The following is a 144,179-nucleotide window of genomic DNA, read 5'->3' as shown; positions in this document are numbered from 1 at the left end:
CAAAGGAACCAATATCTGGGGGTTGTATCTGCTTTATCTGTCTCTCTGACTCTGCTCAGTTGTGCATGAGGGCAAACCTTCTGCCAGCCTCCAGACTCTTTTTTAGAAACTCGTAGCCATATAAACTCATTTCTCCTTTCCATTTCCCCCTTACTTTAGGTCAAACAGCATTTTAAAGTCATGGTATTTTATGTAGACATGGATATTCTGCTGATCCGCATTGAACCTTCCGTATAAGGTCATTTTCCAGTTGCATCATCAGTTGGTAGTTGATAGTGGTCCCTCGTTGCCAGGGAGGCTCTGTGATGGTTTTCTTTTCTCTTGCTGCTTTTAGAATTTTTTCTTTGTCTTGAGCATTGGATAATTTGACAAGTATATGTCTTGGGGTGGGCCTGTTGGGGTTTATGACCAGTGGAGTGCGCTGTGCTTCTTGGATATGTACCTCTGTCTCTTTCAGTAGATTTGGGAAGTTTTCATTCATTATTTCCTGCAACACTCCTTCTGACCCCTTTCCCTTCTCTTCTCCTTCTGGAATGCCTATAATACGTATGTTTGAGCGTTTTGCATTATCATTCAGGTCCCTAAGTCCTATCTGGATTTTTTCTACCTTTTTATTGACCACTTCTACTATCTGTTTGATTTCCAATGCACTGTCTTCCACATCACTAATTCTCTGCTCTGCCTCTTCTAGTCTGCTGATATTTGCTGCAAGTGTATTTTTGATTTCTTGAATTGTGGTGTTCATTTCCATCATATCTGTTATTTTTTTGCACATGTCTGCAATTTCCCCTCCAAGTGTTGTCTTCACACTGTTAACCTCTTTCATTACTTCATCAAATTTGTCGGTGATAAATGTTGTGAGATCTTTCATTGCTTGTGCGAAGTCCTGCCCCCCTTCCTGATTTTCAGTTTGTTGATTGGATTCAGCCATGTTTTCCTGATTACTGGTTTGGTTTGTAGATTTTTGTTGCTGTCTTGTCAACATTTTTTCTTTGACGGGTTTAATCAGTTCCTTAGCTTCTTTGTCTAGTCTTGGAGATTAATTAGCTGTTGTTTTTGCGTGAGTGTTATATCTTCTCTTTGTCACTTTGTTCTTCTTATTCCAATCTCTTATTGCTAGTTAAGCTCACTTTAAAGGAAAGTATTAGTGCTGGGGAAAGTCAATTGTGTAAGGAAGGAGAAAGTGTGAAGTAGTATTGGTGATATATGTTTACAAAGCAACAATATGAGTTCTGGGAGGATGGAGGTTAGATCATGTAAATTGTGTAGAGTTATAGTAGTAGGAAAGTACCTATAATGAGGTAGACGACTGAATATGGGAGGAATGTGGTACGTACTAAGAGGCTATTGTTTTCGTGAGAGAGGGAAAGAGAAAAGAAAGGTAATAGTTTCAGGGACGAATACCAGATGGAAAACTAAACAAAAGTATTAGAAATTAAGAGTTAGACACTTTGTGGATCAAAGAAAGGGAGATGGAATATAGGAGAGATAGCAGATGGTGGAGGATATCAAGTTGTAGGGGAAAGGGGATAGTGTAGATAGGCTAAATCTATTCACAGAGAAATGAGGCAGTGGAGGGTGAGGAAACCCAGCAAATGTGAGGTATTTCCTGTAGGACCTTCCCACCAAATCGATGTCCAGACACTTCCTGCCCTGAAAAGATCCTGAAAAAGCCTGGTCCCGGAGAACCTCCAGCGGTGCCCAGCTGCCTCTTCCCAGGAGAGACGGCAAGGCAAGCTCACTCAGCCACCGTCTTGCCGGAAGCCTCTCATGGCTTTCTATGTAGTGAATCATGCCATCTGCAAATAGTGTAATTTTACCTCTTCCTTTCCAATTTGGATGCCTTTTATATCTGTTTCTTGCCTCATGCCCGACAAGGTTCTTCTAACACAATTTTAAATAGGAGGGGTGATAGTGGGTATTCTTGTCTTGTTCTCAATCTTAGAGGGAAAGATTTTACAATTTCAGCATGTATATGATGTTAGTTGTGTGTTTTTCATATATATCCTTTATCCTGTTCAGAATGTTTCCTTCTATTCTAGTCTTTTGCAGTATTTTTATTAGGAAAGGGTGGGTATTTTGTCAAATGCTTTTTCTACATCTATAGATATGATCATGTGATTTTTATTTGACCTGATTATATGGTGTATTACTCTGATTGATTTTCTTATGTTTAGATTTCCTTGCATACCAGGGATGAAACCCACGTGGTCATGGTTTATAATTCATTTGGTGTGTTGCTTAATATAATTAGCAAGTATTTTGTTCAGGATTTTAGTATTTAGGTTCATTTGAGAGTTTGGTCTGTTAATTTCCTTTCTTGTGGTGTCTTTGTTTGCCTTTGGTATTATGGTAATGTTGACATCCTAGAATGAGTTACACAATGTTTCTTTTATTTCAATATTTTGTAAGAGTTTAAGCAGAATTGGAGTTAGTTCCTTCCAGGTGTTTGGTGGATGTGACCTGTGAGGCTGTCTGACCCAGGGCTCTTCATAGTTGGGAGAATTTAATGACAGATTCTTTCTCTTTATTTGTGATTGATTTGTTGAGATCATCAATTTCTTCTTTTGTGAATGTCAACTGCTTATGTGTTCTTGTTGGTATATAGTTTTTCAAAATATCCTCATATGATTCTTTTTATTTCTGTGGCTTCAGTGGTGATAGCCCCTTTCTCATTTCTTATTTTGTCTATTCACATCTTTTCTCTTTTTTCTGTGTTAAAAAAACAGAGGAAAATCTAAGGGTTTGTCAATTTTATTGGTTTTCTCAAAGAACTAGCTCTTTGTTTTATTTTTTTCTAGTGCTTTCTTATTTTCTTTTTCATTTAGTTCTGCTCTCATCTTTGTTCTTTCTTTCTTCTTCCTTTGGGGTTATTTATTCTTTCAATAATTCCTCTAAATGTGCAGTTAATTATTTGATTTTAGCTATTTTTTCTCTTTTGTTATATGAATTTATGGCTATGAATTTCCCTCTCAGTACAACTTTTGCTGCATCCCATAAGTTTTAATATGTTGCGTTATCATTTTCACTTATTTCAAAGTAGTTGCTGATTTCTTTTGAGATTTCCTACTGGGCCCACTGTTTGCTTAAAGAGTGTGTTGCTTAACTTCCATATCCTTGTGCTTAATCTTGTTCTCGAGCCCTTGCAGACTTTCAGTTTCATCCCACTGTGGTCAGAGAAATTATTTTGTATGATTCCAATCTTTCTGAATTCATTGAGACTTTCTCTGTGGCCTAGCCTGTGGTCTATCTTGGAGAATGATCCATATGCACTTGAGAAGAATGCATTTATGCTTTATTTTGTTGTAGTGTTCTGCATATGACTATTAGGTTCAGATCCTCTAATATATTATTCAAATCTTTGTTTCTTTATTGATTCTCTGTCAAGATGTTCTGTCTAGTGATGATAATGATATATTAAAGTCCCCCACTGTAATTGTGGAGTCATCTATTCCTCCATTTAGTTTATCCAGTGTTTGCCTCATGTATTATGAGGCACTCTGATTAGGTGCATAAAAAGAACATAAAGATTGTTCTTTCTTGATAGATTACCACTTTTTCTAATAAGTAGTGCCTATTTTTGTCTCTCACAATAGTTTTGTTTTTAAAGTCTTTTTTTTCTGATATTAGTATAGCTACTTTTGCCTTTTTTGGTTATTGTTTGCTTGCAAAATTATTTTTTAGCTATTCACTTTCAACTTTCTTGAATCACTGGGTTTATGGTGAATTTCATATAGACAGCATATAGATGGGTCACATTTCCTTATCCATTCTGCTAATTTGTGTCTCTTGACAGGTGATTTTAATCCATTAACATTCAGTGTTATTACTCACAAGAAATTACTTACATTAGCCATATTTTCTTTGAATTTGTGTGTCATATGTTGTTTTTATTTTTTTTGTCTTTTTTGTTGGTCTTAAACTCTCTTCTTTCAACTCCGACCTCAGTTTTTTTTCTTTCAAGCTACAGAATTCCCCTTAGTATTTCTTGAAGAACACATTTATTATTGTCATACTCTGTTTGTTTCTGTTTATCTGTGAATATTTTGAGCTCTCCATCAATTTTGAATGCCAGTTCTACTCACTAGAGTATTCTTGGCTGGAAACTTTTTTCTTTTAGTATCTTGACTATGCCATACCACTGTCTTCTTGCCTCCATGTTTTCAGATGAGAAATCAGCACTTAATGTTATTGAGCGTTCCTTGTGTTCAATGGTTCTCTTTTCTTTTGCTGTTTTCAATATTTTCTCTTTGTCTTGAGCATCGGATAATTTCACAAGTATGTTTTGGAGTAGGTCTTTTGGGATTTATACTGTTTGGGTTGTGCTGTGATTCCTGGGCATTAACCATCCATCTCCCTCAGTAGGTTGGGAAGTTTTCAGCCATTATTTCCTCCAAAAAACCTTCTGTCCCCTTTCCCTTATCTTCTCCTTCTGAGATGTTTGTGCATTTTGTGTTGTTATTCAGATCCCTAAGTTTCTATTGGATTTCTTCTATATTTTTATCTAATAATTCTACTCTTTCTTTGATTTCAGATGTATTGTTTTCCACCTCAATAATTCTTTATCTATTCAATTCTGCTGTTATTTGCTTGGAGTGTTATTTTTTTTTTATTTCTTGGATTGTGCCATTCATTAACAACAAATCTGTTATCTTTTTCCATACGTTTACAATTTCTTCAGTATGCTCTGCAAGTGTTTTCTTAATATCTTTAATCTCTTCTTTCACTTCTTTATACTGAGCCATGATATTAGTTTGGACATCTTTGTTTAGTTGTTCAATGTTCTGCTTCTCTTCCTGGTTTTAAGTTTGTTCACTGGTGTGGGCCATGTCTTCCTGATTATTGGTATGTTTTGTAATTTTTTGCTGCTCTCTGCTCATCATTTTATCTTGATGGGTTTCTTCAGTTATTTATCTCCTCCATGTAGTCTCAGGTTTTATTTAGTTGCTGTTTTTGTGTGTGTATTAAGTTTTCTATTTTACACTTTGTTCTTATTCTATTTCCTTGTTGTTGTCTAAGTTCCCTTGAATGAAAATGATTACATCCAGGGGAAGCAAAAGAAGTGAAAAAAGAAAAGAAAAGATTTAATAGTAATATTGATAGTAAATGTTAGTAGAAGAATCATATAAGACCTAAGAGATTGACTATTAAACTCATGTAACTGTGTAGAAATACAGGAATAAAAAAGTGGTGCACCTACAAGGAAATGGGAAACTGAATATCAAAAAGAATATAGTGTGAATGAACAGGTCAGTGTGATGAAGAGAGAGGGAAAGAGAAAAGAAAGAATAAAAATAGAAAGTTAATAAAGGATAAAAACAGAACAGTTAGAAATAAAAAGTCAGAAAAATTGGGGAATAAACAAGGAAATTGGAATGTAAGAACAACAACAGAAGGGGGAAGTTAGAAAGATGCAGGAGGGAAAAGAGACAGCATTGATTGCCAAAATACGTACACACAGAAATGAGAGAATCAAGGAAGTGGAAACACAGCAATCAAGAAACAAGCTGGCAGCATTGAATTTTAAAAGGTGAGGGATAAAAAGGAAAGGTAAGAAAAATAAAAACCAGACAAACCCACAAGCAAACACGAAGAACAAACAGACTTCCCTCTTAAGCCTCTGTGGAGCTTGTCAGTCTACAGGTGTTTATCAATCAATTACTCTGCAGTTTTCTCACTGCAGATTTTGAAGTGAGTTTTAGTGAGTATACTAAATTAAATTATATAACAAAAGTACCTTTCTAGGAAATTAAGAGACCCAAGGGAAGCTAATACAAGGCTACTTTCCATGCTTTCCCTGTCCTAAAGTATCAGCTAGATGTTTCATATCCCGTTGAGTCGCTACTCTAAGAGGAGCCAGGAATTGAAATATAGATCTTTATATTCAAGACTGAAACTCCTACATTGAGGCAAACTTTTCTGCTGGGCTGATTAGCTTTTCAATATTGGGGAAGGATTGACTCTTTGGAATTGGATAAATTGCAAATTAGGAATCTGTCCTTGTCCACCTTTTTTTTCTAACTACTTTCTCTCCCAGAACAGCATTAAGCAAAAGCCTATGTGAGAGTTCCCTTCTGAAATTCAAATGGGACCCTGTTGACTTATCTCACCACAGGAAAAAAAAATGACTCTCAGTCTCTTTGAAAGAAAGCACCCACACCTTGCTGGGAACCCTAAATATGCTCTTGGAAGCTTATTAAGCACTTCCTACTGTCCCCCTCCCTTAGATGAGTTGCATAGGACTAGTTAATTGCCTGGCTCCACCTTCTCCCAGACCAATTTTCCCTATCCCAGGGAGGCTAGGTAAATCAGACTGCCTCAGCAGATTTACCTCTCCCTTCTTCCTGGTTTCTCCAGAGGCCAGCTGGTATGCTTCTCAAAGCTAAAAAAAGGGGGGTCCAGACCATAGAACCCACACTCAGGGGATCCCTCTCCACCTTTCACCAGAACCCTCCCACTCTCAGAATTTGTCTCTTCTAGCTGACTGACTGGCAAGGGTCAGGGAATGCTGTGGCTTCCTGCCCTGAGGGAGGGGCTCAGCTGTCCAATAGCTCCTGCCTGAAGCATCAGAAACTCATGGTTTGACCTTGCACAATCACGCTTTTTGTTATGCTCTCTGCAGATGGATGCCCTTAAGCCTCCTGCTTTTTGGGTTCCCAAAACAGCTCAATCAGGAAGGATTTTGCTGCACTCAGTTGTTTTATTTAGGAGAGATGATGTAGGTGCACTTAATCTGTCATCATCTTGCCCCTCTCCATTTTTTGTTTTCTTGATTGAATTCTTTATACAAAGGCTTTTTTAATTTCAGAAGAAAATAAGTTAATATAGGATGGAAGAGAAGGTGGGAAGAGTGGTGGTGAAGGAAGGGATGGGTCTGTGTGAAAGGACCTTTGTGCAGGAATGCCAGACCCAGCAGGTAGACAGTGTGAAGGATATGTCACTGCTATTTGATAGGATTTGTCACCTTGTTGGATGAATGAATTGCAATTGCTTACAGAATTTTATCATATCACAGTTTACATAATGATTTCAAGTACTTTTCACAAGATCAATTTTCTCAGTTTATTCAACTATTTTAAAAGCAGAAAGCTGGGAATGATATCTATCCTTTTCCCCCACATACCATCTAACTCTGTAGGGCACAGCTTTCTACTGGGATTCCCTCATTTTTGCCTGGAGCCAGAACCCTCAGCCCAGATGAGAAGTGGCTCTTCTCATTCAAGACCCCCAACACTTGCCCTCTAAATTTGAGTCATTTTCTGGTTGCATAGCAAAGAGGAAATCTGCTTCTCCTCCCTAGGGTCTGAGCAAGGCCACCAGACATTGAGCAGTGGGGCCAGGGCTGATGAGACCACAGTAAGCAGTAGCCATGTTTAAGGTTAAAGAACACATGTTGAGGTCTGGACCTCAGAAATTCAGAGTCACCCCATTCCTCTCTGCACCCCACCTTGGTCTGCAGGCAACATCTTCAGACTATCACACATAGCTTCAGAGAGAGGGAACACACCCCATTCCCTACAGACAAAGCACAAAAGGTCAGCCGGAGTAGGGGTCCTGAATGTGAAAGGGAGCACAGTGCTGTCCCTGGTTCTTCCTTGCCTCTTCAGGTTTATGGGACTTGTTCTGTCCCTTTCCTTCACATGGCTTCAGTGTCCCCATCCCTAAATGAGGGCCTAGTACACACATGTCAATTGTAGAATTGGAATAGAGCCTGAGGGAGTTTTGTTGATTCACTATCTTTTACATAATCTATCCTTGAATAAACCAGGGTATGCAAACAATGTCTAGAATTAAATTCATGATCATCTTTGGGAATCGTTATTAAGAAAAGGAAAATAGGAGACTTCCGGCAAGATGGTGGCTGAGTGAGCTTGCCTTGCCATCTCTCCTGGGAAGAGGCAGCTGGGCACCGCTGGAGGTTCTCCGGGACCAGGCTTTTTCAGGATTTTTTCAGGGCAGGAAGTGTCTGGACATCGATTTGGTGGGAAGGTAACGGAAAGGACTGGTCTATAAGATATAATTTGGGACTTTTCAGGAGGGGGAGGCAAGATGGCGGCTGAGTGAACTTCCCGGTTACTATCTCCTGGGGGGAATCGGCTGGGAGGCGTCGGAGACTCTTTGGGACCGGCTGTTTCGGGATTTTTCCTGGTCCGGAGGTGTCTGGACATCGATTTGGAGGGAAGGTAACAGAGAGGATCCATCTGTGAAATATACACGGAGATCCCAGCTACGTGTGGAGGATTCCCTCCTTGGGTAGGTGGAGCCGAGGCAGCTAGCACCACGCGGAGCACCAGCGGGCGGAGGCCAGGGTAGCCGAGTCCGGCTGAGCCCGGCTGAGCCGCGGCGGGCGGAGGGGAGGAGCCCAGGTGAACTCGGCCGAGCCCAGCCGCGCCACGCCGGGCGGCGAGCGGGAGAGTCGAGCCGCGCTGTGCCGCGCCGGGCGGCGGGTGGGAAAGCCGAGCCCGGCCGAGCCCAGCCGAGCCCAGCCGAGCCGCGGCGGGCGGCAGGCGGGGGACCGGAGCTCAGCTGAGCCCAGCCGAGCCTGGCGGCAGGGTTTCTGTTCTTTGGTTTTTTTTTTTTTTTTTTTTTTTTTTTTAATTTGTTGTTGTTGTTGTTGTTGTTGTTGTTCTTTTTTTTTTTCAACCCTCTCTTTCTTGTCCCCAATATTCTTCTTATACTATTTTACCTTAACAATACAATAGGTCCTACAGGAAATACCTCACATTTGCTGGGTTTCCTCACCCTCCACTGCCTCATTTCTCTGTGAATAGATTTAGCCTATCTACACTATCCCCTTTCCCCTACAACTTGATATCCTCCACCATCTGCTATCTCTCCTATATTCCATCTCCCTTTCTTTGATCCACAAAGTGTCTAACTCTTAATTTCTAATACCTTTGTTTAGTTTTCCATCTGGTATTCGTCCCTGAAACTATTACCTTTCTTTTCTCTTTCCCTCTCTCACGAAAACAATAGCCTCTTAGTACGTACCACATTCCTCCCATATTCAGTCGTCTACCTCATTATAGGTACTTTCCTACTACTATAACTCTACACAATTTACATGATCTAACCTCCATCCTCCCAGAACTCATATTGTTGCTTTGTAAACATATATCACCAATACTACTTCACACTTTCTCCTTCCTTACACAATTGACTTTCCCCAGCACTAATACTTTCCTTTAAAGTGAGCTTAACTAGCAATAAGAGATTGGAATAAGAAGAACAAAGTGACAAAGAGAAGATATAACACTCACGCAAAAACAACAGCTAATTAATCTCCAAGACTAGACAAAGAAGCTAAGGAACTGATTAAACCCGTCAAAGAAAAAATGTTGACAAGACAGCAACAAAAATCTACAAACCAAACCAGTAATCAGGAAAACATGGCTGAATCCAATCAACAAACTGAAAATCAGGAAGGGGGGCAGGACTTCGCACAAGCAATGAAAGATCTCACAACATTTATCACCGACAAATTTGATGAAGTAATGAAAGAGGTTAACAGTGTGAAGACAACACTTGGAGGGGAAATTGCAGACATGTGCAAAAAAATAACAGATATGATGGAAATGAACACCACAATTCAAGAAATCAAAAATACACTTGCAGCAAATATCAGCAGACTAGAAGAGGCAGAGCAGAGAATTAGTGATGTGGAAGACAGTGCATTGGAAATCAAACAGATAGTAGAAGTGGTCAATAAAAAGGTAGAAAAAATCCAGATAGGACTTAGGGACCTGAATGATAATGCAAAACGCTCAAACATACGTATTATAGGCATTCCAGAAGGAGAAGAGAAGGGAAAGGGGTCAGAAGGAGTGTTGCAGGAAATAATGAATGAAAACTTCCCAAATCTACTGAAAGAGACAGAGGTACATATCCAAGAAGCACAGCACACTCCACTGGTCATAAACCCCAACAGGCCCACCCCAAGACATATACTTGTCAAATTATCCAATGCTCAAGACAAAGAAAAAATTCTAAAAGCAGCAAGAGAAAAGAAAACCATCACAGAGCCTCCCTGGCAACGAGGGACCACTATCAACTACCAACTGATGATGCAACTGGAAAATGACCTTATACGGAAGGTTCAATGCGGATCAGCAGAATATCCATGTCTACATAAAATACCATGACTTTAAAATGCTGTTTGACCTAAAGTAAGGGGGAAATGGAAAGGAGAAATGAGTTTATATGGCTACGAGTTTCTAAAAAAGAGTCTGGAGGCTGGCAGAAGGTTTGCCCTCATGCACAACTGAGCAGAGTCAGAGAGACAGATAAAGCAGATACAACCCCCAGATATTGGTTCCTTTGAGGGCTAAAGAGACCCATGGGAGTTATGGTCATGGCCGATGGGGTTAACTACCAGGTCAGATGGCCCCTCTTTGGAAATGGTGTTTATGTGTGATGAATCTGGACTCAGATGGGATCTCCCTTCATAAGACTTTCATGCTAATGTGCTGGAGGTGCAGTTAATGTTGGGGTTTAAGATATATTTAGGGGATTTGAATCTCTGGACTGACAATGTGATAGCCAGATCCTGAGCCTCAACAGACTCCAGCACCTACAATCTGATTTATTGGACTTACCACACTCAGCTAAGATGGAGGTGAAGAAGGACAACCACCACACCATGGAGCCTAGAGTGATTACAACTGAAAATGGGAGGATTGCATCCAGCATCCAGGTGGAATCTGAGCCTCCTCTTGACATAAAGGTGCAATGGACACAACCAATCCAGTGTCCACATAGAAGAGGTGGCATTGGATTGGGAAAAGTGGACATAATGGACAAAGGGTATGGGGAAAGGCAGGAAGAGATGAGAGGTGGAGGCGTCTTCGGGACATGGAGCTGCCCTGGATGGTGCTTCAGAGGTAATCACCGGACATTGTAAATCCTCACAGGGCCTACATGATGGAATAGAGGAGAGTATGGGCCATGATGTGAACCAATGTATATGAGGTGCAGAGGTGCCCAAAGATGTACTTACCAAATCCAATGGATGTGTCATGATGATGGGAACGAGTGTTGTTGGGGGGGGGGGAGAGGGGGATGGGGGGTGGGGTTGAATGGGACCTCACATATATATTTTTAATGTAATATTATTACAAAGTCAATAAAAAATAAAAAAATTAAAAAAAAAAAAAAAAAAAAAGAAAACCATCACATACAAGGGAAACTCCATAAGATTAAGTGCTGATTTCTCATCTGAAACGATGGAGGCAAGAAGGCAGTGGTATGATATAGTCAAGGTACTAAAGGAAAAAAATCTCCAACCAAGAATACTCTATCCAGCTAAACTAGCATTCAAAAATGATGGAGAGTTCAAAATATTCACAGATAAACAGAAACTGAAAGAGTATATCAACAAGAAACCTCCCCTTCAAGAAATTCTTAAGGGAATTCTGCAGGAAGAAAGGAAAAAACAGGACAGTCAGAGATGGAGGAGAGTGTAAAAGCAACAAGAAAGGCAAAAATAGAAGGGGAAAATAAAATAATACAAACAAAATATAACAAACACAAATCCAACCAAAATATGGCTACCATAAATAACTCTCTAAACGTAATAACACTGAATGTCAACGGATTAAACTCACCTATCAAAAGATTCAGACTGGGACACTGGATAAGGAAATACGACCCATCTATATGCTGCCTACAAGAGACACATCTTAGACCCAGAGACTCATGGAGGTTGAAAGTGAAGGGCTGGAAAACAATCATACAAGCAAACAACAACCAAAAAAAGGCAGGAGTAGCTATATTAATATCAGACAAAATAGACTTTAAATGCGAAACAATTGTGAGAGACAAAGAAGGATACTATATTTTAGTGAAAGGGACAATTTGTCAAGAAGATCGAACAATCATAAATATTTATGCTCCTAACAAGGGCGCCTCTAAATATGTGAGGCAAACGCTGGAAAAACTAAGTGAAAGAATAGATGCATCTACAATTATAGTGGGGGAGTTTAATACACCACTATCAACTCTGGACAGAACATCTCAAAAGAGAATCACTAAAGAAACAAAACATTTGAACAGTATATTAGAAGAGCTGGATCTAATAGACATATATAGATCATTACACCCAAACACAGCAGGATATACATTTTTCTCAAGCGCACATGGAACATTCTCCAAGATTGACCATATGCTAGGCCACAAAGAAAGGCTTAATGAATTCAGAAAGATCGAAATCATACAAAACAATATCTCTGACCACAGTGGAGTCAAGCTGGAAATTTGCAAGGGACAGAGACCCAGACTTCACACGACAATTTGGAAATTAAACAGCACACTCTTAGAAAAACAGTGGGTCAAAGAGGAAATATCAAAAGAAATCAATGACTACCTTGAAACAAATGATAATGATAACACAACATACCAAAATTTATGGGATGCAGCAAAAGCAGTACTGAGAGGGAAATTTATAGCCATAAATTCATATATCAAAAAAGAAGAAAGAGCAGAAATTGAAGAATTAACTGCACATTTGAAGGAATTAGAAAAACAACAACAAAGTAACCCAACAGGAAGAAAAGGAAGGAAATAACAAAGATAAGAGCAGAACTAAATGAAATAGAAAATAAGAAAGCACTTGAAAAAATAAACAAGACCAAGAGCTGGTTTTTTGAGAAGATCAACAAAATTGACAAACCTTTAGCGAGACTAACAAAGAAAAAAAGAGAAAAGATGCAAATACACAAAATAAGAAATGAGAAAGGTGATATCACCACTGACCCCACAGAAATAAAGACTACCATAAGAGGATACTTTGAAAAACTATATTCCAACAAAAATGACAATTTAGAGGAAATGGACAAATTCCTAGAAATACATAAGCAGCCCATACTGACGAAAGAAGAAATTGATGATCTTAACAAACCAATCACAAGCAAAGAGATAGAATCAGTCATTAAAAATCTCCCAACTAATAAGAGCCCAGGGCCAGACGGCTTCACAGGGGAATTCTACAAAACATTCCGGAAAGAACTAACACCAATCCTGTTGAAACTATTCCAAAAAATCGAAACAGAAGGAACACTGCCTAATTCCTTCTATGATGCCAACATTACCCTAGTACCAAAGCCAAACAAAGACACCACAAGAAAGGAAAATTACAGACCAATTTCTCTAATGAACCTAGACGCAAAAATACTTAACAAAATACTTGCTAATCGTATTCAACAACACATTAAACGAATTATACACCATGACCAAGTGGGATTTCTCCCAGGTATGCAAGGATGGTTCAACATAAGAAAATCAATCAATGTAATACACCATATAAACAGATTGAGAGAAAAAAACCACATGATTATATCTATAGATGCAGAAAAGGCATTTGACAAAATACAGCACCCCTTCCTGATAAAAACACTCCAAAAGATCGGAATACAAGGAAACTTTTTGAACATGATAAAGAGTATATATGAAAAACCTAAAGCCAACATTGTTTACAATGGCGAAATCCTGAAATCCTTCCCTCTAAAATCAGGAACAAGACAAGGATGCCCATTGTCTCCGCTCCTATTTAACATTGTCTTGGAAGTACTGGCTCGAGCACTGAGACAAGAACCAGATATAAAAGGCATTCAAATTGGAAGGGAAGAAGTCAAAATTTCATTATTTGCAGATGACATGATCCTATATGTAGAAAACCCTGAGAGATCTACAACAAAGCTCCTAGAACTCATAAATGAGTTTAGCAAAGTCGCAGGTTACAAGATCAATGCGCAAAAATCAGTAGCATTTCTATACACCAATAATGAGCAAGATCAGGAGGAAATCAAGAAACAAATACCATTCACAATAGTAAATAAAAAAATCAAATACTTAGGAATAAATTTAACCAAAGAGGTAAAAAACTTATACATCGAGAACTATACAAGATTGTTCAAGGAAATCAAAGAAGACCTAAATAAATGGAAGAATATTCCCTGTTCATGGATAGGAAGACTGAATATTATTAAGATGTCTATCCTACCAAAACTGATCTACACATTCAATGCAATCCCAATAAAAATCAACACAGCCTTCTTTAAGGAACTAGAAAAACTAACTATGAAATTTATTTGGAATAAAAAGAGGCCCCGAATAGCCAAAGACATATTGAAAAAGAAAAACGAAATAGGAAGAATCACACTTCCTGACTTCAAAACATACTACAAAGCTACAGTAGTGAAAACAGCATGGTACTGGCATAAGGAGAGACACACAGACCAATGGAATCGAATTGAAAGTTCAGATATAGAACCTCATCTATATAGCCATATAATATTCGATAAAGCCACCAAACCCTCTCAACTGGGAGAGAATGGCCTATTCAACAAATGGTGCCTGGAGAACTGGATAGCCATATGTAGAAGAATGAAAGAGGATTACCATCTCACACCTTATACAAAGATCAACTCAAGATGGATCAAAGACCTAAATATAAGAGCCAAGACCATAAAGACCTTAGAAAGCAGTGTAGGGAAACATCTACAGGACCTTGTAATAGGAAATGGCTTCATGAATATCACACCAAAAGCACGAGCAGCAAAAGAACAAATAGATAAATAGGACTACCTCAAAATTAAAGCCCTCTGCACCTCAAAGGAGTTTGTCAAGAAAGTAAAAAGGGAACCCACACAATGGGAGAAAATATTTGGCAACCATATATCTGATAAGAGACTTATAACTTGCATATATAAAGAACTCATAGATCTCGAAAACAAAAAGATAAACAACCCATTTAAAAAATGGGACAAACATTTAAACAGACACTTCTCCAAAGAAGAAATACAAATGGCTAAAAAGCACATGAAAAAATGCTCCAAATCCCTAGCTATCAGGGAAATGCAAATCAAAACTACAATGAGATACCATCTTACTCCCATAAGATTGGCAGCCATGAAAAAAACAGTAGAATACAAATGCTGGAGAGGATGTGAAGAAAGGGGAACACTCATCCATTGCTGGTGGGAATGCAGAAGGATCCAACCATTCTGGAGGACAGTTTGGCAGTTTCTCAAAAAATTATCCATAGATTTGCCATATGACCCAGCAATACCACTGCTGGGTATATACCCATCAGATCTGAAAACAAGGACACAAACCGATATATGTACACCAATGTTCATAGCAGCATTGTTCACCATCGCCAAAAGTTGGAATCAATCCAAAAGTCCATCAACAGATGAGTGGATCAATAAAATGTGGTATATACACACAATGGAATACTACTCAGCTATAAGAACCAATACACTACAATCACACGTGATAACATGGATGAACCTTGAGAATCTTATGTTGAGTGAAGCAACCCAGGCATTGAAGGACAAATACTATATGACCTCAATGATATGAAATAAGTTAACTGCCTCAGAGAGCTAGAGTTTGGAAAAGTGGCTTACTGGAAATCGGGGGGTGGAGGAAGGCTGTGAGTTAATGTCTGTAGGGGTGGAATCTGTGATGAGCTGGGGGTAAGTATGAGCACAAAGAAGGGACAAAATGGGGGCAAGGGGTTACCTTCGGGTGGGGTTTTCTGGGTTTGAGGGGGGCTGGGGATGGGAAGAGGGGTAATATGCTCCAAGAAATAGGTGGGAGGGAGGGGCAACATACAACATGGGAGAGTGCCAGAAGTTCGTTGAGAACTAAATGTTGAGTAAAATGTATCAAAGTATAAGTAGGAGGGTCACCTGGTTAGGACGCTCAGGGGGTATGGTCTGATGCGGGACGGACTCCGGAGGGAATAGCTGAAGGCTCATTTTGCCAAGGTGGGTTCTACCATTGGGTGGGGTGGACCCATATCCTGGGGAAGACTAATGCCGTCGAATAGAGAGAACTGTATCTCTCGTGAGAAAGGACAGCTCCCAGGGCATTAGATTGGCAGGCGTTGTGGGCCCTAAGGGGAGGGGAAAATGGACGTGCAATGGATAGAACAAAGGTAAATAAGGGGGCAAAAGAGGAGTTATGTGAGAGTACACGAGGATGAATATAAAACAGCTAATATTACACCAAAAACATATAGGGGACGACAGACTAATAATGAAAACCATAAGACAAAACATAGGATAACTAAAAAATTTAGAAAACTGTACAACCTAAAGTATGGACCACATAGTAAGCACAAATGTTACCTTGTTTGAAAACTATAATTTCGGAATCTGTACATCAGTTTCAGGAAATATGATATGAATAAGTTAAAAGATTATTGCTGTGGAAGGGAAAAGGTTTTATGGTGGATCTGGGGAAATACTGTATATTGTATATATGAATTTTGGTGATCTAAGACTCTTCTGAAGCTGACATTATGTTGGGATTCACTTTACGGGAAGTTTTGGATCACAGAGTGGTTCAACAATGGCAGTGGAGGAATACTGATATGGGATGTTATTGACAGGATATATATGGTTGACAGGGAGTTATACAGGGCATATGCCCATGGTATATGGTAATGTCTATATATACTCATAGTGGAAACAATTAAAAACAACAGCTGGGGGGGTACTGGGCTCCTGGCCGGGGGTTCACTGTTGTGGGCCCTGGGAGAGCAGCGGCAATCCTCCAGGTGCAACGGCAAGAACCAGGAAGGAAGGAGGGCCCAACAGTGGGCTCTTGATACTAATGGCTACACTTTTGAGCCTATGCACCTGCAATAAGAACAAGGCCTAGAGTAGCATTGTGCCTGGGGGTTTCCTCCTGACAGCCTTCATGTTACTCAAATGTGGCCACTCTCACAGCCAAACTCAGCATGTAGATGTGATGCATTCCCCCCAGCGTGGGACACGACACCCGGGGATGAGCCTCCCTGGCACCGAGGGATCACTACCACATACCAGCTGAAGAAGCAACTAGAAAATGACCTTGAATCAAAGATTCAATGTGGAACAGCAGAATATACCTGTCTACATATAATAACATGACTTCGGGAAGCGGTTTGACCTAATGTAAGGGGGAAATGAAAAGGAGAAATGAGATTATAAGGCTGTGAGTCTCTACAAAAGAGTCTGGAGGTTTTCAGAAGGAATACCCCTATGTACAACTGAACAGAGTCTAAGAGACAGATAAGGTAGATACAACCCCAGGTATTGGTTCTTTTGAGGGATAAAGAGACCCACGGGTTCTATGGTCATGGCAGAAGGGGTTCACTGCCATGACAGATGGCCCTTCTTTGGAGCTGGTGTTTCTGCGTGATGGAAATGGACTCAGAGGGGATCTCTTTTCACGAGACTTGCATGCTACTTTATTGGAATTGTAGTTGGTGCTGGGTTTAAGATATATGTAGGGGATTTGAATCTCTGGACTGATAATATGACACCCAGGCCCAGAGCCTCAACAGACTTCAGCTCCTACACTTTGACTTATTGGACTTACTCCACTCAGCTAACATGGAGTTGAAGAAGGTCAACCACCACAACATGGAGCCTAGAGTGTCTACAACTAGAAGCAGGAAGAGTGCATCCAGTACCCATGTGGAATCTAAGCCCTCACTTGACCTAGGTGTGCAATGGACACAACCAATCCAATGTCCACAGAGAAAATGTGGAATGGGTGTGGGAACGGTAGCCATGGGGGCTGCTGGGTGTGGGGAACGGGAGGAAGAGATGAGATGTGGAGGCATTTTCGGGACGTGGAGTTGTCCTGGATAGTGCTTCACGGACAATTACAGGACACTGTAGATCCCCCCAGGGCCCACTGGATGGAACGTGAGAGAGTCTGGGCTATGATGTGGACCATTGACTATGGGGTGCAGTGATGCTCAGAGATGAACTTACCAGGTGCAATGGATGTATCACGATGATGGGAGAGAGTGTTGCTGTGGGGGGAGTGGGGGGCGGGGGCGGTGGGGTTGAATGGGACCTCATATATTTTTTTTAATGTAATTTAAAAAAATAATAATAAATAAAAAAAAATGGCTGGCAGGGGTTGAGGGGAGTGGGGAAGGTGGAGTAACTCCTTTTGGGTCTATGAGACTTCCTTTGGAGTGGATAAAAATGTTCTGAAATTAGATAAATTCGATGCACAACATAGTGAATGTACTAAATGCCATAGAATGTACTGTTAAAATTGTTAATTTTATGTTATGTCACTTTCACCTAACAAAAAATATACAGATAATGTGTCGTGGAGGAAAAAGAAAAAAAAAAAAAAAAAAAAAAAGAAAAGGAAAATAGTATTTTAATCACAGATATTTCTTTGTTTAAAAATTATTTCAAAACTGTTTTGACTCTTGACCCCTAACTGAAATCCTAAAATGACTGGGCATAAATAAGACATTAACAGAGTAAGGGATTTATTGTTCTTTTATTATTCTCCCAATTACTATGAACAATTAAAAGAATCAGGGGGTTATTGCTATGTAAAAATAGTTCAGGGGAGTAGCTGTGGCTCACATATTGAGTGCCTGCCTCCCACATGGGAGATCCTGGGTTTGGTTCCTGGTGCCTTCTGAAAAACACAACAAAAAAGAAACAAATGAAAAAAAAAATGAACTCAGGGGTTAAGTGATGGTTTCTCACTTAAAAGTTCCCAAGTTCAATCCCTGGCCCTGGAACCTCAAAAAAACCCACCATATCACAAAAATTCAAAGCCACTTACCTGGCAGATTCAGTCACAGAAATTCCTCTATTGTTTTATTTTTCCATGAATAATATAACACCAGTTTGTTATTTCATTTATATACCAAACTCTCCTAACTGGCTCTCCCGTTCATAGAATTCCTTTAAATAAAATACATACCAAGAATTAAAAGCATCTGTATGTAGTTGAGATTTCTACTTTGAAATCATCATCAGGACTAACAGGTATGCCTAGGCCCGCCATGACCCTGGAGCACCACGTGACATTAATCTGCATCTTCTGCCCACAGGATCAGAGCTGTGAAAGGGGGGCTGTGTATCTGTGGGTCTCGGACCCAGGAGGAATAGGACTCAGAGAAGGTGACCACTCAAGGGATGGCTAGTGGGGAAAGACAGAGAATGAGCAGGATTCTGCTGACCAAATATAGAATTTGTCCTGAGCTTATGGAGGTATGGGAGGGTTAGGGAATATATAAAGAGGACAGGGAGTGGGAAAGGAGTTGTCTTAAATTGTCATGTTTCCATGCAAATAAAAATCATGTACAATTGTGTCAAAGCACCTGTAAACAGAGTGATAGAGAGGGTATATGGTGTACTTTAAAGTTAATATGCATAGGCATATCTAAATAGGTAGACATTAATATTGGTGTGAATGTGTCTGTAGGTAAATATAGCCACAGTTAGTTTGGCCTCACTGGCCCCAGGGCCTATAGTCAGCCTTATTTATGCAACTACCTGAAGTAGGAAACAGGGTTGTGATCTGTAGACCAGGACAGAAAGTGGTCATAAGAGACCCAGGTGGAAATTTGCCTTGATTTAGGAGTCCCCACGAGAGTTTACTTTAAGAAAGTCAGTTGACTTTAAAAAAAGAATCATTATAAATGGCATTACTTGGGCTAGAATTGTCTCTTAATAAACAAAATCTATCTACTGTTATAGATTGGTGGTATTGACCAGACTCAGACTTTGAATAAGGTTCCAATTGAGAGTTTCAGTAGCCGTGCAGTGACTGTCTCATCCTACGTGGAGGAGAGAGCAGCCCCGAGTTAAGGGAAGAGGTGTTTTTATAGCCTTTCAGGAGGGGGGGGGGGGCGGGTTACTAGCAAGCAAGCAGGCACAGAAGCGGAACACTGTGGTTAACTGAAGATAGTATATCTATTTTTTTCTTTTTTCAAAGCCCTTTCTTGTGAGCAGTCCCATGTTATTTATTGGCCCTTTTCTTGGGGACAGCCCTAAGTTATTTATTGGCACTCTCCTTGGAGACAGCCTTAAGTTATTTATTGGCACTCTCCTTGGAAACAGCCTAAGTTATTTATTTATCTGAAGGCACTTGCAATTCCTATTTCCTAAGGTAGTTCTATTCCTATTTTCCCAATGTGGCCTTACCCTTACACTACAAGAAATGAAAGACCTTCCAAATGGTGTGTTTAACTCTTATGATGATTGTCATCCTGTGCAGCAGCCCTTGGGGATGCATCCCTAGGAGGAGGCTTCCCTAGGAATCCCTCCACATTGAAAGCCCTCAGCACAGGGTCAGGGACAAATCATTTGTGGGAGGCGCTTAGCAGTGTTGGGAATGCTGATGAGTCATTTCAGATATAGTAGCTTTAAAACTCTCATGACTGGCTTGCCTAGCTGTCACTTTTGCAGAAAATCCTCTTGAGAAAATACCTGTGAAGAAAAATTTATTTTGAGATCTTTGGGGTGCAGCTAAACTCAAATAATTACACTTTGCAATTGTCTTAAAATTAGCCCAATAAACATTTTTCAGCCATTTAGCATTAACTGGCTTTGCATACCCCAGGAAACTAGCTCAACATAGGCTCTCAATTTGTAGGTAGGCAGGGATGTTTATATGGTCCCAAGCTGCCTTGGCACTCCTTGCCCTGCTTCCCCTTCAGGGGACTCCTTCCCACCTGTGGCCTTTGGAAGCTTTTCTGTAGGGGGTCCATCCTACCAAACAGTCAACACCATGCCCGATGAATAGATTGTCACTGCCATCTGATGTTTATGTCTTCTGGGTCAACAACAAAATAAACTCAACATGTAAATGCAATGTTTTCCCCCCAGCGTGGGACATGACACCCAGGAATGAGCCTCCCTAGCACCAAGGGATCACTATCAAGTACCAACTGATGATGCACCTGGAAAATTACCTTGAATTGAAGGTTCAATGCGGATCTAGCAGAATATCCCTGTCTACATATAATAACATGACTTTAAAATGCTGTTTGACCTAATGTAAGGGGGAAATGGAAAGGAGAAATGAGTTTATATGGCTATGAGTCTCTAAAAAAGAGTCTGGAGGCTGTCAGAAGGATTACCTTTATGCACAACTGAGCAGAATCTAAGAGACAGACGAAGTAGACACAACCCCAGGTATTGGTTCCTTTGAGGGCTAAAGAGACCCACGGGCTCTATGGTCATGGCAGATGGGGTTCACTGCCATGTCACATGGCCCTTCTTTGGAGCTGGTGTTTCTGCGTGATGAAACTGGATTCAGATGGAATCTCTTTTCATTAGACTTTCATGCTACTTTACTGGAATTGTAGTTGGTGTTGCGGTTTAAGATATATTTAGGGGATTTGAATCTCTGGACTGACAATATGATAGCCAAGCCCTGAGCCTCAACAGACTTCAGCTCCTACAATCTGATTTATTGGACTCACCTCACTCAGCTAAGATGGAGTTGAAGAAGAACAACCACCACACCATGGAGCCTAGAGTGCCTACAACTGAAAGCAGGAGGATTGCATCCAGTATCCATGTGGAATCTGAGCCTCCTCTTGACATAGAGATGCCATGGACATAACCAATCCAATGTCCACAGAGAAAAGGTGGCATTGGAGTGGAGTGGGAAAAGTGGACATGGTGGCTAATATGGGTATGGGGAATGGCAGGAAGAGATGAGATGTGGAGGCACCTTTCGGACTTAGATTTGCCCTGGATGGTGCTGCAGCGGCAATCACCGGACATTGTAAATCCTTCCAGGGCCTACTGGATGGAATGTGGGAGAGTATGGGCCATGATGTGGACCTTTGACCATGAGGTGCAGAGATGCCCAGAGATGTACTTACCAAATGCAATGGATGTATCATGATGATGGGAGTGAGTGTTGCTGGGCGGGGGGGGGGGGGGGGTGTGGGGGTGGTGTGGGGGTGGTAAGGTTGAATGGGACCTCATATTGTTTTTTTAATCTAATGTTTTTACAAAATCAATTAAAAATTTTCAAAAAAAAAAAAAACTAAACAAAAAAAAATTAAAAAAAAAATCCTCCATTTAAATTCTCCACAGTTGCACATCTTGCTAAAGTGCTTCCTGTGTTCCCTGAGCATGTGAATTGTGGAATTTCCTTTCTGACCCCAAAAGGGGCTTCACCTGGTGTTCCACTGCATTTTCTTTAGCTGCCCCAAGGGTAGAGAGGGAAGCTGTGGAAGGGGAGCAGATACCTGGATCCTGGCCCCAGATTTGGACAGGAGGTACGTCCCAAGTGGGAAACATGTCATGGGGAGTCAAGAAGGAGGAACAGGTGCCAGAGAGCATCCTCCCTTCACCCAGACCCTTCTGTCCATATTTTATCCCAGCTCCAGCTGTCATGCCCAGGCTCTGATTGTAGCACCAGGGACATCTTGATCAGACATACGTGATGTTACACTGGGCCACCACTTCACATCACCCTCCTCCCCCCAGGTGCTTGACTCCCTCAATGGAGTCCCCACCCTCTCAGAGCCCTCCCTCTCTTATGCCCATCAACTCTCTGCTGTGTCCTTTTAGGAAATGTCCATAGAGATCTAGAAAGTTCATCTGGGTAGAAGCTAAATGTCTGCCTCCATGCCAGTGATTCTCTAATAGGGCTAGGAAAAGTGAGGAATGGAATTTGCCCCAGACTGGGGAGTTTCCCAGAGGCCCTCTAATTTTCAATCTGCCATCTGAAGGGGGAGTAGTTGAAAGAAACCTGTGGCTATATCCCATACTCCATTTACACTGATGCTCCTAGCTTTCAGAATGTCTGCATTTGAAAGAAGTGATTGAAATCTGCTATGGGTTTGGGAGCAAAGGTAAGGGATTGTATTTTTTTTTTCTATCTGGTTGCACCATCCTCTTTTTGATGCTTCATTTTGCATGTGGGGGCAGGGGCTGCACCTCACTGCACACATCTGGGATGCCTTTATTTTTTAACAGGAGGTCCCAGGAATTGAACCTGAGTCCTACATATGGTAAATGGGAGCTCAATTGCTTGAGCCACAGCTGCTTCCTTAGGGTTGCATCTTAAATGATCAACCAAGCCTGAGGCCATCTATAGGAAATTATTCTCATATAATTAACAGAACTTCATTAATGCCACCTCTGGGAACCTGCACTAAATTCCTGTGGCAGGTGACATCCTTCCATCTAAGCTCAGAAACTTCCTGTGGAATAACAGTGTGAGGACTGGTCTCTAAAGGTAAGTTAATTCTTAAGCTGAATGCCACAGGAAAGGACACCTGCCTCCTCAGGTATCCATCTTTCCCAAGGCATGGAACACCCACTTCCAGGTACATCTCATAACTGGCTAATTCCCTTCTGCAAAAACGGCAGTCTACCAGGGCTTCAATTCTGAACAAGCTTACAAAGACCTACTGAAGGGAGGCTAGTAAGATAGGGAATCGATAGGTGGATTTGGAACCTGACAAAGAGTCCACATGGACATCAATAACCCCAAGATGGCTTCTGGAAGACCCCCACAAGATTCTGCCATTCAGAACAAGATTTCCTGCAGAAGCCAGGAGAAGCTCAGAATATTGCCCAAGGACTTAATATTTGGGCCCTCCTAGGGGATGATGGGTGGGGTAATCAATCAAAACAGCAAACAGCTGGAACTCCTCCCCTGCCATTTGCAAAAGGGTAGAATAATTAATGGTTAAAAAATAAGGATCAAGCTCTCTTGCCTTCATGTCTTTGCCATGTACTAGTACCTGTCCCAGTGCCAGTGTGCATGCCTGTTCCTCCCTTCTGTGCCTTGATCTTCCCATTTTTCCTTTGCCATGGTTGCCAGGCAAGTAAAACCTTGTCATTTATAATCTATAATGGGGAATTGTATTCTATAATCCAGCCCTCTTTATCAATTTTCAGCCCCTTCCTTGCTACCTGAGACCCATGATCTGTTACTTTCTCCCATTTCTCTTCCCTCCTTATCTTAATATATTACTGGCCTAATTCACCCAATGTGCTTTTGAAATTAATTTCTACAGCATAGTCAAGAACCTAGACAAAATCCAAGTTATGTTACTAAGAACCAGAAAATGTCACAACTGAAATTCAATGGGCGTTTTAGGCAAAGTCCCCATGGTGGTGACACATTTGGGGATGAGATCTTTATCCTGGGACTGCCCTTCATATATCTCTGCTTTGGGATCTGGCTTTGGCTGAGAAAATCCTGGGGAGGCCTGTGGAAGGAGGTTGGTAGGGGAAGACCATAGGATGGCCAGCCAATGGCCACTATATGGGGCTGATGCCACCCTTTACCTGAGAACACAGAGACTGCTGATCCCTAGATCTTGGGGAAGGGCAAATGGGAACCATCGTGATCTTATGTATGCAATTGTCAGGGATTCTGTTTATTCCAGGCAATTCAGTAACAATACTATGGGAAGTAAGAGCAATAGAAGTGACTACTAATCACTGCTGTTGGATAAGAATTGTTCCAATAGTCACAATTCCTCAAGGGGCAGGGGACTGGGTTTTTTATACAGGAGGAGGAGGCAGGGACCCTTCCATAAAGGGGTATGTGGAATCCATGTAGAGTGGGTGCCTGGGTTTGATCTGTGACTGATGTGTGACCCTCCCTCCTGCTGAGAGCTCACCTGGCCCAAGGCTTGCTGGTAGCAGGAGCCTTGGTTGATCCAGGCTGCCTGATAACATGGGCAGAGGCATTTCCTCACAAAAAATGTTCCATGACTGTGTCAAAGCGGCCTTCCCAAGGCTGGAGATATACTCAGTATATCTTCTGTCTCAAGGCTTAAAGAAAATTTCTGTCCATAGCATCATCTCCATCTTTTTATGTAAAAACCTGGCCTTATGAATTGTTGGTGGGAATCTGCCTTGTCTATCAGCCAGCTCTGCAGAGATTTGTTTCCCTCCTTTTGTAGGTAAATAGAGGAGGGCCTCAGAGTCTTTAGTGTTAGGAGTCAATTACCTCTGTCTCTTTTTTTCTGGGATGAGAGGGGCCACTCACACCCCCAATTATGCTTACCAGGCTGCCCTTTCTCCTCATTCCCCTCTTTTTCCACCTCTTGATGATCATTTTTACTTTTTTGAGTTTTTGTGACCAAGAAAACAGCTGCTTAAAGATTTGTACACAAGATTGTATGTGGAAATATTTTCCATTCTCTTGAGTAAATACGTACAAGTGGGGCTAAAGGACTATTTGTTAAGTGTATGATTTACTTTAGAAGAAACCGATATTATGTTCCAAAGTGGCTGTTTTGTTTTGTTTGGTAGTCATATGAGTAAAACATATGAGTTCCTGTTGTTCTGCATTCATGCCACTATATGATATTCTCATTTTTTTCAAACTAGTGGTAGTGGTATCTCACGAGGTTCTAATTTACATTCCCTCATGACTAATACATAGAACTTTTTTTCATATATTATTTCCCATCTATATATATATTTTAAAAAGGTACCATTGGGATCACTTAGCCATTTCTAAAATTAGAATGTTTGTATTCTTATGGTTGAGGTTTTCTTTTATGGTCAAAGAAGAAGTTTCCTTCCTTCATTTTTCTCCCCACTGAAAGCAACTGTGACATTCAGAACATAGCCTGCTGCAAACACACAATGAGACATTTAATCATGAGCTGTACTAAGTTAGACATGCTTACGATTAACCAGGAAAATAGATTCATGAGTTATGATTCATTGTTAATTCTCCATCAAGGCTAGAAACAGGAGAATATATATGGTTGAGTTTTGAGTATTCTTTGTCTATGTCTCTAAGAAAGAAATACAAATGGCCAAAAAGCACATGAAAAGATCCCCAGTTCTGTGGTAACCACTCTGGTCAAGGAGTGTCTGGGGCAGCTCCCTGAAAAAAGACCCTCTTCCGAGTCCCGAGCTTATACTGACCTGCTTAGGCTAAGAGGCACCGTGTGTTCCCACGAGGGACACAGCTGGAGATGGATGAAACAAAAGCCTGAGGGAGTGTTGTGCAGTGTCAACACACAGAGGAAACATGGGAAGCACACAAAGTAGGACATCATTAAGTTGTATGCTGGAAAACCTTTCCCCGAGCTTTCCACGAAGATGTATGTGGCATAAAGTTCCAGCCAGGAAATGTTAGAATGCTTTGTGAAGAAGAATGGCTGACTTTTGGCATGGGCTGGCCCCAGGAGGGCACTTTTTATTTTTTATTTTTTTATTGATTTTGTAAAAATATTACATTAAAAAAATATGAGGTCCCATTCAACCCCACCACCCCCACCGCACCCCTCCCCCCCCCCAGCAACACTCACTCTCATCATCATGACACATCCATTGCATTTGGTAAGTACATCTCTGGGTATCTCTGCACCTCATGGTCATTGGTCCACATCATGGCCCACACTGTCCCCCATTCCATCCAGTGAGCCCTGGGAGGATTTACAATGTCCGGTGATTGCCCCTGAAGCACCATCCAGGGCAACTCCAAGTCCCAAAGGCACATCCACATCTCATCTCTTCCTGCCATTCCCCATATCCATAAGCCACCATGTCCACTTTTCCCACTCCAATGCCACCTTTTCTCTGTGGTCCTTGGATTGATTGTGTCCATTGCACCTCTATGTCAAGAGGAGGCTCAGATTCCACATGGTTACTGGATGCAATCCTCCTGCTTTCAGTTGTAGGCACTCTAGGCTCCATGGTGTGGTGGTTGTCATTCTTCAACTCCATCTTAGCTGAGTGAGGTGAGTCTAATAAATCAGATTGTAGGAGCTGGAGTCTGTTGAGGCTCAGGGCCTGGCTATCATATTGTCAGTAAAAAGATTCAATCCCCTAAATATATCTTAAACCCCAATACCAACTACAATTCCAGTAAAGTAGCATGATAGTCTTATGAAAAGAGATCCCCTCTGGGTCCAGTTTCATCACGCAGAAACACCAGCTCCAAAGAAGGGCCATCTGACATGGCAGTGAATCTTACCTGCCATGACCATATAACCCTTGCATCCTTTAGCCCTCAAAGGAACCAATACCTGGGGATTGTATCTACTTTATCTGTCTCTTAGACTCTGCTCAGTTGTGCATAAGGGCAATCCTTCTGACAGCCTCCAGACTCTTTTTTTTTTAGAGACTCATAGCCATATAAACTCATTTCTCCTTTCTATTTCCCCCTTACATTAGGTCAAACAGCATTTTAAAGTCATATTATTCTATGTAGACAGGGATATTCTACTGATCCGCATCAAACCTTCAATTCAAGGTCATTTTCCAGTTGCATTATCAGTTGTTAGTTGATAGTGATCTCTCGGTGCCAGGGAGGCTCATCCCCGGGTGTCATGTCCCACGCTGGGGGGAAGGCATTGCATTTAGATGCTGAGTTAGGCTTCGAGACTGGCCAGGAGGGCACTTTTGACTCCGGATCATCCATAAAGTCCGTGAGATGTTAACCAGAAAACCAGGGTGCCCTGACCAGTTCCCCTACATTGATGCCTGGCAGGACACTGAAAGTCAAAGTCCACCCTGGTTAAGGAAATGTACAGCTAAGGAAGCCAGGATTTGCCTGATACAAAAGCCCACAGGTGCTGTCTCAGGAACCATGCCAAACAGGTGCCTTGCAAAGGGTCCAGAGAAAGTAAGCCCCAAATCTAGTTCCAACCCACCCATTCTAGAGGGGCCAGATGAAGATGACCTCCCACCGCCTTATGTGATTGTTCCTTCAGTGCCAGTGCCAAGGAGTGGGGGTGAGCCAAGTTTCCCAAGCAATGCGACCTCGCTGCCCCCACGGCCATCTCCATTGTCATCCTCCCTGGGCAGCATGACCTCACTACCCTGACAGCTGTCTCCACTGCCATCCTTCCTGAACAGCGTGACCTCACTGCCCCCGCACCCACAGTCCTCCCTGAGCAGCACTACCTTGCAGACATTCCTGCAGCCGTTCCCACAGCCAATTCTGCAGCTGCTTTCTCCAAGCAACACAGTCCAGCTGCTCCTGCAGCCACCCCCACAGTCCTTTCCACAGCCGGTTCTGTTCCACGGCCGCTTTCTCCAAGAAACAGGAGCCAGCTGCTCCTGCAGCTGTTTCCACAGCTGGTTTCACAGCTGCTTTCTCCAAGCAGCACAGTGCAGCCACTGCAGCAGCCGCTCCCACAGGATGTTCTGCAGGCAATTTCTCCAAGCAGCCACTCCCACAGCCACTCCCACAGCCAATCTCTCCAACAGTGCAGCCTCTGCACCTCTGCAATGGCTGTCTCCACCAATCTTCACCCCTGGCAGCATAGTGCTGGCCATCACTCAGGAAGGAGTCCCTGAAAGATGACAACTCAGACCACGAGGAGCTCCAGGGACAGGTGGAGCAGGGAGAAGGGCCACCCTGCAGCTACCTCTCTCTGAAGACTGGGCTCCAATTTATTATGATGTTGATGGCCATATACAAGGAGAAAACTAAATGTTCGTTTACCAACCCTTCACTACCACTGACCTCTTTATCTGGAAAAGTCACACCCCACCATACTCGGAGAAGCCTTTAGTCATGATGGACCTCTTCCAGTCCATCATTCAAACCCACAGACCCACCTGGGCTGACTATGAACAGCTCCTCATGACCTTACTCAACTTCAATGAGAGAATGTGAGTCACAAAAGGAGCTTTCACCTGGCTGAAAGAGCACCCGTCTGGGAGAAGCCTGGACAGTGATCAATATGCCCACACATAGTTCCCAGACAGGGACACCCAATGGGATCCCAATGAAATGACCAGGCCCAACTGATTTTAAACTTTCCATAGAGCTTTAGTTGAAGGGTTCAGAGCTGGGAGCCGAAAGGCAGTAAACATGTCAAAGACCACCCAAGTCCTTCAGACTCTCGAGGGAAGTTGGCTCAATTCTAACAGGATTGACTCCTGCCATTTATTTCAAACTTTGGGGTGTGATATGATACTACTTTTGATTATTTTCAATGTATTCTACTTTTTAACCATGGTAGCTCTTTCCAGTGCACCCTATTGCTCTTTACTATAACCCCATCATTGAGGGGTTTATTTTACACCTATTTAGTTTTTGGTACTACAAAATATTCCAGGTCCTTCTTGCATATTTCTTTCCTAGAAAGAGCAATTTCTCTAAGAAGACATTTATTGGATAATGGTTTTAAAACCTAGAGTGTGGGCATTATCTCTGCTCATTGTTACTGCAGTCTCAAGGGCCTCTCTGCAGAGAGTGTAAGGAAATATATGTGTATATACTAAGATGTGTACATGCCCATATCTAGAAATATGTGTACATACAATCTTCTGTATATTTATTCACCTACTCTAAACCATTATCACATAGAACTTTCTAGCCTCCTCCCCTTGCTTATCTGTAAGCTCTCACTTCACAGTGAGAAAAATATTACTTTAACTGCCATCTATCTATGGACTTCTTGATTCTAGTGGACAATTTCAGGATTGTTAATCCATACATGGTAAAATGGTATTTTATCAACTAGAATACTGTACTTATACCCAATTTCTTTTGACTTAATTTTACAGGCTCTATTCATATCCAACACTACTCTCCAGCACCTTTGCCTTCAGCCCCTCCTGTCAGGGCAACTTATACATTTTTTATAAAATTAGATTTTCAACACATTTATTCTATCTGAGATTCCCTTGACCTTGTAATTGATTTTTAATTAGCATAATTAAGGTACATTCTTTCTGTTGACAAGTTAATTTTGTTTTAACAAATGTACAATAACATGTATCTATAATTACAGTAATACAGGATAAATTCAGTGCTCTAAAAGCCCCCTGTGCTATACAAAGATCTTGATTCTAAATCACACATTCCCCTCCATTTGAAAAATCTCTGAATTGGGAATACATCTTACAATTGATGGCAGGTGTTAGTTTAATTGACTGCATTTGTTGTTTTTAGTAATGTCTTATCTTTCTATTATCTGTTTCTCCAAAGATTGGTTGAAATACAGTATTTGCATTTTTTAAAAACTGTATAAAAATTTAATCATTTGAGCTTATTTTTCTGTACCTTTTCTTGCTAAATATTTTAACAAACTTTATTTAGCCCTAATTGACAAAAAAATAAATACAATAATTTACATATAATAAAATGTACTCAGTCTAGGTGCACATTTCGATGAGTCTCGAAAATTATAAACCCATTTAACCACCACTACATTCAAGACGTATAACATCTTCATCACCCAAAAAATCTCCTTTGCAGTAAACCCCTCTTAGCTTTAGGTAGTCACTGAATTGCTGTCATTATAGATTAGTTTTACCATTTCTAGAATTTCATATAAATAGAATTATGCCCTAGTTCTCTTTTGTGTTTGGCTTCTTTTGCTTGTTCATTTATCCATTCATCTATTAATGAACACTTAGGGTGTTTGGCATCATTATGAGAAAAAAGTTGCTATAAACATGTTCAAAAACCATGGGTTCACATCCACAAGAATGCAGATTCAGAACATGTGTAAATGGGGGAACACAATGTAATCTATGTGAATTTTATCTGAATAAAGCTGTTGAAAATATGAAAAAAAAAATAAAATAAAAGCCCCCTGTGCTACACCTATTCAACCTTACTCTTCACTCAGGCAGCTAGTGACTATTCTATTGTCTGATTGTTTTGCCATATCCAGAAAGTGATATAATTGATATCAACATATGCAGTATTTTAAAATTGGTTTCTTTTATTTAGCAATAACCATTTAAGACACATCAATACCTTTTATGACTGGATGGAATATTTCATTTTTCTCAATAATGTTCCATTTTATAGATATAGCACAGTGAATTTAACTTTTATCCTATTGAACATCTTCATTGCTTTCAGATTTTGAAACTACAAATACAGGTGCTATAGACATTCATGTGTGTGTTTTTGTATGAGCTTAAATTTTCATATCTATGCCTAGAAATTTCATATCTATGCTTAGAAGCACAATTGCTGGATTGTATGGTGTGTTAGTCAACCAAAGGGGTGCTCATGCAAAGTACCAGAACTATGTTGGCTTTTATAAATAGTATTTATTTGGGGTACAAGCTATCAGTTACAGACTCTAAACAGTCCAATTCAATGTACCATAAACCGTACTTTCTCACCCAAATTCTGTTGCCACATGTTGATACAATATGGCAGGCACTTTCTGCAATGGCTCAGCCTTCCTCCCTCTTCTTAAAGCTCCAAGGCTCCAGCTTCTTCTGATGTAAGCTATAAACTGGCAAAAGGTCTTTCTCTCTTCATGGGGCTCATTCCTTTCTGGTCTCAGCTGCTCTGATCTCTTCACAAGGTCAGCGGCAGACTATCAGACTCATCTTTCTTCAGGGGATCACAAGATCCTGTCTGAAGACCTGTTTCTCTTCTGTGTTCTTCTCTGTTTTCTCCTTCACCGTATGTTTACTACAGTGTGAGAGTCTGTTTTACCCCCACCAAAGGGTTGGTAACTGAATCAAGTATGCCCTAATGACATGGTCAAATAAAACCCCTGATCTTGATTTAATAAATTAAAAGTGAAACCTCTGAATCGAATGCAATCTAATATGCCCAGAGGAATAGAGCTTACAAACACAATTCAATATGTATTTTGGAATTCATTAATAATATGTAAAAATTCTACATACTCTAATACTATGTTTATTTGTATAAGAAATAGCTAAAGTGTATTCTGGCTGCACAATTTTGTGTTCTCGCTAGCACTGAATGCAAGTTTTATTGCTCCAAATTCCTAATAACAATTGGTGGTGTAAGATTTTAGGTTTTTGTCTATTTTAATAAGTGGATGAAGATATATTATTGTGGGATTTTTAAATTGTATTGAATTTTTAAGTTATGATTTAAATATAAAAATATCAAATTTAATTAGTTTATAGTTATGTAAATTCAATTTAACATTTGTGGTGCTATATTCTGGGAATTCTTCACATAGTATGAAAACATTAGGGGGAAATGGAAAGGCAAATGAGTTTATATGGCTATGAGTTTCCAAAAAAGAGTTGGGAGGTCATCAGAGGGGTCACTCTTATGCACGCCTCAGCAGGGTGCCAGAGACAGCCAAAGTAGACACAAGTCCAGCTATTGGTTCTTCTGAGAGCTACAGAGACCCACAGGTTCTATGGTCATGGCAGATGGAGTTTGGTGCCATGTCAGTTGGCCCTGCTTTGGAGTTGTGTTACTGAGTGTGATGGAGTTGAACTCAGATGTGATCTTTGTTCACAAGCCTCTCCTGTTACTTTTACCGAAACTGTGGTTGGTGCTGGGGTTTGGTGTATGCTCAGAGGAGATGAATCTCTGGACTGTCCATGTAATAGCCAGGCATGAACCTCAACAGACCTGGAATTCCTACCCTCTGGTTTAATGAACTTACTACAGCCAGCTAACAGGGAGGTGAAGAAGGTCGACCACCACACCAGGGAGCCAGGAGTGCCTACAACTGTAAGCAGGAGAATTGCATCCATCATCCATGTGGAATCTAAGCCCCCTCTTGATATAGATGTGGAGCGGACATCACCATCCCAGGGTCCACAGGATGGAGGAATAGAGTATGTATTAGAGCGGACTTACTGATATTCTATTCTGGAACTATTGTGATTAGTAATCGAAGAAAATGTAGCATTAATGTGGAGAAAGTGGCCATGGTAGCTGCTAAAGGTAGGGAGAGGGAGGAAGAGATATGATGTGGGGGCATTTTCAGGACTTGGAGTTGTCCTGGGTGGTACTACAGGGATAGTTCCTGGACATGGTAGGTCCAGCTATGGCCCACTGGGTGGCCTGGGGAGAATGTAAACTACAATGTAAACCACTATTCATGCGGTACAGCAGTGCTCCAAAATGTATTCACCAAATGCAATGAATATGCCACGATGATGAAAGAGGATGTCGATGTGGGAGGAGTGGGGTGAGAAGGGTGGGGGCTGTATGGGGACCTCATATTTATTTAATGTAGCATTAAAAAAATTAATTAAAAAAATATAATAGACCACAGTGTCAGTGTATATAATTTTCAGCACTCAAGTGTTTTTTCAAACAAGCAACAAAACTCTTTTCAGCATGTCTCCCATTGAAAGGTATCCCTTCTGTTTAAAATATAACGAACTTATGCATTTTCCTGGTATATTTGCACCAGTATCATATATACTGGAATGGCAAGACTTAAAAAGATTTGACAACACCAAGTACTAGTGAGGAATAGAAGGAATGGCACTCTCATAAATTGCTGATGAGGGAATAAATTCGTGCAACTACTATGGAAAGCTGTCTCATAGAATCTACTAAAGCTTAGTACAGTAATACTATCTTATTCAGAATTTCCATTCTGGTTATATATCCAAGAAAAGGGATATATATACTTGTGTGGTGTGTATGTGTGTGTGTATTCCAAGAGATATGTTTGGGAATGTTGAAAGCAGAATTATTCATAACACCCAAAACTGAAAACAACCCAAATATCTATCTACAGTAGAACAGATGCATAAATTATGGTATGTTAATGCAATGGAATACCACATAGGCATGAAAAACTTAAACTACTAATATTTGGAACAAATGAATGAATCTCCTTATGGGCATAATGAGGAGCAAAAAAGCCAGGCACGAATGAATGGTTATTGTATAATGCCATGCAAATAATATTTAAAAAACAGGCAAAACTAACTTCTTGAAATAGCAGTCAAAAGGTGACTGTCAGGAAGTGAATGTGGCTCAACAGATAGAGCATCCACCTACCATATGGGAGGTCCAGGGTTCAATACCCAGGGCTTCCTGGCTCGTGTGGTGAGCTGGCCCATGAGCAGTGTTGCTGCATGCAGGGAGTGCCAGCCCACACAGGGATGACCCTGTGTAAGGGTGCCCCCAATGCAAGGAGTGGCCCCTGCACAAGGAGAGCTGTCTCATGCAAAACTACAGCCCACCGAGGAGTGGTGACACACAGAGAGCTGATGCAGCAAGATGATACAACAAAAAGAGACAGATCTCCAGTGCCCCCTGATAAGAATACAAGTGGACATAGAAGAACACACAGTGACTGGACACAGAGAACAGACAATGGGGGAGGGAAAAGAAATAAATAAATAAATCTTTTTAAAAAAGAAGACTGTCTATTATTTTAAAAAAAATTTTTATTATAATGGGCTTTATTTTAAAAGAGGTTCTATTTCTAATTATTTTTAATTTTGTTGGTTTAGATTACAGAAAAGTTATATCAAAAGTATCAGGTGTTAAAAACTGCTTTTTGACCTTGAATAAAAGGGAGAAATAGAACGGACAAATGAGTTTATATGGCTATGAGTCTCCAGAAAAGAGTCGGGAGGTTATCAGAAGAGTATTGCTTATGCACGCATTGGCAGGGTCCCAGAAACAGCCAAAGTAGATACAACCCCAGGTACTGGTTCTCATGAGGGCTACAGAGACCCACAGGTTCTATGGTCATGGCAGATGGCTCTGGAGTTCAGACCCATGTCAAATGGCCCGACTTTGGAGTTTGTGTTCCTGAGTGTGAGGGAGTTGGACTCAGATGTGACCTTTCTACACAAGCTTCTTCTGTCACTTTTTCTGAACCTGTGGTTGGCACTGGGGTTGTTATATACTCAGGAGACCTGAATCTCTGGACTGTCCATGTGACAGCCATGCCCTGAGCCTCAGCAGACTTGCAACTCCTACCCTCTGGTTTATTGGACTTACCCTGGCCAGCTAACAGGGAGGTGAAGGTCAACCACCACACCAGGGAGCCAGGAGTGCCTACAGCTGCAAGCAGGAGAATTGCATCTATCATCCATGTGGAATCTAAGTCCCCTCTTGATACAGATTTGGAGTGGACATAACCATCCCAGGGTCCACAGGATGGAGGAATAGAGTATGGTTTATAGTGGACTTAGTGATAATCCACTATGAAACTATTGTGATTAGTAATGGAAGAAATTGTAGCATTGATGTGGAGAAAGTGGCCATGGTAACTACTGAGGGTAAGGAGAGGGAAGAGAAGATATGATGTGGGGGCATTTTCAGGACTTGGAGTTGTCCTGGGTGGTACTGCAGGGATAGTTGCTGGACTTTGTATAATCTGCCATGGCCCACTGGGTGGACTGGAGAAGAGTTTAAACTACCATATAAACCATTACCCATGTAGTGCAGCAGTGCTCAAAATGTATTCACCAAATGCAATGAATGTGTCATGATGAAAGAGGTTGTTGATGTGGGAGGGGTGGGGTGAGGGCATGGGGGATATATTGGGTCCTCATATATTTTTTAATGTAATATTTTAAAAAAATAAAGAGAGAAAAAAATGTATGAGGGATTCCAATGTAAGCTCTCCATCCCCCGTACCACCCCTCCTTTTTTAAGGTAGCTGTAGCATGATGTTGTATTTGTAAAAGCCATTCATTAAAAAATGCACATTTGAAAAAAATGACTCTCTTGTGGTGAAGACTAACCTACTTATAGCAATAATCTAAAAAATAAAAGCATCATTGTGACATTTATCACCACTTCACACATCTAACAAATACTGAAAGAGGCAACTGCCATTGTTATAACCATTTTAAAACCAAAAACTTAAGCGCAAATCAGAATTAAGGGAAACTACAGAATTTTCACATTTGCATGTATTTTTAGCTGAACTTTCAAAAATTCCACATATAATAAAACCACAACATTGAATCAAAACATTTAAGACTTGTGACAAAATTCCTCTATAGAAGCAAGGAAAAGAGAGTGGAAATTTAATAGCAGTATATTTCTAGGATAAAATTCAATCAATTATTTCCTTTTTCATAAAACAAAAGTCAGTGAGTCAACATTTTAATAACACTAATCAAGTTTTTTACTATTCAAGAATTTACATTTCAATTTGTACCTTTAGTATGTATCCACCCATATACTTAGATTAAATTAAATTTGGCCATCAAAAACACTTCACTCAGAATTCTAATCTTAAATATAAACCATAACTTTTCAAAGCATAGTCAAAAACTGTGCAATAATGCTACCATTTAGATTTATATGCTTCATCTGAAAGTCTTATCTTACAAACAGCAGTTTTGCCCTGTTTCTCTAGAATAAATATCCCTATGTCTAAACCTTTAAATGATAATAAAAAAGACAGATTCAAATAATTCATGCTATGCATTTTCCTTCATCGAGATTTAATAAAAGCAGAACCATCTGGTGGTGGAGCATCACCTTCCTTCCCAGTTAGTCTCTACCATCTCAGAAGCAGATGAGAGGTCCTTATTATTTTTTTGGAAAAAGATAATATTTATAAAATATCACCCCATACATTTTTATAATGTGTGATTTCACATTAATTTAGATCATTGTTAACATCTGCCTTTATTTATAAGAATAGTATTTCATTGTGTTTTACACTTGTGAATTTTATTTGCATCAGGCAGCATGGTTTATCAATTTTTGCTATTTCTTTGGCATAAACCTGTGACACTCAGGACAGCTTTGGTCACCTTTTCTTAGGACTTCTTATTAATGTGTTGCTCTGTTGTCAGTCTTTCTGATAATCTATTCTTCTGACTGCAAGATTTAGCACCCTACGTAATAGTCTTTCAGATGAATAGCTGCATCTCCACTTGTTTTTGGAGTTCTTGTGATTTCTTGGTTTCAGCAAGTTCACAGTTTAGGCAGAGCATATTCTGATTTCCCTTTCTGAGATTCCTAAATCTTTTAGAATTCAGGGCAGAGTGGTGAATGTGATTTCTCAGCCATAGAAATTCCCAATTTAAATGGACATGTACTGGCGTAGCTCTGCTAAACTACCCAGTGACGTTTTTTTCCATGAAAGAATCAGCGTTGGTGCCAGACTGAATGTGTTTGGATGCCAGTGCCTCTCCTTTGAACCACCAGGCTGTTTCTTGTTTTTATTTCTAAAGCAGATCTTGCTACAACTAAAAATTACCAGTCCTGGGAAAACAGTATTTTTATGTCTAAAATGTAGCTTTTGCCAATATATTCTGAGGTCTCACTGAGGTAAACAAAACAAGCTTAACTGAAGAGTGACTTCTATTTGTAAAAGCTGAAATCTATATGACTGAAAATAACATATTGCACTGTTAAAGCAATATCTGTTATACTTAAAATATAGCATTTGCCATAGACCCTGACACCTAGGGAGATAGAATTGGTAAAATAAAGTGGGATTTTATTGTGAAAATGCAACTTCACATGATGCAAAATATGCAGGCACCTTTAAACCAGAATTGCCAGCCTAAAATATCATGTTCTAGCTATATCTGGAGTTTGCTATATCCCAGCATTGCTCAGATAAATGAACAAAGTCTAGGCAAATCAGGATTTGTGCTTATTATCCCAAACTACTTAAGAAATACTGAGCTTGGCTAACCCAATTTTTTTTAGCGTTTATTTTTTATTGTATTATTTGAAGATACATGGATCACAAAAAATGCTACGTTAAAAATTATGAGGTTCCCACATAACCCACTCCCCACCCCTCCGCTCCTCCCACAGAATGCTTACTTGGAAGGGTATATATTCTTAGCTTAGGATTCTGTTCAGATCTTTTGACCATGTTCTAATTCAGCATTTGCTTTCTTATTTGGGGTGTTAAGGCTTCTTTGTAAATTTGGATGTAAATCATTTAACAGGTGTGTTTTGTTAATATTTTTTCCAAATCTGTAGATTTTCTCTTCAATCCTTTATCAATGTCCTGCATAGAGCAGAAATTTACATTGAATAAAAACAACTTATAAATTTTCATTTCTCATAGATCATGCTTTGGGTGCTTTATCTCAAAACTCATTTGTACACCCTGGGCCCCTATATTTCCTATATGTCTATTCTAGAAGTGTTATGATGCATTTTACTTTTAAGTGATATGATACATTTTGATTTAATTTTTATGAAATATTTACAATCTGTGCTTAAGTTCCTTTTTGTTTGGCCTGAATATAACCTATTGTTCCAATACCATTTATTGAGAAGACCAAACTGTCTACATTATATTGTCTCTGTGAAACACCCATTAAACACATTTGCAGGGTGTTTTATTCTATTTGTTTATTCATCAACAGGATACTGTTTAATTATTGTGTTTTTATATTGTGTTGCTATTAGGTAATGTAGTTCCTACAACTTTGTTCTTTTTCTTCACTATTTTGTCTCAGGTACAAAAAGACTGGTCATTAGGTTTGTTGATTAAAATAAAGTCTGAGATAATTTGTAGTGGATAATATTGCCTTGGCATAGTGTTTTTCATTTTGGATAAGTATGGCTAGTCAGAAATTATCAAGGAAAAACAAGAGCATTTGATTTCCCTGACATTTTTAGATAAGGGAGTTAAATCTATATAAAATCTATAAAAATATAAACTTTTTTTTTTTAAAGATTTTTTTAATTTATTTAATTCCCCCCCCTCCCCTGGTTGTCTGTTCTTGGTGTCTGTTTGCTGCGTCTTGTTTCTTTGTCCGCTTCTGTTGTCGTCAGCAGCACGGGAAGTGTGGGTGGCGCCATTACTGGGCAGGCTGCACTTTCCTTTCACGCTGGGCGGCTCTCCCCATGGGCGCACTCCCTGTGCATGGGGCTCCCCCACGTGGGGGACACCCTTGCGTGGCAAGGCACTCCTTGCGCGCATCAGCACCGCACATGGCCAGCTCCACACGGGTCAAGGAGGCCCGGGGTTTGAACCGCGGACCTCCCATATGGCAGATGGACGCCCTAACCACTGGGCCAAAGTCCTTTTCCCTAAAAATATAAACTTAATGTGCTTATAAAACTAATCATACCATGTATTATATTTCTTATGATTACTGCGTGTGGCTAAATTTGCATTGCTCTGATATCTCTTCTAGGAATTTCATCCTCTACATGGAAACAGAAAACCAAACATCTGTCTTAGAATTTGCCCTCCTGAGTCTCTCAGATGATATGGGAGTGCAGCTTCTCCTCTTTGGGCTGTTCCTGTTGATGTAACTGGTCACCTTCCTGGGAATCTGCTCATCATCCTGGCCATCATCTTGGACTCCCACCTCCACACATCTATATACTCCTTCCTCTCCAACTTGTCTTTTAAAGATATCTGTTTCACCTCCACCACAGTCCCAAAGATGCTGCTGAATATCTAGACAGAAAGAAAAATCATAACTTTTGAAAATTGCTTCAGACAGATATATTTTTTCATACTTTCTGGACAATTAGATAACTCCCTCTTGACTGTAAGGCCCTAAGACCACTTTGTGGCCATCTGTGACCCCCTGCACTACACGGTCATCATGAACCCCCGGCTCTGTGTCCTCCTGCTGCTGACATCCTAGGTACTGAGTGTTTTATACTCCCTTTTATAATGCTTAATGATTTAGCAATTGTTTTTTTGTTCAGATTTGGAATTGCCCTACTTTTTCTGTGAACTTAATCAGGTAGTCGACTTGCTTGTTCTTGACACCTTTCTCAATGACGTTGTGATGTATTTTGCATCTAGACTTCTGGGTTTTATTCCACTCACTGGGATCCTTTTCTTTTACTCTAAGTTTGTATCCTCCATTTTGAGAATTTCATGAACTGAGGTCAAGTATAAAGCATTTTTGTACTTGTTGGTCTCACATCTCAGTAGTGACCCTGTTTTATGGTACAAGTCTCAGAGTATATCTTAGCTCTACTGCTCCTGAAAACTCAAGGACAAGTGCATTAGTCTCAGTGATGTACATGGTGGTCATTCTTATGCTGACCCCCTTTATCTATAGTCTTAGAAACAAGGACACAAAGCAGGCCTTTAAAATGCTGAAACACATTCTCTCTATAAAAGGATTCCTGTCTCAAGTTTAGAAAATTGCTCATGACTAATAGAGATCAAACACTGGGAGATACTAAATTTATTCTTTATAAGTATATAGAAGATAAGCTGTTATTTGTCTAATATCAGAGTTCTATTTCTTTAATTTTCTTTTATATCAAGGACACCTGTTTCTTTTGTTTTATTTTACATCATGTGGTCTTTCTTACTGTATTCCCTGGAATCAGTATTGAAGGCAGAAATTGCTGTCTGAATTTTCAATTGTGAAATATTTCATACAGGTAATTCTGTCTATATAAAATTAAAGCAGGTGCGGGAGTGATGCAGGTGTACTGCAGTCACTGCCAGTACTTGTGTTTAATGACTTTGGTGAAAAATAATCTCTCTTAGCAAAGGCTGTGTACCAGCTATCAGGGTTTTTATTCATTGGCTCCAGAAAGATGTCACATCCTGATCTGGAGACATCATCTAATTGGTTTACAATAATTCAAATCCCATCTCTGATATAATCCTTTCTCCTGCACATTCTAAATCATAAGTTAAGTGAGGTTGTAATCAACAGCACAATCTTTGATCCTTCAAATACTGATGGTCTCAATAATTTCTGTAATTCTCCCCAGTGATGTAAGGTTACCCCTTAAAACTTATTTTCATAGTTAAGGACTTTTTTTCCAGAAATTTCACTAAGCCGTCCCTACAAAAATAATTCATATTTACAGATCACAAAAATAAGGTGCATGTTTTCCCTATTTGCTATGATACCTTTTCTCAAATATTAAACCCAGATATTAGGACATAATTTTAGGTTTTTATGCAGACTTACTCTGGTTACATAAAATTTTTTTAAAATAAGACTTTTTAAAGCACACCATTAGTGAAACATAAAGAGCATTTCAACTCTGTTATCTTTTCCTAGAATGTACATACTTACCTAAACCTTTACCTACTCCCCTATTCCTTACCCAGGACACTAAAATATGTGGAAACAATGATTCACTCTAAACTAGGACATAATCTTTGCTCTAATGGAAAATTTATTCCTTAAGAATCTGTACCAAAAAAATACAAACATCAAGATACAAGAAAAAATATCATGTTGTGTGTTACTGATGAAACTAAACTGCATTTTAGGATTTTTCAAAAATGGGAAACCTTGAAGAACAGCCTTAAAATTTGGCATTCAACTAAAGAAACTTCAATAAATTGGGCGAGAGATAAACACGAGATTACAGAGGGAAACAATATTTTTTCCTGGAGAAGTGGGAGACTTGATTGCTGCCTGTAAACCATGAAGTGTTTTTAGACAGAAGTAGGTGCAGACTCATTGTGAGTGAGCTCTGTTCTCTTCAATTGTATTATGTTGTGTGTGTAAAATAATTATCTACTGGGACCGTACCATGAGAAATTTAGAGAAGATGAACACTGTCAATTGAAGATTAACTGTCCAGAGTGGGGGAAGTAGAATGAACACCCTCTGGTCCAGGGAACATAATTTAAACTAAGTCACAGTAGAAAACTCTAACGGAGTCTTTGCCTCTTATAATTTACTGTAATAATGTAGCCAGTGTCTAAGTGACAATATTTCAAACATGGCAACAATGATTCCTTCCTCCACTGCCAGAAGTTGAGTTTCCAATAGAAGCAAATTCTAGAGTAACAGCACTGAATAAGGAGGTCCTGCATTTCACCTCCTGGTGTCTTTCACCAATGCCACTCTTCCCATTTCTCCTCAATACCAGATCACCCTTCTCAGAAGAACTGGAAGCACCCACATATTAAGAGCTTTGAGATATATCATCCTAAGTGTGGTTCATATATTTCATCTCCTGGAGTTTCCAGAATGAAGACATTTTGTATTTATTCATTATCCAAGGATGAAATCACCAGTGGAGCAAAAAAAATCACTGGAATGAGCCACAGTTCTCTTTTGCTGTGGGAAGAAAATATCATGGGAGGGAATGCTTTACTGGCAGTAACTGCAGGGATACAGAAAAAGCATCGGGTGTAAAAGTTCACAGATGTAAATTTGTTTTTTTCCTCTTTGAGGTTGCAAGGGATTTGGTTTTCATGGTAGCTAAATTTCTCCCAGTTCAACTGCATAGAAATTTTAAATTTTCAGCATTGTATATTTTAGCTTTAGAGGTTCTATTTATTTCATTATTGAAATATGTTTATGCCAATTTATACATTTGCAATACTCTTTTTAATTTTATAAAACTCATTAAAAAGTGTTGTTTCATATACTGTGTCTGAACAATTTCAAACTCTGACACAGTTAAAGGCCTTTTCCCACGATTTGCTTTTTTTCTGGCTCTTAGTCATGGTAACTTGTTTTCTTAGTGTTTATCTGTATTTAAGATTGTGTTAAGTTAATTTGTTGGGCCCATATTTGTGTGAATTCTTGGAGGTCTTGGTGGAAAAGAGAGGATTTACATTTGAAACTGTTTTACCCTTCGGAAGTCAGAATCACTTAATGCTAATTTTTCCACCTACAGCTTTTCAGGCTACAAAGGGGCTTTGATTTCAAAGTGCACACTGGCTCATCATCGAGAAAGCTTTCCCAACAGGTAGCACCAGTGTCAGTGCAAGTGTTTATCTTGATATCCATATTGCATTAGTGTGTATATACATTCTTAACCTTTAAAATTCTGCTATAATTCCAAAAATATTACTTTTATACAGGTATCTCTTACCTGAATCTTGACTTTTGAGAATTTTGGACTTCATTTTCATGTGAAACCTATTTACTAATACATAATCTCAAATTCTTCAGTGAGGACCATCTTCTAAAATGACAGCTGTCATTTAAATCTACTATCCATCATGGTCCATTTTGTTATTTATTTTGTGGCTAAATTAATTTCTTTTGTTAGGCCAGTGTAGGGATGAATTTAAAAGATTCAGGAAAACCTATAGGTGTGAACCCTCGTATTTTAAAACATCACAAATCAATAGCCTAACTACAGATTTGCAGTAACTAAAAATGAAGGGCAAACTGAACCTAAATATAGTAGAAGGATTTAGATAATAAATATTTACATGGAAAGAAATGAAATAGAATAAAATAATTGAAAGAACCAATGGAATTGATTCTTGGAATAGTTCAATAAAATAGACAATGTTTATTTAGATTGGGAAAGAAAAAACAGAGAGGAATGAAATCACTAAAATCCAGAATGAAACCAGGGATCTTGCTAGATATTGGTGATATTAAAGGGATTATGAATGACTATTATGGACAATTGTCTGCCAATATCTAGATAACCTGGAAGAAATGGACCAATTCTTAGAAACACACAATTTACTCAAATTACTAAATTGACCTAATTGATCTCACCAAAAGTGTAACAAGAGAAGAGATTCAATAATTCATCAAAGACCTCCCCCCAAAAAAATATAAGTGTAGAATCAGATAGTTTCCATAATGAAATCTATGAAATATTCTAAGAAGAAATAATTATAATACTCAAAATCTTCCAATCTGAACTCAGGTTATCTCTCCAAACTCATTCTATGATCCTAAAATTATTTTGATACCAAAGCTACATAAAGACATAAGGAAAGAAAACCAAGGAATAAATTTCTCTAAAAAATATAGATCCAAAATCACTCAACAAAAACTGGCTTATCAAATCCAACAGAATATTAGATGTATCCTTGTCCTTGTGAGATATATCTCAGTACTCAAGAGTGTTCAAAATAAGGAAATCAGTGTAATATACCACATTAACACAACGAAAAGAAAAATCACATGAAAATCTCAATTAGTGCAAAAATGTGAGTGATACATTCCAACACTGTTTCATGATAAAAACACTCAGAATAATAAAAAAAGAAAGTACCTTCCTCAACATGATTAACAGCATATATGTGAAAACACAAGTAATCTTATATTCAATGCTGAAAGAATGAAAGCCATCCTCTTAAGCTCTGGAACAAGACAAGGATGGCTTCTTTCTCTATTGCTATTCAGTAATGTACTGGAAGCTAGGAAATTAAGCCACAAAAATAAATAAAATGAATACAAATTAGAAAGGAAGAAGTAAAACTATCTGTTTCCATGATGTCACTTTCGTTTATAGGGAATATGACAAAGCATCCACAAGAAACCTCTAGATCTCATAAATGAATGCAGCCAAATACAAGGTATGAGATTTTTTTTTAGTTTCTGGGGGTCAAGGATTGAACACTGAAGGTGTTCTATCACCTGAGCCATATCCACTCCAAGCTGTGGAAGTAACATGCAAAAATTTGTCCTGATTTATACACCTGCAAAGAACATTCTTAATTGTACATTTAAAAAATCCATATACCATAGCATCTAAAACAACAAATTACTTAGGAATAATTTTAACTGAATAGGTTAAGGGCTTGCACAATGAAAACTAGAAAATACTGTTGCAATAAATTAGAGAGGGTGTAAGGAATTGGTAAGATATTCTGTGTTCATGGATAGGAAGAAATCCTATTATTAAGTTACCAGTACTACCCAGAAATCCATAGCTTCATTTTCATCCCTGTCAAAGTCCCAGGAGACTTTTTAAGCATAAATGGAAAGGTAAATCTTTATTCAGATGGAATTATATTTTATCAGGATTGAGTATACTATGTTAAGAAGATCTATTTATTTTCATGTCTTTGGCCTTTTTAGACTTGGAGATGTTTGAGATCAAGCACAAAATCTTATATCTTTCATCATCCCCAGAATATAGTTTAGTGCTTACCTTACAGTATTCTGAAAAAATATTTATTTAATGACTGGGAAAACAAAGAGTTGAGTGAGTTGAGCAGATATTGTTAACTATGCTGGAGAAAACAGAAGCAGTGAGACTTGAGGAAATCTTGTTTAGAGAGGATGGCCTCATGAATGAGAGCCAATGCCAGAAGAGACAGGTAAGATTCAGAAGAGATTTTAGTGTATCCAGAATCTCTCTCCAGACTGAGCAATAGGGAAATCACTCAGGGGAATCTTGCAATCCAAGAGCCCACACCTAAAGAGAGGTGACCTACTCCTGGGAGGAAGGAGTGCACTGGGAAAAGAGATGAACATGGAGCTCCAAAGCTGTCTCCCAAAGGTCAAAATTGGCACAAGATTTTATAGTGTTTTTCTTTCTTTCCTCTGGAAAATTAAATATCTCATGGAGGAGAAAAGCAAAAGGATACTTCATTAATGATGCTCATGGGAATTACATCCATCAAGGTACAGAAACCCTAAATGCTTCCCTAAACTACTTCAAGTCTACATTTCTCTGATGATGAGGAAACACAATTGTATTTTCTAGAGACCTTGTGAGTGGGAGCATCTCCCTGACCTTCCTGGGAGCAGTGCTTCCACCTTCATCTTCATTCAAGAAAGAATTGGTGAGCTTAGACCCTTCCTTGGTAACTTCAGAGATTCCTCACAGGTACTGGGGGAATGTGTTATGGCTAAAAGTAACCCTGTTATTAGTGGTAACTTGAGACCTAACAGGGTACATACAAAAAGGAAGCAAAATATTTCAAAGTTCTGCCTATCTAAAAAGCCTGAGTGCAAGTAGATACTGGGTACCTAAAATATCTTCCTTCTACAATCTGTCTTTTCTGGCCTTAGCTCTCAGTTATGGGGCTTCCCTCTCTTAGCAAGATTTTTTCTTGTTTCACTGCTTCTTCTTTCTCCACATTTCTTAGATGTGTCTGTTTCTTCACTTTCCTCTTTGTAGATATTACCAGTAGAGAAGTTATGAGCTTAAAAAACAATCATCAAAATGGACACGATGCCCTCACAACACCCCTCTAAGAACACCTTACTTTGTTGTGGAATATTTGCTACAGATTGAGTTAATAAGAGGTGTATGAGTTGTATGCATTGGTGATGTGTCATTTTTTACTTTTCTGCTTAGGCTCACTGTATTGTATTAACTAACCCCCAAATCACTGACCTGCTCTTAAAAAAACAACAACAAGAAAAGAGGAAGGAAGGAAATAAGGAAGGTAGGAAGGAAGGATGGAAAAGGAAAAAAGCTTTATATTGTGTTAATACTTTTTGTTGATCAAATCACAGGGAAACATGTACTGTAACTGAATAAAACATGTATCAAATTGTTGGTGTAAGTATTACTAATGGGTAGAATTACACAGCAAATATCAGATCATTCCTTTTATAGGACAATATGCCACTTAAAATAAATTTGAGATGAAAAGAAAAACATAATTTCTAAGCAATAACAGTACTTTATTATTTTAGGAAATGTGGTAGTTATCTTCTACCACATGAACACACAGTTTGACAATTAGAAGGTGCAAAAGCTTTTTGAATACTTTTAAGAATTTGGTGTGGAAAGTTGACAAATGAGATGGTTCTTTCACTAAATAGTAACTAGGCTCATCATACCTTTTATTTATTTGGGGTGGTCTTTTTATTATATCTGAAAGTTGAAGGTATTTCTGTCATAGCTGTAAACAAACTTATCATAAATATGTTAAAACATATTCTGCATACTATGATTTGCATATCTTTTTGACCTGAAAATCTGAAGGCTAATTCAAACTGGCATGTTTTAGACATTTCAATAAAATCAAAACCTATTTTAATACCAAATCTTTAGATTTCCTGAAGAATTTAGTGAAAAATGATAGAACATACATTAAAATGGACAAAATTTTGGAAGTTCAATTCAATAAAATATAATATAACCTCCAAAAACCTTTCAGATATTCTGCTTGAGGTTTTGTAATATTTAAGTGATTTATGTTAAGCACAGTGCAATATCGTGAATTCATTTTTACCAGTAAACTATAAAATGCAAATTTTTGAGTTGCATTTATGTTAGTATAATAAAAAATTAAAATACACAAATAATTTTCTTTTTAGTCTTTACTAAAATAAATTATACTTGATCTATTAACTAAATTATTTGAGCATTCTTAAAGTACATGGAGGAAATTAACTGAGACATTCACTATAAGGTACATGGTATCTAAAAATCTCTCAATATAGTTCTCATAATCAGCAATCATTTTATAGATGAGGGACTACATTATAGGTCTTAACATGTTACAAACATTATATTCCTAATAGATTTGGAATAACATGATCAATTAAAGGGTTTTAGCAGTCATGATTTTATGTCAGAGGAACACAGATCTCTACTTTCTTGAAGAGAATGGCAATTTTCTGATAGTAACTCCTAGAGTACACTGTATCCAGAAACCATGCCAGTGATTTGGAAAATCAAGAGACCTAGGGCACATGGGCCCCTCAGTGTTAACTTTTGGTGTAAATTTTAAGTCAATGTTGGAGGTAAGTTACTACCAGGTTAGAGGTGTGGAAGAGAGGAGAGTTCTTGGAAGAGGAATAGTAAACTCTTGACTTCCCTGACTCATAACCCAGTGTTTGGAGAACAGAAAATCAAGAAAAACATTCTCCCTCCCCAGATCAATGTCAAAGAAGGAAATGATTATTCAAGTTTGGATCAACAAAAAGGCAGATGCTCCCTAATGAGCAGATATAGAGAAGCTGTAAATATCTCCTCTGCTGCACTCAGTTATCTTATGTACACTCAGGCTGGATGGCATATGGGTGTTTCTTTGGGGTCCCAAGTCTGGTTTAAGGACTGATGCCCGACTCTCTTCTGCTGTCTTTTGTGGGGGTACAGCCTCAGTCTCCTTCACCAACCAAGGACTTTGGACTTCTACAGAAATACCATCTTACCAATTCCATCCAAGCGAGTCAGAGGGCTCAGCAGAACATGCAGGGAAGATTCCGGTTGGATGGAATTTGGGAGTTTTGACTTGAGCTCATCTGGGATCTACTCCAGCCTGACCCAGAGCTGAATGATCATTGTACTAGTTCTCAGGCCTGCTAAGATAATGGATTTTTTTTTATGTTAAAAATGATTGTCCATTTGAGTCAGTAATACAGGACACATTACAGATGACTAAGAAAGGAGAAAGGAAACCCATTTAGAAGAGGGAAAAGCAGGGATAAAGCAGTTCCAGGAAAAGGGAAATACCTGTCCAAGGAGTTTTGTAGTTAGGTGGGAATAGGGGAATGGGCTAGTAGCAGTGGCAGAATGTTCAGTGAATTGAGGCATTACTTTTTTTTGTTTTACATTTAGGATGAGGTATATTTAAGCAAATGTCTCTTTGATAGGAAATATCTAATATAATGGAGGTAGATATTTCCTTTCAGTAGCATTTCATGAGGCATATACTCACACATTGGATAGTCACATAAAAAAAGTTGTTTTTATATAATGGGTGGAATTTATATACAATATTTACTCAGTGACCTTTTTTTTTTTTTAATAAAGATCAGGTCTTTACTGAAAATTATTAAAAAATATCACAGCAGCACGCCCTTTAAGGTATTTCAAAGCACTCTTCAAGACCAGAGGCTCACAGTTTATTTCATAAAAGCACAATTTATTAAGTGTGAGCTCTTGCACACTCAGGGACCTGGGGCAATTATGGTTCTGTACAAGCCGAGTTTGTGGTTTGGCCTGAATGTTGCTGCTGGGGGCTGGAGAAAAGGACCTATTTTATTGTTTAAGAGGCTTTGGTTTTCTGGTCACAGGCTTCCAGCTTGGGGATGGAGAAGCTGTGTGGCAGCCTCCTCCCCCTGCACCTCAGCAATTACGCCTATCAGGCAAGTTACATATCTTGTCTGTTGGTCATTTGCATTCCCCATTGCAGCTTATTTTTGCAACTCTCTACCTTTATATATTAGGGTGTATGTCCTTCTTCTTTATAAGTAAACTTTCAATAAAAAAACTGCAAGTTTTTTCCTTCAACTTTGCTCTTTGCCATTTAGTTCTTCTATGTCTTTATAAACACTTTTGGAGGAATGTGTTAATGTCTATCATTATATATGATGTTCACCTCATTATTTTTCAAACTTAGAAAGTTCTGCTTCCATTAGATTAATAGATCAATTTTTAATTCCATACCAACTGTTTTTCCTCATTGTGCCTTTTGGGGTTAGATCTACTTCTGAAATTGCATCACTTTCTGCCATCCTTTGGAAGGCATTTTACTTTGCAGTGGACCACAGGTTGCTTTTATTCTTTACATAATCTGGAGCAATTTTCAGTCTGCTCTTGCTGGAAAAGCAACAATGGAACTGAAATAAGGCTGTTGAATAGGCTCTGAGAGATGCAGAAAGAATGACAATTGAGAGTCTAAGATTCAAAATAAGACATATCTGATTCCAAAAATTTTGCCCTTAATAAAATTTAAAAAGACATCAAATGCACCATATAAAAATTCCCAACATTGTTGTACTAGTTACATATTTTCAGTTGTGAAACATTTGTTTATTCCCATAGGTCATTTTATGCTTGAAGCGACCATTCTATTAAGTGTCTTGTCATTGTAAAAGATATCACTGCCTTTGTCTTTTTTGTGAATTTCTTTTTGTTCTTTTTTTAGTTTTTCTTGGCTTCAAGGGTGATAAAACTGGAATTGGATTGCCATCAGAAGCAAGAAAGGATTTCTTCATCACAATTTCTCATGTGATGCTTGAGTTTTTATCTTTCCTTTTAAGTCCATTTAATTCCTTCCTGTCTTATTACTGAGCAGATATTTTATGTTTCTTTAAATAAAGGGAATAAAGTGATGATAACAAAAGGGAGCACTGAGTTCACATGAGCATGGGAGGCTTGTCAGCTAGAATTTCAGAGCACCATTTCTAAATACTTGGAGAATGGAAAAACTGATGTTGTCAGCTTGCATTTTATTTACTCCTGGATTATCTGTGTGGCTGAGTATGAGAAGAGCATGATGTTAACTCCAGCCCAATGATGCTAAGGTGTGCATTATGTGTGTGTGTGTGTGTGTGTGTGAAGTAAGCAGTCCTCAGAGCAGTGGTATCTAAGCTCATATATTACAATAGGTGTCTTCTATAGTACAGAGCCTGGAGGCTATTCTAAAAATGCCAATAGGACCAGTTCCATTCCATTTGGTGGGATAGCTTTGCATCCAAATTAATGAATAGTGAGAGGTTCAGAATATGGATAAAGAACTCCCTGAATCTGAAGATTCAGCAGCAACAAGGCTGCCTTGTTCTTAAACTTCCTCTGAAATCATCTCTATTCACTATCCTCGTAATCATTTCCCTGCCACACTGACCTCCTTGTTCACTCTGAACATTGGAAAAAAGTCATTTTTAGGGTCTTTTTCCTAGAAGTTATCCCACTGGGCACAAATTTCCCTTTACATCCTCATGGCTACTGCCTTCTTTTCCTTTAGGTGCCTCTTTGAATTTCACATCATATATGGGACTTTTCTGAACACCAAGTGAAAAACAGCTCCATCATTTCACTTTTTTTACCTGCTTTCTTTTCCTTAAAGTATGTGAAATCATCCCCTTTGTAATATGATTATGTTTTAATTGCATGTATTCTATATGTGCTGATGGTTGGGACTTTTGAGTTACAGCATTGTAAACTCATTGCCACAACTCTACTTGCCTCTTAGTCACAACTCAATACATATTCCACAAATGAATGAATATCTCATGAAATCCATAGTGTTCATGAATTCTTGGTAAAGGGCTGAGTTTGGGGGATGGAATTCCTAGTCAGAGGTGGCACTACAAATACCCTAAAGGGATAAGATCTATATAAATAATATAATATTAAATTTATCACTGAAATAGGCAATGTAACATTTCTGTTTGGACAGTGCTACTTGCTTTGTGAAACTATGCATGTTCCTTTTTGTTTCTTCTTAGTCTCATCAGGCATATGGGACCTGGAAATGAAACGCAAATTTCAGAATTTCTTCTCCTGGGATTTACAGAAGTTCCAGAAGTGCAACCCCTCCTCTTTGGTTGTCCTGTCCATGTACCTGGTCACCATTTTTGGGAACCTGCTCATCATCCTGGCCATCATCATTGACTGTCACCTCCACACACCCATGTACTTCTTCCTCTCAATCTTATCCCTTTGTGATATTGGTTTATCCTCCACTACTGTCCCAAAGATGCTGGTGAACATCCAGGCACAGAGTAGAGTCATAATCTATGCAGGCTGCCTCACCCAGATGTATTTTTTCTTGCTCTTTGGAGGGTTGGATGACTGCCTCCTGGCCGTGATGGCCTATGACCGCTTTGTGGCCATCTGCCACCCCCTTCACTATACAGTCGATATGAAACCCTGGATCTGTGTCCTTATGGCTCTGGGGTCCTGGACCATGAGTGTTATGGAATCCTGTTTACAGAGTTTATTGGTGTCACAACTGTCCTTTTGTTCAAGTGTAGAAATCCCAAACTTTTTCTGTGAACTTCGTCAGATGGTCCAACTTGCCTGTTCTGACACTTTTCTCAATTACTTAGTAATGTATTTAATAGCTGGAGTGCTGGCCGGGGGTCCCCTTGCTGGAATCCTTTTCTCCTACTATAAGATTGTTTCCTCTGTATTTGCAATCTCGTCAGCTCAGGGGAAATATAAAGCATTTTCAACCTGTGCATCTCACCTCTCAGTAGTCTCCTTATTTTATTTTACAACCATAGGGGTGTACCTCAGTCCTGCTGCTTCACACAGCACACATTCAGGTGCACCAGCCACGGTCATGTACACCATGGTCACACCCATGCTGAACCCCTTCATCTATAGTCTGAGGAATAAAGATATAAAGAAGGCTCTGAAAAAATGCTTTGGGAGGAAAGTCTGCAAAGTGTCATTTGTCTTGCAGCAGCTGAAAGGCCAGTTTTAGCAGCTCCTAAACCTTCAGACCTACATATTTCCTTTCTTTGTTCAGTAGGTGCATATAGACCTGCCTAGAGTCAAGATGATCTCAAAAATGAAGAAGTAAAATTTTAAATCACACATTGTGTTATAGAGCAAGATTTTATTTTTGATAATGAAAGAGTTCTCCTTGAAGTATGCATGATTCATGTACATGTTTAAGGAGTTTTTCAGTGTTGTTCAGGAATGGGTTGCATTTTCTGAATAATTTCATTGGATCACCTCCTGTTCCTGCTTGAATTCTACCAATGTTGCCTATGAATATCACTTCTTGATTTCCTCTGAATAGAATATCTGCTTTTGTTCAAAACTGTCATAAAATTTAAAGAGGTGACAAATTACAACCTAGGTATTTCCTCTATCAGTCAGTAATTTATCTCTTGTTAAAAATCAAATTTATTGATACAGCTTAATAAAGCATACAATCCACCCAGAGTGTTCAATTAATGGTATTTGGTTAATCACATAGACCTGTATTCATTAATTTCTAATATATATTCTTGATCAGATATGACTAAACACAGGAGGTTGACATTTTGGCTATCATACCTCTTTTAATGGAGTGTTCTGATTTGCAGCCATAAATTGCTACTGCACAAACCTCCATGCCATTGCAAATACTTATGGCTACCTAGATGGTGACATTCATTGTATGATATTTTAAAAAGCAATTTTATTAAATAATAATCACACACTGTACAATACATACAAAGTGTACATTCAGTTGCCTTTGGTATAATTAAAGACTTCTTCATTCATCACTGCAATCAACTTTATTTACTTTTACAATTTATTTTATTTATTTATTTATTTTTAATTTTCTTAAATTTTTTATTTTTTTATTCATTTTTAAAAAATATTACATTTAAAAAATATGAGGTCCCCATTCACTCCCACCACCCCCACCCCACCATTCCCTCCACAGCCACACTCTCCCAATCATCACGACACATCCATTGCATTTGGTGAGTACATCTCTGGGCATCGCTGCACCTCATGGTCAATGGTCCACATCATAGCCCATACTCTCCCATGTTCCATCCAGTGGACTGTGGGAGGATCTACAATGTCCGGTAATTGTCCCTGCAATGCCACCCAGGACAACTTCAAGTCCCAAAAATGCCTCCACATCTCATCTCTTCCTCCCATTCCCTGCACCCAGCAACCACCATGGCCACTTTTTCCACACGAATGCCACATTTTCTCAATTACTAACCACAATAGTTCATGAATAGAATATCAGTAAGTCCATTCTGATCCTTACTGTATTCCTCTTTCCTGTGGACCTTGGCTTGGTTGTGTCCATTCCACATCTATGTCAAGAGGGGGCTTAGAGTCCACATGGATACTGGATGTAATCCTCCTGCTTTCAGTTGTAGGCACTCTTGGCTCTGTGGTGTGGTGGTTGACATTCTTCAACTCCATGTTAGCTGAGTGGGATAAGTCCAATAAACCAGAGTGTAGGAGCTTGAAGTCTGTTGAGGCTCAGGGCCTGGCTATCATATTGTCAGTCCAAGGATTCAGATCCCCTAGATAGATCTTAAACCCCAGCATCAACTACAATTCCAGTAAAGTAACAGGGAAGGCTTGTGAAAAGAGATCACATCTGAGTCCAGCTCCATCACGCAGAGACACCGACTCCAAAGAAGGGCCAACTGACATGGCAGTGAACTCCATCTGCCATGACCATAAAACCTGTGGGTCTCTTTAGCCCTCAAAAGAACCAATACCTGGGGTTGTATCTACTTTATCTGTCGCTGAGACTTTGCTCAGGTGTGCATAAGGGCAATCCTTCTGACAAACTCCAGACTCTTTTTTAGAGACTCATAGCCATATAAACTCATTTGTCCTTTCCATTTCCCCCTTAATTTAGGTCAAACAGCATTTTTAACTCCTGTTATTATATGTAGACAGGGATATTCTGCTGGTCCACGTTGAACCTTTAATTAAAGGTCATTTTCTAGTTACATGATCAGCTGGTACTTGGTATGGATCCCTCAGTGCCAGGGAGGCTCATCCCCGGGTGTCATGTCCCATGCTGGGGGAAAGGCAGTGCATTTATATGCTGAGTTTGGCTTTGAGACTGGCCACATTTGAGTAACACGGAGGCTGTCAGGAGGGAACCCTTAGGCACAGTGGTGCTCTAGGCCATGTTCTTATTTCAGGTGTGTAGGCTCACAAGCATAGTCATTAGTATCAGGGACTCACTGTTGGACCCTCATTCCTTCCTGTCTTTGTTGTTGCACCCAGGGGACTGCTGCTGCTCCCCTAGGGACCAAGGCAGAGCCCCCCCCACCGGCCAGGAACCCAGCACTCCCCCAGCTGTTGTTTTTAATTGTTTCCACTATGAGTATATCCAAACATTTCCATGCACCCCCGACACATGCCCTGTATAACTCCCTGTCAATAACATCCCATACCAGTATTCATCCACTGCCATTGTTGAACCACTCTGTGATCCAAAACTTCCTGAAAAGTGAAACCCAATATAATGTGAGGTTCCCCTAATAGTAAAATGGAATATAGCGATAAGTTTAAAGGTTAGATACAGGATACATATTGATTTGGAAAAATTCTACAGCCTATCTTTTTCTTTTTCTTTTTCCTAATTATTGAGCTTTTCTTCACAAGAGCCCTAGACCACAGTAATTCATATATACAATATACAGTACTTCCACATATCCAATAGAAAATCTTTTCCCTTCCACAGCAATAATCTTTTAACATATTCATACCATATTTACTGAAACTGATATACAGATATTGAGACAATAGCTTTCAAACAAGGTAACATTTTGTTTACATTGTGGTTTATACTTTAGGCTATACAATTTTCTAAATTTTTTGTTATCCTATGTTTTACATTATGATTTATATTATTAGTCTGTCGGCCCCTATATGTTTTTTGGTATCATATTACATGTTTTATATCCATCCTCGTGTATGCTTGTGAAACACTTCTATTGCCCTCACTGTTACGTTGTTTCCATCTATTCAATATCTATTGCCCCCCCCCTGGGGCCCACAATGACAGTCAATCTTCATTTCTTGAGGGCCATGTTCAGAGATACTTGCAACAGTGTTGAGGGCTTGACATGCTCAACTGCCCTAATGCCCTGGGAGCCACCATTTCTCTTGAGAGATACAGTTGCCTCTATTTGATGGCATTAGTCCTCCCCAGGATGTGGGTATACCTTCACTCTCATTATATGGGTTTCTACCTGATGGTATAACCCACTCTGGCAAAATGAGCATTCACATATTCCCTAGAAGTCTGCCTTACATCAGATTATCCCCTTTAAGTATCTTAAGCAGGTAACTTTCCTTATTATATTTTGAAAGGTTTCCTCAGCATTATACTCTCAACCAACACCTGATATTCTCCTATGCTCGTATGTTGCCCTACCCTTCCCCCCATTTCTTGGGCAATATTACCCATCTGTCCATCCCTAGCCCCCCTCAAACCCACAAAGCCCCACCGAAAGGTAACCCTATGCCCCCATTTTATCCCTTCCTTGTACACATACTTACTGCCAGCTTATCATAGATTTCCCCTATGTAGATGCCAGCTTATATCCTTCCTCTACCCCCCGATTTCCTGTAAGCCTATCTTCCAGTCTCTAGCTCTCTGAGGCAGCTTGGTTTACTTATTTCATATCATTGAGGTCATGTAGTATTTGTCCTTCAATGCCTGGGTTGCTTCGTTCAACATAAGGTTCTCAAGATTTATCCATGTTATCATGTGTGTTTGTAGTGTATTTGTTCTGAAAGCCGAGTAGTATTCCATTGTATGTATATACCACATTTTATTGATCCACTCATCTGTTCATGGGCATTTGGGTTGATTCCAACTTTTGGTGATAGTGAACAATGCTGCTATGAACATTGGTGTGCATATATTGGTTTGTGTCCTTTTTTTCAGCCCTGCTGGGTATATACCCAGCAGTGGAATTGCTGGGTCATATGGCAAATCTATGGTTAGTTTTTTGAGAAACTGCCAAACTGTTCTCCAGAATGGTTGGATCCTTCTGCATTCACACCAGCAGTGGATGACTGTTCCCATTTCTTCACATTCTCTCCAGCATTTGTATTTTTCTGTTTTTTTCAAAGCTGCCAATCTTATGGGAGTAAGATGGTATCTCATTGTAGTTTTGATTTGCATTTCCCTGATAGCTAAAGATTTGGAACATTTTTTCATGTGCTTTTTAGCCATTTGTATTTCTTCTTTGGAGAAGTGTCTGTTTAAATCTTTTTCCCATTTTTTAAATTGGTTGTTTATCTTTTTATTTTCAAGATATAGGAGTTCTTTATATATGCAAGTTATAAGTCTCTTATCGGATATATGCTTGCCAAATATTTTCTCCCATTGTATAGGCACACTTTTTACTTTCTTGACAAACTCCTTTGAGGAGCAGAAGGCTGTAATTTTGAGGAAGTCCCATTTATCTATTTGTTCTTTTGCTGCTCGTGCTTTCGGTGTGATGTTCATGAAGACGTTTCCAATTACAAGGTCTTGTAGATGTTTCCTTACACTGCTTTCCAAAGTCTTCATGGTCTTGGCTCTTATATTTAGGTCTTTGATCCATCTAGAGTTGATCTTTGTATAAGGTGTGAGATGGTAATCCTCTTTCATTCTTCTACATATGGATATCCAGTTCTCCAGGCACCATTTGTTAAATAGGCCATTCTCTCCCAGTTGAGAGGGTTTGGTGGCTTTAGCGAATATTATACGGCTATATATATGAGGTTCTACATCAGAACTTTTGATTCAATTCCATTGGTCTGCGTGTCTCTCCTTATGCCAATACCATGCTGTTTTCACTACTGTAGCTTTGTGGTATGTGTTGAAGTCAGGTAGTGTGGTTCCTCCAATTTCGTTTTTCTTTCTTAAAATGTCTTTGGCTATTTGGGGCCTCTTTCCTTTCCAAATAAATTTCATAGTTAGTTTTTCTAGTTCCTTAAAGAAGGCTGTGTTGATTTTTATTGGGATTGCATTGAATGTGTAGATCAGTTTTGGTAGGCTAGACATCTTATTAATATTTAGTCTTCCTATCCATGAACAGGGAATATTCTTCCATTTATTTAGGTCTTCTTTGATTTCCTTGAACAGTCTTGTGTAGTTTATAGTGTATAAGTTTTTTACATCTTTAGTTAAATTTATTCCTAAATATTTGATTTTTTAATTTACTATTGTAAATGGTATTTGTTTCTTGATTTCCTCCTGAGCTTGCTCATTATTGGTGTAGAGAAATGCTACAGATTTTTGTGCATTGATCTTGTAACCTGTGACTTTACTGAACTCATTTATGAGTTCTAGAAGCTTTGTTTTAGACCTCTCAGGGTTTTCTATGTATAGGATCATGTCATCTGTAAATAATGATATTTTGACTTCTTCCTTTCCAATTTGAATGCCTTTTATATCTGGTTGTTGCCTCAGTGCTCGAGCAAGTACTTCTAAGACAATGTTAAATAGAAGAGGAGACAATGGGCATCCTTGTCTTGTTCCTGACTTTAGAGGGAAGGATTTTAGGATTTCGCCATTGTAAACAATGTTGGCTGTAGGTTTTTCATATATACTCTTTATCATGTTCAAAAAGTTTCCTTGTATTCCGATCTTTTGGAGTGTTTTTATCAAGAAAGGGTGCTGTATTTTGTCAAAAGCTTTTTCTGCATCTATAGATATAATCATGTGATTTTTGTCCTTCAATCTGTTTATATGGTGTATTACATTGATTGATTTTCTTATGTTGAACCATCCTTGCATACCTGGAATGAATCCCACCTGGTCATCGTGTATAATTCGTTTAATGTGTTGTTGAATACAATTAGCAAGTATTTTGTTAAGCATTTTTGTGTCTAGGTTCATTAGAGATATTGCCCTGTAATTTTCCTTTTTTGTGGTGTCTTTGTTTGGCTTTGGTACTAGGGTAAGTTTGGCATCATAAAATGAGTTAGGCAATGTTCCTTCTGTTTCGAATTTTTGGAAGAGTTTCAGCACGACTGGTGTTAGTTCTTTCCAGAATGTTTTGTAGAATTCACCTGTGAAACCATCTGGCCCTGGGCTCTTCTTAGTTGGGAGGTTTTTAATGACTGATTCTATCTCTTTACTTGTGATTGGTATGTTGAGATCATCAATTTCTTCATTCGTCAATGTTGGCTGCTTATGTGTTTCTAGGAATTTGTCCATTTCCTCTGAATTGTCATTTTTGTTGGAATATAGTTTTTCAAAGTATCCTGTTATGATAGTCTTTATTTCTGTGGGGTCAGTGGTGATATCTCCTTTCTCATTTCTTATTTTGTGTATTTACATCTTCTCTCTTTTTTTCTTTGTTAGTCTCGCTAAAGGTTTGTCAATTTTATTGATCTTCTCAAAAAAGCAGCTCTTGGTCTTGTTTATCTTTTCAAGTGCTTTCTTATTTTCTATTTCCTTTAGTTCTGCTCTTATCTTTGTTATTTCTTTCTTTCTTCTTCCTGTGATATTACTTTGTTGTTTTTTTTCACTAATTCCTCCAAATGATCAGTTAGTTCTTCAATTTTTGCTCTTTCTTCTTTTTTGATGTATGAATTTATGGCTATAAATGCCCCTCTCAGTACTGCTTTTGCTGCATCCCATAAATTTTGGTATGTTGTGTTATCATTATCATTTGTTTCAAGGTAGTTATTGATTTCTTTTGAGATTTCCTCTTTGATCCGCTGTTTTTCTAAGAGTGTGCTGTTTAATTTCCATATCTTGGTGTGAAATCGGGGCCTCTGGCGCTAGGAGATTTCCAGCTTCACTCCACTGTGGTCAGAGATATTATTTTGTATGATTTCGATTTTTCTGAATTCATTAAGCCTTTCTTTGTGGCCTAGCATATGGTCTATCTTGGAGAATGATCCATGTGCACTTGAGAAAAATGTATATCCTGCTGTATTTGAGTGTAATGATCTGTATATGTCTATTAGATGCAACTTCTCTAATACACTGTTCAAATATTTTTTTCTTTAGTGATTCTCTTTTGAGATGTTCTGTCCAGAGTTGATAGTGGTGTATTAAAATGTCCCACTCTAATTGTAGATGCGTGTATTCTTTCACTTAGTTTTTCCAGTGTTTGCCTCACGTATTTAGAGGCACCCTTGTTAGGAGCATAAATATTTATGATTGTTCGTTCTTCTTGAGACATTGTCCCTTTCCCTAATATGTAGTCTCCTTCTTTGTCTCTCACAATTGTTTCGCATTTAAAGTCTAATTTGACTGATATTAATATGCTACTCCTGCCTTTTTTTGGTTATTGTTTGCTGGTAAGATTGGTTTTCAACAATTCACTTTCAGCGTCCATGAATCTCTGGGTCTAAGAAGTGTCTCTTGTAGACAGCATGTAGGTGGGTCATATTTCCTTATCCAATGTCTCAGTCTGAATCTTTTTTATAGGTGAGTTTAATCCGTTGACATTCAGTGTTATTCCTTTCATGCAATTATTTATGTTCGCCATATTTTCATTGGACTTGTGTTTGTCATATTTTGGTTTTTTTTATCTCATTTTTCTTTTTTTAATTGCTCTTGAACTCTCCTCCAACTCTGCCTGTTCTGTTTTTTCCTTTCTTCTTGCAGAACTCCCTTTAATATTTCTTGAAGGGGAGGTTTCCTTTTGACATACTCTTTCAATTTCTGTTTATCTGTGAATATTTTGAACTCTCCATCATTTTTGAATGCTAGTTTAGCTGGGTAGAGTATTCATGGTTGGAATTTTTTTTCTTTTAGTACCTTGACCATATCATACCACTGCCTTCTTGCCTCCATGGTTTCAGGTGAGAAATCAGCACTTAATCTTATGGAGCCTCCCTTGTATGTGATAGTTTTCTTTTCTCTTGCTGCTTTTAGAATTTTCTCTTTGTCTTGAACATTGGATAATTTGACAAGTATATGTCTTGGGGTGGGCCTGTTGGGGTTTATGATGTTTGTGGTACGTTGTGCTTCTTGGATATGTATATGTGTCTCTCGCAGTAGATTTGGGAATTTTTCAGCCATTATTTCCTGCAACACCCCTTCTGACCCCTTTCCCTTTTCTTCTCCTTCTGGGATGCCTATAATATGTATGTTTATGTGTTTTGCATTGTCATTCCTGTCCCTAAGTCCTAGCTGGATTTTTTCTGTCTTTATATCAATCAATTCTATTATCTGTTTGATTTCTGATGTACTGTCTTCCACAACACTAATTCTCTCCTCTGCCTGTTCTAATCTGCTGCTATTTGCTGCAAGTTTATTTTTGATTTCTTGAACTGTGGTGTTCATTCCCATCATATCTGTTATCTTTTTGCATATGTCTGCAATTTCCTTTCCAAATGTTTTCTTCATATTATTAAACTCTTCCCTTACTTCATTAATTTTGTCATTGATATATGTCCTGAGATCTTTAATTACTTGTCTGAAGTTCTGCTCCCCTTCTCATTTTTAGTTTATTCATTGGATTCAGCCATGTTTTCCTGATTACTGGTTTGGTTTGTAGAATTTTGTTGCTGTTTGTTCATCATTTTATCTTGACAGATTTAACCTGTCCTTAGTTTCTTTGTTTAGTCTTGGGGATTAATTAGCTGTTGTTCTTGCGTAAGTGTTATATCTTCTCTTTGTCACTTTGTTGTTCTTATTCTAATTTCTTGTTGCTGGCTGAGTTCACTTTGAAGGAAAATATTAGGGACAGGGAAAGGCAAGTGTGCAAAAAAGGAAAATGTGTAAAGTAGTATTGGTAATAAATGTTACCAGAGCAACAATATGAGATCTGTAAGTTGTGTAGAGTATAGCAGTAAGTAGAGTACCTATAATGAGGTAGTCAACTGAATATGAGAGGAATATAGTATGAATTAAAAAGCCAGTGTTTTCATGAGGGAGGGAAAGAGAAAAGAAAGACAATAGTATCAACAGTGGATAAAAGACATAAAAGAAAACAAAGGTATTAGAAATTAAATGTTAGACAATTTGGGGACCAAAGAAAGGGAGGTGGAATATAGGAGAGACAGGAGATGATGGAGGATATCAAGATGTGGGTGAAAAGGGATAGTGTAGGGGGCCAAAATCAATTCACACAGAAATGAGGCAGTGGAGGATGAGGAAACCCAGCAAATGTGAGGTATTCCCTGCAGCACTTAATGTATTATTAAGATAACATAAAATAAGAAGAAAAAGAGGGAAAAGAGAGAAAAAAAAAGATAAGAAAAGACTAGGAGATAATGCAATGTTAGCAACCAGGACACTTTTACGTGAACCTTCTCTGTCTCCATCCCACCAGATCGATGTCCAGACACCTTCTGCCCTGTAAAATCCCAAAACAGCCTGGTCCTGAAGAATTTCCAATGCTGCCCAGCCACTTCTTTGCAGGAGAGACTATAAGGTACACTCACTCAGACACCATCTTGCCCTGCCTCTGACAATCTATCTTTTATATGGTTCTTAATGATTGTAATGTCTAAGAACTTTTGTCCACTTTCAAAACTTCTTCTCACTTCTAAACTCTCTTACCTCTGACCAATTATGGCCTTATTTACTCCTTGGTGCATTAGACCACTGACTCCTAGGCTTTACTGTGCAAACAAATCATACCTCAATCCTGTAAAACATAGATTTCAAATCAGAAGGTGTGGGATGGGGTCCTAAAGTCTGAATTTCTGATGAGGTCCTAGGTGAGGCTGATCCTGCTGGTTCTTGGACTCCACTTGTGATGCATCAGAAGGTTGTGGGCTGTATTTCCACCACATTAATAGGTTAATGAAGGAGAACTTTTCCTGGTGGTATGTGCTACTTTGTGAACAAATCTCTTAGTCTTAGACTGATATCCATCAGGAAGAAGACCCCACCCCATTATTCATCACATACACAGATTTTGTTATTATAAAGTTGATCCTCTTGGTGGAAATGGGCTCTTGTCACTGATCACATTCCTACTCAATCTATTTACACAGGGCTTTGCAAGTGAAAAAGATTTCCACCTCATAGTCCTCAGTTATGCCTATAAACATATCTCAGTTCAGTTTCTGACTCCAATATACCATGTTTTTGGATGTTTTCTTATTTTTGTAGCTCTTCTCTGGATGATTTCTACTGATGAGGAGTGAATATTATGTAACTCATTGTATGAGAATTCCCAATACCATCCATTCTGCAAAAGGTACATGGCACACACAAATGGACTGTTTGGTGATGTTTTCATAGAAAGGGAGTATATAGCCTTGAAAAGATTAAAGTTTGCAGTAGACCTTTACAATTTAACTAGAGAGTGCACAGGTTGTGCCAGGCAGCTATGTGCTTCAGGCTGTGTTTCATTTAAGTGGATACATCCTGATCTCCTGGCTCCCACACCCCTAAATATGAGAAAAGATATTCAAGCTCATTCCTCTTAAAGGAAATTCACATTAAACTGCACTAATATGACACATTTCACCTATTACTAAAATAATCCAAGGGAGTACTCTGCAGTACATATTTTCTGTGCCTGGCTGACTTCTATTCAGTTTCAGCCTCTTCCCTCCATTTCTTAGGAGACCTACCTTTTAGGCTCAATTACCAACACAATCCCTTTCTTAGCATAAATCACAAATTGTAATTATGTGTCTGGAACAATATTGTGGGTGCCCAAACACTCATATCTCACAAGACCACAGGGGTAATTTGAATTATTAGGCATCTGGAAAATTATCCAAGGCATAGGAGTTGGGACAGCTGAGGGAGCTTTGGAGGAAAAATATAGGAATGTCTACTTCACAACTCCAAACAATCCAATATAATTTACAAGTCACTTAGGTATATTTTATTATTGTTCTTTTCCATACCCATTACAAATGATTCTGATGGTATAAAACTTTCTTCAAATTTACAGTCTCTTGAGAAAGTGTCTTCACCAAGTTATGAACAAAGAGGATTGATTTTAAGAATGAAAAGTTGAGGAGAGTTAAGAGTGAGAGTTGTTTTCAAGAGTAGAGGTGATTTGACCTAAAGAAATGAAAAGAAAAATTCTCCCCATATTCCTTTTCAAACTACTATAGTATCAAGTATCTCAAAATCACATAGGATCATGTTTTCTATCCTTCTTCCCCCTCAAAAAGTTGATGATCCAAGGAGATGGAATAATAGTAACACAGTTAGTTGCCTTTAAAGTCTTCCACATTTCTCCACAAGGCCTTATGTCATCTCTGTAGTCTAGACCTTAGAGAAGACATAGTCTCTTTTTTATATCAAATGAAAAGTGAAACCATTCACCAGAACTAGTGGGGAAGACAATTCTTAATATTATGTTGGTGGAGTTTTCTGTGCCTGTTTTTGACTATTGAAGATTAGACTAAGACTGTGATTCTCAATCTCTGGGTATATCAGCATATCCTGGAAGAGTTTCTACAGATTACTGCCCAAACTGGAATTTTTTTTAGGTCTGAGGTGATGCTTGATAATCTTGATTTCAACAATTCCTCTGACATTGCTCTCTCTTGGTTAATGTATGGCCATGATTCTTTACAAAGGACAACTTTAATGCCACTTGACTCCTCCCATTTCCTAGCTAAAAGTCTTGATAGTCATTAAATTTCCCCATTTCTTCATCAGCCATATAGGAAATAAGTCCTGCTTTCTTAAGCCCTCCTTAAAGATATCCAGCATAAGGAAAAACCATAAAGCAAGCCTACTCTAACTCCCTTTTATGGACAAGTTCCATGCTTCCTCATGGGTCAAGCTAGCAAACCTAACTTCGTTTAATAAAGGTGTCTTCCAGGTGATCTGTACATACTACACTTTATTAATACTCCCAGCTGCATTCTTGATTTGTGAAAACTGGTGTTCCATTACTTGGTGCAAACCCACTGCAAAAGTAGCTTTCTATTATAATGGCATAAGTCATAGGGGGTGTGCAGGCAGTGCACTTTTGGCATTCATCCAAATCTCCTGAATGGAGTAAATAGTTCATTATCAAACCAGCCAAGTAGGCAAATACATACTCCACCTGTCTATGTAAGCTTGTCTCCAAGGTTAATCTGTGGTCTAGTAACATAATTATTTAGAAGCACTTATTGAAAATATAGATTCACAGTTTTCTCTCAAACTCAGTAAATCAGAATTTAAAAGGTCAGGACTCAGAATGTAATTTTTTTTTCACAAAGACACACCATGTGAGTTCATTCATCATATATTTTTTGGGGGTCTGTCAGTAAGGATGGCTAGGCTAAGAAGATAAGAAGTTTCCTAAGTTACCAAGGGCTAGAGAAAAAATCACAGGGTGTTTTCTCTTAGAAGTAAAAGTGGGATTTGTGTTACACTAATAAGTCCCAAGATTTCTCACACTGTCAGATGAGAAGAGAAAACCACACCATTAATACACTGGTAAACCATGGTGACAGAATGTGGAAAAGTAGAGAAAATTCAGCATCTAGCTATATGATTCACATATATTCCTAGCCTTTTCTTTTGATAATAATGCATGAAGGATATTCTCTTTGCTTAGAAACATTTCTAAGTGTGAATTAGCAGTGATGATTAAAATCATAAGATGCAGAATGATCTAAACATTCGCTGTCATATTAGAAGATTTAATAAAAGAGTGAAGTCAGATGTATGCATTCAAATTACTGTTCTATTCCTGTTCTTTTCCTGGTATCTTTGTGTACCTATTAAGACCTTTTTTTTAGAATCTCATGTCTCTTTCTATAGAACTAGTTCAGTTTTGGTGCCCCTAACTCCATTCTTATTTTCTTCAAGAAAATGCTCAATTTTGCTCACCAATGCATTACTCTGTATTGTTCATAAAATGCCATCTTCTGTAACTTGACATAAATCCTATACTAAAAGAAAAGTGCTATTGCAAGTTGCATTTAGGGGACAAGGAGTGGAGACAATTCCACAGGTGACAGGAACTGTTGAAATCAGAAAAAGAACAAGAACTTAGTTCAGGATGTGGCATCGTTATGTTCACTTTCTGCCCTTTCAGAATTTGTGATACAAGTGTTCTTATGAGTCAGTTTCCTACAGAGCTGAACATGGCACTGTGTGTGTGTGTGTGTTTGTCACCACATAAATATATGTTAAATGGATGAGCAATAAACCTAAGTGACACTGCCAGTTCATATTCATAGGAAAGAAAAGGAATTTGTTTCAGTAGGACTTAATAAACACCTTTTAGGAGACATGTAGGTGCAGTCCTCTTAAACATAAGGGTGAATAAATACTTCCTCCATGGCTTTCCCCAGGGGACATAGCTGATTAATAATTCTACTGTACATTCCATGTAATTTTCTGATCTTATAAAATGATTTTCTGCCCTCTTGTTTTCTCTGAACAAATTTTAATCCAAATCATTCCTGAATTTAAACCTGTTGCAAATCTTCAAAATTTCCATTTTGGCCTGTTCTGTAAAACCGATTCAAAATGTTTAGTATATTTACTTTCCAAGGAAAATCTATACATACTCATTTGATTGATATGCTTTGTGGACAAGAAAGAAATGTATTCAACTAAAAAAATAGTCATATATTTAAAAAATACTGCATGGTTTTAGCTTTTTAATTCACAGGAAGCTGTTTATGGCCACAGGAATTAAATAAAAAATGGAATTATTATATCATTTGTCAAATGGAATGAGTAATCAAAACAAATATTATTCCTTAAAAATATGAAAGTAATATACAAGTCAATGTAGTTTTATATTATTTTGGTAAGGAGGTGGGATGATATAAAGAAGTCAAGTGTTCTGCCTTCTCAACCCATTTAACAATTCAGAATGTACTTTAATGAAGTTATGATTAAAACAATGGCAACATTAACAAGCATTTCTCAGATAACATGCACCATAAAATATCATCATCAGATGATGACATTATTTTCTTGTGTTTCCTTATAATAGATATACAGTATAAATACTATTATTCCAATTGAAAATTGAAAATAAAACAACTGAAAGTGGTTCTGAAATAACCCAAATTCATCTTTTGGAAACTGTTGGAGAAGAGATTCAAAGACAAATTTTCTGATTCCAAATAAAATATCTTTGGCTGTTCTGCACATAATAGGAGAAGCTCCATTTCTATCTCTTTTTTCCCCTTTCTCTATCCAAACATGTTAACAAATATCTTTGCCTTTCTTACCACGAAATGATTGTAAACCTGTGTTGAAAATACTCTGTCATAGAAGTGCAAGGTATACCAATTACTTCAGGTAAGTAAATGAAGTAATGCCACTGGCATGACTGTAAGATGTTGTTTCTATCCAATGGCCTTTCAAATATCTTTGGTGGAGAGATCATTTTAAAAGTGTGAAATTACAACTGGGGATCACAATTGAGGTGATGAAGAGGCTGTTGGCAGAAGTGAAAGTTCTCACACTCTAAAACCTTTAAAATGTGGTAGGAAACTCATAATACACTAGTCAATTATCTCAGCAATATTTAATTGGGATTACCACCAGTGCCACACTTTAATTATAAAATATTTTAAATTTAATGTCAAATTAGAGATGAATGGCTAGTATGTGTCAAGCTTTGATTTTCTGATTTTTATCTTGTAATTATTACTTTGACCCTTTATCCCCCTCACCCTCTACCCCACAACAACCAACATGCACTCACCACTACTAACAACAACCAAAAACAAGTTATCAGGAATATGCAGTTGGCTATAGCTATGCCAAAATTTAGGAGACCAAAGAAGAGGAAGACTTTAGCAGTAATATGAAGAGAGATCTCTTAAGTGAGGCTCAACAAGTCATCTGAATGCTTGACTACATAAAATACTTTTTTTTGTATCTGGCAGGAAAAAAAGCTTTTTGAACATACCCCAGAAAATCAAGACCCAACTTGTTGCCACTGTTTTAAAAGATGTTTCCTGCCAGAATTCAAGGACTTGTAGAGTCACTTGTCTTCCCTCACGTATTTCAGAAAGCTTGGAGATTTGATCTAGTTTTAAAAATCAGTGTAAATTGTCCTTATTACAAATATCATATTATTTTACTAGGAAAGCAAGTAAACAAAGAAAATAACTAAAATTAAATCAACTGTAAGTTGATAATTTGATATTCTCTAAATGTTTGAGTGCATATTTTCCTAGATATTTACTTAAGAAGCTCTGAAAATTTTAATACACTAATAAAGCTAGATTTCTATTAACCTAATTTTAGAAGTTTAATCTTTGCACTTAGTTCCCTGAAGGATATTTACCAGACCTTCTCAGTGTGCTTACAGGAATAAGATAAAGTTTAAAAGCAAAAGGAGACAGAATGGTGTCAGGAGCACCTTACGAACCAGTAAATCTGAATTTTCTCAGAGACACAAAGCTTGATATCCTTAAGCATTTGGCACAACTATATCTAAAGAATGGTTTACTAGCCGCTGAAGTCAAGGACAGGTTGAAGTTGCTGAAACAATGCAGGACTGCAAAATTGCACATGTCCTCACCTCAAGACCCCGGCATCATTTGCTTTTTTTTTTACTTGTTTTTCTTCTTACTTACCCCTCTCCTCTCCTCTCCTCCCTTCCCTTCCCTCTCCCCTCCCCTCTCCTCTCCTCTCCTCTCCTTCCCTTTTCCCTTTTCCCTTTCCTCTTTTCTCTTTTTTTTCCTCTTTTCTCTCCTTTTCTCTTTTTTCTCCTTTCCTCTTTTCCTTTTTTTTTGCCTATAAAAATCCTAGCTCTCAATTTCATTCTCAACTATTTAGGTAAGTTTGACCCAATTATTTCCTGGCACACCTGTAATAAATCACATTCTCACTTAGAGACCTGTTTCTCCTTTGTGGTGCCAGATGGGGCAGTTGCCTCTATTATTTTGTATCTGCACTTAGGGTAACAATTTTGGAGATCAGAGTCTAGAGTCATGTTTTTCTTGGATGCAGTCCCTGTAGCATTCCTGTGCAATTTTTTGACAACCGCAGGGTTTCTCTGGAACCCTTAGTTCTATATCTAGCAGCTGCCCAGGGATTTCCCTTGAGGTCAGAAACTGGAGGATCTGATTGGGCTTTCTGCTGTTCATTGGCACTGGGTGCTTTGAGTGAAGGTGATTTTGATGCTGGATTTTCTCTGTGTTAGATAAGATTGTGAAATACATTCTTCTCCCTGATTTGTACTTACTTGACTTTCTCATTCTGCTCCTGCCAAGAAGAGTGTAGGATTGGTTTTGATGGCCTGCTCATACTGAAGGGACCATTGGATTGCCACTGTGGGTCTGCTCTTGATAAGGGGACTGTTGAATTTTTAGTTGATCTGAACTGATTTATATGGACTTGGTGGGTTTCCATCCCATTATCCATGATCTCAGATTTGGGGTCCAACTGTTGATTTTGTCATTGCATTTTTGCTTTGATGTGAGAAACTGTTGACTTTGAGGAGCCTCTGATATTGATGTTCTGTTTATTATTCCTGTTGGTGCTTGTGTGTGCAGCTATATCTCATCTGGGATGTGTTTTGGAAAATTGGTCTGTATTTGGAAAAGACCCTCTTAAGAAAAAGAAAATGTTTTTCTATTTCAACATTGCCTGGCCACAGTATAAATGATGGTGTAAAGTAACATTTAAATGAGCTTTTAAATTTCAATACTTTCTTGCAATTAAATTCTTTTTGTAAAAGAAATCACCAGTGGAATTGGTTTAACTGCTGGAGAAGCAGAAAGCCTTAGCAAAATTAATGTTCTCAGTTTTGTTTCCATTTTAATTCTAATGGAATCTGTATAGTCACATTAATAACATTTGCTTTGTTAAAGTTCAGTAACTTTTGAACTAGACAACTCTATGAAAGTAACAGAGGGAGGAAAAAATAGAAAAAATGTTAGCCGCTTTTCTAAGCCTGCAATTTTACCATGACTTAGCATTGACAATGTGGCTATAGAACATTGTTCAGAAATGTGTCCTTGTAAGTTTTCTCAATACAGCTCTCTACAATACTGATAAAACAGTAAACTACCCATGAGCTATCAATGTTCTAGTAGTATTGGAAATGAAGTTATGTTTCCATATTACCAAATTGAATCATTATTCTGGCAAATTTACTTAGTGTTAATAGTAACTGTTTGTTATAAGAGCTTGCTTGGAGACAGTTTCCAAAGACATTACGGTAGTTTAAGTAACTATTGTATATAGAAAGTCATTTTTTTAATTAAAGAAAAAGAAATTAATATTCTTCTAAGAAAATGAAATGACTGGTAATAAAGAAAGAAGAAAATGTGGTACAAAATCTAAATGATACAGAAAATTCAGAATACAGAAAAATTTTTTTTATCATCAAACTTAGGTAAAGATATGATGGGTCTATTTATAGTATTAAAAAGCCTTACCATCAAATAGTATACTCAAGCAAAATTAAAATTTGTTTTTTCTCTGTTATCATGACAAAGTTGCTTAAATCATTAGTATGGTTCAATAAAATTTCATTGATTTTTTCCTCCTGAATAAGCAGTAAACAAAGCAGAAAGTCTGTTTTGTCAAAATAGCTTTTTGTGCTTTAACTCATTGTGTCCTTGGTTTAAGGGAAAACAGTCCTCTCACTTTAAACCCATAATGTCCAAGTAACAACTTTAAACATTTTGCTTTCTCAAAGGCAAATTCTGAAAATTATCTTTTTATTTCAAATGATTTCAAAATATTTGTTCTTTCACCTTATAAAAAGTAAAGTACAAAAAATAGTTAAGTTCATTTGATATACCACAAATTACATTGGTAGTGATTAGAAAGTGTATACAAATTTTTAAAGTTTGACTGACTTCAGTGTCATAAGATTCTCTTGTGCATTTAAACCAGGCCCCTAGTGCTGTGCATGGTACCTCCCAATTTCAGTTATTAGCTCGATTGGTCTCTATGACCCCTAAAACAATAAAGGTATCTACCACATCTCCTGGTCATGCTCTTGAAATAGATGGAAATATGTTGGTCCATTATATTACTTTGGCTCTGCCAACTGCAGATTCTTTGGCATTACCTCCATACTCACTCTGTTTCATTTACCAGAGATGCTATGCACCAAGCTTGTGAAATTTAAATGTATGCGTATTTTAAGATTCCTGAAAAATATTTCCAACTTATCTTCCAAAATTGTTACTCTATTTATATACTATTATGAATGAACTATAGTAACTCTTTCCACATCATTTCTCTATGAGAGATTATTATTGTTTTCACTATTGCAAAATGGTTGAGGAGTGCATTGATTCAAGGCTGGATGTGTTTTTATATAGGCAAGTATTGGGTATTGAATCATGACCCCCAAAAAGGCATGTACTGGTCCCAAACCCTGGTCCTGGGTGTGTGAACCCATTTGAAAACAGAGCCTTTGAAGAAGCTATTAGTTAAGCTGAGCCCAATTTGAGTGAGAGGAGGCCTTAATCCAATATGGCTGGTGGCCTTAGATGTAAAAATAATTGGAAGTCATTGGGAGCAATCAGATAAAGGAAATCAACAGAACACAAGGGAGGAAGGAAAATATATTGTTATGTGCATTTCCATATCACAGAAAAGCCAGAAACTGCAAATGTTGCCAGCCTGTAAACCAAATGATACTGATCTTTGGACTAAGCGGTCCTTAACCTCTGAAATCATGAGCCGATAAATTTCTTCTTAACCCATGCCATTATATTATATCTGTTTTTAAACCTAGTAAACCAATACAAACCAGTTATATTCCTCTTTTTCTAATTGCTATTGGAGTATTTAACTTGTTCTTATTGATTTATAAGAGTTTATAAAAAACATAATGTCTATCATAGTTTACCTTTAATATTAGGCATTTTATTTTTTTATCAAGATGCAAATTATTTATTCTTTTATCAAGGGCATTTCTGGCAAAGGAAATCTTTAATATTTATGGGGAATCAATTTCACTTATTTTGACCTATATGTCTTTTGGGTTTCATGCCATGCTTAGAAAGATCTTACAAAATCCATGGTAATTCTCCTGCATGACATTGCAATGAAGGATACAAACCATTATATATTTTTTCATAACTTACAAAATTATGCAGTGTGGTGTAAACTATAATATAAACCATAGTCCATGGTTTGTAGCAATGCTTCAAAATGTGTTCATCAATTGTAACAAATGTACCACACTAATGAAAGATGTTAATATGGGAAGCTGGGGGGGGGGGAGGAGGTATTTTTTTTTGTAAAATTTAGGCAATCTAAAGCTTCTTTAAAAATAAAAAAGTATTAAAAATGAATTAAATATAAAATCCATGCCTATGTAGGTAGTTACTTTTTTCTTTAGAAATTTTGCAACTTTGTCTAAAATCAATTGTCTACAGAAGCATGGGTTAATTTCTGAAATCTCAATCCTATTGCATTGGTTTAAATATCTATCCCTCTAACAGTCCAAAATTTTTACATGATTGTACATTTGTAAAGTTTGGAAATTAGTAACTGTCAGTCTTCCAAACTAGTTCTTATTTTTCAAGAGTATTTTGACTAACTTGGGACATTTTGTAACTCTAATTTGATTTTCACCTTTTCTATTTCTGAAAAATAAAAAATGTTAATGGGATTACATTAAATCAGCAGATTTCTTTGGACTTTAGTGATGTCTTAACTATATTCTCTTCAAAATCTTAAGGTTGGGAGGTTAAATAATAATTTCCTGAAAAGAAAATAACAATAGTTAACTATTCTTTTAATGGAATCAGATAAAGACTCTGGAAAATTTAAGCTGAGCTGGAAAGGATGAACATGAATTACCTAGGTGAAAAGGTAAAAAATACTTGAGGCTGATGGAAAGCTTATGCAAAAGGTCCTGCTAAGAAATAACTTGGAGTGGATGGAAAACTGAAATAAGACCCATCCATTTGAAGTGCAGGAATGAAGTGGGAGAAGGATGGACAAGATTGCAGGAAGGAAAGGCTGTTATTGGTTAGGTTAACTATTAAATTTATACCCAAAGAACGGGAGAGGCAATGAATTGTTTTTAGCAGGGTGATATTGTTAGGCAATTTACATTTCTGAAAGATTGTCATAGCTGCTGTGTGAAGAAAGAATGAGGAAGAAGCAAGAGTAGTTAAAGAGAAACGCAGAAAGAACACAAGATGGTGAATTAGGCTTTGGAAAGTACTGTATCATGCATGATGAATTGATAATAGATTAGATGACTGAGATTTATGACTGAATTAAGGATGACTCTCCAAAGATTTATATAACATGGGTCATGAAGACATTTTTATTAACCCTTGAGACCCATGCAAAGGAAAAGAGGAGCTTGGTTGGGTCAGAACTTGAAGGAGTTTTAATGTTGGTCTAGGACTAAAGTATTTCTACTGAAAGTCATTGTCATGTCCTTCATCAGGTTCCAGTGGATGGTTTAAAGCAGGATGAGCTCAGGCACAAATGTGCAAGGCAAAGGAAAGAGAAGGTTATCTGGGCGATCAGAAGCCTGGTGTAGAGCAAATATTTGTCTGAAATTGGGCAGCTACTTCAGGATATCAACTTCACTTGAAGTCCAAAATGCATGATAGCACAAAAGGGGCAGGTGGGAAACGGTATTATCAAGCGCAGCAGGGGAATAGAGGGAAGTCGAATTAAGCAACAGCAAAAGTGGATATGAAATTTATGCAAAGTTCATTGAGAGGAAGCTCTTGTGCCAGACAAGTGACAATTCCCACACTGTATTACTTCTGGTATTTAAGATTCACCCATTCTTATGATTGTCTCCTTCTATGTTACCTTAGAAATTAAGTGTTTCTTTCAATTGACTGAATCCTGAATCCAAAGCCAGCTTTTTAAAATTTTTAAAAAATCTTTTGGTACTTTGTAAGCATTCTGATCTCTGTGTTTGATGTAAAAAAAAAAAAAAAAAGATAAATCTTCATAGACTGCAAATACATTCCAATGTATCTACAGGTGGACTGATTTATATTTATGTTACAAAGTAGCTCATATTGGTCATTTTAAGTGAAAAATATCAAGCTTACATTTTGGAAATTTCTCCCCCATTACGTTTTCTAATTTGGACTTTTATATTATTCACTGTATTCTTTCTTTCTGAAACTTTTTTAGTGACTGGAGCACTCAAGGTTTCAATAAAATGCATTTTTTTTTTGTATTTTTCACTTTTTCAATCTATTCTGTGTTCTTGGTAAATTCCACAGTTCTATGACAAATTCTAATCTCTGATTACTATGTTCAGATCTGGTCTAAGTGTTCTGAATAGTAAATTTGTATCATTTATTTCAACTAGTTTGTACATTTTTCCCTGATTTATGATTTTTCTTTTTCTTACCTGTTTTTGATTTCCATATGTCAATTTATTTCACACTGGGTTAATACACATAATATTCCTTACTTCTTTGAGGAGCTTAAATATACTTCATTTATTTCAGATGCACTATCTCCCACATCACGAATTCTTTCCTCTGCCCCTTCAAATCTGCTGTTCTTTGCTGAGAGCATATTTTGGATTTCTTGGATTGTGCCATTCATCACCAACATATCTGTTATATTTTTGCATATATTTCAATTTCTTCTGTATGCTTGCCAAGTGTTTTCTTAATATCCTTAATCTCTTCCTTCACTTCATTAAATTGGTACATGACATTTGTTTTGAGAGCTTTGATTGTTTAATATTCTGCCCCTCTTCCTGATTTTTAATTTGCTCTTTGGATTGGGCCATGTTTTCCTGATTATTGGTATGGTTTGTAATTTTTTGTTGCTGTCAGGTATCATTTTATCATGTTGGGTTTATTCATTTGATTAGATTCTCTGCCTACTCTCAGAGTTTATTTAGATATTGTTTTTGTGTGTATGTTGTCTTCTTTTACACTTTATTCCTCTTACTCTATTTCCTTGTTGTTGTCCAAGTTCCCTTGAAGGAAAATTTTAGAGCGAGGGAAAACAAAAGAGGTAATAATAGCAAAAGTATAATAGCAGTAGTAATTGTAAATGTTAGCAGAACCATCTGAGACCTAAGAGAATGAATATTAAACTTATATAAGCTGTGTAGATTTATAACAATAAGAAAGTGGAGTACCTACAGTGAGATGGTAAACTGAATATGGAGAAGAATACAGTATGAATTAAAAGGTCTGTGTTGTTAGGAGAGGGAAAGAGAAAAGAAAGGACAATAACATAAAGAGTGATAGAAAACAGACTATAAACATACTATAAAGCTACGGTGGTGAAAACAGCATGGTATTGGCATAAGGAAAGACACATAGACCAATGGAATCGAATTGAAAGCTCTGATATAGAACCTCACATATATAGCCACATAATATTTGATAAAGCCACCAAACCCTCTCAATTGGGAGACAGTGGCCTATTCAACAAATGGTGTCTGGAGAACTGGATAGCCATATGTAGAAAAATGAAAGAGGATTACCATCTCACACCTTATACAAAGATCAACTCAAGATGGATCAAAGACCTAAATATAAGAGCCAAGACCATAAAAACCTTAGAAAGCAGTGTAGGGAAACATCTACAGGACCTTGTAATAGGAAATGGACTTATGAATATCTCACCAAAAGCACGAGCAGCAAAAGAACTAATAGATAAATGGGACTTCCTCAAAATTAAAGCCTTCTGCACCTCAAAGGAGTTTGTCAAGAAAGTAAAAAGGGAGCCCACACAGTGGGAGAAAATATTTGGCAATCATATATCTGATAAGAGACTTATAACTTGCATATATAAAGAACTCCTATATCTTGAAAATAAAAAGATAAACAACCCATTTAAAAAATGGGAAAAAGACTTAAACAGACACTTCTCCAAAGAAGAAATACAAATGGCAAGAAAGCACATGAAAAAATGTTCCAAATCTCTAGCTATCAGGGAAATGCAAATCAAAACTACAATGAGATACCATCTTACACCCATAAGATTGGCAGCTATGAAAAAAAACAGAAGAATACAAGTGCTGGAGAGGATGTGAAGGAAGGGGAACACTCATCCACTGCTGGTGGGAATGCAGAAGGATCCAACCATTCTGGAGGACAGTATGGCGGTTTCTCAAAAAACTAGCCATAGATTTGCCATATGACCCAGCAATACCACTGCTGGGTATATACCCAGCAGAACTGAAAACAAGGACACAAACCGATATATGTACACCAATGTTCATAGCAGCATTGTTCACTATTGCCAAAAGTTGGAATCAACCCAAATGCCCATCAACAGATGAGTGGATCAATAAAATGTGGTATATACACACAATGGAATACTACTCGGCTGTAAGAACAAACACACTACAAACACATGTGATAACATGGATGAATCTTGAGAACCTTATGTTGAGTGAAGCAACCCAGACATTGAAGGACAAATACTACATGACCTCAATGATATGAAATAAACAAGCTGCCCTAGAAAAAAAAAAAAAAAGAAAACAGAATAAAGGTTGTAGAAATAAAAACTCAGAAAAATCTGGAGCTAAACAAAGAGAGATAGAATTTAAGAGAAACAACAGAAGATGGAAGATAGAAAGATGTAAAAGAAAGGGAATAGTGTTGGTAACCAAAATCAGTACCCACAGAAAAGAGGAAATCAAGGATGAGGAAGCACAGCAAACAAGAAGCACTGCCTGCAACACCTAATACAAAAAAGAAAAAAAAAAAGGAAAAAAAGAAGAAAAAAGGAAAAAGAAAAATAAAAGGTGGTGGGGGGATAAAGAGGAAGGAAAGTCAATGAAACAAATGAACAAAAAGGACCAGACAAGGCTTCAAGCAAGGAGTCATCTTTGCAATTGAATAAACTGCTTAGGAGTCTATCCTTCCCCCCTTCTCCCTTCCTCACTTCCCTCCCTCCCAGAGCGCAGAAGGGCCATGTGAGAGCTCCCCTCTGAGATTCAAATGGGACCCTGGTGAACCAAATCATCACAGAAAATAATGACTCCTAGTCTCTTTGACAGAGAGCACCCACACCTTGCTGGGAACCTTAAATATGTTATTGGAAGCCTACCAAGCATTTCCTACTTTTCCCCTACCTTAGGTTTGTGCACAGTTCTAGTTAATTGCCTTAATCTGCCTTCTCCCAGAGGAATTTCCCTTATCCCAGGGTGTTTAGATAAATCAGCCTCCCTCAGCAGATTCAACTCTCCTCTCTTCCTAGCATCTCCCCAAGACAGCTGGCATGCTCCACTAAAAAAAGGGGCAGGGGGTGTTAGACAATTGAATCTGCATTCCTCAGGCCCCTCTGCACCGCAGCAGAACCCTCCCACTCTCAGAGTTTGTCTGATACTGGTGGGAAAGGGGAATGCTGGAGTTTTGGGGGGTGCTGGGTTCAGGGAACGTGGGCTTGGGTGAATGTTGGCTTGAGGAACACAGGGTGAGGAAACACAGGTTATGGAAACACAGAGTTTGGGGAATGCGAGCTTCTGGGAATGCAAGTTTGGGGATCATGGGTATGTGGAACAAGAAGCTTGGGAACACTGTCATGCAACCAGGAGTGTTCAGGGAATGCTGTGGCTAGCAGCCTTAGGGGAAGGGTTTAGACTTCCCACAACTTCGGACTCAACAGTCAGAAACCCACACTTATACCTTGAGCAAGCACTCCTTTTGTTGCACTCTCTCCAGATTGATGTCCAGAAACATCCTGCTTTGTGGATTCCCAAAACAGCTCTCTTGGCAGAATTCTGTCCCCACTTGGCTGTTTTATTGCAGAGAGTTGACAAGGGTGCACTCGCTTGGATGCCATTTTGCCCCACCTCAATATACTTCATTTAAATTCATTCTGAGATTCACCTTTTGGTTCTATTTTCTGTTGAGTGAATGCATCTCCCATTTTTTGCAGGCTGAGCAGTATCAATTACTAACAATTTTCCTCATATCTTTCTCTCTCCTTCCATGCTCACTCCTCTCTACTTCAATCAGCACACAGGAACTTCTAACAAGTGATAGGATATTCATAAATATTTAAGAATAGTTTTTAAAATTCTGATCTTTCACAGGTAGGAGCCACAGAATTCCTTTGGAAAGACAGTTGCTGGAGGCAAGAAAGTAAGAGTGCTGAACTGCCCATCTTTGTGAGTAGTGGGCCACCTCATGGCCATCTTGCATGAGATGACAGGATCAAGAGTGGTGATGAGCTGCTGACTATCCATGCTCTAGACTTGACCAATTTAAATCCCAATGAGGAGCTGGCTATGGTGAAAGCCAGAGCTGCTTCCCCAGCTGTTACCCTTAAAGCACTGGAGATCCAGATTTTGGAGGAGCCAACCCACGCCATGGAAGAACACCAAGTGCTTTCAGTGAGAAAGAGTTCCATGCCAGGTGGTCCCCATCATGTTGCTTGGCCTTCCAAGAAGCCTGCATGACTGCCATGATACAGTTTTAAGAGAAAGCTATTTGGGATGTAGGGGCTTTAGTATTGTTGGTGAATATGAAGAATGCCACACCAATCAGCCTTTCTTCTTTTTAACTATCATCCTGGGAATTCCTGCTTATTATCATGGAATTTTAAATTGTTATTTAATTGAGATCTCATTGTAGCAATGAATGGCCTATCCACCATGGGAATAAGCCATTCCACATTAGTCCCCATGCTAAAGGAGCAGAGCAATAAAATCACATTGACTGTTCTTTGTTGACCTGGAAGCCTCATGTAGATTTTTGAAGTTAGTTTTGAATTAAGCATCTTCTCTAGTGAAAAGAGAAAATTTTAAGGTAATTACAGTTGGTTGCTGAAGATCGTAAAATCTTCATTTACTTGAACAACTCTGTAGCAGACATCACCTTCCCAGGGTCACATGATGGAGGAATAAAATATGGATTAGAGTGCACTTGCTGATATTCTACTGTGGAACTCTTGTGGCTAGAAATGGAAGAAATTGTGGCATTGATGTGGTGAGAGTGGCCATGGTAGTTGCTGAGGGTAGGGAGAGGGAGGAAGAGATGTGTTGTGGGGGCATTTGGGACTTGGAGTTGTTCTAAATGATATTGCAGGTACAGATGCAGGACATTATATATCCTGCCATAACCCACTGAATGGACTGGGGGAGAGTGTAAACTGCAATGTAAACCATTATCCATGTGGTGCAGCAGTGCTCCAAAATATCGTCACCAAATGCAATGAATGTGCCATAATGATGGAAGAGATTGTTGATGTGGGAGGAGTGGGGTGAGGGGGGTGGTAAGGGGTATATGGGAACCTCATGTTTTTTTAGTGTAACATTTAAAAAAAAGAAAGAAAGAAAAAGAAAGATTCATTTCCCAACTAATTTTTTGTCACATTGGAAAACACTGAAGCAGGTTTTGCTAAAAATCATTTCTGGAGTTTGTGTTATACTTATCAGCCATCTTGGCTGGAAATCTTTTTGTGATTTATGCAACTAAAATGGATAATGATAAAACCATACCTCTATTAGATATAAACTCACACATATATATCACAGCTGAGTAAGAGAAGGAGATCATTTATTTTATTCTCATAAGTGTCTTGCATGTTTTAGAATCCCTTGTTTTCCCCATTATTTCTTTACTTATGAACTTAATTATTTCAAGTAAGAGATTGAAAATTTCTTTTTTTAAAAATCTGAAACAGTAGGTTTTTTTTAAAAAGGTTTATTTATTTATTTCTCTCCCCTCCCCCTGCCCCAGTTGTCTGTTCTCTGTGTCTATTTGCTGTGTCTTCTTCTTTGTCTGCTTCTGTTGTTGTCAGTGGCACTGGAATCTCTGTTTCTTTTTATTGTGTCATCTTGTTGTGTCAGCTCTCCGTGTGTGTGGTGCCATTTCTGGGCAGGCTGCACTTTCTTTCATGCTGGGTGGCTCTCCTTAATGGGGGCACACTCCTTGTGTGTGGGGCTCTCCTATGCAGGGACACCCCTGCATGGCAGGGCACTCTTTGCGCATATCAGTGCTGCATGTGGACCAGCTCCACACGGGTCAAGGAGGCCTGGGGTTTGAACCATGGACCTCTCATGTAGTAGATGGATGCCCTATCCACTGGGCCAAGTCTACTTCCCAACAGTAGGTTTTTGATGTTATCTTTCAATCAACTCCTGGTCATTAGACTATTTCATATTTTTGTAGTACTTTTGAAAGCAATGAGTACCCATTTTGCTGGCCCTTTATTCAATATGATTGTCCTCTGGAAGAACATAAAGAAGTGAATAAGAAAAATTATCTTTATTTTACCAATATTATGCATAATTGAAAAAAGTTTCATTTAGAAACCAAGTTCAGAATCTGTCCTCATTTACAAATGACCTCTGAAGTAAATTGTCTGACCAGAAAATGTATTTCAAACACTGTATCTGTTTGAAGCATGACCTCTTTATTTCCCAACATAGTAGTTTCCTTGCTGGGATTTAGTGTATCTGCATGTCATTGATGATTTCAATTAGTTTTATAATGATTAAAAAAACATCTCTTTTGAATAAATGAGAGATGGGCATCATAATGCTTACTGATGTGTTCAACCCCTTTGTTACACTGTACGGTCAATATGTAACTGGGACACAGTGAAGTGACCCCTACATTATATTACTGTTAGTGATGATTGGCTTTTGAAGTAAGTTGATATCGGAAGGTTTTGATAGTCAGATTGATGTGGAACAAGTTTTATTCCCACGCTGTGGGTAGAATTTTATAACCTACTTTGCTATTTTTACAAACATTTTATAAGAGTACATCTCTTTCTTTGGAAGTAACCATCCATCTACAAATATCACAACTACTGGTTTGTTATATATGAAATACTTACATTGAATCCCATGGTATAAAGAGCATTTTTGGAGGAAAATTTTTTCAATGTTATTTTTATCATGGAAGACTGGGAATCAGCTTAAACCATAGGTTTTTTCACAAAAGACTGTTGTTACTGGTCAGAATGATGTTTGGTGTTGGAAACTTATTCATAACTTATTGAAACTATGTAAATATTTGGATTTTTCTCATTTTAAGCTTCTCTGGCTAAATATTTTCATTTGCTCTGTGCCTTCTTTGAATTATTTCAGGATTTTTCACAGGTGTTTAGTTAAAGATGTGTCTATTAGTCAGGGTTCTCTAGGGAATCAGAATCAACAAGAGATATTTGCTGAATGTAAGAGATTCTATAAGGGTCTTTCACATGACTGTAAGTATGCACAAGTCCAGATTCCACAGGCAGGCTGCAGCCAGGGGCTCCAATGAAAGTCCAGAGACTGAAGTCCATGTAGCAGTTTGACAAAGTTATGAATTCCAAACATAGATATTGGATTATGTTTACAATCTGGTCTGTACCTAGACATGATTAAGCTATGATTAAGACTTTGGGATATGACATTCAGGTATTGAGTCCCCACCCCTTGGTGGATGGGGACTCACAGATAAAAGGCATGACAAAGGACTGAGTTGGGGGTTTTCAATGTTGGAGTTTTGATGTTGGAGTTTAATACTGAAGCCTTACACTGGAGCCCTGGATATAAGCTCACAGAGGAAACAGAAACAAACCCCAGAAAGAGAGGAACCCTGAGCCTAGAGAGAAGCTAGTCCTAGGAAGTGAGGAACCCAGGAAGCCTGAACCCTCACAGACATTGGCAGTCATCTTGCTCCAACACATGAAAATAGCCTTGTTGAGGGAAGTAACTTATGCTTATGACCTGGTATCTGTAAGCCAATACCCCCAAATAAATACCCTTTATAAAAGCCAACCAATTTCTACTATTTTGCTTCAGTACACCTTTGGCTGACTAATACAATCCATAAATGCCCTTGTATTACAATTCGTCCAGTGCTTGCTTGACCAAACAACCTGGCACATTTATCTGGCTGAGTTGACACATTAGCCTAACCATCACAATTTGATAATCATTCTGGATGGAAACAGAAGTCATCCTTTCCATTTAAAAAAATCCTGTCCTTAATCATAACAAATTCAGGAGACCTCAAGAGTTACATTTGCATCACAAGTTCTGAGACTTATCCCCTCTCAGACCAAATGAGTTGCTCCACAAGCATACAATATTTTACAGACACATGCCAATGCATGGAGTTTCAACCCCTCATCCCACAAGCTTCCACATACTCCTACCTTAGGTTATCTAAAAACCAAGAAACCATTTCTTCTTGGAAAATAGAATAATCAAAATTTCAGTCATCAATCCAAAAATTAAAAGGAAACAAATTCAGTTTCATAGGTGGCCATCTTTGTTTCATCATGAATTATATAAAGAGACATTGATCCTTGAAATATAACAAAGGGCGGGCCAGTTGGGCATGACTAGTTACATTTTTTAATTTTTTTTATTTTTTCAAAATATTTTAGATTACATAAGTGTTCCATGAAAAATATAGGGGATTCCCATATGTCTCACTCCCTCCCCCTCCCACACTTTCCCACATTAACAACATTCTTTGTTAGTATGGTAGATTTGTTACAATTGATGAACACATATTGAAGCATTACCATTAAGTGTGGATTATACTTTAAATTGTAGCTTACACTCTGTCCCACACAATTTAGTAAGTTATGACAAAATATATAATGGCTTGTATCCATCACTGCAATGTCATTCAGGACAATTCCAATGTCCACAAAATGCTCCATCTTATACCTGTTTTTCCCTTTCCCTACCCTCAGAGCCTCTGATGACTATTGTCTCCACCTCAATGATAAAAGATCTTACATTGCTATAATAACAATAAATATATAGTGGAATAACCATAAATCTTCTATAGTCCATCTTCATTCCCCAATCCTGAGGATACTCTGATGGTGATGCTAACCTCACCTCTAATTGAAATGGTCTTAGATCCCATGGAGCTGATGGATAGGACTAGCAGTTTCAAATACTCTCTGTTCCCTGAGATGGACGTGGTCCATCATCATCTCCTTGATACTCGTCCTGGGTGAGTCCAATGAACTGGAGAGTAGGTACTGGAACTCAGTTGAGATTTAAGGACAACTGACACATGGACAGCCCAAAAATTTAAGTCTCTTGGACATACACCTATCAAATCTAGTACTAACTATAGGTTCAAATAGAAAAGGCAGAAGAGCTATGTGTAGGGAAACCACAAATGAGTCTAACTCTGTCTCACTGGGGGGCATAAATTCCAAAGTATGGACCATTGGCAGGGTGCAAAATACAGTTACATTTTGAGAGCTCTTTCTGCCAATTCAAATCACTTGGGTCACATACATCCCAATAAACTTCAGCATAATATTCATCTCCCCATACAATTGTCTCAATATCCTCAAATATTGTAATGAACTTACCAGTACCTATGAGCGCAATAAAACCACAATGGAACATGCGTTATGTATGAACCTCACTACTACCAGGGAGGGAGGGATAAAAGCCCCTTGTCTGTCCATGTTTTCTGATTTCTATGGTGTTATAGGACCCCTCCATCAACAGCCTCAAGGATCATTAAGTGGCCACAGTCAGAGGAGGTACATTTAATGTGGTATTTCCAAAACATAGAACTTCCTGCCTTGACCACTGAATAACTTGTAAGTGTATGTGCCTGTGAGATGGGCACAACTTTAAATTCCCTTCCAAGTTAGTGGCCATAAGCCCTTCATTTTTCACTCCCGGGTAATAAAAAGCTATAGGTGTTGCCTGTGTCTTTGATGTTTGATATGGTAAAGAGTTTATGGGGTACTACTGTTCCCTGCTTTGGGGTGACAAAATTAAGTTTTTCTGACATAACCCTGTGTTCCCATACAAGTGCAAATATTAGGGAAAACTATCTGTATGTGTAGAAATGAATCAGCATTACTTGCTGATCTGTGGTTTTAACATAGTTTACAGGGGCTAAGGAGTAGATAAGGGTGTCAAATTTTAGGAATTAAAAATGTAATTTTACTTTTGCATTTACCTTAAGTTACCAATTTTAATTTTTGAATTTCACAATACTGCTGCTTCCCAGGCAGAGAGATATTGGATCGTCGGTGTTTCTGATCACAGGAATGGTATGCAGATCCTCATTTACCTTATGAGGCATGTTGTTTGCCTAACCTGAAACATAGTTGTGTGAGGCTGTCCATCTCTCTGTTGGGCCATGGAGTGCATGATTCCAGGATGTCCTTAGCTAAAACCTGACTGACATAAGCCCTTTTTGACAGAACACCCTTCTGATGCAATGAGCACCAGTTTATTGATTGGGCCTGGTTGATTGACAAGGGATAGCACTAAATCTTTCTGGAGAGAAGGTGGTCCCTGGGGCCTCACTATCCATGGCCTTGGGTGAAATCATAGCACATAAGTATAAGGAGGATAATCCAAAACATATTTTCCAACTCTTGTTTTTCACCTTGGCACAGAACCTCAGATGCAGAACTCCAGGGCAAAAAGTTTTAGAGATCTCCCTGACATGTACCCATTGATTTTCACTTCCTGCTCCTGCAACTTCCCTTTCTGCATGGAGATTAACAGATCCTACCTGTTTCCAGAGAAAGAAACCCAGTGTATTTAGGGATAAAGATCTGACTATTGTGGGTTTTCTTTTCCCCCTTTATACATTTCTAACATACATTAGATTGGCTGAGCCTATCAAGGAAGTCTATTTGCAACAGTAAGTGCCTTTTTCATTACTTTCTGCATCATTGTTATGATGAGCAATGCCTAGTCAATTTACAGATGGCTGAATCAACTGCTCCACATTATTGTCCATGCCTTCCTACCTGCTCACCCACATCCCAGCTAGTCCTTAAACTTATGACTGATTTTTCCTTTCAAAGGAAAGTGAGACTATTCTATTGTTCTTCATTTTAGTCCTCATGACTTTCCCTTTTCCAATTCTGGAACATAAGGGATATATCCTTCTCCACCAAACTCCCCTCTCCTTGCCTCTCCTCTGGCCTTACCTGCCACAAGCAGTGGATGAATTTATATTTCTTAGAAACACAATCCACTGACATTAGGGCTTTGCTAGGAGGTTATAGAAAAATGCACCTCTTCCCCAAAGTAAGGGTCTGCTAATGATTCTTTCCCCTAGATATAATTGCTAATATTCCTACAAAGATGCCACAGATATCTGGTGTTCACTTGCATGGACAGATTTCTTACTGTTGACAGCTGGTTACACTTTGAAATATCTTTATATCATAACATGCTTGTTATCCTGTCTGCCTCCTCGAGCTGCCAGACAGGCCAAGTTTAAAAAGATAAAGTATCTGTGTGACATTTTCCACTCCAGCATGATTCTGATTCATTTGGGTATTTAAGCTAACTAGGTTTTTAGATTTATGTGAATGCCATTTCTTTAGCCAATGGTCTAATTAATGAACTGATAAATTAAAACCTCAGGGGAACAGGTTTCAAAATTTTAAAAATTTTTTGATGGGATTCCAAAGGGTACAATCAATGATATTTGTATAATCACATGGTTGTGTATTTATCACTTCAATAATTATTAGAGCATTTTCATTATTCCAGAAATTGTAATAATAATAATAATAAAAGGAAATAATGGGAAAACTCATCACCTCTCAGTCTTTCTATGCTTCCCATGCCATACCTAGGTGCTCTTCTATTTCTGTCTATCCAGTTTATTTATATTTACATTTTTAAAAAATGGTCTTATACATGCAATATTACCCATATTCATATTTCACATGAGGTTTTACTATGTTTTATCACCCAATGTTAAATTTTTTTAGCTATCCTCTAGTATTATACATTTTCCTCTATTTTACTTTTTGTCCTTTGTCTTATCCATATAATAACTCTGCTAGTTACTAACACTATGATATGCATTCTCCATTTCTATTCATTTCCAAAAATTTACAAGCACCATTTTTACAATTCTGCAAAGATTAACCATCAACTATTCATTCTGTACTGTCATTCCATTTTCTAATTATTAACTCCATGAATTTGCACAACATAATAGCACAATCATACAATATTTCTCCTGTTTTAACTTCTATAGAAATTTTATAGATTTGTTCTATCATTGCAATACTGTTTTTAAGACTTTCACATTCATTGATAGAGATTTATGACCTTATTCACAGGAGTCACAACAAATTTTAAATCTATTGCTATCATACATATTTTCCCAAAAAGCTTTTACAAGCTATTGCTGTAATATTGAAAAGCCATTGACTGTTGTATATATTTGTTTGAGTACTGCCTTATCAATTAAATATTCTATTCACATTTTCTCTTGGAGTTCCCATTTGAACCATCTTATCCTCAGCAAAATACTGTGCTCATTGCTCTTTCCATTCTTTATTACCTGTTATTTTATTGCTTTATCTAATAATGAGCAGTCTCCTTCCATTCTTTCAAAGATGTTGCAAGATGCTCCACAGGTCTCCAGGGACCCCCAAACAGAGGCTTTAGATAGTTCTGGGTTATTACTAACTGTTCTGTAGGACAAGCTGACACTTGGAGCTCCTTACTTTGCACCATATTGCCCTATCTATCCTCCATTCACTTTTATTTCTTTATTTTATTGGATGCTAATAATAAAATTGTGTTATGAAGCAGGGTTCACATAGGTTCATGGATGCACCCTAATTTGGATATTCTATCTTTAATCTTTGGACAAACTTCCTCACAAAATGATGTCTCTTTCAGCTGCACCCATTTCTAAAGAACATGCAATTTAAAAATCCTGCTGGTCACCAAATGAATTTGGATAAGGCAAGGAAATTGGATACCTGGTTTGACATTATTAACTTTTGGGAATTTCCAGAAGGTTTTGGTCTTAAAACTAAAGTAGGACAATTTGCCTTAGATGTGTCACAAAATCAACAATTTTTTGTATCTGAGGAGATGATAGAGTGGAACACAGGATTTTCAAAGGTGAGTATGACCAAATCATCGTAGTTTGTATTATGCATAAAGAAAATCTCTGTATGGGGGGTTACTTCCTCCTTACTGCTCAGTAAATGGCCACATCTGGGTATTTAACAACTTACCTTTCAACTTGAAAATTTTTCTTACCCATTGTCAAATGGATGGGAAAAAACACATTTATTCAAGAATATATTTATGAAATATTATTTATTTCACATGATACAATGTAAATGGTATCCTATCACATAAACTGATGTATGTATTTAAAATTTAAATTTGTGAATAATTCAATACCCCTAACAGTGTAGTTATTGGAGAGTTAAAGTCACAGTTACTAACACATATTTGATTTTCTCCCTGGACTCCCCACTCAGAATGCAGTGAGAAGTGTGTTCCTGGATTCATGAAAACCTCTCAGGAGGGAAAGCTTGCCTCCTGCTCTTCGTACTGTGTGCCCAGAGAATGAGATTTCCAATGAGACAGATAAGTTCATGCCCAGAAGAAAGTCCCCACTTCTCCTTTATATCCCCCACTCATACAAGATATTGAAAATTATCTAGGAAACTGCAGAGTCAAAATTCATCTTTCCTTTATTTAGCAATTTAATTTTATAATCAATAGTATTTCCCATTGATATGATACCCCTTCTCTGCACTTATCTAGCTTCTTTGATAAGTTTGTACACATTGCTGGCAAAGTCATCTCTAAGAACCACTTTCCTTGACTCCATAATAGTAAATTATGTTTCATCCTTATCTTGTAACTAATACATTGTGCTATAAGTACCCGTTTTTCATCCTGTTTGAAAGGATATTTAGATTTTATCAAAAGCTTGGATCTTAATAATTTTCATGACTTACCCTGAGATGAAGAACAGATACTCAGAAAGTTTGTGACCATTTTCAGAAATGTGTATTTCTAAAGTGTGCCACATGAGGACTCTATAATGCACCCACAATGAATGGGTTTCAGTTTCTGTTCTCCCATACTTCACAAGTGATTGAGGAGACAAAACATAGGGACACTTTGTGTCCATCCTTAAAACTGTATTTTGTGCGTGTACAGAAACTTATAGGACAGCAAATTCATAGGTTTGAGTGGTTCCACAGAGCTTTTCATAGAGACAGTAGCATTAGTATTATGTAAGATGAATGAAGGGGCAATAACTTCTTTGCAGAATTATTATAAATGACAAAAAGTAAATCACCACTGAATGTATTATTCAGAGATTCAGAGAACTGGAAAACAAAGGTTCACTGTGACTAGCTCACAGAGAATATTGGGAATGGAGACTGAGACATGATATAGAAATGGAAGAGAAAATCTTATGCCATATTTCTTTCATAATATAATTTCTGAAATTCAACATATTCCTGACATTACATGCATATTCATGATATTACATACTGGAATAACATCTATTGTAGGAAATTTCTGATTTTCATTTCTTGATTAATATGTGGTTTAATTTTCCAAAATACTATTATTTCATTTTTTAAAGATGTGTTGAGATTAATGATATAATCTTGCAATTAATCAATTTGGGAAAATGATCCATGTACACATCAGTACAAAATAAGTTCAAGTATATTTTCTACATGTGCATGTAAAGAATACTGTAACCATGAACTGCAGCTCCCACATGCTTGGAGATTAACAAATATGATTTTCAACAACTTATTGTTTAATTTAGATAATATAAAAGTTTTTATAAAAATGTTTTGAAATTGAAAATGCTACATTTCAAGTCTTATTATGGGATAGAGTTAAGGCTGTCTTTGGAGAAAATATGTATAATCCTAGAATATATAATTTTTAAATTATTTAGTACATATATTAAATGAAAAAGCTGAACTAACTATTCATTGAAAAATTAATAAGAGCAAATAAAACATAAAGAAAAGAGAAGATAGAAAATAATAAATATAAGAAAGAAATTTAATAAAGGACAATACAGGTAGGATAAAAATGTCAAAGTGAACTGAAGATTTAGAAAAAAAAATTAATAATCCCTAGAATGGTACATTAAGAATAAACAAAAAATAGCAAAATAAATAATACCAGGACTTAAGAATGTGCCCTCTGTGCAGAATTTTGCACCATAAATCTTAGCATAAATAATTTCAGGGCCAAACATTTGAAATTATAAATAATATTCACCTATTCCTAGAAAAATAAAAGTTGTCAAAAAATATACCCCCAAAATTAAAAATCTGAAAAGTTTCATATCTTCTTTAGTTATTAAATGCATAGTTTAAAACATTCTCAAAATTTTCATATTGACCAATGGCCTTACTGGGGAATTCCACCAAACTTTCAAGGAAAAAATAATACTTATTTACTCAAACTCTTCCAAGGAATAGGACAAAAATGTGAAAACATCTCTATTCATTTATGATTAGGGCTTAACATTTGTATCAAAATCTTATAAGGCCATTAAAAAATAAGAAATTTACAGGTTTCTAGCTTTTTAAAACATAAGCTCATATATAATAAAAAAAATAATCTGCACTCTAATTCCAGCAATATTTTATAAAGAGGATTTATCATGACAAAGCAAGGTAATTCAGTTTATGTGCCCCCTGAAAAGTAGAAACTGTCATCTCAGTGAATGAAGGAAAATATTTAATAAAATTCAATGCCCACCAGTGATTTTAGAACAAACAACAAAGGCATAACTTATCAAGTAGAAATAGAAGAGAACCATCTTCATCTCTTAAAAGATATTTCCTGAAAACTAACATAAATTTCACACCATATTGAAATATTTCATGCCTGGGAGATCATTAATGAAACAAAAATCTTCAATATTAACACATCTAACAATGCAGTGGAGATCCTTCCCAATGCAATATTGGCAGGAAAAAGATTGGAAGGAATAATTATTTGGAAGGATAAAGTAAAATTGACATAATTTGGAAAGGATTTTATTGCATAAGTTGAAGATCTGGAAGATTTTATAAACTCAGTTTAGTGGTCTGAATACAAGGGTAATATAAAAGCTTCTTATATATGCAAGTCACAGGGCTTTCTAAAATGAAACTTTCAAAGATGGTATTTGCAATATCTTGAAAGTATTAAATGCCTAAAAATAATATTTAGGAAAGTTTGGAAAGACTTCTGTATAATAAAGGTATAAAGAAAAATTTGAAGAAAACTAAATAAATGGAGGGATAAACTATGTTCATAATGGAAAGGACTCAATATTGTAAAGATATCATTATGCACCAAATTGATTGAGTCAATGCAATTGTTATCACAATCACAACTTTATGGGGCAATGACAACTTATTAAATCATTCCTATGAAATCAAATGCAAAAAGCTTTGCTAAGACAAACTTTAACACAAGGAGTGAAATGGGAGTGCATATTCTACTTGTTTCTTTTTAAGTCACAATAATGTTGTTTCATCATAAGGATAGAAAAGGAAATAAAATGAACCAAATGACATATCTAGAAACAAATTGGTCACATACAGATTCATCAATATCAGGAAAATTGTAATTCTAAATGTAAAAATAAAAACCTTAAAGAAACAAAAAAGAGAAGAATGTTTTCATTTTCAAAGGAGAAAATTTCTTAAATAAGACATATATCATCATATATCATCAACCTTAAAGGAAAAGTTTAATGAATGTTAATTACATTAATACTGCTATTTTCTGTTTGGCAGTGAATGGTCAAGCTACAAGTAAAATAAATTATTTAACATAAATCTAGTCAATAATGAATTACATCAAGATTATACAGGGACCGTCTACAGAAACAAGATAAGCAGAAAATCCACTAGAAAAAATACGATGTGTGGACAAGAAAAGAATGGAAGCTCAACAGTAAATAAATTACGCTGTTATCAAATTGATGGACTGAATGTTTAAAAGAAAGCCAGAGGTCTAAGAGAAAGTTTAGGGAAGGAAAAACAAGCACATTAAAGCACAGGGTTATTTAAAATCATCACAAGCTGGACAAATTTGGCTGAAATTGTCCAATGTTATTTTTTCGGTGCAGTGAATAAGTGAGAATTACTGAATATGGGCTGATGACACTTTGCCTTTCTCACCAGATATAGAACACTGTGTGAAGTGTCCAGATCATCAGAATGCAAACAATGAGAGAACTCATTCCCTCCAAAAGACCCTTTGGGGTTGACTCTGGTCTGCACAGCTCTTTGCTTCTTTCCTTGCTACTGTTATTCTTGGGGTCTTTGTGAAGCACCAAGACACTTCCATCATCAAGGCCAATAACAGGATCCTCAGCTACGTCTTGCTCATCTCCCTTACCCTGTGTTTCCTATGCTCCTTGTTCTTCATCAATTATCTCAACACAGCCATTTACAGCATCTGACAAATCACATTTGGAATTGTTTTTGCAGTGACTGTGTCCACTGTTTTGGCCAAAACAATCACTGTGGTTCTGGAATTCAAGGTCACTGCTCTAGGGAGAAGGATGAGGCAGTGTTTGGTATCAGGGGCACCTAACTTTGCTATTTCCATTTGCTCCCTAATCCAGATGATACTCTCTGGAATGGATGATACTCTCCCCCATTCATTGATAAAGATGCACACACTGAGCCTGGTTATATTACCATTGAGTGTCTTAAGGGCTCAGCAACTGCCTTCTATTGTGTCCTGGGATACCTGGGCTGCTTGGCCCTCTGCAGCTTCAATGTAGCTTTCATGGCCAGGAACCTGCCTGACACCTTTGCTGGTGTTCTGCAGGGTTTGGGTCAGTTTCCTCTCTTTCTACCACAGCACCAAGGGGAAGGTCATGGCAGCCATTGAAATCTTCTACATCTTGGCTTCCAGTGCTGGATTACTAGGCTACATCTTTGCTCCAAGGTGATATATTATTTTATTAAGGCCAGATAGGAACACTTACCATGGATTATGGTATAGAACATATTCTGTGGACAATAAGACTTCTTAAGTTGTAACTGAATATTGTCCTGCAATAAATAGAAGGCCTGAAGAAAATCAACACCATGCTTGCATTTACGTTCACCAATTAAGAAGTGAATCACATTTTTTCTCTAATAATGTCAGGAGAATGACAGTCACATCATCCAACTTTTCAAAATTAAATTACATTTTTTTGTCCTTTTTCGTTACATTAAATCTAACATTGAATACTCATATTCTAGTTAATTTTGTATGTTTGGAATACATTTCAATAGACTTCCACTTTGTTTTACAGTTTTTTGTTTATAAATTTCCTGTTTTTCCTAATTATCCTGGAATGCATGATAAAGGTTTCCCTCCTTTCTTCCATCTGTGGTTATAGTAAAGATCCAACAACATTTTGGGAATATTCCTTATTTTTCCACAAAATTGAATTGCTATATTTTGAGGATAATAAATACCTACATATAAGCTCTGTTTCTGGACACACTCTGTAGCAGTTTGATATTGATTATGAATTCCAAAAATAGATTTTAGATTTTGTTTGTGAACTGGTCAGCTCCTCTGGGCATATTAGATTAAATTAATTCAGAGGTTTCACTTTTACTTGATTGAATAATGAGCAAGGCTTTGATCAGGCCACATCTGTAGGACATTGGGTGTCCATACCTTTGGTTTCTGAGATTCCAGCTTTTGGATTCAGAAACCAATAATTCCCCAACATCAGAAAAGTTTGCAGTGCAAACAATGCACAGATTAATACTCTGTTGCCCCTAGCCCTAGAGGTGCTCGCAGTCAATACATGGAGATCAAGCTGATACGTAAACTTTAACTGACTTCTGTACCAAGAAACACAGCATTTTTCCATCACTAGGAGCTGCAGAAACAATGGCAGGCAGAAACAAGTAGTTCATTGAGGAAATAGCACAGACCAGGTGTGAAAACCACGTGGTGTATGAATGGTGGATTGGACCATTGTATAGCTCTTGTCCAGTCATTTTAGGTATCATATTAATCCATTTTTTGTACCCCTCTCTCACCTGAATGCATTAAAAATGAATATACTTGCTTACTAGAAGTACTAAAGTGGAAGATGAGATCAGATTTTTTATCACTCTACTTCTGAATCACATTTAACCTGGTACAATTTATAGTCACTAGTACTGAATTACTGGACCTGCATTTACCCTACATGAAATGACATTATGAGTTTTACTCTTTAAGTCTTCAGAGGAAACGTTTCCTGTGCACAACACCTTGTGCACACTAGACATCAATATGTTAATTGAATACATTTGCGAATGTATAAAATTGTGATACTATATGTGCATTTCATTTGTGTGTGTATGTTCATTCATTCAACATATCTGCATTAATACATCTTAACTATTTATTCCATGAAGATACAAATTGAATACCATAGAGCCAGAAACTGTCCTCATTAGTCTAATCGAATAGTTCAATTGTTGGCATTGGACTTAGAAGGGCGATTCAGGATGCAAGGAGAAAATAGAATGGGATGCCCTAATTTGGATATGGCAATAAGAAAAACCCTTCCATGGTAAGGAAATTAGAGAAGATACCTCGAGGAGGAGCAGGAATTGAGACTAGGAACGGAAAGGGGACATAGATGTAGAAAATGATTTTACAAGCATGGGGACAAGCTGAGCATAGACCCCAAATCTGACAGGTGCATTGAAGAAGACAGAGGCTCTGGAATCCAATAAGGAGGGAGAAGTGAGAATAGATAGGCATGAGTCAGACTGTTTAGAATTTGTAGTTCATTTTAGGGGGAGTATGAACAATTTTATGCTAATTTTATGCTAAAAAACTAGACAATGTAGATAAAATAGAAAAATTCCTAAGAATGTACAACCTACTAATGCTCAAAGAAATAGAAGACTCATCAAACCAATCACAAGTAAAGAGATTGAAACAGTCATTAAACAGTTCCCCACAATGAAAAGCCCTTGACCAGACAGTTTCACAGGTGAGTTCTACCAAGCATTCAAAGAAGATTTAATACCAATGTGACTCAAGCTCTTCCAAAAAATTGAACAAGAAGGAATGCTACAAAACTCATTCTATGAAACCAATATCACCCTCACGCTAAAGCCAAATAAAGCTATTACAAAAAAATAAAGTTATAGACCCATTTCTCTAATTAATACAGATGCAAAAATCCTCAATAAGATACTTGTTAATCAAATCTAACAGCACATTAAAAGAATTATCCTTCTTGATCAAGTGGATTTTATACAAGGCATGTAAGGCTGGTTCAACACAAGAAAATCAGCATAATACACCACATTAATAAGTCAAAGAAGAAAAATCACATGATCTTATCAATGACACAGAAAAGGCATCTGACAAAATAGAGTATCCTTTCTTGAGAAAAATACTACAAAAAAATAGGAATTGAAGGAAACTTCTCAACATGATAAAAGCCATAGAAGAAAAACCCACAGCTAACATTGTATTCAATGGTGAAAGACTGAAAACTTTCTGATTGACATCAGGGAAAAGACAAGGATGCTCACTAGCCCCATTGTTCTTCAATGTAGTGGTAGAGTTTCTAGCTAAAGCAATCAGGTAAGAAAAAGAAATAAAAGGCATCCAAATTGGAAAAGAAGAATTAAAATTTTCACTATTTGCAGATGATGATCATATATCTAGAAAGTCCTGAAAAATCTACAACAAAGCTGCTAGAGCTAATAAATTATTTCAGTAGAGTGTCAGGATACAAGATTAATAAGCAAAAATCAGTAGTGTTTCTTTACATGAATAATGCAAAATCTGAGGAGGAAGTCAAGAAAAACACTCCATTTACAATAGCAACAAAAAGAATCAAATATTTAGGAATAAACTTACCCTAGGATGTGAAACACTTGTATTCAGAAAACTATAATGAATTGCAAAAAGGAATTTTAAAACACCTAAATAATTGGAATAACATTTCTTGCGCATGGATTGGAAGACTAAATATCATTAAGATGTCAATTCTACCCAAATTGATATACAGATTCAATGCAATACAAATAAAAATTTCACCAGTATTTTTTTTTAGCAAATGGAAAACACAATTATCAAGTCTATGTGGAAGTGTAAGAGTCCCCAAATGGCCAGAAACATTTTCAAAAGGAAAAGTGAAGTTGGACAACTCTCACTTACAGACTTTAAATCATATTACCTAGCTATAGTGGTAAAAACAACATGGTATTGTCATAAAGATAGACACATAGACAAATGGAACCAAATTGATGGTTCAGAAACAGACACTCACATCTATGGCCAAGTGATTTTTGACAATCCTGTTAAGCCCTCCCAGTTGGGGAAGAAAAGTTTATTCAAAAAATTTTGTTGGGAGAACTGGATATCCATAGCCAAAAGAAAGAAAGAAGACCCCTATCTCACATATTATACAAAAATAAACTCAAAGTTGACCAAAGACCTGAATATAAAAGGAAGTACAATAAAGCTTCTAGAAGAATATGTAGGGAAACATCTTCAAGATCTGGTGGTAGGTGATGGATTCATAAACCTTACACCAAAAGCACGAGCAACAAAAAAAAACATGGGTAAATGGGACCTTCTCAAACTTAAACATTTCTATGATTCAAAGGACTTCATCAAGAAGGTGAAAAGGCACCAAGTCAGTGGGAGAAAATATTTGGAAACCAGTTATCTGATAAGGGTTTGATTTCCATGCTACATAAAGAGATCATACAACACAACAATAAAAACCAAGCAATAAATTTAAAAATGGACCAAAGATTTAAATAGACATTTCTCCAAAGAGGAAATACAAATGGCCAAAAAAGCACATGAATAAATGTTTCATATCACTAGCTATTAGGGAAATGCAAATTAAAACAACAATATATCATCTAACACCACATAGAAAGGCCATTATTTAAAAAAAAAAAAAACAGACAACAATATGTGCTGGAGAGGATGTGGAGAAACAGGAACATTCCTTCACTGTTGGTGGGAGTGTAAAATGGGGCAGCCTTCATGGAATACAGTTTAGAGGTTCTGCAGGAAGCTAAATATAGAACTGTCACATGATCCAGCAATTCCTCTACAAGGAATATATCCAGAAGAACTAAAAACTAGGCCATGAACAGACATCTGCACACCAATGTTCATAGCGAAGTTGTTCACAACTGCCAAAAGATGGAAACAACTCAAGTGTCCCTTCATGATTGAATGGATAAACAAATGTGGTCTATACAAACAATGGAATATTATGCTGCAGTAAGAAGAAATGAAATTGGGACATATGTGATAACATGGATGAGTCTTGAAGACATTATACTAAGTGAAGTAAACCAGACACAAAAAGACAAATATTGCATGGTCTCATTAATATAAACTAAATACAAATAATAAACACATGGAATTGTATATGTTATTAAGAGATAAGAGGAGTTTTGAGAAGAAATATAGATGCTTCATATATGTAGAAGTTTTTTTCTTTATTTTCTTTTTTTTTGTTTCTTTTTGTATTTCTTTTTTTTTAAATATTTATTTATTATTATTATTTTTTAATTACATTTAAAAAAATATATGAGGTCCCATTCAACCCCACCGCCCCCGCCCCCCACTCCCCCCACAGCAACACTCTCTCCCATCATCGTGATACATCCATTGCACCTGGTAAGTTCATCTCTGAGCATCACTGTACCCCATAGTCAATGGTCCACATCATAGCCCAGACTCTCTCACGTTCCATCCAGTGGGCCCTGGGGGGATCTACAGTGTCCCGTAATTGTCCGTGAAGCACTATCCAGGACAACTCCACGTCCCGAAAACGCCTCCACATCTCATCTCTTCCTCCCGTTCCCCACACCCAGCAGCCCCCATGGCTACCGTTCCCACACCCATTTCACATTTCCTCTGTGGACATTGGATTGGTTGTGTCCATTGCACACCTATGTCAAGTGAGGGCTTAGATTCCACATGGGTACTGGATGCACTCTTCCCGCTTCTAGTTGTAGACACTCTAGGCTCCATGTTGTGGTGGTTGACCTTCTTCAACTCCATGTTAGCTGAGTGGAGTAAGTCCAATAAGTCAAAGTGTAGGAGATGAAGTCTGTTGAGGCTCTGGGCCTGGGTGTCATATGATCAGTCCAGAGATTCAAATCCCCTACATATATCTTAAACTCAGCACCAACTACAATTCCAATAAAGTAGCATGCAAGTCTTGTGAAAAGAGATCCCCTCTGAGTCCATTTCCATCACTCAGAAACACCAGCTCCAAAGAAGGGCCATCTGTCATGGCAGTGAACCCCTTCTGCCATGACCATAGAACCCGTGGGTCTCTTTATCCCTCAAAAGAACCAATACCTGGGGTTGTATCTACCTTATCTGTCTCTTAGACTCTGTTCAGTTGTACATAGGGGTATTCCTTCTGACAACCTCCAGACTCTTTTTTAGAGACTCACAGCCTTATAATCTCATTTCTCCTTTCCATTTCCCCCTTACATTAGGTCAAACCGCTTCCCGAAGTCATGTTATTATATGTAGACAGGTATATTCTGCTGTTCCGCATTGAATCTTTAATTCAAGGTCATTTTCTAGTTGCTTTTTCAGCTGGTATGTGGTAGTGATCCCTCGGTGCCAGGGAGGCTCATCCCCGGGTGTCGTGTCCCACGCTGGGGGGAATGCATCACATCTACACGCTGAGTTTGGCTGTGAGAGTGGCCACATTTGAGTAACATGAAGGCTGTCAGGAGGAAACCCCCAGGCACAATGCTACTCTAGGCCTTGTTCTTATTGCAGGTGCATAGGCTCAAAAGTGTAGCCATTAGTATCAAGAGCCCACTGTTGGGCCCTCCTTCCTTCCTGGTTCTTGCCGTTGCACCTGGAGGATTGCCGCTGCTCTCCCAGGGCCCACAACAGTGACCCCCCGGCCAGGAGCCCAGTACCCCCCCAGCTGTTGTTTTTAATTATTTCCACTATGAGTATATATAGACATTACCATATACCCTGGGCATATGCCCTGTATAACTCCCTGTCAACCATATATATCCTGTCAATAACATCCCATATCAGTATTCCTCCGCTGCCATTGTTGAACCACTCTGTGATCCAAAACTTCCCGTAAAGTGAATCCCAACATAATGTCAGCTTCAGAAGAGTCTTAGATCACCAAAATTCATATATACAATATACAGTATTTCCCCAGATCCACCATAAAACCTTTTCCCTTCCACAGCAATAATCTTTTAACTTATTCATATCATATTTCCTGAAACTGATGTATAGATTCCGAAACTATAGTTTTCAAACAAGGTAACATTTGTGCTTACTATGTGGTCCATACTTTAGGTTGTACAGTTTTCTAAATTTTTTAGTTATCCTATGTTTTGTCTTATGGTTTTCATTATTAGTCTGTCGTCCCCTATATGTTTTTGGTGTAATATTAGCTGTTTTATATTCATCCTCGTGTACTCTCACATAACTCCTCTTTTGCCCCCTTATTTACCTTTGTTCTATCCATTGCACGTCCATTTTCCCCTCCCCTTAGGGCCCACAACGCCTGCCAATCTAATGCCCTGGGAGCCGTCCTTTCTCACGAGAGATACAGTTCTCTCTATTTGACGGCATTAGTCTTCCCCAGGATATGGGTCCACCCCACCCAATGTTAGAACCCACCTTGGCAAAATGAGCCTTCAGCTATTCCCTCCGGAGTCCGTCCCGCATCAGACCATACCCCCTGAGCGTCCTAACCAGGTGACCCTCCTATTTATACTTTGATACGTTTTACTCAACATTTAGTTCTCAACGAACTTCTGGTACTCTCCCATGTTTGTATGTTGCCCCTCCCTCCCACCTATTTTTTGGACCATATTACCCCTCTTCCCATCCCCAGCCCCCCTCAAACCCAGAAAACCCCACCCAAAGGTAACCCCTTGCCCCCATTTTGTCCCTTCTTTGTGCTCATACTTACCCCCAGCTCATCACAGATTCCACCCCTACAGACATTAACTCACATCCTTCCTCCACCCCCCGATTTCTAGTAAGCCACTTTTCCAGACTCTAGCTCTCTGAGGCAGTTAACTTATTTCATATCATTGAGGTCATATAGTATTTGTCCTTCAATGCCTGGGTTGCTTCACTTAACATAAGATTCTCAAGGTTCATCCATGTTATCACGTGCGATTGTAGTGTATTGGTTCTTACAGCTGAGTAGTATTCCATTGTGTGTATATACCACATTTTATTGATCCACTCATCTGCTGATGGACTTTTGGATTGATTCCAACTTTTGGCGATGGTGAACAATGCTGCTATGAACATTGGTGTACATATATCGGTTTGTGTCCTTGTTTTCAGATCTGATGGGTATATACCCAGCAGTGGTATTGCTGGGTCATATGGCAAATCTATGGATAATTTTTTGAGAAACTGCCAAACTGTCCTCCAGAATGGTTGGATCCTTCTGCATTCCCACCAGCAATGGATGAGTGTTCCCCTTTCTTCACATCCTCTCCAGCATTTGTATTCTACTGTTTTTTTCATGGCTGCCAATCTTATGGGAGTAAGATGGTATCTCATTGTAGTTTTGATTTGCATTTCCCTGATTTGGAGCATTTTTTCATGTGCTTTTTAGCCATTTGTATTTCTTCTTTGGAGAAGTGTCTGTTTAAATCTTTTTCCCATTTTTTAAATGGGTTGTTTATCTTTTTGTTTTCGAGATCTATGAGTTCTTTATATATGCAAGTTATAAGTCTCTTATCAGATATATGGTTGCCAAATATTTTCTCCCATTGTGTGGGTTCCCTTTTTACTTTCTTGACAAACTCCTTTGAGGTGCAGAAGGCTTTAATTTTGAGGTAGTCCCATTTATCTATTTGTTCTTTTGCTGCTCGTGCTTTTGGTGTGATAGTCATGAAGCCATTTCCTATTACAAGGTCCTGTAGATGTTTCCCTACACTGCTTTCTAAGGTCTTTATGATCTTGGCTCTTATATTTAGGTCTTTGATCCATCTTGAGTTGATCTTTGTATAAGGTGTGAGATGGTAATCCTCTTTCATTCTTCTACATATGGCTATCCAGTTCTCCAGGCACCATTTGTTGAATAGGCCATTCTCTCCCAGTTGAGAGGGTTTGGTGGCTTTATCGAATATTATATGGCTATATACATGAGGTTCTATATCTGAACTTTCAATTCGATTCCATTGGTCTGTGTGTCTCTCCTTATGCCAGTACCATGCTGTTTTCACTACTGTAGCTTTGTAGTATGTTTTGAAGTCAGGAAGTGTGATTCCTCCTATTTCATTTTTCTTTTTCAATATGTCTTTGGCTATTCGGGGCCTCTTTTTATTCCAAATAAATTTCATAGTTAGTTTTTCTAGTTCCTTAAAGAAGGCTGTGTTGATTTTTACTGGGATTGCATTGAATGTGTAGATCAGTTTTGGTAGGATAGACATCTTAATAATATTCAGTCTTCCTATCCATGAACAGGGAATATTCTTCCATTTATTTAGGTCTTCTTTGATTTCCTTGAACAATCTTGTATAGTTCTCGATGTATAAGTTTTTTACCTCTTTAGTTAAATTTATTCCTAAGTATTTGATTTTTTTATTTACTATTGTGAATGGTATTTGTTTCTTGATTTCCTCCTGATCTTGCTCATTATTGGTGTATAGAAATGCTACTGATTTTTGCGCATTGATCTTGTAACCTGCGACTTTGCTAAACTCATTTATGAGTTCTAGGAGCTTTGTTGAAGATCTCTCAGGGTTTTCTACATATAGGATCATGTCATCTGCAAATAATGAAATTTTGACTTCTTCCCTTCCAATTTGAATGCCTTTTATATCTGGTTCTTGTCTCAGTGCTCGAGCCAGTACTTCCAAGACAATGTTAAATAGGAGCGGAGACAATGGGCATCCTTGTCTTGTTCCTGATTTTAGAGGGAAGGATTTCAGGATTTCGCCATTGTAAACAATGTTGGCTTTAGGTTTTTCATATATACTCTTTATCATGTTCAAAAAGTTTCCTTGTATTCCGATCTTTTGGAGTGTTTTTATCAGGAAGGGGTGCTGTATTTTGTCAAATGCCTTTTCTGCATCTATAGATATAATCATGTGGTTTTTTTCTCTCAATCTGTTTATATGGTGTATTACATTGATTGATTTTCTTATGTTGAACCATCCTTGCATACCTGGGATAAATCCCACTTGGTCATGGTGTATAATTCGTTTAATGTGTTGTTGAATACGATTAGCAAGTATTTTGTTAAGTATTTTTGCGTCTAGGTTCATTAGAGAAATTGGTCTGTAATTTTCCTTTCTTGTGGTGTCTTTGTTTGGCTTTGGTACTAGGGTAATGTTGGCATCATAGAAGGAATTAGGCAGTGTTCCTTCTGTTTCGATTTTTTGGAATAGTTTCAACAGGATTGGTGTTAGTTCTTTCCGGAATGTTTTGTAGAATTCCCCTGTGAAGCCGTCTGGCCCTGGGCTCTTCTTAGTTGGGAGATTTTTAATGACTGATTCTATCTCTTTGCTTGTGATTGGTTTGTTAAGATCATCAATTTCTTCTTTCGTCAGTATGGGCTGCTTATGTATTTCTAGGAATTTGTCCATTTCCTCTAAATTGTCATTTTTGTTGGAATATAGTTTTTCAAAGTATCCTCTTATGGTAGTCTTTATTTCTGTGGGGTCAGTGGTGATATCACCTTTCTCATTTCTTATTTTGTGTATTTGCATCTTTTCTCTTTTTTTCTTTGTTAGTCTCGCTAAAGGTTTGTCAATTTTGTTGATCTTCTCAAAAAACCAGCTCTTGGTCTTGTTTATTTTTTCAAGTGCTTTCTTATTTTCTATTTCATTTAGTTCTGCTCTTATCTTTGTTATTTCCTTCCTTCTTCTTCCTGTTGGGTTACTTTGTTGTTGTTTTTCTAATTCCTTCAAATGTGCAGTTAATTCTTCAATTTCTGCTCTTTCTTCTTTTTTGATATATGAATTTATGGCTATAAATTTCCCTCTCAGTACCGCTTTTGCTGCATCCCATAAATTTTGGTATGTTGTGTTAATATTATCATTTGTTTCAAGGTAGTCATTGATTTCTTTTGAGATTTCCTCTTTGACCCACTGTTTTTCTAAAAGTGTGCTGTTTAATTTCCAAATTGTCGTGTGAAGTCTGGGTCTCTGTCCCTTGCAAATTTCCAGCTTGACTCCACTGTGGTCAGAGATATTGTTTTGTATGATTTCAATCTTTCTGAATTCATTAAGCCTTTCTTTGTGTCCTAGCATATGGTCAATCTTGGAGAATGTTCCATGTGCGCTTGAGAAAAATGTATATCCTGCTGTGTTTGGGTGTAATGATCTATATATGTCTATTAGATCCAGCTCTTCTAATATACTGTTCAAATGTTTTGTTTCTTTAGTGATTCTCTTTTGAGATGTTCTGTCCAGAGTTGATAGTGGTGTATTAAAATCCCCCACTATAATTGTAGATGCATCTATTCTTTCACTTAGTTTTTCCAGTGTTTGCCTCACATATTTAGAGGCGCCCTTGTTAGGAGCATAAATATTTATGATTGTTCGATCTTCTTGACAAATTGTCCCTTTCACTAAAATATAGTATCCTTCTTTGTCTCTCACAATTGTTTCGCATTTAAAGTCTATTTTGTCTGATATTAATATAGCTACTCCTGCCTTTTTTTGGTTGTTGTTTGCTTGTATGATTGTTTTCCAGCCCTTCACTTTCAACCTCCATGAGTCTCTGGGTCTAAGATGTGTCTCTTGTAGGCAGCATATAGATGGGTCGTATTTCCTTATCCAGTGTCCCAGTCTGAATCTTTTGATAGGTGAGTTTAATCCGTTGACATTCAGTGTTATTACGTTTAGAGAGTTATTTATGGTAGCCATATTTTGGTTGGATTTGTGTTTGTTATATTTTGTTTGTATTATTTTATTTTCCCCTTCTATTTTTGTCTTTCTTGTTGCTTTTACACTCTCCTCCATCTCTGATTGTCCTGTTTTTTCCTTTCTTCCTGCAGAATTCCCTTAAGAATTTCTTGAAGGGGAGGTTTCTTGTTGATATACTCTTTCAGTTTCTGTTTATCTGTGAATATTTTGAACTCTCCATCATTTTTGAATGCTAGTTTAGCTGGATAGAGTATTCTTGGTTGGAGATTTTTTTCCTTTAGTACCTTGACTATATCATACCACTGCCTTCTTGCCTCCATCGTTTCAGATGAGAAATCAGCACTTAATCTTATGGAGTTTCCCTTGTATGTGATGGTTTTCTTTTCTCTTGCTGCTTTTAGAATTTTTTATTTGTCTTGAGCATTGGATAATTTGACAAGTATATGTCTTGGGGTGGGCCTGTTGGGGTTTATGACCAGTGGAGTGCGCTGTGCTTCTTGGATATGTACATCTGTCTCTTTCAGTAGATATGGGAAGTTTTCATTCATTATTTCCTGCAACACTCCTTCTGACCCCTTTCCCTTCTCTTCTCCTTCTGGAATGCCTATAATACGTATGTTTGAGCGTTTTGCGTTATCATTCAGGTCCCTAAGTCCTATCTGGATTTTTTCTACCTTTTTATTGACCACTTCTACTATCTGTTTGATTTCCAATGCACTGTCTTCCACATCACTAATTCTCTGCTCTGCCTCTTCTAGTCTGCTGATATTTGCTGCAAGTGTATTTTTGATTTCTTGAATTGTGGTGTTCATTTCCATCATATCTGTTATTTTTTTACGCATGTCTGCAATTTCCCCTCCAAGTGTTGTCTTCACGCTGTTAACCTCTTTCATTACTTCATCAAATTTGTCCGTGATAAATGTTCTGAGATCTTTCATTGCTTGTGCGAAGTCCTGCCCCCCTTCCTGATTTTCAGTTTGTTGATTGGATTCAGCCATGTTTTCCTGATTACTGGTTTGGTTTGTAGATTTTTGTTGCTGTCTTGTCAACATTTTTTCTTGACGGGTTTAATCAGTTCCTTAGCTTCTTTGTCTAGTCTTGGAGATTAAATAGCTGTTGTTTTTGCGTAAGTGTTATATCTTCTCTTTGTCACTTTGTTCTTCTTATTCCAATTTCTTATTGCTAGTTAAGCTCACTTTAAAGGAAAGTATTAGTGCTGGGGAAAGTGAATTGTGTAAGGAAGGAAAAAGTGTGAAGTAGTATTGGTGATATATGTTTACAAAGCAACAATATGAGTTCTGGGAGGATGGAGGTTAGATCATGTAAATTGTGTAGAGTTATAGTAGTAGGAAAGTACCTATAATGAGGTAGACGACTGAATATGGGAGGAATGTGGTACGTACTAAGAGGCTATTGTTTTCATGAGAGAGGGAAAGAGAAAAGAAAGGTAATAGTTTCAGGGACGAATACCAAATGGAAAACTAAACAAAGGTATTAGAAATTAAGAGTTAGACACTTTGTGGATCAAAGAAAGGGAGATGGAATATAGGAGAGATAGCAGATGGTGGAGGATATCAAGTTGTAGGGGAAAGGGGATAGTGTAGATAGGCTAAATCTATTCACAGAGAAATGAGGCAGTGAAGGGTGAGGAAACCCAGCAAATGTGAGGTATTTCCTGTAGGACCTATTGTATTGTTAAGGTAAAATAGTATAAGAAGAATATTGGGGACAAGAAAGAGAGGATTGAAAAAAAAAAAAAGAACAACAAGAACAACAACAAAAAAAAATAAAAATTAAAAAAAAAAATAAAAAATAAAAAAAACAAAGAACAGAAATCCCGCCACCAGGCTCGGCTGGGCTCAGCTGGGCTCCAGTCCCCCGCCCGCCGCCCGCCGCGGCGGCTCGGCTGGGCTCGGCTGAGCTCGGCTTTCCCGCCCGCCGCCCGGCGCGGCGTGGCTGGGCTCGGCCCCCCCCCCGCCCGCTGCGGCTCAGCTGGCCTCGGCCGGACTCGGCTTCCCCGCCCACCGCCCACCGCCGCGGCGCAGCGCGGCTCGGCTCTCCCGCGCGCCGCCCGCCGCGGCACGGCTAGGCTCGGCTGGGCTTGTCTCCTTCGCCCGCCGCCCGCCACGGCACAGCGCGGCTCGGCTCTCCTGCCCGCCGCCCGCCGCGGTGCTAGCTGCCTCGGCTCCGCCTACCCAAGGAGGGAGTCCTCCACACGTAACTGGGATCTCCGTGTATATTTCACAGATGGATCCTCTCTGTTACCTTCCCTCCAAATCGATGTCCAGACACCTCCGGACCAGGAAAAATCCCGAAACAGCCGGTCCCAAAGAGTCTCCGACGCCTCCCAGCCGATTCCCCCCAGGAGCTAGTAACCGGGAAGTTCACTCAGCCGCCATCTTGCCTCCCCCTCCTGAAAAGTCCCAAATTATATCTTATAGACCAGTCCTTTCCGTTACCTTCCCACCAAATCGATGTCCAGACACTTCCTGCCCTGAAAAAATCCTGAAAAAGCCTGGTCCCGGAGAACCTCCAGCGGTGCCCAGCTGCCTCTTCCCAGGAGCGATGGCAAGGGAAGCTCACTCAGCCACCATCTTGCCGGAAGTCCTCTCTTTATTTTCTTTTAAATGTTACGTTAAAAAAATAACAGGTCCCTATATACCTCCCACCACCCTCACCCCACTCCTTCCACAACAACAACCTCTTGCATCATCGTGGCACATTCACTGCACCTGGTGAATACATTTTGGAGCACTGCAGCACCACATGTATAGTGATCTACATAGTAGTCTACACTCATCCAGTCCACCCAGTGGGCCATGGCAGGACACACAATGTCCAGCATCTGTCCCTGCATCGTCACCCAGGACAACTCCAGATCCTGAAAATGCACCCACATCATATGTTTTCTTCCTTCTCCCTAAAATCAGCAGCTACCATGACCACTTTCTTCACATCACTACTACAATTTCTTCCCTTACTAATCACAATAGTTCCCCGGTAGAACACCAGTAAGTCAACTCTAATCTATATCCTATTTCTCCATCCCTTAGACCCTGGGATGGTTCTGTCCAGTCCACATCTACATCAAGAAGGGGCTTACATTCCACATGGATAATGGATGCAATTCTCCTGCTTGAAGTTGTAGGCACTCTTGGCTCCCTGGTGTGGTGCTTGACCTTCTTCACCTCCCTGTTAGCTGGCCAGGATAAGAGCAATAAACCAGAGGGTAGGAGTTGCAAGCCTGCTGAGGCTCAGGGTCTGACTGTCACATGGGCAATCCAGAGATTCAGGTCTCCTCAGTATACCCGAAACCCAAAGCCAACTACAGGTCTGGTAAAAGTAACAGAAGAGGCATGTGTAGAAAGATCACATCTGAGTCCATCTCCATCTCACTCAGCAACAGAAACTCAAAGTAGGGCCAACTGACATGGCACTGAATTCCAGAGCCAACTGCCATGAACATAGCGTCTCTGCAGCCCTCAGGAGAACCAGTACCAGGGTTGCTATCTACTTTGGCTGTCTCTGGGACCCTGCTGAGGTGTGCATAAATGTTACTGCTCTGATGACCTCCCAACTGTTTTTGGAGACTCATAGCCATACAAACTCATTTGTCCTTTCCATTTCCCCCTTTTATCCAAAGACAAAAAGCAGTTGTTAACACTTGGTATTACATGTAGGCTGACATATTCTGCTGGTATGAGCTGACCCTTTTATTCAAGGTCTTTTTCTAGTTACGTCATCAACTGGTGCTTGGTATTAATCCCTTGGCACCAGGGAGGTTCGTCCTCAGAAGTCATGTTCCATGCCGGGGGGAAGGTAATGCATTAAATGCTGAATCTGGCTTAGTGACCACATTTGAGCAACAAGGAGGCCCTCAGGAGATAACTCTTTGGCACCCTGCAGCTCTACACCTAGTTCATATTTCAGGCACACAAGCTCATAATCGTAGCCATCAGTATCAAGGGCTCATTGCTGGGCCGTCCATCTTTATTGGTCTTTGACATTGCACTTGGGGTGTTGTTGCTGTTTCATTGGGGATGTGATAGAGCTCCCCTGGATAGGAACTAGCACTCCCTCAGTTGTCATTTTTAACTGAAACCACTATGAAAATATGCAAACATTTTCATGTACCCTGTGTACACACCCTGGAGAACTCCCTCCCAACCATGTGCCCCCTTTCAATAACACACCACACCAGTGTTCCTCCCCTGCCATAGTTGAACCCTTCTGTAGTCCAAAACTTCTTTAAAAAGGAAGACTAATATTTTGCCAGATTACATAAATAGCAAAATGGAATATAATGATGGGTTTAAAGGTTAGATATAGAATATATACTAATTTAGAAAAATTAAATAAAGGAAAAATAAATTGTAGTATCAAAAAATGAAAAACTGAAAAAGTTTTGTTTTGACATTTTGCCTTTCATCACTGCTGTATGTGTTGCCCTGTATGTACCGTGGCAAGGCAATTTCTTCAATTTCTTCCTCAATGTCTACATACTTTTTTTTTTCTTCCAATTATTAAGTTTCTTTTCACATAAGTTTTAGATCACAGTAATTCACATACACAATATATGACACTCCCACATATCCAACATCAAACCCTTTGTCCCTTCACAATGATCTTTTTACATGTTCATATTCTATTTGCTGCAGCTCATGTACAGATATTGAAACAATAGCTTTCAAACATGATTCCATTTGAGTTTCCATTATGGTTTATATTTTAGACTATATAATTTTTTAAATTTTTAGTTATCTTATGTTTTACATTATCATTTATATTTTAGCCTATAGACTTTAATACATTTTTGGTATAATTTAACATATCCTATATCCATCATTGCATGATCTTGTGGAATACTTCCTTTGACCCACAGTTACACTGATTCCATCTATTCAACACCATTTTCCCCATCCCTTCAGGGCCCACTGTGACAATCAATCTTCATTACATGAAGGACCATATTCAGAGATACTTGCAACAGTGTTGAGAGCTTGATATACTCGAGTGCCCTAACCCACTGGGAGCCACCAGTTCTCTCAAGAGATAAAATTTCCTCTATTTGGGAACATCAGTTCTCCCCAGGATGTGGGTATACGTTCACCCTCATTGTATGGGTGTCCACCCAATAGTATAAACCATTATTACAAAATGAACCCTCACACTCTCCCTAGAAGATTTCCATGTGTCAGAATCACCCCCCCCCCTTAAGCATCTTGAACAGGTAACCTTTTATAGTATATTTTCTAAAGAGTTTTCTCTAATTTATAATTTCAACCACATACCTGACAGTCTCCTATGTTCAAATGTTCTGCCCATCGTCCCCCCAAAAAATTGGGCCATCTAATCCATCCTTTCATCTCCAGGCCCCTCGTGCCCACAAAGCCCTGCCCCAAGGTATCCTTATGCCTCCATTTTATCATTCCTCTATAGAAATACTTATCTCCAGCTTATCATAGATTTCACCCATGTAGGTGTCAGCTTGCAGCCTTTCTCTACTCCCCAACTTCCTTTAAGCATATCATCCAGTCTCTAGCTCTCTGAAATAGCTTGGTTTACTTATTTCTTATCAGAGAGGTCATATTGTATTTGTCCTTCAATGCCTGGGTTGCTTCACTCAACATAAGGTTCTCAAGATTCATCCATGTTATCACATGTGTTTGTAGTGTATTTGTTCTTATAGCTGAGTAGTATTCCATTGTATGTATACACCACATTTTATTTATCCATTCATCTCTTGATGACATTTGGATTGATACCAACTTTTGCCAACTGTGGATAGTGCTGCTATGAACATTGGTGTGCATATATCAGTTTGTGTCCTTGTTTTCAGATCTTCTGGGTATATACCCAGCAGTGGAATTGCTGGCTCATATGGTAAATCTGTATCTAGTTTTTTTAGAAACTACCAAACTGTCCTCCAGAATGGCTGGGTTCTTCTGCATTCCCACCAGCAGTGGATGAGAGTTCCCATTCCTCCACATTCTCTCCAGCACCTGTAGCCTTCTGATTTTTTGATAGCTGCCAGTCTTATGGGAGTAGGAAGGTATCTCATTGTGTTTTGACTTGCATTTCCCTAGTAGCTAGTGATTTTAAGCATTTTTTCATGTGCCTTTTAGCTATGTGTTTAACTTCTTTTGAGAAGTGTCTGTTCAAATCTTTTTCCCATTTTTAAAATGGGTTGCTTGTCTTTTTATTTTCAAGAGATAGGAATTCTTTATAAATGCAGGATATTTCTCCTATAAGATATATGGTTACCAAATATTTTCTCCCAATGTGTAGACTATCTTTTCACTTTCTTGATAAAATCCTTTGAGGTGCAGAAGGCTTTAATTTTGAGGAAGGCCCATTTATCTATTTGTTCTTTGGCTGCTCATGCTTTGGGTGTGAAGTTCATGAAGCCGTTTCCTATTACAAGGTCCTGTAGATGCTTCCCTACATTGCTTTCCAAAGTCTTTATGGTCTTGGCTCTTATATTTAGGTCTTTGATCCATCTTGAGCTGATTTTTGTATAAGGTGTGAGTTGGTAATCCTCTTTCATTCTTTTAAATATGGATATTCAGTTCTCCAGGCACCATTTGTTGAAGAGGCCATTCTCTCCCAGTTGAGAGGTTTTGGTGGCCTTGTTGAATACCATATGGCTTTTTTTTTGAGAATCTATTTCAGAACTCTCATTTCAAGCCCATTGGTCAGTGTGTCTATCCTTGTGCCAAAACCATGCCATTTTCACTACCGTAGTTTTGTAGTACGTTTTGGAGTCAGGTAGTGTTATTCCTCCAATTTCATTTTTCTTTTCAATATGTCTTTGGCTATTTGGGACCTCTTTCCTTTCCAAATAAATAACATAGTTAGTTTATCTAGTTCATTAAAGAATGCTGTGTGGATTTTTATTGGGATTGCATTGAATCCATAGATCAGTTTTAGTAGGATAGACATTTTAATGATATTTAGTCTTCCTATCCATGAGCAGGGAATATTCTTCCATTTATTTAGGTCTTCTTTGATTTCCTTGAGCAGTGTTTGTAGTTTTCTGCATATAAGTCCTTTACATCTTTAGTTAAATTTATTCCTAGGTATTTTATTTTTTTACTTACTATTGTAAATGTTATTTGATTCCTGATTTCATCCTCAGATTGATCATTATTGGTGTACAGAAATGGTGTTGATTATTGTGTATTGATTTTGTAACCTGTGACTTTATAGAACTCATTTATGAGTTCTAGAACCTTTTCTTGTAGACTTCCCAGGGTTTTCTATGTATAGGATCATATCGTCTGCAAATAGTGAAATTTTCACTTCTTCCTTTCCTATTTGGATGGCTCTTATGTCTGTTTCTTTCCTCAGTGCTTGAGCAGGTACTTCTAAGACAATGTTAAATATAAGACCTCATAGTGGGCATCCTTGTTTTGTTCTCGATCTTAGAGGGAAAGATTTCAGATTTTCAACATTGTAAATGATGTTAGCTGTGAGTTTTTCATATATGCTCTTTATCATGTTGAGAAAGTTTCCTTCTATTCTGATCTTTTGCATTGTTTTTATTAGGAAAGTGTGCTGTATTTTGTTAAATGCTTTTTCTGCATCTATAATATGATAATGTGATTCTTTTTCCTTCAGTCTGTTTATATGGTGTATTACATTAATTGATTTTCCTATGTTGAACCATCCTTGCATACCTGGAATGATTCTCACTTGGTCATGGTGTATAATTTATTTAATGTAGTGTTGAATATGATTAACAAGTATTTTTTTGAGGATTTTCATGTCTAAGTTCACTAGAGGGATTGGTCTGTAATTTTCTCGTGGCATTGCTATTAGAGTAATGTTGGCATCATAGAATGAGTTAGGCAATGTTCCTTGTGTTTCGATTTTTTGGAAGAGTTTAAGCATGATTGGTGTTAGTTTTTTCCAGAATGCTTGGTAGAATCCACCTGTGAAGCTGTCTTGCCCAGGACTCTTCTTAGTTGAGAGGTTTTTAATGACTGATTCTATCTCTTTACTTGTGATTGGTTTGTTGAGATGATCAGTTTCTTCTTTCATTAATGTAGGCTGCTTATGTGTTTCTAGGAATTTTTCCATTTCCTCTAAATTGTCCTTTTTCTTGGAATATAGTTTTTCAAGGTATCCTTTTATAATAGTCTTTATTTCTGTGGGGCCAATGATGATATCTCCTTTCTCATTCCTTATTTTGCATATTTGCATCTTCTTTTTTTCTTTGTTAGTCTAGGTAATGGTTGGTCAATTTTATTGATCTTCTGAAAAAACCACCTCTTGATTTTGTTCATTTTTTCAAGTGCTTTCTTTTTTCTATTTCTTTTAGTTCTGCACTGATCTTTGTTATTTTTCTTCCTTCTTCCTTTGTATTTAGCTTTTTTTTTTACTAATTCCTCCAATTGTGCAATTAGTTATTCAATTTTAGCTCTTTCTTCTTTTTTGATGTATGAATTTATGGCTATAAACTTCCCTCTCAGTACTGCTTTTGCTGCATCCCATAAGTTTGGATATGTTGTGTTATAATTTTCATTAGTTTTAAGGTAGTTATTAATTTCTTTTGTGATTTCCTCCTTGACCCACTGTTTTTCTAAGAGTGCTGTTTAACTTCCAAATCTTGGTGCCAAATCTCAGTCTCTGTCCCTTGCAAATTTCCAGCTCCATTCTACTGTGGTCAGAGAAATTATTTTGTATGATTTCAGTCTTTCTGAATTCATTGAGACTTTTTCTGTGGCCTAGAATGTAATTGGACAAGTATATGTCTTGGGGTAGGCCTGTTGGAATTTATGCTGGTTGGAGTGCATTGTGCTTCCTGGACATGTACATCCATCTCCCTCAGTAGATTTGGGAAGTTTTCAGCCATTATTTCCTCCTACACTCCTTCTGTTCCCTTTCCCTTCTCTTCTCCTTCTGGGATGCCTGTAATGCTTATGTTTGTGTGTTTTGCATTGTCATTCCGGTCCCTAAGTCCCTGTTGGAAGTTTTATTTCTTTTTATTGATCAGTTCTACTATCTGTTTGATTTTAGATATACTGTCTTCCACACCACTAATTCTTTTCTGTGCCTCTTCGAGTCTGCTGTTATTTACTGAGAGTATATTTTTTATTTCTAGAATTGTGTTCATTACCATCACATCTGTTATCTTTTTGTGTATGATTGCAATTTCTTCTGTATTCTCTCTAAGTGTTTTCTTCATATTCTTAATCTCTTCCTCCACCTCATCAAATTTGTCCCTAATATATGTTTTGAGAGCTTTAATTAGTTGTTTGATGTTCTGTTACTCTTCCTGGTTTTAGTTTGTTCATTGGATTGGAGTATGTTTTCCTGATTATTATTTTGGTTTGTAATTTTTTGTCACATCATTTTATCATGATGGTTTTAATCAGTTGCTTAGCTTCTTTGTCTAGTTTGGGTTTAATTAGATTTTTGCATGTGTTTTAATTCTTCTCTTTGTCACTTTGTTCTTCTTATTCTATTTCCTTGTTGTTGGCTAAGTTTACTTGAAGGAAAATATATAAGGTCAGGGAAAGCCAAAGAAGTAAGAGAAGAAAAATGAACAATAGTAGCATTGATAATAAATATTAAGAGGAACCATGTGTGATCTAGGAGAATGGATATTTGGCTCATGTAAGGTATGTATACTTATAACAGTGTGAAAAGTAGTGTATGTATAATGAGACAGTAAACTAAATATGGAGAGGAATATAGTGTGAATTAAAAGGCCAGTGTGTTCAGGAGAGAGGGAAAGAGAAAATAAAGGACAATAATATAAAGAGTGAATGTAAGACAGAAAACAGAGCAAAGGTATTAGAAATAAATTCAGAAAAATAGGGGGGCAAACAAAGAGATGTGTAATGTAAGAGAAACAATAAATGATGGAGGATAGAAAGATGTAGAGGAAAGGGGATAGTGTTGGTGGCCAAAATCAATATACACACAAAAGTGGAATGGAGGATGAGGAAATACAGCAAATGTGAATCACTCCCTGCAGCACCTAATATAAAAAAAATATAAAAAGAAGGGAATGAAAGAAAGAAAAGGAAAAAAAAAGGGACAAAAAGGAGGGGATAAGTAAGCATGGAAAAGAAAAAGAGAAAAAAAGAAAAACAAAAGAATAAAGGTCCTTCGGGGATAAAGAGAAAGCAAAAACAAAAACAAGAAGACAACCCAATAAAATGCCAGACAAAGTTTTAAGCAAGGTATCTCTTTGCAGTTAAATAAAATTCTTAGGGATTTGACATACCCCCCTTTTCCCCTCTTTACTTCCCTGTCTCCCAGGGCAGCAAGAAAGCTGCCTGAGAGGTCCAGTAGGAGATTCAAGTGGGTCCTTGTTTAACCAGCTCTGCAAAGAAAACAGTGACTTTTATTTTCCAGAGAGAGAGCACCCACAGCTCACCAGGAACCCCAAGTGTGCTACTGGAAGCTTGGAAAGCACCTCCTACAGTCCCTTTCCTTTAGGTGTGCTATGAGAGGGCTAGTTGATTTTCTGACTCTACCTTCTCCCAGACCAAGTTTCATATCACAGGGTATTTAGGTGAATTGGGTTTTGTCAGCAGATTCACCACTCCTTTCTTCCCAGGCTCTCCCCAAGCCAACTGGTATGCTCCTCGAAGTACAAATACACAGAATATGGAGGGAGGAGGAACCAGAAAATTGAACCTGCACTTGCTTGGTCCCTTTGCTGCACTTCCTACCAAATCCCTCCCACTCATGGAGTCAGTCCAAAATCAGAGGGCTCAGGCAATCCCAGACCTCCAGAAGTGCTGGACTTGGGAAAGGGAAGCCCAGGACACTGCAGACTCAGAGTATGTAGGTGTGTGGAATGCAGGATATGGGGGCTTAGGGGACACAGACCTGGAGACGACATATCTGGGGATCATGGTGCCCAGGAACACCACTACACAACTGACAGTTCTCAGGGAACCCTGTGGCCACCAGCTGTAAGTGGAAGGGTCCCGCCTCCCCACAGCTTCCAACTTCTGTGCTTGTAACCTGCAATTCTACCTTTAACAAGCACTACTTCTGTCACTGTCTCTAAAAAATAGACGTCCATACACCTCCTGCCTTGCAAGCCCCTGAAACAACCCGCTCCGGGAAGTCTCCAGCACCACTTGGCTGCTTCTTTGCAGGAGAGACTGTGAGATGCACTCACTCAGACACCATCTTGCCCTGCCTCCTCCTGTAGAAGTTTTAATTAACTGGACTTAAAAGTGTGGAGATGGATAGAGTTGATAATAACACATTATAGTGAGTAGTAACTGGATTATAAATGGGATTGTGGCTGAAAAAGTTAGTCTGGAGAAGTAAATGTAAATGGAAAGAATGCTAAAGAATAAACAAGGGGGAAGGAGACTTGGCCCAGTGGATAGGGCATCAATCCACCACATAGGAGGTCTGCGGTTCAAACACCAGGCCTCCTTGGCCTGTGTGGGGCTGGCCTGTGTGCAATGCTGATGCATGCAAGGAGTGCCCTGCCACACAGGGGTGTCCCCACATAGGGGAGCTCCATGCACAAGGAGTGAGCCCCATAAGGAGAGCTATCCAGTGCAAAAGAAATTTCAGCCTGCCCAGGAATGGCATGGCAACACACAGCAAGATGACGGAACAAAAAGAAACACAGATTCCCATGCCACTGACAACAACAGAAGTGGACAAAGAACACACGTCAGATAGACACAGAGAACAGACAACTGGGGCAGAGTGGGGGAGAGAAATAAATAAATAAATCTTTAAAGAAAAAAAAGAATACCCGAGGGACTGAAATACACAGTTGAGAGGCAGTTGAAAATTGTGGTTAAGGGTACAAATGCAAGCAAGTTATTCTGTGAGCTAGAGCTGATGTATATCACTATTGTATATACATGGAAAACTACAGTTGGCGTGACCTATAGACTGTGTTTAACAGCAATACTATAATATTCTTGCATAAATGTCAAGCTGTACCGTGTTGATAATAGAGGTGTATGGAAAAAATGTGTCAAATGTATGCTATGGGCGGCGGACTTGGCCCAGTGGTTAGGGTGCCTGTCTACTACATGGGAGGTCTGCAGTTCAAACCCCGGGCCTCCTTGACCCATGTGCAGCTGGCCCATGTGCAGTGCTGATGAACGCAAGGAGTGCCCTGCCACGCAGGGGTGTTCCCCGTGTAGGGGAGCCCCATGCGCAAGGAGTGTACCCTGTAAGGAGAGCTGCCCAGCGTGAAAGAAAGTGCAGCCTGCCCAGGAATGGTGCCGCACACACAGAGAGCTGACACAACAAGATGACACAATAAAAAGAAACACAGATTCCTGTGCTGCTGACAACAACAGAAGCGGACAAAGAAGAAGATACAGCAAATAGACACAGAGAACAGACAACTGGGGTCGGGGGCGGGGAAGGGTAGTGAAATAAATAAATAAATAAATCTTTAAAAAAAAAAGAAAGATAAAGGTTTGCATGACCCTAAAAAAAAAAGTATGCTATGGACCATGATTGGTGGTAATAGTCTGGTCATATTGTCTCACAATCTGTAACAAATGTTCCACCAGGGTGTGGAGTTGTATGGGAAATTTACACATTTATATGATTGTTTTGCAAGTTCACAATATTTGTAATAAAAATATTATAAAAAAATAGTATGAGTTGGGGAAAAAATACACCAAGTGTAATATAGGATCTATAATTGGTAGTAATATTGTGATGACGTTCATGCACAGTTTGTAGCAAATGTTTCACAATGCAAAGAGTTCGTGGAAGGGTGATGTATGAGACCCCTGTGTGATGTTATGTATGTATATTTTGTAAGATCACAATCTTTAGTGTGCATGTTAATGTATGAATGATATACTTCCATAAAATATAAAGTTTTTAAAGAATAGAGTGTTCAGAGATGATGAAGAAAGAGTTGGCCTTGCTGATTCTGAAACTTCAAGATTCAGAGAGCCACTTATGCACACATTGTTGTGACTGGCAATGGAAGAAATTGAGCATTGATGTGGAGTAAGTGGCCACAGTAGTTGCTGAGGGCAGGGAGAGGGAAGAAAAGAGGTGATGTGGGGACAATTTTGGGACTTGGAGTTGTCCTAAATGATATTGCAAGGACAGATGCTGGACATTATATATCCTGCCATAACCTACTGAATGGACTGGGGGAGAGTGTAAACTAAAATGTAAACTATAATCCATGTGGTGCAGCAGTGCTCCAAAATGTATACACCAAATGCAACGAATGTACCACAATGATGAATGAGGTTGTTGATGTGGGAGGAGTGGGGTAGGGGGTTTATGGGAACCTCTTATTTTTTTCATGTAATTTGTGATCTATGTATCATCAAAAAAATACAATTAAAAATGATGCAGTTGGGAGTGGGGAGTGGGGGGTGTAGAGGAACTTCTTATATTTTTCAGTGTAACATTTTGGAAAAAAATCTACTCATTCCCTATAAATGTGTATTATTTTCATAGTTAATTATCTTTAAAGACATTTTCAATTATATGTTTTAAACTTTAAAAAAGAAGTAATATTGGATATGAATGGACTCTATAAAATAAAGCCAAAAGAAACTATGAAGTACAGTACTCTAATTAACAATGTACCAACTCACAATGTATGGATTAACAATTTTAATACTTCTATGCATTTGCACTGGAATCAAGTTTCATAGACAGTTGACAGATGAGGGAATATTTTTCACACTGTGAAATAGGTGATTACAGATAAACAAGGGAGGAGGCTAGAATGTTCTATATGTTAATAGTTTAGAATTATTAACTCATATATAGGTAAATATAGATAGTGTTGTATGTAGACATATTTATAAATGTATATATTAACACATATGTTTCCTCACACTGTCTTCAGAGAAGCCTTAGAAGGCACAGTACCATTATCCAATAAGTGTCTTGTTGGAGAAATTGTTGACTCTAGGAGAGAAACATGCAAGAAATGACTGGCACAATTTATAGTATCTCAGAGTAAATATGTGCTAAAATAAAACTCTCAATGATGGGGTTATACTACAGATAAAGAGTACAGCTGACATTTCACCCCCATGGCCAAAAGTGGAACAAATTAAACAACAAGAAAAGTAGTATTGTATCACAACTAAAAGTATCATATAAATTTCATGAGTTCATCCTGATATTAATAAATAATTGATTAAATAAAAAAGAAAAGACAAATCTCTCTTGCAGGAAAAAAATCAGTAATTTATTTAGATCTTTCTCTTTCAAGGCCATGGAGAAAAATCCCACTCTTGAAATATGGGCTTCACTTAGTGACTTCTTCCCAAAGGTGATATAAGGAAGGTTAGGGAAATGAGGAACTTTATACTGGGGAACCACAAAACACTGCTGAAAGAAGTCAATATCAACAATGATAAGTCAAGTTGATAAGATGCACCCTGGTTATGATGTGATGAAAATGATACTTTATCTCTGGTGTATTCTTCCAAAAACCCATAAACTCAGTCTAATCATGAGAAGAACATCAGAAAATTCAAACTGAGGGAAACTTTACAATATACCTTACCTACACTCCTCGAAAGTATCCAGGTTATCAAAACCAAGAAGTGTCTGAGAAGCTGCCACAATCACAAAGTGACTAAGAAGTTATGACAAATAAATATAAGTTGTTATTTTGGATGGCAGATGGTACGAACGGGGAAAGGGGGTAAGAGGTTCTTGGAAACTGTCTATAACATCCTTACAGGATTTCTGCAACTCTAAAACTGTTCTAAATATTAAGTTTATTAAGAAGTAAAATTTTTAGTGAAATGCAAATTCCTGGGATCATAAAACTCCAAGATTCAATCCCGACACAATTACATGCATTGGAAAATTACTCTGATTTCATAGAGTAATTGGAATAACTAAATAAAATGATGAATATGAGATGACTGACATTATGCCAAGCATTAATAGTGAATACTTTATGATTCAACCCCACATATACTAACTCACCACACCTCCTTCCATGCATCCACCATTCTGTTTTCTTCCCTCATCATCTCTCCAAAGTTTTGACAACAGGTAGAGTCATATTAACCCAGAGAAATCTTTCTACTTGGCAAGGGTTTTCATGAACATCACCGTCTCTAAACCCTACACAGACTCCAATAACCTCAAACATAAATATCCAATTTGTGGACAGAATACAAGGTTCTCTGTTACAAGGCTCATTTTCCACTTTTCATGAATGCCCATCATTGTTCGTCAGATATTCAGAACTATTTCTAAAACTGTACCACATCCTATGGTTATACTGAACTCATATTTGTGTCCCTCCTACCACTTTTTGTTGTGCTTCTACCTCCACATCCTCATGGAATTATTCCAATTCCTCCTTTAAGGCTCAGTTCAATCATGAGGTCCCATATGATGCCTTCACTTACTCGCACAGCACAGGATGAGTCCAAAGTTCTAGACCCTCTTCACCAGGAATTCAGAGCCAGCTCAGGATATGGCATGTACTCATTTGTATGTCTCTTAACGTGTTTAGATATAATCTTATTGTAAAAGAAACAATGTGTCATTCACTTCTTCATTCCCAGATTCATATTTAGTTCTTCATATTGTTTGATGACTAAATGCCAGTTGAATTACTAAAAGAAAAAATGGATAAATGTGTTGAGCTGGATTCTTCCCAAAATTTTAGAAAAAGAAAAAGCAGTGAAACAAAAATCTCTATCTATGAAATTGTGTTCCACTGTGTGTCTTCTCCTGTGTATCTTCATGAGTGAGTGTTCATTTATATAGGACACCAAGGGGGCAGGGACTCAACCCTGAGTACCACCAGTGAAATGATCAAATCAAAGCTCTAACCTTGATTTAATCAAGTAAATGTAAAAAAAATGAATTTAAATCAATCAAAGGGTATCATACACAGAGGAACAGACCAGTTTACAAACATAATCGAAATCTCTTCTTGGAATTCATAAATAGTATCAACCTGCCACAGAGATCTTTAGGGATTTCATTTGCATGAAACTCATTAATGAGTTATTCTTTTATCTCTCTTCTTGATAAGATATATACTTCTCTGGAGGTAAGAAAGAAAACCACAAAGCAAACTCGTGCCAGTTTTGACCCTCAGAAGACAGATATGGAGAACCATGTCCATCTCTAATCCCACTGAACACCTTCCTTCCCTGTAGGAAGTCACCTTTCTTTAGATGTGAACTCTAATATTACAAGGTTTCCCAAAATGGTTTCTCTATCACTGATAGTAAAAAAGATTCTGGGTACACTAAAATATCTTGTTTCCAATCTGTCTCCTTTGGAGTCATGGGAATTCCCTCTCTTAACAAGATTTCCTTTTCTCTCACTGCTTCTCCATTCTCCCCAAAACTTAGCAATATATGTGCAACTCACTCAATCATTTATTTCTTAATCATTTGACAAATATTTATTCAACAATACTGTATGGTAAATAGTAAGTTATGTTCTGGGAATGAATAGAAGAGTGAGATATTTTGCTTCTGCTCAAATAGCTCACAGCCTTTAGAAGGCATGAGATAAGCAAATAAGTAAATGCAACAAAATAAGATGGTACTGGAGTCCTCCTGGAGTGTATTTCCATATAAGTCAGGATCAGCTTTTCCATTTCTGCTAAAAAGGCTCTTAGGACTTAGATGGGAATTACATTGAAGCTGTAGATAACTTTGGGTAGTACTGACATCTTAACAATATTAATTATCCCTATTCATTAACACAGAATACCTTGCCATTTACTTAGTTCATTTATTATTTCATTCAGCTTTTTTTTGAAGTTTTCATTGTGTATCCTGTTTAGTTAAAATTATTCCTATGCATTTTCTTCTTTTAGATGCTATGGTGAATGGATTATTTTTATTGTCCATTTAAGAATGTTCTTTCTGTTGTATGAAATAAAACTTTTTTTTTCATGTAAACCTGATAGGTTTCATTTGGTTGAATTCATTTATGAGCTCTAGGATTTTTGGGGGGCAGCTTGTCATGATGTAGATAAGGATAATCACATCTCTTTAAACATGATTTTACTTTTTCTTTCTAAATTGGGTAGCCTTTATTTACTTTTATGGCCTAATTTCTTAACTTCCAGTATAATACTGAAAAGCAATATTGAAAGCAGTCATCCTTGTCTTGTTCCAGATCTCAAAGAGATAACTTCCACTCTTTCAGGATTGAGGATAAAATTACCTGTGTTTTCTTATATATTTTGTTTATTCTGTTTAAAGAGTTATTTATATTCTTATTTTTCTAAGTATTTTTATCATGAAAAGGTGTTGGAATTTATCATTCACATTTTCTGCATCAATTGAGATTTTCATGTGATTTCCTTTTCATTGGGTTAATGGGCATATTACATTGATTTTCTTAAGTTGAGCATTCATTTTGAATCCCATTTTGTCTTGGTGGGTAATTCTTGTAATATTCTCTTCGATTTGACATGCTAGTATTTGTTAAGTGTTTTGCATCTATATTTATGTGAGAAATTGCTCCTTGCTTTACTTTCTTTGATATGCTTTATGTAGTTTTGGCATCAAAATAACTTTAGTCTCATAGAATGAGTTTGGAGGCTATATGTATCTTGACTTCAAGATGAAAGATTATGAAAAATATTGTCATTAATTCTTTGAAGATTTCATAGATTTCATTTTGGAAGATGTCTGATCCTAGACTTCTAGTTTTGATAAGTTTTTGATAACTAATTAAATTTCTTTACTCATTATGTTTTTGTTGAGATCTATTTCTTTTCAGTCAATTTAGATAAATTCCATCTTTTTAGGAATTGGTCCATTTCTTCTATTTTCTAGATTTCTGGTAGACAATTGTTCATAGATTTAATTCATAATCCCTTTAATGTCAGCAATATCTAGCAACATCCCTGATTACATTTTTTATTTTGGCAATTTGCATCCTCTTTCTTGTTTCTTTTTCAATCTAAAAGAACCTTTTTTATTTTATTGATCTTTTCCAAGAACCAATTTCATTGGTTCACACAATTGCTTTTTCTATAGTCTAGTACATTTCTCTTCACTTAAATCTATATTATTTTTCTCCTTCTTCTAGATTTAGGTACAGTTTGCCCTTCTTTTTCTATTTTCCACAAATCTGTAGTTAGGCTTTTTAAAAAAAATTTTCTCTCCCCTTCCTCCCTGCCCCCACCCCCAGTTGTCTGTTCTCTGTGTCTATTTGATGCATGTTCTTCTTTGTCTGCTTCTGTTGTTGTCAGCAGCACAGTAATCTGTGTTTCTTTTCTGTTGTGTCATCTTGCTGCGTCAGCTCTCCATGTGTGCGGTGCCATTCCTGGACAGGCTGAACTGTCTTTCACAATGGGTGGCTCTCTTTATGGTGTGCACTCCTTGCACATGGGGCTCCCCTATGCAGGGACACCCCTGCGTGGCATGGTACTCCTTGCATGCAATAGCACTGTGCATGGCCAGCTGGACATGGGTCAAGGAGGCCCTGAGTTTGAACCACAGACCTCCCATGTGGACCTCCCATGTGATAGACAGATGCACTATCCAATGGACCAAGTCTGCTTCCCTGTAGATAGGCTTTTGATGTGTTATTTTTTAAAATGAGGATTCACACCTATAAATTTCCCTGAATATTTTAAATTCATCCCAAATCTGGCCTAACAGAATGAATTAGTTTAGCCACAAAATAATAAAATGGACTGTGATGTGTAGTGGATTTCAAATGCCAGCTGCAGTTTTGAGAGACTATCCACATTAAGGAATTTGAGATTCCATATTACTAAATATGTTCCATATGAAAATGAATTAAAAAATTCTCCTAAGTGGAAGCACTGGTAAGAGATCCCGGTAAAAGATGGATCCTTGGAATTATAGTTGCATTGTAAAAGTTAACAAAGTATAAATACAGTAATCAATTATGTGTATGAAGAGACACACTTCTCCTGACCATGGTGCTACAAGTGCCAAAGCTCTCTGAATGAGATGTGATCTCTTTTCACAAGCCTTTCATGCTACTTTACTGGAATTGTAGTTGGTGCTGGGGTTTAAGGTATATCTAGGGGATTTGAATCTCTGAACTGACAATATGATAGCCAGGACCTGAGCCTCAACTGACTTCAGCTCCTACACTCTGATTTATTGGACTTACCCCACTCAGCTAACATGGAGTTGAAGAATGTCAACCACCATGCCATGGAGTCTAGAGTGCCTACAACTGAAAGCAGGAGCATTGCTTTCCATGTGGAATCTAAGCCCCCTCTTGACATGGATGTGGAATGGACACAACCAAGCCAAGGTCCACAGGAAGGAGGAATACAGTAAAGATTAGAGTGGATTTAATGATATTCTGTTCATGAACTATTGTGGTTAATAATCGAGAAAATGTGGCATTGATGTGGAAAAAATGGCCATGGTGGCTGCTGGGTGGGGAATGGTAGGAAGAGAGGAGATGTGAAGGCATTTTTGGGACTTGGAGTTGTCCTGGGTGGTGCTGCAGGGACAATTACCGGACATTGTATGTCCTCCCATGGCCCACTGGATGGAATGTGGGAGAGTGTGGGCTATGGTGTGGACTACAGGCCATGGGGTGCAGTGATGCCCAGAGATGTATTCACCAGATGCAATGGATGTGTCATGATGATGGGGGAGAGTGTTACTGTGGGGGGAGTGGTGGGGTGGGGGAGGTGGGGTGAATGGGGACCTCATATTTTTTGAATGCAATATATTTTTAAAAAATGAATAAATAAAATAAAATAAATAAAGATTTTAACTCTAAAAAAAAGAAAAAATCTCTCTGAATGAGGATCCTGTATGCAATCTGAAATCACGGAACCTATGTGACCTTAAAGGCTCAAGGTGCACAACCTAACATTAAATTGTTTTAGCTTGCTAATTTCCAAATAATGTAAAATGTGAATCCTCTCTTTTCCACTGAGACCTCCAAGAATTCACACAAATATGTGCTCAAATTAAACAGAGCACAATTTTAAAACTATATATCAATGGGTAAATTCTTCCATTGCTAGAATCACAATAAGTTCATAGTAAGATACCAGTAATCCTAATTTAGTCCAAATTTCATTCCCCAAACAAGAGGATTCTGGGATGATGATGTCTACTCCACATCTAATAGAGAAGGGCTGTGATCCATTAGAGCTGATGGATGGGACTATTTTGTTTGCAGTTGTAGGTTTTCTCAGTTACTTGGTATGGTAGTTGTCCATCATCACCCCCTTGTCTGTTGTCTTGGGTGAAACCAATGAACTGGAGAAGTGTTGCAAATCTATTGAGATTCAGGGCCCAGCTGGCACATGGACAGCCCCAAATTTAAGTCTCTTGTACATAAACCTACCAACTCTAGTACTAATTACAGTTTCAAATGAAAGGACAGAAAAGCCACATGTAAGGAATGTGAAGATAGTGGTCACTGGAGGTTCTGAGGGCAGAAAACAGGAAAAACAGGTGTAATACAGGGGCGTTTTTTGGAATTGGGAATTGTCCTAAAAGACATTGCATTGACAGATGCAAACCATTATATATCTTGCCATAATTTATGGAATTGTGTTGAAGAGAGTATAAACTGCAATGTAAACATTTGTCTATGCTTAGGGGCAATGCTTCAGAATGTGTTCATCAATTGCAATGAATGTACTTCACTAATGAAAGATGTTGTTAATGTGGGAAAATGTGGGAGGTGTGGGGAGTGGGGCATATTGGAATCCCCTATCTTTTTTATGTGTCATTTGTGTAATCTACGTATCTTTTTAATAATTCAAAAATCTAAACAGACCCTAAGAAAGCAAGTTATCATAACAAAAAGACAGAAAAAGACAGGCAATAGGAATAAAAGCCTTTAAGTGTTTCAGATTTTGAAAATATTCAGAGAATATGAAACAACACTTTTTAATGAGTTTTAGAAGATTAAAAAGAATATTGCAATTATATAAAATGGTATATTTCAATAATGAAATAAATAGAACCTATGAAACTAAAATGTACAATGATGAAAATTTAGAATTTCCATGTAATGGAAATGGGAGAAATTTATCTACAGTGGGAATCAAAGATCCACAAAGATCCAAAGATCCATGAAGCAGAAATGGAAAATAAATCAAATTTTTATCTGTGGACCTCCTACACTTGACATTTTCTCTGTGTCCCTCCATTTACTGCCAGTAAAACATTACCTCTCATATTTTCTTCACAGTGAAACAGATCTACAGGTTGATTTCAGTGATTTATTGTTCCACTGATGGTTTCCTTCTTGGATAATAAATAAATACAAAATATTTTCATTCAGGAAACTTCAGGAAATGAAACATATATATAACCACACTTAGGATGATGTATCTCAGAGCTATTAATATGCAGGTGCTTCCGGTTCTTCTGAGAGGGGTGATCTGGAAATGAGGAGAAATGGGAAGTGTGGCATTGGAGAAAGACATTAGGATGTGACATCCAGGACCTTCTCATTCAATACTGTTACTCTAGAATTTGCTTCTCTTGTAAACTCAGTTCTTGGCTGTGGAGGAAGGAGTAATTGTTCCCATGTTTGAAATATACTCAAACACAGGCTACCTTATTACAATACATTTTAACAGGTAAGGGCTCTGCTACAGTTTTCTACTTTCTTTTGGTTTAAATGATGTTCCTTGGACCTGGGTGTGTTTATTCTCACTTCCCCACTCTGGACAGGAAATCTTCAATTGACAGTATTCATCTTTTCTAAATTTCTCATGATAGGGTCCCAAAGTATTTATTCTACTCACACAACATTTAATTAAACAGAACAGAGCTCACTCAAAATGTATCTTGCCCTCCTTCTATGTAACATACATTTCATGGTTTTCAGACAGCAAATAAATCCCCCACTTCTCCAGGAAAAATACTAGTTTTTCCCTCTGTAACTTGGTGTTTATTCCTCACCAAATTTATGGAAGTGTCTTTAGATGAAATTTATATTTTAGGGACTCTCTTCAAGGTTTCCCTTTAAAAAAACACCCTAACTGTACTTAAGTTTCACTGATAATAGACAATATGATGCTTCCCCCCCCCCTTAGAGCCATTAATAGACTCTTAAGGAATAAACTTAGTTTTACATGAGAACAAATTTATACCTTCAGTTTAGAGTGAATCATTGTTTCCACATATTTTAGGATCCTGGAGAAGAATAAAATTCTACTGACAAAACCAGGAATACATTTTTTTGAAAGAAAAAGAGAAGATGCAGGAATGGGGAAATAAGAAATGATCTCAGTAATAACATAAGTTCTAGGAGAATATAATAGAGTTGAAAAGGTCTTCATTACTCACATATGATATTTGCTTAACAAAAATGTTACCTTGTGAATCAGTGCACCAGCTAAATATTTAGGAAAGCAATAGGAAGTTTCTTAGGGTATTTTGAAAGATACACAATCACCCTCTCTTCATAAATACACTCAAAGTGTAAGTAAGTTTGGCATCCACAACTGAGTCTTCTTAGGGTGTGAGATCAGTAAGGTACGTGATTCTTAGCAGTCTTTTCTCCCTCTTTCTGGCTTGTATTCCTGTCCTCCAGATGGGGAAACGGCAGGAGGTGGTGATTATTTAATCAATACTAAAGACATGAGCCTCTTTCTCCCTGACTGCAGAAAGGGGGCATATTTGTGTGGTCAATAATTCCAGTGGAGTCTTCTTGATTATACAATGTTCCTGATTATAACAGAAATATTGCCTTTCTTAGCTGGACTGTTTTTCACTGTTTTCTATACTTAATTATTGAAAGACATAACTCTAGTTTCTTCAATAAGATGAGTGTTCATGCCTACCATGTTTTTTCTCAAGATTCTTTTTCAAAATTTTCTTGACTTTTTTATTTTTAAAGAAGCTTTAGATTATATAAATGTTACATTAAAAATTTAGGAGATTCCCATATGCTCTAGCCCTTCACCATCCCACACTTTACATTAACAACTTGTTTCATTAGAGTTGTACATTTGTTAACATTGAAGAACACATATTGAAGAATTGCTACTAACCATGGACTATATTTTAGATTATAGTTTACCCTCTATCTCACACAATTTTATAGGCTGTGACAAAATGTATAATGTCCCTGTTTCCATCATTGCAAGGTCATGCAGGAGAATTCCCATTTCTCCAATATGTCTCCATAGTACTCCTATTCTTCTCTTCTCTCCCCTCAAAACCTCTGGTGGCCAATGCCTTTATAGCAATGATAAAATTATTCAATTACAATAATATGTCTACAATAGAATAATAATAACTCTACTTATTATAATGTACAATGGACTAAAGTCAAAATTCTTAAAAGCTTTTATGTGGGAAGAGATTTCTGCTTGAAAATAAGCCTTTCATGTAAACTATTTTGTACAAGAACTGGTAACAAAATAATAGTCTTGCAGGGTAGCAATTGGGAACTGATACATCACATTGTTAGGAGTGATAAGACCACTGACACTATTTCCATGTGATAAATGTACATAATTGCTCTTGTATAGCTTGGAAAAATGATTCACAATATATTGTTTACAGTAACATTTAAAGAAGGCACCTAGGAAAGGTATTGACAAACTCGTTTATGTGATAAATGATTTTACTGAGAATCCTAATTCAAGTAATGTGGAATAAGGTGGGCCTCTTACTTGCACTGGAGAGAATTCCAGAAAAAAATGACAAAGTGAGGATTTTTAATTTTCAGATTATGGTGCAATCAAAAAACACAGACATTTTATAAAACTGCATGAATGATATATCTTTCCCTGAAAATTGCAGCCCTGATGAGTGTATGACTCACATCAGAGACTGAACCTGTGTGTTAATAAATTATAACTGAAAATGAATTCAAAGCTTTACCAAAGAATATGAAGTGAATACAAATATGTAAGCAATTATTAACATTGTCAAAAATGACCATTAGCTCAGAGAAATCACTAATTCCAAAATGCCACTCTGGCTTGCCATTTGTAGTGATGGCAAGGAAATCAGTTGATAAATGAAGCATTCACCTTAGTCTACCTCAGAAGAAAACAGCAAGCCTACATAAAAGTCTGAAATTATGTCCTAATATCTGGGTTTAATAGTAAAATAAGATATAGTATGAAATGCAGAAAAACACTTATTTGCTTTTTATCACCCATAAATGGGGACTATTATTGTAGGGAGTGCTGAAAGAAATTTCCAGATAATATCCTTCAATATGGAAATATTTTTTAAAGGGCAAACTTATGTCACTGGAAGAATAATAAAATTATTGAAATCATCATTGTTTGAAGAAGCATAGATTGTGTTGTTGATTACAAACTCTCTTGAATTATGATTTTGAAGGCACAGGAGAAAGGCACATATTGGAGACGGAATGTGGATTACTATAAAGCAGTCAGATGACATCTCCAGTGTAGGATGTGACCTCTTTCAGGAATTAATGAACAAACCTTGGTAGCTGGTAGGGAGCATTTGCTAGGAGAGCTTATTTTTCACTAACACCATAAAACACAAGCAGTTTCTTTCTCTGGGAGTGACTGCAATACACTTTCATTCCTCCAGCATCTGCTATAATTTTATATATACAGAATAAACTGAATGAAATATTTTACTGCTGAAAATCCAGGCAACAGTTTCTATCTTCAATCCTGATTCCAGGAATACAATGAGAGAGCACATGATGTAAAACAATACAAAAGAAATAGGAATCCTGATATACAAAAATGAAACAAATATAAGTTTTTATTGGGTGAATGCCAGATTATCTCTCTATACACTTATAAAGTACCTAGATTAAGATCTCCTCTAATCCATATTTTATTCCTCCACCTTGTGTACCCTGGGATGGTGTTGTCCACTCCACCTCTAAATTGAGAGTTGGCTTAGATCCCACATGGCTGATGGATGGAATTCTCCTGCTTGCACTTGTAGACTCTCTCGGTTCCCTGGTATGGTGGTTGACCATCCTCCCTCCCTGTTAGCTGACAGGGAAATCCAATGAATTGGAGAGCAGGTGTTGCAACTCTGCTGAGGCTCATTCAAGTCTCCTGGCCATACAAAAACCACAGCACAAACAACAGGTTGAGTAAAAGTGACAGAAGAGGAATGTGTAGAAAGAGCACATCTGAGTCCAACTCCATCACACTTCAGAGCACAAATTCCAAAGTAAGGCCCACTGGCAAAGCACAGAACTCAAGAGCCATCTGCCATGACTGTAGGAATGAGGTATCTCTGTAGTCCTCAGGAGAACCACTGCCTGGGGTAGTATCTACTTATGCTGTCTCTGAGATCCTGCTGAAAGGTGCATATGCCTAACCCATCTGATGACCTCCTGACTCATTTTGAAGTCTCTTAGCTGTATGAACTCCTTTGTCTTTCCCATTTCCCCTTTTTATTCAAGGTATTTTTCTAATTGTGTCACCAGCTGGTGCTTGGTAGTAATTCCTCAGCACCAGAGATTCTCAACCCAGGGGACATGTCTCATGCTTGAGAGAAGGTAATGTTGAGTTGACTTAGGGAGTGGCCACATTTGAGCAACATGGAGGCTCTCAGGAGGTTATTCTTAGGCACCCTGCAGCTCTAGACCTAGTTGAAATTTCAAGCTCAAAGCTCCTAAGCATAGTCATCAGTATCATGTGCAATCATTGAACCATCCTTCTTCACTGGTCTTTGTTCTTGCACTTGGGGGATAGTGGCTCCTCAATTGGGGAATGCAACATAGTTTCCCAGAACAGGAACTCAGCACTCTCTCAGTTGTCATGTGAATCTCTACCTAGTATGAAAATACCCAATTAATATCCAAGTATATTTATATACCCTGTATGAATGTCCTGGAGAACTGCCTCCCACCCATACATCCCCCATTAATGACATCCCACACCACTGCTCCTGCCCTGCAATTGTGTAACCACTCTGTGATCCAAAACTTCTTCAAAATTATATGTAAATATATTTCCAAACTCAATTAATAGGAAAATGAAATAGTAGCGATAGGTTTAAAGATTAAAAATAGAATATTTTTATTCTATATTTAAGAAAAACTAAAATAAAGTAAAAAATAAATTGGGGTATTAAAAATGCAAAATATCATAAAATATAGTTAACATTTTGCCTTCCTTTCATCACTGTAATAGGTGTTGCCCTGTATGTACAGTAGTAAAGCTATCTCCTCCATTCATTTCTCAGGGTCTTCATCCTTTGTTTTAAAAAAATTTTATTATGTCTTCAAAAAAGTTTTAGATCACAATAAAGTCACATATAAAATATAGGGGAATCTGATATGCCAACATCAAACACTTTTCTCCCTTCCCCAGCAATTATCTTTTTAAGGTGCATATATTTGCTATAGTTGTTGTACAGATATTGAAACATAGATAAAAACCATGTTTCCACTATGGTTTACATTGTGGTTTATATTTTAGATTGTACAATTTTATAAAAATTTGGTTGTGTTATGGTTTACATTTAATTTTTTGGTGAAATTTAACAAGGCCTATATCCATCACTGCATGATCTTGTGGAACACTTCCATTGCCCCCAGTTGCCCTCTCTTCCTTCTATTCTATTCTTCTTTCCCCCACTCCTTGGGGCCCACAGTGACAACTAAGCTTCATTGCTTGAAGGACAAGACTCACAGATACTTGCAACAATGCTGAGGATTTGACACACTAGTCTGTCTGGAGACAGTGGCCATGGGAGTTGCTGAGTGATGGAAGAAGGAAGATGTGTGATATGGAGGCATTTTCAGGGCTTGAAGTTGTCCTGAATGATATAGCAGGGACAGATGAAGGACATTACATATCATGCCATAAGCCACTGAATGGACTGTGGGAGAGTGTAAACTACAATGCAAATGATAATCCACACAATCAGAGGTTGTTGATGTGAGAGGAGGAGGGTGGGGTGGGGAGTGGTATATATGGGAACCTTGTATTTTTAATGTTACATTTTGTGTGATCTATGTATCTTTTAAAAAAGACAACAAAATATTTCATTTTCAAAAAGAATCTTCTAGTGTTTGATCTCTGTTAATCATGAGCACTTTTGTAAACTTGAGACAAAGTATCCTTTTATAGACAGAATGTTTCCCAGCTTTTTAAAGGCCTGCTTTATGTCCTTGTTTCTAAGACTGTAAATAAAGGGGTTCAATATGGGTGTGACCACTGTATACATCACTGAGGCTATTGCATTTGCCCTTGAGTGTTGGGTAGCAGCAGAGCTAAGATACACTCCAAGACCTGTACCATAAAACAAGGTCACTACTGAGAGGTGAGACCCACAAGTAGAAAATGCTTTATATTTACCATGAGCTGTTGAGATTCTCAAAATTGAGGATATAATTTTATAGTAAGAGAAAAAGATCCCAGTGAGTGGTATAATCCCCAGAAGTCCACCTGCAAAATACATCACAAGCTCATTGAGGAAGGTGTCAGAACAAGCATGTCTGACTACCTGATTAAGTTCACAGAAAAAGTGGGGCATTTCCGTCTCTGTACAAAAAGACAAGGTGCATAGAGAGACCGAGAAGTGATAAATTTTCTTATTTGTTTGTTTGTTTTGCTTATTATTACTATCAAAATAATGAAAATGTTCTAATAATGATTAAAGTGATAAATGCACAAGTAAAAAAAAAAAAAAAAAAAAGACAATCTCAAAACCATTAAGTCATGCAAAAGAGAGTCCAAAACACTCAATAACCAGGATGCTAACAGCAGGAGGCCACAGAGCCAGGGGTTCATGATGACTGTGTAGTGCAGGGGGTGACAGATGGCCACAAAGCGGTCATAGGCCATTGCAGTCAAGAAGGAGTTATCTAGTTGTACAAAAAGCATGAAAAAATACATCTGGGTGAGACAGTTTTCAAAAGTAATGATTTTGTTGCCTGTCTGGATGTTCAGCAGCATCTTTGGTACCGTGGTGGAGGTGAAACAGATATCAGTAAAAGACAGGTTGGAGAGGAAGAAGTACATGGGTGTGTGGAGATGGGAGTCCAAGATGATGGCCAGGATGATGAGCAGGTTGCCAATGAAGGTGACCAGGTACATGGACAGGAACATCCCAAAGAGAAGGGACTGCACCTCTGTATCTTCTGAGAGCCCCAGGAGGATGAATTCTAAACCATATGTTTGGTTTTCTGTTTCCATGTGGATGATGAATTTCCTGAGGAGATATTCAAAGCAGTGCAATTTAGCCTCAAGCAGTAATCAGAAAAATATCATAAATGGTACTGTTTGTATTGTAACTACATTAAGTTAATATTTTTATGGATTTTATAGAGATCTAGTACCCTTTTCTGAAAATGTCAGGGAAAACATATGTTCCTGCATCTTCTTAATAGTTGTGATGGCTAGAAACCCTGGGCCATAATAGAATACACTTTGCCAAGGCAATAATTTCCATGATAAATTCTCTCAGACTTTATTTTAAGCAACAAACATTATGACGAGTTTTTTTGTACCCTGTAACAAAATAGAAAAGAAGAACAATATTGTAGGAATCATATTATTTGGTTGTAAGAGTTACTATAAAAACACAATAATTTAAAAAATTCTGTTGGTGAAATGGACAAATGACCCCACATAAATGGGTTCCACTGATGTTTCACAGAGGACAAGGGTAATTCAATGTAGAAAGTATGATCTTTTCAAGAAGTGGTGGTGGAACAAAAGTGAAGCAGGCTAGTAAGGTAGGGAATAGATGGATCTGGAACCTGACAGAGAGTCCACATGGACATCAAAAACCCCCAAGATGGCTGCTGGAGGAATCTCTCCCCTGGGATTGTGCTACCCCGAACAAAGACTCCTTCCTGAAAATATGAAAAAGCCCAGATGTTCCCTGGGAACTTTATCATTGGGTCATCACTAAGGAATTTATGGGCAGGGTAATCAATCCAAACAGCAAACAACTGAAACCTCCTTCCCTGTCATTAGCAAAGGAGTGGAATAATTAGTTTAAAAGCAAACCATGAGGCTTGAGCTTGCTCTTGCCTAGCTTTTTGCCTATGGACCCATCTTGCCCTCTGCGTGTTGCTTTCATCATTTTTCCTCTGCCATGTGACCATGCAAGTTACTCTGGGGACTTATAATCTATAATGGAGAATTGTAGTTTCTAAATCAGCCCTCTTCATCACTTTTTATCCCCTTCCTCACCACCTGGGACCATGCTCTGTTATTTTCTCCCATTTCTCTTCCCTTCCTACCTGAATAAGTTACTGGCCTAACTGACCTGGCATTCTCTTGAAATTCACGTCTGCAGCATAGTCAAGAACTTAGTTAGAATCTGGTAACAATAGGATGCACTCATGCCAAACAAAAAAGGAATTTAGGTACTGATTGAATTCATTTCACAAAAATTAAATCAAAATGAATCATACCACTTTAAAGTAAAATACATTGTAAAAGTGCTAGACTAAAATGTGAAGAAAATCTAAGGGCCCATAGGTTGGAAATGAGTTTTTAGATATAGTAATGGAAGCATGATCCATGAGAGATTAAAATTTATAAGTCGGTTTTTATTCAAATGTAAAATATCTACTCTGTGAAAGACATTGATAAGGAGTTGTAAGAAAACATACAGATTTGGAAAAATACTTACAAAACACATCTGATAAATGATTTGTATACAAATGTAGAAATTAATATTAACACCACAAAATAAGAAAGCATATGCTGAATTTAAAAATCTGCAAAAGATATAAACAGAATCCTAACATAGGAAGAAATTCAAAATACAAATACAAAATACAAAATATAAAAAAACAATCAACTTCACTGGCACCTAAGTATTATTACCAAATGCCAGCTAGCAATGTATCTGAAAAAGATAGATATATATATATATGATATGAAAATTAGAGTCCACACAAAAGTCCACACATGAATGTTTACAGCAGCTACATTTGTAATCTCCAAATCTGAAAACAAACAAAATGTTGGTCAACCACCACAACAGGGAACAGAGAGAGTCCACAACTGCAAGCAGAATTCCATCCATCAGACATGTGGGATCTAAGGCCCCTCTTGATTTAGAGGTGGAGTGGTCATCACCATCCTCAGGATAGAGAATAAAATAAGAAGTAGAGTGGACTTAATGGTATTCTACTATAGACTCATTGTGACTCTAGCAATGGAAGAAATTGTGTCATTGTCGGGGAGACAGTGACCATTGGAGTTGTTGAGTGCAGGGAGAGGGAAGAAGAGGGTGTGATATGGTGGCTTTTTTGGGGACTTGGAGTTCTCCTGAATGATATCACAGGGACAGATGCAGGATACTATATATCCTACCATATCACACTGAATGGACTGGGAGAGAGTGTAAACTAACATGTAAACAATAATCCAAGCTTTGTAGCAATGATCCAAAATGTATTCATCAAATAAAAGGAATGTGCCACACTGATGAAAGAGGTTGTTAATGTGGGAGGATGGGGAATTTAGGGAGTGGGGTATATGGGAACGTCATATTTTTTAAAGTAAAATTTAGTGTGATGTATGTATCTTTAAAAAAGAAGACCATAAAAAATTTTGCTAAAGAAATCTCATAGCCCATTTATTTAAAAAAACAAAACAAGAAAAATATTTACCTCTCAGTGAACATACTCTAATAATGACTGAAGTAATAAATGCACAATTATGTCATTATGGCAACTACAACAAATTTTACATGTCACAGGAATTGTATGCTTTTTAATATGTATCAATAAAGTTGATTTCTTTTTTATAAAGAACTATTTTTAAAACCTCACCACACCATATAATTATATTGACTCCATATTTGTGTCCATGTCATCTCTTCTTCATGTACTTCTATCCTTTTCTCCTTCTGAAATTATTCTAAATCCTCCTTCAAGGCTTATTACAATTAAAATCTCCCTTGTGATGCCTTTATTAACCTCCCCAAGATGAGTCTGTAATTTTTGATCCACTTCACCAGTATTCCAGAGCCACATATATTGAATGACTAAAAGAAAAAAAAATGAATAAACACAGGTAAACAGATAATTTCTACAAGTGTAGAGAAAGAAGAATGAGTGAAACAAGTAAACAATGCTGCTGAGAGAGGGAAGACCCAAGAGTAAGAGATCAGAGGAAACAGATTGGGAAAAAAAATCTATTTTAGTTTATCTGCTATTTCCATGCAGGCTTTTTAATAAGACAGAACTTTGTGTTTTAAGCTTTCTCTATGGTCATAATCTGTTGATTTCCTTAAAGCTTCTACCAATAAAAGGTGCCCATGGAGCCAAAAATACATTCCACCAGTACCTGTGAAGATTCTGTAAGTCGCTCTGAAATTATCAAGTCAGGGTCTAAGTTCACCAATGCAGGTTCTTCCTTGAATGATGAAAGAAGTTGGAAGCTCTGCTCGCAAGAAGTAAAGTGAGATGGAACGAGTCATAAGGTCTGTAGAAGACACATTGTGTTTTCTTTGATATAGTGAAGGAGAAGCACATAGAGTATCCCAGCAATTAGGGATTTCATTCCCATGAACCACATTAATGAAGTATTCTTCTGTCTCAATCTCCCTGAGATAATTATTTCTCTGGAGATAAGAAAGGAAAACACAATGCAAATTTGAGCCAGTTTTGTCTCTTGTGACAGCTTTGGAGCTCCGTGATCATCACTTATCCCTGTGGACACCTACCTCCCAGGAGGAGGTCACCCTTAATAAGGTGTGGGCTCTAGTCTTGTCAGGTTTCCCATACTGATTTCCCTCTTGCTGTTTCTGGAGAAAGATTCTGAATACACTAAACTATCTTATTTCCCAATTTTTCTCCTCTGGAGTTGGCTGTCATGAATCATGAATGGAGACACCCATTCGCAAGCGAATTTCCTCTTGTCTCACTGTTTCTCCTTTCTCCCCCTAATTAGCAATGCAATATCTGTTCAACCCACACAACCATTTGGTTTCTCAGTCATTCAACAATATTTATTCATCAATACTGTATGGTAAATCCTAAAGTACATTCTGGGAATGAAGAGAAGTCAAAGGTACTGTGTTTCCAAACAAACTGTTCACAGTTTTAAAAAACCAAGAAATGAGCACTCACACAATCTGTAGAAGCCTGCCCCTGGTGCACCTTGTGCCAGATGTCCACCATCCAATACCCTAAAACAATAACCCTTCCTCATTATATTCTATACAGTGTTTTCTCAAGGATGGATATAAGACATGTTAAATTACACCAAAAATATATAGGGGCTGATAGCCTAAAATGTAAATCATAATGAAAAACATAAGATAACTAAAAATTTAGAAAATTGTATAGTCTAAAATATCAACCACAATGTAAACACAAATGTTACCTTTTTTGAAAGCTATTGTCTCAATAACTGTACATCAGTTTTAGTAAATATGGTATGAATATGTTAAAAGATTATTGCTGTGGAAGGGAAAAGGTTTAATGGTGGATGTGTGGGAGTACTGTATATTATATATATGAATTACTGTGATCTAAAACTCTTGTGAAGATAAGCTTAATAATTACAAAGAAGAAAAGAAAAACATAGGATGTAGAATTTTTCCAAATTAGTATGTATTCTATATCTAACCTTTAAACTCATCGCTATGTTCCATTTTACTATTAAGGGAACCTGGCAATACATTATTGGGCTTCACTTTTCAGGAAGTTTTGGATCACAGAAAGGTTCAACAATGGCAGCGGAGGAATACTAGTGTGGGTTGTTATGGGCAGGGGACACATGGTTGGAAGGGAGTTCTACCCGGCATATATCCAAGGTACATAAAAATGTTTGGATATTTTCATAGTGGAAACAATTAAAAACAACAACTGAGGGAGTGCTGAGTTCCTAGCCAGGGGAGCTCTATCACAGTCCTGAAAGGAACAGCAACAATTCCCCAAGTGCAACAACAAGGACCGAAAAAGAAGGAAGGTCCAACAATGAGCCCCTTATACTAATGACTATGTTTGTGAGCCTGTGCACCTGAAATAAGAACAAGGCCTAGAGCAGCAGTGTGTATAAGAGTTACCTCCTGAGAGCCTCCGTGTTTCTCAAATGTGGCCAGTCTTGAAGCCAAACGCAGCATGTAAATATGTTGCCTTCCCCCTAGCGTGGGACATGACTCCCAGGGATAAGTCTCCCTGGTGCCGAGGGATTACTATCAAGTACCAGCTGATGATGTAACCAGAAAATGACCTTGAATAAAAGGTTCAACTCAGACCAGCAGAATATCTCTGTCTACATATAACAACAGGAGTTAAAATGTTTTTTGACCTAAATCAAGGGGGAAATGGAAAGGACAAATGAGTTTATATGGCTATGAGTCTAAAAAAGAGCTGGGAGGTTATCACAGGGGTTTCCCTTACGGACACCTCAGCAGAGTCCCAGAGACAAATAAAGTAGATAGAACCCCAGGTATTGGTTCTTCTGAGGGATACAGAGACCTACGGGATCTATGGTAATGGCAGATGGAGTTCAGTGCCATATTAGATGGCCCTACTTTGGAGTTTGTGTTTCTGTGTGATGGAGCTGGACTCAGATGTGACTTCTTTTCACAAGCCTTTCCTGTTACTTTACCAGAATTGTAGTTGGTGCTGGGGTTTAATATATACCCAGGGGATCTGAATCTCTGGACTGATCATATGATAGCCAGGCCCTGAGCCTCAACAGACTTCAGTTCCTACACTCTGGCTTTTTAGACTTACCCCACTCAGCTAACATGGAGTTGAAGAATGTCATCCACCACACCATGGAGCCAAGAGTGCCTACAACTGAAAGCAGGAGAATTGCATCCAGCATCCATGTGGAACCTAAACCCCCTTTTGGCATAGATGTGGAATGGACAAAACCAATCCAAGGTCCACAGGATGGAGGAATAGAATATGGATTAGAGTGGACTTACTGATATTCTATTCATGAACTATTGTGAATAGTAATCAAAGAAAATGTGGCATTGGTGTGGAGAAATTGGCCATGGTGGCAGCTGGGTGTGGGGAATGGGGTGAAGAGATGAGATTTGGAGATGTTTTCGGGACTTGGAGTTGTCCTGGGTGGTGCTGCAGGGACAATTACCAGACATTGTGGGCCCTACCATGGCCCACTGGATGGAACATGGGAGAGTGTGGGGTATGATGTGGACCACTGACCATGAGGTGCAGCGATGCTCAGAGATGTATTCACCAAATGCAATGAATGTCTCATGATGATGGAGGAGAATGTTGCTATGGGGGGAGGAGTGGGGTGAGGGGGTATATGGGGACCTCATATTTTTTCAATGTAATATGAAAAAAATGAATAAAGACATAAAAAATGAAAATAAAATAAATAAATAAAGATGAAGAATCAGGATTATAGTAAAAAAAATATAAAGTGTTTTCTCAACATTATAGTTTCAAACACATACCCATCAATCCTGCGTGTTCACCTTTTCCACCCCCAACATACCCACAATTCCATGGACCATCTGACCCAGTGTGTTATTTTTGTGGGTGTAGACCAATACAATGAGAAGGAATTGTTGTACACCGATAATGGAGAGGAAACATAGATGTTCTCAAATAGAGGGGAGAGTGTCTCTCAAGAGCAAGGGTGGCTCCTAATTTGAGAGGACTGACCAGTGTGTCAAGTCCTCAGCATTGTTGCAAGTATCTATGAATCTTGACCTTCAAGCAATGAAGCTTGGTTGCCAATGTGGGCCCCAAGGAGAGGGAGAGAGAGAGCGAGAATAGATGGAAGAGGGGGTAACTGGGGGTCAATGGAAGTGTTCTGTATGATCTTGCAATATGGATACAGGCCATGATAAATTTCAACAAAAATTTATAAAAGTGTATGGTCTAAAATATAATCCATATTGTGGACTACTGAGCATGGTTGGTAGCTATGTCCCAATATTTGTACATCAGTTGTAGCAAATGTAACATCCACATGTAAAAACATCATTGGTGAGGTAGAGGATGTTGGGTATATGGGAGATACCTATATTCTGTGTATGACTTTACTGTGACCTTAAAATTTTGAAGACATAATGAAAAATAAAAGAGGTAAGACACTGAGGAAGAAATAGAAAAGATTGCCACTATATATACAGGACAACACCTATTAGAGTGATGAAAGGCAAAACCTTTAAAAAAAATCATAAAAAGTTCATTTTTGTTTTCTTTATCTGAGGTCCTCATACACCCCCTCTATATGAAGTCCCCATATACCCCCAACCCCCCTTACCCCACTCCTCCCCCCTTAACAACAATCTCCTCCATCATCATGAGACATTCATTGCATATGGTGAATACATCTCTGAGCACCGCTGCACCTCATGGTCAGTGGTCCACACCATAGTGCACACTCCCACATTCCACCCAGTGGGCCATGGGAGGACATACAATGTCTGGTAACTGTCCCTGCAGCACCACCCAGGACAACTCCAAGTCCCAAAATCACCCCCACATCTCATCTCCTCCCACTCCCTACCCCCAGCAGCCACAATGGCCCCTTTCTCCACACCAATGCCATATTTTCTTTGATTACTAATCACAATAGTTCATGAATAGAATATCAGTAAGTCCACTCTAATCCATACTCTATTCCTCCATCCTGTGGACCTTAGAATGGTTGTGTCCACTCCACATCTATATCAAGAGGGGACTTAGATTCCACATAGATGCCAGATGCACTTCTCGTTTCAGTTGTAGGCTCTCTTGGCTCCCTGGTGTGGTGGTTGACCTTCTTGACCTAGATGTTAGCTGAGTGGGGTAAGTCCAATAAAACAGAGTGTAGGGGTTGCAAGTCTTTTGAGGCTCAGGACCTGGCCATCAGATGCTCAGTCCAGAAATTCAGGTCCCCTGGGTATACACTAAACTCCAGCACCAACTACAGATCCTGTAAAAGTAACAGGAGAGGCTTGTGGACAAAGAGTATATCTAAGTCCAGCTCCATCACACAGAAACACAAACTCCAAAGTAGGGCCATCTAATATGGCACTGAACTTCATCTGCCATTACCATAGATCCCGTAGGTCTCTGTATCCCTCAGAAGAACCAATACCTGGGGTTCTATCTACTTTATTTGTCTCTGGGACTCTGCTGAGGTGTCCGTAAGGGAAACCCCTCTGATAACCTCCCAGCTCTTTTTTAGACTCATAGCCATATAAACTCATTTGTCCTTTCTTTTTTTTTTTTCTTATTGATTTTGTAAAAATATTACATTAAAAAAATATGAGGTCCCATTCGACCCCACCACCCCCACTGCACCCCTCCCCCCCCCCAGCAACACTCACTCCCATCATCATGACACATCCATTGCATTTGGTAAGTACATCTCTGGGTATCTCTGCACCTCATGGTCATTGGTCCACCTCATGGCCCACACTTTCCCCCATTCCGTCCAGTGAGCCCTGGGAGGATTTACAATGTCCAGTGATTGCCCCTGAAGCACCATCCAGGGCAACTCCAAGTCCCAAAGGTGCCTCCACATCTCATCTCTTCCTGCCATTCCCCATACCCTTCAGCCACCATGTCCACTTTTCCCACTCCATTGCCAACTTTTCTCTGAAGTCCTTGGATTGGTTGTGTCCATTGCACCTCTATGTCAAGAGGAGGCTCAGATTCCACATGGTTACTGGATGCAATCCTCCTGCTTTCAGTTTTAGGCACTCTAGGCTCCATTGTTTGGTGGTTGCCCTTCTTCAACTCCATCTTAGCTGAGTGAGGTGAATCCAATAATTCAGATTGTAGGAGCTGGAGTCTGTTGAGGCTCAGGGCCTGGCTATCATATGTCAGTAAAAAGATTCAATCCCCTAAATATATCTTAAACCCCAATACCAACTACAATTCCAGTAAAGTAGCATGATAGTCTTATGAAAAGAGATCCCCTCTGGGTTCAGTTTCATCACGCAGAAACACCAGCTCCATAGAAGGGCCATCTGACATGGCAGTGAACCCTATCTGCCATGACCGTAGAACCCGTGGGTCCCTTTAGCCCTCAAAGGAACCAATACCTGGGGATTGTATCTACTTTATCTGTCTCTTAGACTCTGCTCAGTTGTGCATAAGGGAAATCCTTCTGACAGCCTCCAGACTCTTTTTTTTTTAGAGACTCATAGCCATATAAACTCATTTCTCCTTTCTATTTCCCCCTTACATTAGATCAAACAGCACTTTAAAGTCATATTATTCTATGTAGACAGGGATAGTCTACTGATCCACATCGAACCTTCAATTCAAGGTCATTTTCCAGTTGCATTATCAGTTGTTAGTTGATAGTGATCCCTCGGTGCCAGGGAGGCTCATCCCCGGGTGTCATGTCCCACGCTGGGGGGAAGGCATTGCATTTAGATGCTGAGTTAGGCTTCGAGACTGGCCACATTTGAGTAACATGAAGGCTGTCAGGAGGAAATTCCCAGGCACAGTGCTGCTCTAGGCCTTGTTCTTATTTCAGGCCTATAGGCTCACAAGCATAGTCATTAGTATCAGGAGCTTACTGTTGGACCTTCATTCCTTCTCGGACCTTGCCGCTGCACTTGGGGGACTGCCGCTGCTCCCCTAGGGACCATGGCACAGCACCCCTGGCCAGGGACCCAGTACCCCCCCAGCTTTAGTTTTTAATTGTCATTTGTCCTTTCCATTTCCCCCCTTTTATTCAGGTCAAAAAACATTTTTAACTCCTGGTATTCTATGTAGACTGAGATATTCTGCTGGTCTGAATCGACCCTTTTATTCAAGGTCATTTTCTGGTTACATCATCAGCTGGTACTTGGTAGTAATCCCTCAGTGCCAGGAAGGCTCATCCCCAGGAGTCATGCTAAGTTTGGCTTTGAGACTGGCCACTTTTGAGCAACAAGGAGGCTCTCAGGAGGTAACTCTTAGGCACACTGCAGCTCTAGGCCTTGTTCTTATTTCAGGTGCACAGGCTTACAAGCATAGTCATTAGTATCAAAGGCTCATTGTTGGACCTTCCTTCTTTTTTGGTCTTTGTTGTTGCAGTGGGGGGATTGTTGCTGTTCCTTTCAGGACTGTGATAGAGGTCCCCTGGCTCGGAACTCAGCATGCCCTCAGTTGTTTTTAATTGTTTCCACTATGAAAATATCCAAACATTGTTATGTACCCTGGATATATGCCCTGGAGAACTCCCTCCCCAATGTGCATCCCCTGCCCATAACATCCCCGACCAGTATTCCTCCCCTGCCATTGTTGAGCCTCTCTGTGATCCAAAACTTCTTCAAAAATGAAGCCCAATATATTGCCATGTTCCATTAATAGTCAAATGGAACATAGTGATGAGTTTAAAAGTTAGATATAAAATACATATTAATTTAGAAAAAATAAGGTAAAAATAAATTGGGGAATCAAAAAATTAAAAAATGCAAAAGCTTTGTTTTTGATTCTCTGTCTTCCATCTCTGCAATACGTGTTGCCCTGTATGCAAATTGGCAAGGCAACTTCTTCCATCTTTTCCTCAGTGTCTATGTCCTTTCTTTTTCTTTTCTCCTAATTATTAAGCTTATCTTCACAAAAGTTTTAGAGCACAGTAATTCACATACACAATATACAGTACTCTCACATATCCAACATTAAACTCTTTTCCCTTCCACAGCAATAATTTTTTTTCACATGTTCATACTATATTTACTGAAACTGATGTACAGATATTGAGATGATAGCTCTCAAAAATGGTAACAGTTGGGTTTACATTGTGTTTTATATTTTAGACAATACAATTTTCTAAATTTTTAGTTATTTTATGTTTTACATTATGATTTACATTTTAGCCTATCAGCCCCTATACATTTTTGGTGTAATTTAACATGTCTTATATCCATCCTTGTGTAATCTTGTGGAACACTTCTATTGCCCACACAATTATAATGGTTCCATCTATTCAATACTTCTTTCCCCCTCCCATCAGGGCCCACAGTGACAGTCAATCTTCATTGCTTAAGGGTCATGTACAGAGATACTTGCAACAGTGTTGAGGGCTTGACATGCTCAACTGCCCTAATGCATTGCGAGCCACCATTTCTCTCAAGAGATATAATTTCCTCTATTTGAGAACATCAGTCCTCCCCAGGATGTGGGTATACCTTCACTCTCATTATATGGGTCTCTACCCAATGGTATAACCCACTATGGCAAAATGAGCACTCACACACTGCCTAGAAGCCTGTCCTGCATCAGATTATCACCTTTGAGCATCTTAAATAGGTAACTTTCCTTATTATATTTTTGAAAAAGTTTTCTCAGCATTATACTCTCAACCAAATACCTGACAATCTCCTATGTTCCAATGTTCCCCCACCGTCTCCCTAATTTCTTGGGCAATATTACCCATCCTCCCATCCCAAGCCCTCCTCAAGTCCACAAAGCCCTACCCAAAGTTAACCCTATGCACCATTTTACCCCTTCCTTGTACAAATACCGCCAGCTTTTATAGATTTCTTCCATGTAGGTGTCAGCTTACATCCTTCCTCTACCCCCCAATAACCTTTAAGCCTATCATCCAGTTTCAAGCTCTCTGAGGCAGCTTGGTTTACTTATTTCATATCGAGATCATGTAGTATTTGTCCTTCAATGCTTGGGTTGTTTCACTCAGCATAAGGTTCTCAAGATTCATCCATGTTATCACTTGTGTTTGCAGTGTATTTATTCTTAAAGCTGAGTAGTATTCCATTGTATGGATATACCACATTTTATTTATTTATTTATCCATTCATCTGTTGGTGGGCATTTGGGTTGATTCCAACTTTTGGCAATAGTGAACAATGCTGCTATGAACATTGGTGTGCATATATCGATTTGTGTCCTTGTTTTCAGTTCTACTGGGTATATACCCAGCAGTGGAATTGCTGGGTCATATGGCAAATCTTTAGCTAGTTTTTTGAGAAACTGCCAAACTGTCCTCAGAAATGGCTGGATCCTTCTGCATTTCCACCAGCAGTGGCTGAGTGTTCTCATTCCTCCACATCCTCTCCAGCACTTGCAGTCTGTGTTTTTGATAGCTGCCAGTTTCATGGGAGTAAGATGGTATCTCATTGTAATTTTGACTTGTGTTTCCCTAACATCTAGTGGTTTTGAGTATTTTTCATGTGCTTTTTAGCCATTTGTATTTCTTATTTGGAGAGGTGTCTGTTTAAGTCTTGCCACTTACTAAGATGGATATGTTGTCTTTTTATTTTTTGAGATATAGGAGTTCTTTATATTTGAAGGATATTAGTCTCCTATCATATACACGGTTACCAAATATTTTTTCCCATTGGGTAGGCTCTCTTTTCATTTTCTTAACAAAGTCCTTTGAGCTGCAAAAGGCTTTAATTTTGAAGAAGTCTCATTTATCTATTTGTTCTTTTGCTGCTCGTGTTTTGGGTGTGAAGTTCATGAAGACATTTCCTATTACAAGGTCCTGTAGATGTTTCCCTAAATTGCTTTCTAAGGTCCTTAAAGTCTTGGCTCTTATATTTAGGTCTTTGATCCATCTTGAGTTGGTTTTTGTGTAAGGTGTGAGTTGGCAATTTCCTTTCAGTGGGTTTGGTTTCCTTGGGAATATCATATGTCTGTATCTATAAGGTTCTATATCAGAATTTTCAAATTGGTTCTATTGATCAGTGTGCCTCTCCTTGTGCCAATATCATGCTGTTTTCACTAGTGTACTATGTTTTGAAGTCAGGTAGTGTGATTCCTCCAATTTCATTTTTCTTTTTCAATATGTATTTGGATATTCGTGGCCTCTTTCCTTTCCAAATAAATTTCATAACTAGTTTTTTCTAGTTCCTTAAAGAATGCTGTGTTGATTTTTATTGGAACTGCATTGAATGTGTAGATCAGTTTTGGTAGGATAGACATCATAAGAATATTTAGCCTTCCTATCCATGAACAGGGAGTATTCTTCCATTTGTTTAAGTTTTCTTTGATTTCTTTGAACAGTGTTGTGTAGTTTTCTGTGTATAACTTTTTTTACATCTTTAGTTAAATTTACTCCTAGGTATTTGATTTTTTTAATTTACTATTGTAAATGGTATTTTTTTCTTGATTTCCTCCTCACATTTTTCATTATAGGTGTACTGATTTTTGCACATCGATTTTATAACCTTCAACATTACTGAACTCATTTATAAGTTCTAGAAGTTACATTGTAGACTTCTCAGGGTTTTCTATGTGTAGGATCATATCATCTGAAAATAGTAAATTTTGACTTCTTCCTTTCCAATTTGAATGCCTTTTATGTCTGATTCTTGCCTCAATGCTCATGTAAGTACTTCTAACACAATATTAAATAGAAGGGGTGATAATGGGCATCCTTGCCTTGTTCCTGATCTTAGAGGGAAAGATTTTCAGATTTCAAAATTGTAAATGATGTTAACTGGGGTTTTTTCATATATATCTTTTATCATGTTCAGAAAGCTTCCCTCTACTCCAATATTTTGAAGTGTTTTTATTAAGAAATAGTGCTGTATTTTGTCAAATGCTTTTTCTGCATCTATAGATATGATCATATGATTTTTTTCCTTCAATCTGTTTATGTGATTTTTACATTAATGTATTTTCTTATTTTGAACCATCCTTGCATACCAAGAATGAATTCCACCTGGTCATGGAGTATAACTAATTTATTGTGCTGTTGAACATGATTAGTAAGTATTTTGTTGAGGATTTCCACATCTATGTTCATTAGAGAGACTGGTCTGTAATTTTCCTTTCCTGTGGTGTCTTTATTTGGCTTTCATATTAGGGTAATGTTGGCATTGTAGATGAGTTATGCAATGTTCTTCTGTTTCAAATTTTTGGAAGAGTTTCAGCAAGATTGGTGTTAGTTCTTTATGGAAATTTTGGTAGAATTCACCTGTGAAACCATTTGGCCCTGGGCTCTTCTTAGTTGGGAGGTTTTTAATGACTGGTTCTATCTCTTTACTTGTGATTAGTTTGTTGAGATCATCAATTTCTTCTTTCATCAATATACGGCGGTTATGTGTTTCTAGGAATTTGTCCATTTCCTCTGAATTGTCATTTTTGTTGGAATATAGTTTTTCAAAGTATCCACTTATGATTGTCTTTATTTCTGTGGGTTCAGTGGTGATATCTCCTTTGTCATTTCTTATTTTGTGTATCTGCATCTTCTTTCTTTTTTTCTTTGTTAGTCTAGCTAAGGGTTTATCAATTTTATTGACTTTCTCAGAGACCCAGCTCTTGGTCTTGTTTATCTTTTCAAGTTCTTTCTTATTTTCTATTTCATTTAGTTCTGCTCTTATCTTTGTTGTTTCCTTACTTCTTCCTGTGGGATTACTTTGTTGTTTTTTTACTAATTCCTCCAAATATGCAGTTAGTTCTTCAGTTTTTGCTCTTCTTTTTTGATGTATGAATTTATGGCTATAAATTTCCCTCTCAGTACTGCTTTTGCTGCATCACATAAGTTTTGGTATGTTGTGTTTTATAATTTTCATTAGTTTCAAGGTAGTTATTAATTTCTTTTGAGATTTCCTCTTTGACGCACTGCATTTCAAAGAGTGTGCTGTTTAATTTCCATATGGTGTGAAATCTGGGCCTCTGGCCCTTGCAGATTTCCAATTGATAGTGGTGTATTAAAGCCCCCCACTGTAATTGTAGAGGCATCTATTCCTTCCCTTAGTTTCTCCAGTGTTTGCCTCAGATATTTGGATGTATTCTTGTTAGGAGCATAAATGTTTATAACTGTTCTTTCTTTTTGAATGATTATCCCTTTCACTAATATGTAGTGTCCATATTTGTCTCTCACAATTGTTTTGCATTTAAAGTCTGTTTTGTCTGATATTAACATAGTTACTCCTGCCCATTTTTGGTTATTATTTGCCTGTAAGATTGTTTTCCAGCCATTCACTTTCAACCTCCTTGAATCTCTGGGTCTAAGATGTTTTTCATGTAGACAACATACAGATGGATCATACTTTCTTATCCAATTTTCCAGTCTGAGTCTCTTGAGAGGTGAGTTTAATCCACTGACATTCACCATTATCATTTTCAAGGAATTATTTATATTAGCCATGTTTTCTTTGGATTTGTGTTTGTTATATTTTGTTTGGTTTTTACTTTTTTTGTCTTTTTAGTTGTTCTTACACTCTCCTCCAATTCTGTCTCTCCTGTTTTTTTCTTTCCTCCTATACAACTTCCTTTAGTATTTCTTGAAGGCCAGGATTCTTGTTGGCATACTCTATTAATTTCTGTTTATCTGTGAGTATTTGAACTCTCTATCATATTTGAATGTTAGTTTAGCTGGATAGAGTATTCTTTTTTGGAATTTTTTTTTTTTTTTTTTTTTAGTACCTTGACTATGTCATACCACTGCCTTCTTGCCTCCATGGTTTCAGGTGAGAAATCAGCACTCAATCTTATGAAGCCTCCTTTGTGTGTGTGGTTATTTTCTCTTGCTGCTTTTAGAATTTTCTCTTTGTCTTGAGCATTGGATAATTTGACAAGTATATGTCTTTGGGTAGGCCAATTGGGATTTATGCTATTTAGGGTGCATTGTGCTTCCTGGATGTGAACGTTCATCTCCCTCAATAGGTTTGGGAAGTTTTTATCCATTGTTTCCTCCAACACCCTTTCTGTTCCCTTTCCCTTCTCTTCTTTTTCTGGGATGCCTATAATGCCTATGTTTTCACATTTTGCATTGTCATTCCGGTCCCAAAGTCCTTGTTGAATT

General features: G+C 38.0%; 1 protein-coding gene and 2 pseudogenes across 1 annotated transcript; 2 read left to right on the top strand and 1 right to left on the bottom strand.

Annotated features, from left to right (window-relative positions):
* The first annotated feature begins 28,287 nt into the window (after window positions 1–28,287).
* LOC139437345 (olfactory receptor 1571-like) lies at window positions 28,288–39,537 on the top strand (annotated as a pseudogene).
* A 10,692-nt stretch (window positions 39,538–50,229) lies between these two features.
* LOC139437344 (olfactory receptor 7A17-like) lies at window positions 50,230–51,199 on the top strand (annotated as a pseudogene).
* A 296-nt stretch (window positions 51,200–51,495) lies between these two features.
* LOC139437343 (olfactory receptor 7A10-like) lies at window positions 51,496–128,705 on the bottom strand. The gene is made up of 3 exons (XM_071211069.1): window positions 128,212–128,705; window positions 127,640–128,068; window positions 51,496–51,541 (listed from the first exon to the last, which is right to left on the bottom strand). Exons 1-3 carry the CDS (start codon window positions 128,703–128,705, stop codon window positions 51,496–51,498), a joined length of 969 nt encoding a protein of 322 aa, XP_071067170.1.
* Window positions 128,706–144,179: the final 15,474 nt, after the last annotated feature.

Source organism: Dasypus novemcinctus, chromosome 22 (assembly GCF_030445035.2).
Source record: "Dasypus novemcinctus isolate mDasNov1 chromosome 22, mDasNov1.1.hap2, whole genome shotgun sequence".
Classification (NCBI taxonomy): Eukaryota; Metazoa; Chordata; class Mammalia; order Cingulata; family Dasypodidae; genus Dasypus; species Dasypus novemcinctus.
This window is presented reverse-complemented; position numbering and strand designations above follow the sequence as displayed.

Bases quoted from the DNA above. Each gene is read 5' to 3' on its own strand.
- LOC139437343 (XM_071211069.1), bottom strand. From the start codon at position 128,705: ATGGAAACAGAAAACCAAACATATGGTTTAGAATTCATCCTCCTGGGG. The intron at 128,069-128,211 runs ATTGTCTTTTTT...CTCTCTATGCAC, and splicing joins CATGACTTAATGGTTTTGAG to CTTGTCTTTTTGTACAGAGA. The intron at 51,542-127,639 runs GTCTATAAAAGG...ATTTTATGACAG, and splicing joins AAAAAGCTGGGAAACATTCT to TTTTGAACAAAAGCAGATAT.